The sequence below is a fragment of the Rhinatrema bivittatum genome, chromosome 4 (assembly GCF_901001135.1).
Source record: "Rhinatrema bivittatum chromosome 4, aRhiBiv1.1, whole genome shotgun sequence".
NCBI lineage: Eukaryota > Metazoa > Chordata > Amphibia > Gymnophiona > Rhinatrematidae > Rhinatrema > Rhinatrema bivittatum.
Window position 1 is genome coordinate 50,195,330 of NC_042618.1, and position 144,179 is coordinate 50,339,508.

The 144,179-nt window shown below is 43.4% G+C and overlaps 1 long non-coding RNA gene across 1 annotated transcript; it reads left to right on the forward strand.

Moving 5' to 3' along the window:
* The first annotated feature begins 42,020 nt into the window (after positions 1 to 42,020).
* Positions 42,021 to 94,641, forward strand: LOC115089305. Its single transcript, XR_003856058.1, has 3 exons — positions 42,021 to 42,238; positions 92,377 to 92,471; positions 94,203 to 94,641. It is a non-coding gene; the product is annotated as an uncharacterized LOC115089305 (long non-coding RNA).
* Positions 94,642 to 144,179: the final 49,538 nt, after the last annotated feature.

Sequence of the window (144,179 nt, forward strand, 5' to 3'; positions counted from 1 at the left end):
TCCATTAAATTTGAGTGCACTTGTGGGTGGACTTTTATGATTTTCAGTTTGAGTTGTTGCTAAGTGGTCTCCTGTGTATCCTGCTCTTAAGGTACCAACCGTGCAGTACTGTATTAATGAAACTTTGTGATTTGGTTTCTATTCATTTGTGTACTATGACTGACTAGGAAGAAGATGACATAACATTTCCTTAGCCAAACACCTAATCTCTATCAGAAACATGCTGAACCAACTAAAGTTTTGCCTCAACATGAATAAAACTGAATGCATCCTCATAGGAAGAAACAACTCAGAACAAACAACCCCAATACACTCCCTACAAATCGATAACATCAACATCCAACTTAAAAACTCAGCAAAGGACCTCGGCATCTAGATCGACAACGAACTCAACTTAAAAAAGAACATCGCAAATAAAACTAAAGAAGGCTTTCACAAACTTCACATCCTGAAACACCTAAAACCGCTTCTTCACCAACATGAATTCCGAACAGTGCTACAATCTCTCATTTTCAACAGCCTTGATTACTGCAACTCACTCCTGATTGGCCTACCTAAATCTAGATTGAAACCACTGCAACTGTTATAAAACGCCGCAGCCAGAATCTTAACCGGCAAGAGGAAATCAGAATACATCACCCCTGTTCTGAGAAATCTCCACTGGCTTCCAATCGAATTCAAAACTCTAACTACACCTAGAAACTACACCTAGAAATACCCTCTCTTCCTTTAGTGAAACTTACTAACACTAGGAACAGAGCTTTCTCCATAGCAGGACCAAACTTATGGAACTCCTTACCACAATACCTAAGCTCAATTAGCGACATCAAATCCTTCAAAAATGAACTCAAAACATGGATATTCAGCCAAACGTTCAGAGATGGCGTTGGCTAAGCGGCATACAAATACCATGACCCATCACCCATTTTTGGTTCCACACACTAGGCTTGTCGATCGTTCTCCTCTCTCCTCTCTCCCCCTCTCCCCTCTCACCTATCCACATCTCTCTACCTCCCACGATCTCCTTCTAACGTACCCCTTTTTTAGTTAATTATAGATCTGGTCCTCACCGCCAACCGAATTTCGGACTCTTATATCAGCCCCAACATACCGTTCAATCAGCTCGTTGTTAGAATTTATTCTGTTAAAATGTTATAGTTGGTCAATTAAGAAGTCTCTTGTTAAAGTGTAAAATTTACTGTAATATACTGTTCCAATGTTAACTCGATGTAATAAGTTGTTTTTCATGTAAACCGGAGTGAAGGCAGATTGCTATATGTCGGTATATAAAAGATTTGAAATAAATAAATAAATAAACAAACAAATTAATAAATATTTGCTATTACTCAAAATATGGAGATAATCTAAAATTTGAGGCAACCACATTGATGTAGTAATACATTTGAAGCAACCATTAGATAAAGCATGTGCTTACATGAGCAAGGATTTCATTACCTGTACATTAGCTGTAATGTAGTCACTTAAGAAGAGATGGAGTTCCTTTTAAGCAAACATAATGAGCAATATATTACTTGGTTCTCAAAATCTGACCTAACAAGCAGGTTCCTTGTGACCTTGCAAGTCACTTCACTCTCCATTGCCTCAGGCTTAGGCCTAGAGTCATCAAATTTGATGTGTCTTCACAATAGGCATCCCACTATCATGGATGGGAGGTTATAGCTGTGATAGTGGGGCCCCTTTCCTGAAAATACATCATGGCTCCATGGTGCATTCTTTTGTGTTGTGGCCAAACACCGCAACACAAAAGAATGTGGCAAGTGGCCCTTTAGCATGATGCTGGCCCCAATCTCATGGGACTGCAATCATCTTAAAGGGCCACTGGCCACCAAAAAAATGACCCATGCCCAAATGGGGAGGTTGAGTGGGAGCCATTGTTGACCCTTGTTTCAACCCAGGGCCACTGGTCAAAATGGCCTCAACTCTTCAACAGCCCTCCCCCGGGCACCCCTGAAAAATGAAGGCTTCTCTCCCCTTCCCCCAGCTCCTGATAGATGAAGGCCCCCTCCCCCTGCCCCCCCCCCAATAGAGCAAGGCAGCTCCCCCAGCTCCGGCACCCCAAAAGATGAAGACTCCCCTCCAACCCCCAGATAGATGAAGGCCCCCTACCCCCACCTCCCCAATGCAGCAAGGCCCCTCTCATCTCCTCCCACCTCCTGGCCCTCCGCCAGAGACCCCCTTACCTTGACTAGGGGGCACTCAATGAAGTTAACAAGTAGCACATTTAAAACTAATTGGAGAAAATTCTTTTTCACTCAATGCACAATTAAGCTCTGGAAATTGTTGCCAGAGGATATGGTTAGTGCAGTTAGTTTAGTTGGGTTTAAAAAAGGTTTGGATAAGTTCTTGGAGGAGAAGTCCATTAAATGCTATTAATCAAGTTATCTTAGAGAATAGCCACTGTTATTACTGGCATCAGTAGCATGGTATCTACTTAGTGTTTTGGTACTTGCCAGGTACTTGTAGCCTGGATTGGCCACTGTTGGAAACAGGATGCTGGACTTATTGGCCCTTGGTCTGACCCAGTATGGCAATTTCTTATGTTGGGGATGGGTGCGGCCTTGCACATGTCCCGATCTGAGCCATTTTCCAAAATGGCACCGACCTCACTTTGCCCCAGCCATGTCATATCATATCATATCATATCATGGAGATTCAGGATATGCAAGTTTATCTCATGCATATTCATTGTGGATATCCTGAAAAACAAACTGGCTGTGGGGTCCCCAGGACAGGCTAGGGATGCCCTGTTCTATGTGTACTGCATTAGGACTCATAGGAAACTGTTTTCCAGTCCCAGAGACACTATGTTCTGTAGTGCAATGCTGTAAAGAACAGAGAAAAAATTGTGTGAAAAAGAATTATTAGCAAACTAACGTTCTGTTTACTTGTTACTTCTTTTGATGCAGATTTCCTTTTACTTTTGTACTCTGGGTTGCTATGGTGTAGAATATTTTCTTTTCCTTAATAAACCAGTGCCGTTGCTGTGTAATCTAAGTTGATGATACACAGAACTAAAAGTCAACAAGCATGTTCCAGGTGCAACCTTTTTATTGGACTAATTAAAATCATTTGTGACCGGTTTCCAAGAATTAAACGTCCATCGTCAGGTCAGATTAACCAGATGAAGGAAGATAAACTTTGTGAAAGTTAAATCGTAAATCCAGGGGCAGATCAAGGCCATCTGCTGCCTGAGGCGAGCAAAGAGGTAGCGCCTGCCCGCCCAGTTCAAATCAGCGAGAAAAAAAGAGGGGGTCCCCCTTGGAATCTAATCCTTTTAGCTATTTGAAATGCTAGGGAAGGGGGAATGTGGGGTCAGGAGTGGCAGACAGAGTGCTAATGATTATTTCTAGGAGGCTGGCAGGAACCCTTCCACCTGCCTCCCAACATTCCTTGGCATTTGCCCCCTGGGAGGGTTGGAGATGGGTGAATGGTGCGGCTCTGTGTGTGATTCTCACGGCCAGTGCAAGGGTATCAGCCCCTGTCCCTCCTCCCAACCTTCACCATGCTCAATTAAAAATTGTAAGGTGAATTTTAAAAGCCCAGCGTGCGCTGAAACTGGAAGACACTTGCATAAGATGGGCCAGTGCACGCTGAGCGGATTTTAAAAGCCGTTCGAGTGCGCGCGTACTTGCACTACGTGCACCAATGAAAAGTTCCAAAAAAAGGGGTAGGGGGTGGGCGAGTTCTGGGCAGGGCATGGGCGTTCCTAGATGTCACATTGAAATCTGCTCGTAAATACCCACGTGCACAGGCGTGTGCCAGGGTTCCCTGCCACGTAACTTTACTTCTGCTATGGATGACATGCAAGTTATAAAATAAAGACAAATAGACAGATCGGCGGGGATTTAAGGGTCAGGGTCAACAGGGGAGAAGGGGAGCTATTAGACTAGAGAGTTTGAAAGTCCTATTCTTTACCTGGCGAATTGGGAATGAACTGGTAGAACTGCTAATGGCGTCGGTGTGTGTGTCTTTTAAAATCCCCCACTTATGCGGTAGAAGCGGGATTTGCGCGCATAGGCACATGTCCACTTAAAAGTGCATGCACATATGTACACAGTCAGACTATTTAATTACATGCACACATATATGCACATATATTATAAAATGGCCATGTCCCTGGGCACAGGCCAACAAATGCACACATATGCGCCCACATGCACTGGCTCAGTTGCTCTGTCTTACACTCACACACAGGCCCACAGGCTTGAATAGTCCTCTTGCTCATACATATGCTCATTGGCTCAATCATTCTCTCTCGCTTATACATATGCTCACTTGCTCTTGCTCATACACATGATATGGAAACCAGAACAAGCCCAACTGTATTATGCAGTAGAACAATGAAAAAAAATAGAATCATCAACATTCCTTACAAAATATCAAGAATTAAAATCAAGAGACATAAAATATCATTCATAATATTAAAACCAACAAACAGCCAACAAACATCCAATAATTTACAAAGTCATGTAAATTTATTCTAATATTTTCCAAACACCAATAAAATATTTCAAAAGAGCAGACACAGGAAATAACACCCCAAAATGTAAAATAATAGGATTTAAAAATATCAAACTCTTTATACCATAAAATAAATAAATAAATAACTGGCTCTTTTGATTACCAGTCACCCAGAGATTGTTGTAGATTTGGAGGAAGGGGGCCGCACAATCTTTTTCCTTTCTCTCTCTCCCCTTCACACACATAGGTTCTCTCTCTCTCATACATAGGCAAGCTCTCTCGCTCTCTCATTCACATGCAGGCTTTCTCACCCACACAGGCAGGCGCTCTCTCTAATACACAGGCTTTCAGACATACACACAGGCTCTCTCTCTTGCTCATACCATGTAGGCTTTCTTGCTCTCTTATACACACATGCAGGCTCTCTCTCTGATTTACACACACTGATGTTCACTCTCATAGACATGCTGGCTCTCAAATGCACATGCGGGCTCTCTCATACACAAGCAGGGTCTCTTGTTCTCTCATACACATGCAAGTGCTTGCTCGCTCTATCTCTCTCTCACTCATATACATGCAAGCGCTCTCTCATATAAACATGCTGGCAGTTGGCACTCTCTTTCTCTCATTCACATGCAGGCTCTCATACTCACAAGAAGATGTTCTCTCATGCACATGCAGGCACTCTCTCTCATGTGCACCTCTCACAAATACATATGTAAGCTGTCTCTCTTACACACATGTTCTCCCCCTTTTCTTCTGGGCCTTGTCTTCCCAACTCACTTGCTGGAGGGAAGGTGTGAGGAGCTTCTAACACAGCTGCCCTCACTGTAGAAGATTCCTTCTTCGAACTCCCCATTCTTGTTGTGAAGGGTAGGCTCTTCACGGTCCTGCAGGCCTTTTCTCAGGCCATTGTGGGTTAAGCTCCATCATGGCCTCCCTGAGCCCTTTCTTGAACCCCTGTTAATTACTTTTGCCACAAGTGGGGAGCTGAGCATGAGCTGATAGGAAACCATGTGGCCAATGCAACTGGTCCACCAGGGGATACTTGATCCCCTGATAGGCCGTTCACTTCTTCCTGCCCGCTGGGGGTGGGAACCCCTTTGGGCAAGCACCAAAATTTTCTGCCACCTTTTTTTCCTCTTTCCTGCGGGGGATGGGAATCCTGTGGGAAAGCCATAAAGACTGCTGCTGCATTTTTCTTCTTTTGCCCATGAGGGGTGGGAACCCCAAGGGCACGTCACTAAAACTGTGCTGCCGTGTTCTTTATTTCCTGCCTGCGGGGTTCCCATCCTTTGCAGGATGTCATACGAAGACTGCCTAACTATTATTTGTTGAATGTGACAGTAATAAAAGAGTGTTATACCAAAAAAACAACCTGAAACAGGCGCTGTTCTTGTCTTTGGAGGCAGGGTGAGGCGGCTGCATCAGGGGTGTTTTGGTGGGCACTTTTTGTCACTCCAAAATTGAGCCACCTGAGGCTGCCGCCTCATCCTGCCTCATGAAAGAACCACCCCTGCAAAATTCTATGACATGAGTCCAATTAAAAGACATCACCTACAACTTGTATGTTGATCTGTACGTCTACATATCCTTTTGTTAAAGAGCCTTTAATCACAACAATTTATTCTAAGTACTTGTCCTGTGACAGCATCTTGATTCTTGTATTTCTCTTAAAGATACGTTTGGTTAGCAAATACTTATTTCACACACTTTTACTTCTGACTACCCTTTAATATAGCTGGTTCACAATGAGGGAAATGTACAAAAGGAGTTATGCACTTAAAACTGGGTTTTATGAGCGGAAATGAGCTTTTGAAAATTGCTATAATATATGCTATTGAATTGTCAATAGGTTTTTTGCGCGCAAGTGCACTTTAAGCACATAAATGGGTTTTGAAATTGCTTTGACATACACTTCCTTTACACACATAAATCCTTCTGAAAATTACCCCATTTGTATAATTTATTTAGTTTAATCACACAAAATCAATACAGATTCACATGTGAAAGCATGACAGTGATAGTTGAAATTCCATCCAAATTTCACATTTTTATAAATAATTAGGATGCATGCTGTGCCTACTGGAAATCCTTTAATCAATAGCAAAACAGATTTATAATGGTAGTTCCATTTATCTACAAGCTCCATATATTTGGCTTTTCTTTTACTCTAATGTAGAAAGTTTGTCATAGGAATTAAATACTACAATCTCCCACCTCCCACACCCAGTGAGTAATTTATTTATGGGAAAAGCAGCACTTTATTTAAAAAAATATTAAAGCTATGGTGAAAGGAGACAGCTGTCTTGGAAAGTGGATGATGGCACTTCTGTCTATACCAGTGGGATCTACAGATCTTCGTCACAGGCAGAAGAGCTGGATAGAGATCTAGACAGAAGAATGCATACGACGGAAATGGTGAGGGAGATGTTACTGTTGGGAAATTTTAATCTGCTGGATGTTGTTTAGACCATCACATCTGCAGAATCAGTGAGATCTTGTATTCCTTTCAATGAACTTTCCTCAGGCACATAGAAAAAGAACCCAAGAGGGAGGGGGCAATATTGGACCTGGTATTTGCAAACAGAGAAAGTGTTTCTAGTGTCCAAGTAGACGGTCATCTGAACTCCAGTGATCTTAATATAAAAGCCACCAACAGCAGCAAGAAGGTAGGAGAATCTCATCCATGCTTCTCGGGAGGGAGGGGGGGGCCTCCTTATCACCCCTCCTCACCTCCCATAGTCAGCAGTTAAAACCTCAGGGCCTCAAGGCTTGTCTTAAGCCATTGGGAGGGGAATGGGACTCTTGGAGTTCCACCCTGCCTCCGCAACTATGTAATTGATGTTGATGGTGCCAGCTCCATAAAGGGTTAAGAGGATCCGTACTGCCCAGAGCCACCACCAGCAGCAGTAGGGGCTTCTCCTCCTCCTTTGCTCCCTGCTGCATCCAATAGCTAAAACCTTGGGCCTCCAAACCCTGAATGAGGCTCCTCTCAGGTCATCCAAGTGGAGTGAAGTTCTCTGTGTCCCATTCTCCCCACCCGCCTTGACAGTGTCATCAATGGCTACAATGACAGCCCCATAAGGGGTACGCTGAAGAGCTGTGCTAAATGGCATGCCTCTTTGGGAGCCCTATGATCAGAGTCAGTGCAAGGTTGTTAGACACCCTAGATGAACCATACAGCATGGTGACACCCCTCCCCCCCAGGACTGGGTGAATTCCACTCCCCCCCCCTCATTGATCACACCCAACACACGTATTGAAACCCATATGGCAACAAGCATGTTGGATGTGAAACCCATATGGCAACAAGCATGCGTTGGATGTGGGCTTGGCCCTCAGAAAGCCAAGAGTAAATGGAATAACAATTTCTTATGGTTATGAGGTGTTGGCGTGGATTCTTGGGTACTGCGGCGATGGCCACTCCCACAGGGAATAGCCCCATGAGGAACTGCAGTACTAGGCTAGACTCTATACACGCAGACACAGAGAAGTTGTATTTATTGTACAGCTCGATGTAATGCCCGAGGAGCGGGCCGCAGTGAAGGCAACCCAGTGAAGTAGTCCAGGGGTCCTCAGCAGAGAAGACCAGTCTCACACTCGAGTAGGTGATAGGCAGCGCAGCGTAGCAGGGCCAGGTCCCAGATATTATCACGGAGCGCTGAAGCTGGAGATGAGACAGACTGAAAGGGTTAGTACTCACTGGAGCAGAAAGCTGTATTGTAGAAGGTCCCGACAGGCAGAAGTTTGTTCAGTAGCAGACACCAGATTATGGAAAGCAGGCCCTCGAGGAGCGAGTACCCGGTATCCCAAGATAGGTACCTGAAATAGAGCAGAAGGGCCCCCGAGGAGCGGGTACCCAGGTTAGTGAAGAGTTACCCCGAAGGGCAGAGAGAGCTTCCAGCGACAGCTGGGAAGCAGCAGAGCAGCTTAGACCGGAGGCAGTCTAATCCTTGCTAACTCAGTTTGTTAGCAAATGAAGGGCAGGCTAAATACCAGGATGTAAGGACGTCACTCGGAGGGGATGCCCCCGAGGTTCCCATCATGACGTGGATATAGACGTGGGTGGCGTGAGCGCCCACCCTCGGAGGCGCGCAGGAAAATCATGGCGTACACCGTCGCCGTTGCCGATCTGGGGACACCGGAGAGAGAGCGGCATGAAGACGCGGCAGCAGCCATCTTCCCAAGGCTTGAGGAGAGAGAAGGAAGAAAGGTGAGGCACAGAGGTCGAAGCCGTCTGAGACCGACGGACGCAACACAATTACAATGTAGTAAATCTTCCCATAACAAAACAGCACTAAATGCCTGCACTCAAACAGTAACAATCCTACCTATGAAAACACAGCCTTGCAAATATTACAACAGTCCTTAAAACTCTAATACACCTGCTATTAGGAAAACAGAACAAGCCAAGCTGTTATAACCCTACACAGAAACAACACGCTAGCAGAATGCCTCAGCTTGGTCACATATGCAGAACTCAAACCAGACCCTCACCAAATACAGAATAAAGAGACCATAAAATATAAATAGAAATGCGTAGCAAAAAAGCAAACTGGAAACCTCAAGAAGTCAGAATATGCAACAATGGAAAAACAGAAACATCACCATTTCTCATAAAACATCAAACAATAAAATCAAGAAATAAAAATCCTTAATTATAATAGTAAAATCATTCTAATAAAAAGAATAGATTGTTACAATCCTGTCTGCGGACCCCATCCTGTGATCAGGCTCTCACCTTTTCTCCCTTTCCGGCCCGACGCTGCTGCCTTTTCCTCGCGGCCTAGGCTGCCACCAAGCCGCACCTCCCTCTGTCTTCACGGCCTTGTCACTGCTGCTGCCGCTCTCTCCCTTCGCGGCAGTGAGCTGTGCCGCTGACGCCATTCTTGGCGGGCGGGGAGGTCCCCGCTGGGTTCCCCGCCTGCGGCATAGAGCCGCTGCCGTTCTCCTCTTCATCAGGGCTGGACTTCGCCCCCAGCGTGGCTCCTTCTCGTGGCAGGAAGCCGCCGCCAGCCTGCTTTCCCTCTTCCTCCTTGCGGCAGGACACCGCCACAGGCCTCAGCTCCACTCTCCAGCCTCTGGGGTTCCTCTAGGCATGGGCGCATGCCTCTTCATCTTATTTAAAGGGCCAGAGGCAGGAAGTACTGCTCGGCCCCACCAAATGATGTTTTCAGGGCTCTTCCTGGTCCTGCCCTATATAAAGGCCCTGCTTCAGTTCCTCAGGGCCTTCGAATAGAGTTACAACTCCTTCCTAGGAATTATAATATCTTCCTTGGAGTTCCATCTACTGCTCTGTCCAGATAACTTCATGTTCTTCATGTTCCGATGTCTCCGTCCGATGTTCTGGGTCTCGTCCCTCATTGGATCTTCTTTGTGGTATGTTCCAGTCCTCAGCTTCCCTTCCTGAAGCCCTGGAGTTCCTCGTCTGTATCCAGTTGTCCAGACGTCTCCTCGTCCAGATGTCCAGATGTCCTCTCGTCTAGATGTCTGCTTGTCCACCTGTTCAGATATCCGGATGTCCACTCGTCCTGATGTCATCTCGTCCAGATGTCCAGATGTCCTCTCGTTCAGATGTCCAAATGACCAGATGCCCTTGTCTTCAGAGGTACCATTCTCTTGTGTACCGATCTCTTTCGTTCCTCATCTCGATCCTGAAGAATCCACTAGCAGCCTTGCCATTCACCGGACTTCGTCTCTAGCCATCCTTCGTGAGAATAAATCCATCTCATTCGGTGTCCGTCTTCAGTGACTAGAGTCCCCTTCTGGCTGGACCTCTCTCAAGCACTGTCCGGATCCTTCTCTCTGTCCTGTGCTTGTTCCGCTCTCCGTGTGGCCCGCGACCAACCTCTCAGGTTATGTAGGGCTCGCAGCGGGACAGGGTGGTCCATAACCAGTCCACATTGGACTGTGTAGGGCACCCTGAGGGACAGTGCCTTCCCAGTTCCAAAGAGTCTCATCTCTTCCAAGTTCCAAGAATCTCATCTCTTCCAAGTTCCAAGAGTCCTGTCTCTTCCATCTTCCAAGAGTCTCGTCTCTTCCATGTTCCAAGAGGCGATTTCAGAGCGGCCTTGGAGGGAACGGGGAAAGCCATTAGGGTTCCCCTTGGGCTCGGCGCATGCAAGGTGCACAAGTGTGCACCCCCTTGTGTGCGCCGACCCTGGATTTTATAACATGCGCGCAGCAGCTCGTGCATGTTATAAAATCGGGTGTACATTTGTGCGCGCCGGGTAGCACACACAAATGTACCCTGCGCGTGTAGGATTTAAAATCGGCCCCTTAGTGAAAAGAGGTGAAACATTTTCTTTCACTTATTTTTCTCCAGTTTTTGTTCACTATAATAAACACTGATAAATTCCTGGAAAAATAAAATAAAAAACTGAAAATGAAGGTCCTTAACTATAATGAACTATAGTAACAGGATCATGTTAATAAAGTAAATAAAAGTAAGAAGAAAAAGAATACACTATGGTTTTCAAAAGAAGTGGCTTAAAAAATAAGCACATTCAAAAGGTATAAGAGCTCTCAAAAAAGGATGGTCAAGGAAGATTGGATCCTCTGGAAAATCTGAGAGAAACAGGGAAAGTCAGCAGGATGGCAAAAGCAAAAGTGGAGGAAAGAATTGCTAATATTGGTTAAGCAGGATTGTGATTTTTTTGCAGGTATGTGAGTGAAAGGAGGAAATGCAGAGGTGGAATTGTAAGAAAGAGAGGAGAGAAGGTAGAATGTATGGAGGGTGACAAGAAAAATGCGGAGTCATTGAAATAGTACTTTTCTTTGGTGTTTACTAAAGAAGGAAAAGATCACTGATTGTTGGTAGGAGCGGTGGGGTAGACATCACGCCACTTAAAGAAGAGAGGTTTTGCATGGAAAACTGAGGGTGGACAAGGAGAAGGGAACTTGGAGGTTCTGTTGGCTTCTCTGATGGTTCTGTTCAATCAATCTGTGAAGACAGCAGTGGTTCTGAAGGACTGGAGAGTTCATAAAAGTGGGAATTTATTTTTATTTATTTATTTAAATTTTTTTCTATACCGTCATTAAGTTAGCTCACCTCACAACGGTTTACAAAAAGGCACCAAAATGAAATAAAAGTTAATTGATATAGATAACAAATTATACATGTGCCATCATTGAACGGTAACATATTTTCGATAAGAGAACTATGTGTTAATTAAATCTTATCTGTTGGTTGGAAAAACTGCTATACAGTTCAAATCTAACGTTAGTACTTTATTATTCATTTGGAGATAGTAAAGAAAATACTGATTACTTGGTGCTTACTTAGCTTTCATTTGCTTTCCTCCTTCTCTTTATAAAAAGCCTGTTTAAAAAGCCAGGTTTTTAGACTTGCTTTAAATGGTTTCAGATTTCTCTGGAGTCTTATTTCAAGTGGCATGGAGTTCCACAGTATGGGTCCAGCCAGCAACAGGGATCTCTCCCTTACTTGAGTGAGGCATGCTGATTTAACAGATGAAACAGTCAGTAGTGCCTTATTAGCTGATCTTAGATTTCTGTGTGGTACATGTATGTGGAGTGCTGTGTTAAGCCAGTCCGCCTTTTCATCATGGATTAATTTATGAATTATACACAGTGCTTTGTATTATATTCTTTGCTCAATAGGTAACCAGTGTAGTTCAGCAAGTGTTTCTGTAATGTGGTCTCTTTTTTTTTTACTGTCAATATTCTAGCAGCGGAAGTTTGCAGTATTTGGAGAGGTCTAATGTTAACTTGAGGTAATCCAAGTAGCAGGGAGTTACAATAGTCTGTGCTTGCGAATATCATTGCTTGTAATATGGTGCGGAAATTAGCTAGGGTTAGTAGGGGTCAGTTTCCTGAGGACCATTAATTTGGCATGACCTTCCTTTAATTTCTGTGAAATGTGTTGTTTCATGTTTAGTTCTAGGTCAATTATTACCCCTAAATTCCGGACTTTTATTGCTAAATCCACTGTTTGGTTTTTATTGATTGCTATTGTAGATTGGATGGGGTATATATTTTTTCATTCCAGGTGTAAGAATTCTGTTTTATCAATGTTTATCACTAGTTCCATCTGGTTTAATAGCTGTTTGATTATTTCAAGATACATATTGGCCAGTTTCATTGTTTCTTCAATTGAGTTTACGATGGGTAACAGTAGTTGTATGTCGTCTGCGTATATGTAGTATATGATTCTGAGTCCTGCGAGCAGGTGGCATACTGGGAGGAGGTAAATGTTAAAGAGTGTTGCAGACAGGGCTGATCTTTGTGGAACTCCTGTTTGTAGCTTAACTTTTTCTGATATGGAGTTTTTGATTTGTACTTGGAAAAATCTATTACTTAAGTATGATTCAAATCAGGTTATTGTTTTGTTATTTAGTCCTATTTCTTTTAGTCTATTGATTAGTATTTCATGGTTCACGGTGTCAAATGCTGCTGAGAGATCTAATAGAACCAGAATGTAGTGTGTTCCTGTGACAAAGCCTCTTAAGATATTGTCTGACAGTGCTAGTAGTAGTGTTTTTGTACTGTAATGTTTGCGGAAACCATGTTGTGCAGGATATAGTATGTTGTTACTTTCCAGGTGATCTCTTAGTTGTTTTTGAACTGTTTTTTCTATTAGTTTGGCTATTAGAGGTAAGTTTGAAACAGGTCTATAGTTGCTTAGGTTTAGAGGGTCGAGGTTCTTTTTCTTAATGATTGGTTTGATAATGGCCCCTTTCAGTATATCGGGCATTGATCCTTCTTTTAGGGAAAGGTTAATGATTTTAGTTAGTGTTGGAGCTACTGTATTGGCTACGTTTTTTTAATTCTATTATGGGTATGGTGTGAATTGAGTGAGGAACAGGGTTCAGCTTCTTTATCATGTTCTCTACTTCATTATTTGAAATCTCCTCGAACTCTGACCATATGTTAACGTCCCTTGTGAGCATCTTAATCTCTTGTTTGGTTTTATTTGGGATTTTTGTTCTTAAGTTTTCAATTTTATCGAACTGTGCTACTTCGTTACATTGATTCTCCTGTAAGGTCTGATGGTTTTTTGTAGAGAGAAGGTTGGTAACTACAGACTATTAGCCTGACCTTAGCAGTGAATAAATTAATGGAAGCTTCGGTAGAAGCCCAGGCTGCAAGTTTTGTTAGAAGCTTCATTCGAAGTCTTAGCTAAAGGTTTTGGGCAAAAAGTTGCTAAAGTCTAAGTTGGAAGCTGCCATAATTTATTATTCAGATACCTTTAAGGCTTCTTCTTCTGCCACTTGTCAGGACTTCATGCACATACATAGGATCCAAATGTTAATACTGTGATTGGATATCACCATAATCCACTGGCACAGGATTGGTAGGTTTCCAATACTGCTTTTTCCTAGCTGGTATGTGCACGCAGACTTCTTTATTTATGTATTTACAAGCCGTTAAGCCCGTTAAAACGGGCTACATCCCTCTGTCTCTCACCTCCCCCTCATTCTCTCTCCCCTACCTCCCTCATTCTCTCTCCCCTACCTCCCTCCCACCCACTCACCCACTCCTCCCCAGGCTCCCTCTCCTCTCACTCAGTCCCTCCCTCCCACTCAGTCTCACTCACTCCCTCCCCCTCTCTCCCTCTCACTCACACTCAGTCCCACTCACTCTCCCTCAGTCCCACTCACTCCCTCCCTCTCCCTCAGTCCCCCTCACTCAGTCCCTCCCCCTCACTCAGTCCCTCCCCCTCACTCAATCCCTCCCTCTCACTCAGTCACTCCCTCCCACTCTCTCTCTTCGTCCCTCCCACTTAGTCCGTCCCTCCCTCCCTCTCTCTCTCTCCTCCCTCCCTCGCTACTGGCCGCTGCCGCTGCCCGCTGCCGCTACCGCCGCCGCCGCCCGCTACCGCCGCCCGCCGCTACCGCCTCCGCTGCCGCCCGCTACCGCCGCCGCCGCCCGCTACCGCTACCGCCCACTACCGCTACCGCCACCGCCCACCACCGCTGCCGCTACCGCCGCCGCCGCTGCCGCCCGCTACCGCCGCCGCTACCGCTGCCGCCCGCTGCCGCTGCTACCACCGCTGCCGCCATGTTTTTTGGTTTTTTTTGACGCTGCCTAAGACTGACGTGCTCGCCCGCACATGCGCAGTAGAGCTGCTCTCTACTGCGCATTTGCGGGCACGTCGGTCAAGCTTCATTTATCTAGTTAGATTGCAATATTTATATTCCACCTATAATGTTACAGTACATGCTAAGAGGAGCACAATCAGATGCCCCCCTCAGGCAGGCTCTATTGGTTCTTGGATACTTGGCACCTGATACCTCCACTTGGGGGAAAAGATGTTATGCATGGGATTTACTTCCCTTTTCCCCAGAAAAAATCTGTCTGACTAGCAGTATTTACAAGTCATATTAAAATTACATAACTACGAGTTCCCATAAGACATCAAACAGCACATCTACAAATTGTGATATTACTCCCGACAAGGCATCACCATTGAAAGAAAGGGCCTCTTAAATTCCTTTTATTCCACTATAACTAACATCTCCAGTTTTCTTCCCCACTGTACTTCCCAAAGTCTCACCCATGTGTAGAAATGCAACTGAACCAGTGGGTCCTGCAAATCATGTATGTGCACTGGGGGGAGGGGGGGAGGAGTTGTGCTTCTCCTGTTAGGTCCAGACTCTTCCTTAACTGCTGGTCATCTCTTCTGCCCTCTTGGGTTGCTGGGTCAAATGCCCCACCTGGGAAAACCAAAGTTCTACTGCCACTCTGCTGCTGGGTCCTGACCCCTCCTCAGGGGATCAGAGCTCCACCACCATTCTGCTGCTGCTGTGTACACTGATTCTAGAGGGGACCATATCTCCTCCTAGGCCTTACAGCCGGGCATCTGGTCCTCCTTGGCTATGAGAAGTTCCTTTGCCCAGTGATTATAGCTCGATTATGCTCATACCCTGCCTTTTAGTCTTCCTTTGTTGGGAGGGGTTCTTTTGTTCATTGATCATTGCTAGATCCATGATTCAGATTCAGATAATTTGGCATGACAGTTTTTACATGTGTTGCCAGACCTCCTATTTAGTCCTCCCTGGTTGGAAGGATGTTCTTTGCTCTGTGATTGAATCTCAGCTAGGGTCCAAGGCTTACCATTCTGTCCTCCCTGGCTGGAAGGGAGTTCTTCTATGTAACATCTCTCCCCACATGGCAGGCTGTATAAGCAAGGTGGTAAAAAGGGGAACATGCCCTTTAGGTTCCAGAAAGAATGCAGCAAGTTTGGAATTTCAGACAGAGAGAATTGGCATGAGTCCAAGCTGTGGCTATCTTTTATCTTAACCAAAAGGCCAAGAATTAATCAGGATAGTATAGAAAGAGAGAAAGCAAGGTTTTAAAATTTAACATTCTCTGCATTCTGTTCCTCCAGCCAGACAGTTTCAAATTACACTGCAGGAGCGCTCCTTCCTACCTTGATATATTACAGTTCATTCTATTAGCAGTATATTCAATTTCCCTTCGCCATGAAGCCCAGGGTCGGGGGGAGAAGGAGTAGAGAATTTCACTTTCTTCTGCTTAGATTTCTTGCTGTCTTCAACAAGGCAATACTCTTGTGTCCTCCTCTGACTAATATTTGAAGGTGTCCCTTCATCCCTTTGGTGTGATAGGTGATCACCTGCTCCTGTGCTACCATCAGAGGGACTCCTATGGGGGTTTTCAGGGCTACCATAAGGTGGGTTTCATGGTCCTGCATGTCTTTCTGGGCTCTCAGGGTAGTAGTGGAGCCTACTTCCCCCAACCTCTGTAGCTCCTGATTCTCTCTAGGGTTAGAATTCAGCAAGATAATCTTTTCATGTGTCCTCAGACCGACATTTCAAGCTCCATGCTTTTTAGGTAATACATTTTTATTATCATAAAAGAGAAATGTTGTGGTTAGAGAGACTTATGAAAGTGCCATCTTGTTGAACAATATATTTTTGATGCACATGGATTTTGACTTAGCTTACTTTGAAGAAGATGACCCTGCTCCTACTGGGAATATTTTTTACATGCTAGCATTGACAGGCAACTGGGGGCTTTGTGACACCACTAACTGATTTGCAACTTCTAACACAAGAAATATGCTCAGCAGCAATGGAGTCAATAAGTATATCATGAAACACTAACCAATTGCACAATATTTTCATAGAGCTTGACAGCATCGCCATGTGCTATTGCCTTGCTAAAATTTAAATGAAGATAGTGAAACCTAAAGTTATGAAATAAAATTACAGTCTTTCATCTTTAATTTTAAAATCAGAATTGCAAGGTTCTTTTTGTGGTCTAAGTACATGAGAAGGGTAATTTTGAAAGCCAATTTCTGAGGGCAAAATGCTATTTTTACCCAGATATATGAGTTTTTTGAAAATTTTCCAACCGCATTGCCAAGAGGCATTCCTGAGGGCTTGTTTGAATCAGGGAAAGTTAATAGTGCATATATCTCGGATTTTCCAAAACCACACATTATCCGAAAGAGTAAATAACTGATTAATATTTACCCGTTCTAGACCCTCATGATTTTAAACACCTCTATCATATCCCCCCTCAGTCGTCTTCTCCAAGCTGAACAGCCCTAACCTCTTCAGCCTTTCCTCATAGGGGAGCTGTTCCATCTCCCTTATCATTTTGGTCACCCTTTGCTGTGCCTTCTCCATTGCAACTATATCTTTTTTGAGATGTGGCAACCAGAATTGTACACAGTACTCAAGGTGTGGAATCACCATGGAGCGAAACAGAGGCATTATGACATTTTCCGTTTTATTCACCATTCCCTTTCTAATAATTCCTAACATTCTGTTTGCTTTTTTGACTGCTGCAGCACACTAAGCCGACGATTTTAAAGTATTATCCATTATGATGCCTAGATCTTTTTCCTGGGTGGTAGTTCCTAAAATGGAACCTAACATCGTGTAACTACAGCAAGGGTTATTTTTCCCTATATGCAACACCTTGCACTTGTCCACATTAAATTTCATCTGTCATTTGGATGCCCAGTCTTGCAAGGTCCTTCTGCAATTTATTACAATCTGCTTGTGATTTAACTACGCTGAATAATTTTCTATCATCTGCAAATTTGATTACCTCACTCGTCCTATTCCTTTCTAGATCATTTATAAATATATTGAAAAGCACTGGTCCAAGTACAGATCCCTGAGGTACTCCAGTGTTTATCCTTTTCCACTGAGAACATTGACCATTTAATCCTACTTTCTGTTTCCTGTCTTGTAACCAGTTTGTAATCCATGAAAGAACATCGCTTACTATCTCATGACTTTTTAGTTTTCTTAGAAGCCTCTCATGAGGGACTTTGTCAAACGCTTTCTGAAAATCCAAATACACTACATCTACCGGTTCACCTTTATCCACAAGTTTATTAATACCTTCAAAATATGAGTCAGAACGTCCCTTGGGTAAATCCATGCTGACTCTGTTCCATTAAACCAAGTCTTTCTATGTGCTCTGTGATTTTGATGTTTAGAATAGTTTCCACTATTTTCCCAGCACTGAAGCCAGGCTCACTGGTCTATAGTTTCCTGGATCGCTCCTGGAGCCCTTTTTAAGTATTGGAGTTACATTGGTCACCCTCCAGTCTTCAGGTACAATGGAGGATTTTAATGATAGGTTACAAATTTTAACTAATAGATCTAAAATTTCATTTTTTAGTTCCTTCAGAACCCTGGCATGCATAACATATGGTCCAGGTGATTTGCTGCTCTTTAGTTTGTCAATCTAGCCTACTACATCTTTCAGGTTAACAATGATTTGGTTCAGTTTATCTGATCATCACCCTTGTAAACCATCTCTGGAACCGGTATCTCCCCAATATCCTCATAAGGAAACATAGAAGCAAAGAATTAATTTAGTCTTTCTGTAATGGCCTTATCTTCCCTAATAGCCCCTTTAACTGCTCGGTCCAACAGACACCCTCACAGGTTTATGTCTTCGGATATATTTTTAAAAGTTTTTATTATGAGCTTTTGCCCCTATGTCCAACTTCATTTCAAATTTTCTCTTAACCTGCCTTAATCAATGTTTTACACTTAACTTGATAATGCTTATGCTTTTCCTGTTTTCTTCAGATGGATCCTTCTTCAAATTTTTGAAGGATTTTTTTTTGACTAAAATAGCTTCTTTCACCTCACCTTTTAACCATGCCGGTAATCGTTTTGCCTTCCTTCCACCTTTCTTAATGTGTGGAATACATCTGTACTGTGATTATAGGATTGTATTTTTAAACAATGCTCATGCCTATTGTACACTTTTAACCTTTACAGCTACACCTTTTGGTTTTTTCTAACTATTTTCTTCATTTTATCAAAGTTTCCCTTTTGAAAATTTAGGGGTAGATTTTATAAACTCTGTGGGCCGGATTTTAAAAGGGTTACGCGCATAAGGTACATGCGTAACCCTTTTAAACCCCCCCTGCGCGCGTCGAGCCTATATTGCATAGGCTTCCGGCGCGCGCAAAGCCCCGGGATGTGCGTAAGTCCCGAAGCTTTCTCGGGGTATGCGTGTCGGGAGGCGTGACGCGGACGGCGCGTCATCGGGGGGCGTGTCGGGGGGCGTGACGCAGTTGGCGCGTCATCCGGGGGCGGTGCCGCAGGCGTGGTTTCAGCCCAAAGGTGTTCCGGGGGCATGGCCACGGCCTCCGGACCAGCCCCCGGACTGGAACATGGCGCGCGGCAGCCGGCCCAGCGCACGCAAAGTTACGCCTGCTTCGAGCAGGCGTAACTTCTGCGACAGAGGTGGGGGGGTTTAGATAGGGCCGGGGGGGTAGGTTAGGTAGGGGAAAGGAGGGGAAGGGAGGGGAAGGTGGGGGGAGGCGGAAGGGAGGCCTCGGAGGGAAGGGGCAGTGCGCGTAGGGCTCGGCACGCGCAAGTTGCACAAATGTGCACCCCCTTGCAAGCGCCGTGCATATCTTATAAAATCCGGCATACTTTTGTTCGTGCCTGGTGCGCGAACAAAAGTACGCACACACGTAGAATTATAAAATCTACCCCTGTGTGCGCATCCATGTGCGCCGATTTTATAGCATGCGCTCGCCAACGAAGGATGTTATAAAATACATAGGCCATGCACACCAGATTTTATAATCCGCATGCCTATGTGCAGGTGGTGCATGCAAGGGGGTGGGACTTTAGCTATTTCATAGTCCCTCCCTCTTCCCTTTTCCTCCCCACCCCTAAACCCTACCGTTTTTTGGTAATTTTTTTTTGTTTCTTTCTTTCCCGAGCTGAAGAAAGTTGCGCATGCTGGCTGGCTGCTGGCGCACAAGTCTTCGGGACAGCAAACAATGGTGCTGTCCCGGCCCGCCACCAGCACCGCCACCAGCCCCGCCACTCTCCACCCAGAACATGCCCCGGCCCATCCCTTCAAAGAAGCCTGGCACTTGTGTGCGTATGTGCGTACCGGGCTTTACACGTGTGGCCGGGCTCCTTTGAAAATTGGCTCAGCGCATGCAAGGCCCGGCCACACGCGTAAAGCCCGGATTTTACACCAGCAGGACGTTTAAAATCCGGAGTTTAGTGTTAGAGCTGTAGATTTACATATTGTCCCCCTTCCAGTCATTAATTCAAATTTGATCATGTTATGATTACTATTGCCAAGTGGCCCCCACCACCGATACCTCTCTCGCCAAATCCTGCGTTCCACTAAGAATGAAATCTAAAATAGCTCCCTCTCTCGTTGATTCCTGAACCAATTGCTCCATGAAACAATCATTTATTCCATCCAGGAACTTTATGTCTCTAGCATGTCCTGATGTTACATTTACCCAGTCAATATTGTGGTAATTGAAATCTCCCATTATTACTGCACTGCCAAATTGGTTAGCTTCCCTGATTTCTCTTAGCATTTCATCATCTGTCTGACCATTTTGGCCAGGTAGAGGTAGTATACTCCTATCACTATACTCTTACCCAAAACACATGAAATTTCTACCCATATAGATTCTATTGAGCATTTAGTCTCTTGTATGATCTTTAGCCTGTTGGACTCTATACCCTCCCGGATATAAAGTGCCACACCCCCACCAAGTTGATCTTCCCTATCATTGCGATATAATTTGTACCCTGGTATAGTACTGTCCCATTGGTTATCCTCTTTCCACCAGGTCTTTTGGTCTTTTTCAGTCATCATTTACTATGTTATTATGTCATTCACATTTACATCATGACAAAGCAAAGTAGTTGGCAATAAAACATGACAAAAGATATACTCCAAAAATAACATGCCATTCAGCAATAGTTCACCCTTCTTTGAAATAACACTGGACAAAAATGTGACATGGACAGTCATTTACTCAGAGAATGTACTACAGTCAAGTTCAATGTCGCAGGTTCTGCTAGAGAGCACCATTTCTTTTTATTTATGGGACTTGCAAGAAATACCTGTTCTTAATATATACAAGTTCCATGTACTCAGAGCATGTACTCTAGGACGCATTCAGTTTTGTTCAAAATTCTTCTCACCTTAAACACATAGATGTTCTCATACAATAAGAAATCCCTCATAAAAACTTATTATCTATTTGCCTTCCTGCAAGGTGCAAGGGCATTTGCTCTTCTTAATAGCTTATAATAGAGCCAAAAAGTGGAATATAAAAATCAGATAAATAAATAAATAAATAAATAAAAATAATTTGTTTGGAAAATCCTGTAATTCTCTTCAGTAGCTGCTTTTCAGTATATTCTGATTTACCAATAAGTTTCAAGGTGGCTAATTGTTGGGGAATTCTCCTTGTTCATATGATTCTGATTTGATTGTTCATGACATTGGTCAAAGAAATAATTTTCCAAATTTGAAAGCATTAAGCAACATTATTTTAAGTGCCTTATTGTTAACCATTGTGACGGCTTCTAGCTTAACAACAGTATAGAAAAGAGTTTAAATACATAAATAAAGAAGAGAGGCACTCCTCAGATGTTGTTCCAAATGACTTTGTACTGATGAAATTATTGACTGCCAATGATGAGACTCTGCTCTTGGCAGGCAACCAGCGTAGCTGACATCCTATGGCTTTTCTGGAATATGACTCTTGTTAAACCCTGCAATTTTCAGTAACCTCACAGTTACTAGCCCTGATCTTGGAAAGAGGACAGAAGAAAGTGCAAAAATAAAATAAAGATAACCTTATTTTTTCTGGCCTCTAGAATAAGTGGGGAAAAATAAATTGAAACAGCTATTCATGACTTGAAATCCTCAGTAGATGTTCCAAGACGATCATACATTTTAATTTTGGTAAACAGATCATTTTCACGCCTGATTGGCTTTAAGAAAAACTAAGGAACATATTTATCCAAACTTACAATATCTATTTATTGTATGAGTATTTGTCTTGGTTCATTTAGCCTTCCAATGTAAGCAGGCTTGGTGCTTACCAGTGTACTAGGTTTTTGGTTCTAGTTGGAAACAATATGCCAGGGGTAGCCAACTCCAGTCCTTGAGAGCCACAAACAGGCCAGGGTTTCAGGATGTCCATAACGAATATGCACGAGTTATGCAAATCTATCTCATGCATATTCATTATGGATAACCTGAGACCCTGGCCTGTTTGTGGCTCTTAAAGACTGGAGTTGGCCACCCCTGCAGTATGCTATCTTTTCCTCCCTTGGTTTCTTCAGTCTTGCGAGATCATAATGTGCGCCCTATATGGTCTTTTCAGCCTTTAGGTAGGCATTAGGCAACACATTTTCTGCTTATTTTCTGTGTGCCAATACTTTACTTTATTGGATTTGTTAAATGTCAGTCTTTGTTGCCATATGTGCAGCAGAAAATGGATGCAGTAAAGCCCAAGCTTTACTTTTTTTTCTTACAAGCTCCCTAATCTTCCTAGATGCATGTCAGTCTTTTCTATTATTTTTTAAGATCTTTGTGGAGATTGTGTTTCCAGGGACTGTGATCTTGCATTTTAATATCAGGGCCAAGCTCTTTAAGATCTTTGTTTCAGATACCTTTGTACTGCGGGCATGGAAGACTAATTGGCCTTTTGCTGGCTGCTAAGTAACGCTATAGGATGCCATGGGCTATTGTGCCATTGTCTGAGCACTGGAGGCTTCTCTGTTTGAGAAGGGTGAAAATAGTGGGAAACTGAGTCTACTCCAGGACTTTGGAGTACGAGCTTTTATGCTTCCAGATCTTAAAAATGCAGTGGAAACTGTTCAGCAACTCCTTTTGATGAGTGCAGTGTTCATGTCTCCCTGTCCTAGAGGAGAGGACTTGTGGATGCTAATTTTGGTGTGTCCTGGAAGTCTATTTTTCTTCCAGGCTCGTTTGGTAAGCCTAGATAAAGAGCTGACAACTTTTCCAATGTGCAGATTTAACTTTGCATCACATGAATTTATTGATGACCTCTAGTTCATAGTTTTTGATACCAATAGAGGGGAGCTTGCCAATATCTTGTCCTATCACGTTTGTCTTCTTTAGATTACTGGTGAGCCCGACATCCTGGCATGCTTGGGAGAAGTGGACCTTGAGGCACTGGAGATGTTCCTCAGTGTGAGCTGTCATTAGCAGGTCTCATGTGCTAAATGTCTTTTTGTAAAAATGACCTTCCAAATGACTGTGTGATTTTCTTATAGATCCCAATTCATATCTTCTCAGTAAACTGGTTAAATTCACTCGTCTTCATGTATAGTAATTAGACAATGAATATGGAATACTCCAAATGTACTCTTTATGACACTATTGGTCAACTGACCTAATTAGATGTCTGTTCTATTGTGAGAAGCCAACCGATCCAGAAAAAATGCATCAGAACCAAGCAATCCACTTTCTTGGTGCAGTAACTGTGATTTTAATGAATAAACTAAGTATATATGAGCTGGAAGTCACAAAGCAACCACATACAACAAACTAGAAGGATTCAGTTTTAAAGAATGATTTTCTTTTTTTATCACCAGAAGCAGCGTAAATGTGCTGATTTACCTCTGTTAGATGGTGTTTGCATTTGTGGCTGTGGGCTGTTTTCCTTAAAATACTGTGATTGCCAAAATACTTCTCCCCAAACTCTGCAAACCCCCAGGGGCTATGCACAATCACAGAAGTTTCCTGAGAAGCTCAGAAAGGGGCAAGTGGGAAATCAGGTATGTGGCATCCAAAGAAATCCACAAAACTTCAGAGAACCTTTTTCATTTTAATATGATATTATGTATAGAACCATTTCCCCCTACCTGTCTTTTAAATTGATTAGGCTGAAGTGCTCCCTTATATACTCTGCAAAGCTTTTTAATTTCAAGCCAGAGTCTAATCTTTTTCTTTTTTCAATACTGCAGTCCAATTCCCCCAACCACAGCTATTTTACCGCAACTGATAATTCTTCCCCCAAAAGTGATAGAGTAGGTGGCCTTGGTATCAAATTGGTAGCAAATGGCAAAATGCTGAACAAGTAACAACCGTTTTGGGTTTTTTTTTTACTTGTAAATCTTTACATGGTCAAAAAGAATGCAAGCCTTGTGAAGCAATCCATGTGCGTGTTTGTGTTAACAGCTATGAAACCAGAAGAACTCAACTGTATTGGCCTCAGGCCAAACGAATAAAGCAACGCACATTATGAATGCCGTGTAGGACCATATTTGTAAAAAGCCTGGACTAATTCCAAGCCTTGATCTTCTTTCAATAAAAATCTTCATAAATGAGTAATTACTGTTCTGCTTTAATAAACCAACTTATAAACCAAAGAGAAGGCATAAGATGATGATAATCTTGCCAGCACTGTTACTAACCGGACTGGAGTTAGATATTTTCTCAGTATGGTCATGAACGGAGAAAGAATTTTATTTCCAATAACTACCGCCCATTGAACACAAAGCAGAAAACTTTGTTGCCTTTGGGTCCAGATGAGCCCCCCCAAGGATCGGATAAATGGGGGACCGGAAGTAACTCGGAAAAGAGACATTTAAAAAAAAATAAAAAAAAACAATCTCTAAAATACTGTTAATGTTTTTATGTCAGCTGGACCAGTTAAGAAGACTACGGGGAAATCATCCCAGAATGATGACCAAGAGGCCAATTCTGGTCATCATGTTCTTCTCTTGCTGGTGGGACGTGAAAAGACAGCTGGTTCCCACTCCTGCCAGCTCTGGAATATTAAAAAATAATTTTGCAACGTTGTGCCACTATGGGCTTTCCCTGGGCCTTAACAGATTTCAGAGAAATGTTTAGTTTTAATGGAGCCATGGTAATATATAATAGCCCTTGCAGGCGGCTATTCATTATGATTACCGCAAGGCAACTGAAGTAGCCAATACCCCTAGCGACCATCAGCCTTTATTACCAAAATGGTTGATTACATTTTGTTTTGCAGATCTGCATACAAGCATATAAATATATGTCAGGTGGTCATGATTAACTTAGATAAGTCTGATAGGGAAGCTCATCTCCAGCTAAATCGATGGAAACTGGCACTAAATGTTTTTTTTTTTTTGCCCATACTTATGAGAACCATAAAATGTCCATGGAGTTTTGCAGAAATTAACTCCTGCATCCTTCACTTCAGGTGAAGGCTGGATAAAGTAAGATCTCATGCCTTCTCCTAGATGGCATATTATATTGAAGCAGTCTCATGCACTGGCATATTTCAGAGCAATGTTTGTGCTAGGACTGTGAAATGTACTGAAGTAGAAATGGCTGGAAAAGCCATAAAATGCATTTTGAAAGCATGCAAAAAGGGGTTGCACGCAGAAGGTACACCATTTTTAAAAAAAAAAAAAAAGTAATTTATCATTTCATTCAAAATTAAAATAAGGCATCTGCCTTACTTAAAGGCTGTGATATGAGATTTGCCACCGAATGTTATTTTTCAAGTCATTGCTGTAAAGTCTGCAGCCACTTTCACTTGTGGCCCTTGCATCAGATAACAAATGGAAAAGTGTGCGGGTACATTCCCCCTTGAAACCTGAAATAAGTACTTTCTTATACACCTGCTTTTTGTGCAGGTGATTTTTTTTACATGTAAAATAATGTGCAGAGGTTTGAAAATATTAGTTTCCAGCCTCGCTCAAAAGACATGCCTGGGGAAAAAACATCTCACTTCAAATGAGGATAAAAGTAGGCTCGTTGTGGAACGTTGAGCATAGTTTTAGGTGGATTGGGGCAGGAAGTTTTCAGACAATCTACAAATAGTTGAAAAATGGCCCTCTTACAGCAGCATTTCACAAATCGAGAGCTATGTTGAAAAGTACGGCTGGAAGTGTGCACGCATCGTTGACATGCTGACCATGCGCATCATTTACTTTTTTACTGACGTTTGCCACATAAAATCAGAACATGTTCCTGAAGTGCCTCATAGAACGCTGTTTGTCATGCAACCAAATTTAGGTGCACCTCCACACAGATGGCTGAAAAGTCCCTGAAGTGCATGTGGCAACCATTGTGCACAATTCCTCAGTGTTTGCACATGAGTCCCAAGAAAGCTTTTCCACATGTGCTGCATGGTGTACCCAGCTGCATCCAGTCCTAATCCCAGGCCCAGGAGACTGACTAGTGATACCGTTTTTTAAAATTGTATTCTCTAGTGTATTTTTTTGGGGGGGGGGGGGGAGCAGCAGACAACAGACTGTTACAGCAGGTCAGTGACTTAGTGCACCATCACTGGCCCAGAGTAGAATACACAGTGCACTATATCCATCACCGCATACACACCGTACCAGTCAGGAGAAGAGAAGGGTGTCTAGAAGTGGAATGGGAGCTCTAGTTTTCCAGTGCTACATAACTTTTGATTGAATGGTAGTGTTATACGAAAAGATCAAACAGGACACAAAAGAATGCACATGCTTGGATTTAAAGTTGCATGCATGCAGCAACAACCACCCCAGGAGCTATACCTCTCATAGTAATAGCAAAAGACAATGCATTCTCCTTATGGTGCTATTGATACTAATTGTGCTGTTCATGGTAATGCTTATTCTCCTCCAATCCATCTAGTATTGCTTTCACTTCTTTGGATTTTTCTGTTGAAAATCATCCAGGTTTGTTATAAACAGAAGAATGCTGCAGGGAAGGATTCTGTAGCGGCCATCAGAAACCTAGAACCTAATTACCCATAAAGGCAATGCCAGCAGTGTGCCCACAGAGAGTGTCTCATTTTCAGAGACCAGTAGTGATATTTTATTTAGCTTGTATCTCAATGGAATAATGCTGCCATGTGCAACTGCGAGGTAAGATGACAGATAGAATAATCTGTATCATATACTAGTTGGCAAGAAGTGCCAGAAGTGAGCCCATGGGCAAAGTATGGCAGTCTCAAGGATTAGCAGTAATCTTTTTTTTTTTCAGCACAGTAAAATGATGGCGCTTTATGCCACGCCAAGTATGGAAGAGACTTACAGCTGCCTTGTGTTTCAGCACAAATGAATATCACAATTCTTCACCCATCACTAATAATTTGTCTTACTGTCTTAAACAGGGGTGATCCCAGATCAGGGCAACTGCAAAGGAGTAGCTCGAAGACTTTAATAAACAATAACCTAGTGGTAGCTTGTTTAATTGATAAATGGTTTTACTGCTTGCTGTGTGTGCTTTTGAAATGTTCCACAGCAGAAAGAAAATTCACTTTTCTTTTAAATATCTGAAATTTGTACACCAAACCTTGAGATGGAGAAGCCACCTCATGTAACCCATGATCAGTGCCCAGAGAGGGATTTGCGAGGTGCTGCGCCATCAAATAAAGCCAACAGAAAGGTCGTACTGAGCACAGGACTCTGAGAATCTTTGCTCACAGTCTCCGTGTCAGCTCCTCCCACTTGTTACTTTAATAGTGGGGCTGCCGGGAGGGCTGTGAGCATGTACAGCTCACAGTCTCATGCTCAGTCTTCCTGCTGGATCTATTCTGTGGAGCAGCACCTTATACACCTCTGCCAGTTAAGTGGAGGTGGGCAGACAACCATTAGTCATGACTACAGTTCAGAAATATTACTCATAATTTCTAGCCTTCAGAATGGTATTGTCTGCCCACTGGTCCCCTGCAGCACATAGACAGGATTCAGGTTGCAAAGGGATTTATTAAAGATGCTAACTCAAAAGGTACCTGACTTACAGCCCTGCAGGTAACATAAGAGGTTTTCATTATGGAAGGGCTAGGCTTGTATCTACTCCAGTGAGACAGTCCAAGTCTTTTCACAGTTGCTTCTTTTCAAACATATAGAACGCATACACAGACTATACTTAGCAGTAGACAAAGAAAAAGGCCTTAACAATATAGCTGAACACCAGTACGTTCTTAATAGAACCCATGGGTCTCCTGCAGGATCCCAGACTGTTCTTTCTTGGCCATTGTGCTCTCTAAATGTTTGGAAACACCTGTGAGGTATCCCAGCACTCCTTTTAAGGTCCCCGAGGGCCAATCTGGATCCTCAGGGCAGGGCCATATAAGAGGCTATCTTTATAGTGGAATTGGCTTTGAGCCATTCTGTGGCTCAGTGAGCAAAACCCTTGTCCTAAACCAGGCAGACCCTAGCCCTAAACCAGAAATGACACCTTTTCCCCTGACAGGTATGCTTGAAGGATGTTACCCATATTTATACACAGATATTGCATAACTTAAATTTGTAAAAACTATTGGTGTTTTCACTTTTCTTAATTTATATTCCTCAGATAAAACAACCTCAGATGTTTCAGAGGGAGGAATTTTATCAGTAGGCATGTGTCTCATTCTCCAGGAACTTGATCTTTAAGCCATTCATTCCATATTATCAGTCTTTTGAAATCTGCTAATATCAAATTGTATTCTTCAAGGGAGCTGACAGGTAACCTAGTTAATTAGATCTTTGCATGCTGTTATTAGGTCTTTCATTCCTTTAACCACACTCCTGTACTGCAGGATTTGAAATACATTTAACTCCTGAACAGCAACTGGTTCTGGAATAGAGCTAATTTCTGTAATAGAATTATGCACAGATCTCAGCTCAGACTGAACAGTGAAACCAGGCACATGTATCATCTACTAGGTATAAGGGGCTCTGGGTCTCATTATGAAAAACAGGCTTTGAGTGAGAAATGCATGACAGTGGTCATTTTATAGTGCTGTAAATCTACCGGCTCAGAGACGATAAACCACGCAATATTTTTAGAAATTATTTTTGTTTTATTTATATAGCAGGATGTCACCCACTCACTTGAAGTTGCAGGCTGTATTATGTTAGAAACAGGAAACACCAAGCACTGCAGATGCAAATGGATGTATGTGGCATGAATACTGCTAAGATGTAGTGACAGGAACAGCAATCGTAAGACTGCACCAACATTCGACAATAGATACTGGATGACCCTGAATAAATGAGAAATGAACACTCCTACCAGATTTTAATAATCATATGTAGTTCAGCTGGAAGATGTGCATTATTCATGGTGATTTTATAGTCTATGGGGTAATTGGCTGATTGGGGATAGATAGGATAAATGTTAGTAGGGAGTAGCTGATGGAAAGGGAATGGGAGGAACAGAAATGAGAGGGAGGAGGTTTGAGATTGGAAAACACTCAGGGCTGTAGAGGAGAAACTAAAATTGAAGGGAAGGAGTAGGACAGCAAATGGAGGGGAAAAGAAGGTAGGAGAGCTGGTATGGGGGAGAAAAGCTGAGGGAGGCAGGCAGCTGTTGCCAACGTCCCTGGGTTGCTGCAAATAGCCTGTAGAGAGATTGGAAAATTCAGAGCACCTTTATAGCAATTCTGTAGCACATTTGGACAACAGTACATCTGGCTGTACATTACTTAAGGCATACCAAAAGTCAATTTTATTGGAAATCCTAGCTTATTTTCTTTTTTTTTTTATAAACATTTTCTAAATTTCATGCATGAGCCAGAGTAACTCTTTTTTCTTTCTCCATTTCAGTTTTATAATTGACTTCCAATTCCTATACTTCCTTTCTCCTCTCTTCTTACCCTGCTCTCCCTCCCAGTCTGCTTCATTCATTTTATTCCATCTACCTAAGGCCTTATTCTGGCACCGAGGCCCAGCCCCTTGCTGTCCGCTCTGGAGGGGGGCACCATAATGACATCACTCCATTGCCATCATCCAGATGGATGACATCATTTTTCAAGCACCAGGACACAAATAATACCTTTGTAGGCCCAGGCCTAGGCATTGGACCTAGACCTTGATCCTGGAATCAGGCCTTAAAGTCAAGCCTCAGTGCTGGGACTAGGCCTCGACTCTGGGACCAGGCCTCAGAGTTGGGCCCTGATGCTGGGCTTAGGTCTGGGCCCTGGTGCTGGGCTGGACTCATTGATGGGCCATACTTCAGGGCTGGGCCCCAGTACCAGTCATAGGTCTTGGCACTGGACCAGGCCTCAGAGCAGGGCCCTGGTGCCAAGATTAGCGGGCAGACCAGAAGCAGGCCTAGGCCTCAGCACAAGGACCATGCCTTGAGTCAGGACTGGGTGGCAAAACAAGGCCTTGGGACCAGGATCAAACCTTACATTGGGCCCAACACTGAGACCTGCTCCCACTGAAGGCCCATTTTTTAAATGCAACAAATACGAAAATACTCTAAAATGTTTTAGTATTTTTGTAGAAGGCTATTTTTAGTTCATTCCATTTGGAACAAATAAAAAATGGACTCATTTATTGCAATTTGTGCATTTGTTAAAAAACAAATGCACAAACCCTACTACACATTTTAAAGACCAATGTTGTGTTTAATTAGCAAAAAGGTTAAAAGTCTCACCACAAACTGCTGTGTACAATCGTGCTGCTACCAAACCAGCCCTCACCAATAATCTAAAGGGTAACTTTTAAAAGCCGTGCACAAACATTTGCGTGTGCACGGTTCCCGGCACGTGCACGTGGACGCGCGTGGGTGCCGACTTGGGTGCGCAAGGGGGGGGGGAATTTTTAAGAAACGAGCACCAGTGCGACAGGGCATTTCCCCAGTTCCCTCCCAGTCCATTCCTTTGAACTTCCTAACCCCCTAGCTAACCTGCCTGCCTTTTCCCCTCTCCTTCCCGACCCCTAAAACCCCCCCCAACTACCCTTTTTTTCAACTTACCGTACTTGTCCCTCCATAAGACGCACTTTTTTCCCCCCAAAAGTGGGGGGAAAATGTCTGTGCGTCTTATGGAGCGAATAAAAAAATAATAATAATTAACTACAACCCCCACCCTACTGACACCCCCCCCTCCCCCCCCCAAGACTTGCCAAAAGTCCCTGGTGGTCCCGAAGGGGTCCCGGGAGCGATCTCCTGCTCTTGGGCCGTCGGCTGCCAGTAATCAAAATGGCACCGGTGGCCCTTTGCCCTTACTATGTGACAGGGGCTACCGGTGCCATTGATCGGCCCCTGTCACATGGTTGCTCCCGGGACCACCCACTGGCCCACCAGGGAATTTTGGGGTTGTTGTTAATTAAATATGAAGGGTTGGGGTGGGGTTTTGTTTTTTATTTTTTTTTTCCACAAAAAAGAACGATAAAAGTTTTCTGATCTGGGGAGTGGAGCAAAATGGCCCTCCCCAGACCCGAAAACGAAACAGGGACAAAAAAAATTGTATGCACACCCCTAATTTGCTCCATAAGATGCACAGATGCCTGGGAACAGAGCCGGTTTAGCACACCTTTTTTTTTTTTTAATTTTCCCCCTCTGAATCCTAGGTGCATCTTAAGTTCAGATGCGTCTTATGGAGCGAAAAATATGGTACCTGCTCTCTCAAGCAGTAGTAAGTTGCGCTGGCCGGCCGGCTGCCGGCGCGCGCTTCAGTGGGACAGCACCTAATGGCACAGTCCTGGCCCGCCCATGCGCCACCCAGACCCCACCCCTGGCCCTCTCTGGCCCACCCCTTTTTTGTTTGCCAGCTCTTCCCCGAATACCGCATATCTCACGGTATTGGCACGTGCCAGGGTTTGAAACTTTTCTTGTGAGAGGGCAATATTTAATGCCAATGTACTTTCTACAATACGTATCATTTTATCTGCATTGTTTGGGGGCTTTCTGCAGGCGTGTTTAGGTTGGGTGAGGCAGCAAAGAGCATAATTTTGGATTTCCAAAGCTACACATGTTGTTTTGGCTAGAAAAAAAAGCACCTGCAAAAAGTAAAGCAAACACAAATCTCTGTGGGTACTTTTTCCAGAGGCAATAATCAAAACGAAACTGCCCATGTCGTTTTCTTTTAATTAATGATGTAAACCCCACAAGTTAAAAGTACCCACGTAGTTTGCACCAGTTCCCGCTGCTTGATTATTGCCCCCTAACATTTGTAGATCTTGTTTGTTTTTTTGGTTACCACTAGAACGAGTTGTTTCTAAAAAGTGTGAGGGAAGTTTTAAGAACTATCTATCTGGCTAGCTCAAGGGCTGGTAAAAATTGCTCCCTGAAGAGCTGTTAAATAATAATACATAGTTTCACCCAGTTTCACTACATGCTTATTTTGAAGTGCAGGCTTGGTTTGGAGCTATAAACTGCGTTGCCCTGTATCTATGCTCTTGACTTTGCTATATCTTTCATTCCTGCCCCATTTTTTCTGTTATTTTTGCTCATGTGGAGGGGGTGGGAAGAGGGGGAAATGGGGAGGGGAGGAAACAGAACTCAGATTGTCAGCTGGCTTGTATATGTTGAGTATTCCTTTTGTTGCTGTTGTAATGACTGATTATCTTAATGAAGTTTAAAAATAAACAAACTACTTCTGTACCATGTGTTGAAGTTTCAAATGTACCCGTGTAATTTTTCTCACATTACCCTACTCACAGGATACCAGGGGAAAGTCACGCTGGGTAGTTTCCCTTTAAAAATGTCATTACAATTTATGTGGGCACATCTTGCCTCCTGCCTGCTTAATGAAAACTGCCTTCTGTATCCTTTTTTCTTAATTAAATAGGTGCCTTTGGATTTGCATAACCACTTAAGAGCTAAGGTGCTAAAACTTAGCTTACATGCTAAGACCATTTAACATACACACTCAACCGATCCCTGATGATATTAACTTGTATGTAGTAAAATAATCATGTATACACAAAAATTCATCTTATTTTATTATTTATATTTTCCTCTGCAACTGGACTACAATATCTAAGTTCAAAAATTCAAAAACTCATTTTATCTTATTTACATCTGGCATGGTTAATATGTCACTATATCCAAGTTAAATAGTTAAATTATACAGATTATATTACACAATTTTATTAATTACAATGTTAATCTATAATATTTATTATCATTATGTTTTATTGTCATCCAGTTATATTGTTACATATGTGCCACTGTTCTATGTAAAGCCCCTTATCTTGTTGGGCAGTTTATTGTTATATGTAAACCGGAGTGATTTGTAGTCTCTATAAGAACCTCGGTATATAAAAAAATTAAAAATAAATAAATAAATAAATAAGTTAGGATTTATTACATGCAAGTTAAATTGCATGTATGCTCTCCTTCACATACTATTTAGCAAAAGTCCACTAAGGCCTAAAATTTAACACCTGCTTCAAAACAGGTGTTAACTTTTTATTGCCCATGGTATTGTAATGACTCTGCTACCGGTACCAGCAAGCATTGGGGCCTACATATGAAGCAAATATACAAGAGATGATACTATAAAGGTTTTACCCATTGACCCTTAAGCTATAACTCATCTTCCCACATTTCTCTTTGGAAAAGAAATAAATACCAATGCACATTTTAGACCTTCCTGATCAAATCCACATTCATTGAAACCATGAAATTGTCTTTTCCAATAAAACAAAACGTTAACTCAAGACAACTGGTGTTTAAACTTTGTTGTATACTCCTCACAGTATAATGCACAAGGGTTTTCTGTCTCTAATTAAAGACTATCCCACTACTAGTTTCTTTAGAACTGCATGTTGTGATGATCATTGCTGCCATGAATATGATTTGTTAGTCCAAAAACCATTGCAGATGTTCGGAGACTTGAACTAGAAGAGTAGTCTGTTGAGACTCTTTGGAATGGTGTCCTTTCTGCTGCTGCAGTCTCAGATAGGATTACAACGAGGGCTGGATTTTGGCATAGGTAACGGAAGCAAGTGCCTATGCTTTCAAATTCTGTAGGTGCCATGCTGCCATCTGGGCCTGCCACCAGCATAGAACCAAAACAAAATACAGTCAGGCGTGCGTATGTGTACTCTGGAAAGTAGGCTCCATTAGTTCTGTGAGGAACTTAAGGATTAATTTTCAAGCCCGCACACGAATGTCCATGTGCGTGCGGTTCCAGGTGCACACACATGAATGCACCAATTTCATAACATGCGCACGTCACCGCACGCATGTTATAAAATCCGCTACCATGCGTACATGCCCTTTATGAACAACCCGGCACTTCTGCGCAGCGCATGCTCAGCCCAGTCACGCGTGTAACTCCCAGTTTTTGCACACGCCAGCTTTAAAAATCTACCTTTTTGTGTTTATCTTCATGGATCCACATGATTATTCAACCCTCGTAATGTTTTCATTAATTTCCGTGGTCTTGTCCTACTGCAGTCAGTCCATGAACAAGTTCACCATGGCCTATAATTGTAGCAAGGGATAATATCCTCACCTGTATGTTCTGCACTGTCACTACCATTAGCATCAGCCCTATTGTTAAGGCTAAGGCCCCTCCAACATCCCCCATTCCCCAAGAAAAGCCACCATGGTTCAGACCCTCAATGGGAAATTACAAAGTCATGGGATAAGAGGCAGTGTTCTGTTGTGGATTGGTAACTGGTTAAAAAGCCAGAAACAAAGGAGAAAAGTCATTCGTGGAGTACCAAAGGGATCAGTATTGGTACCTGTGCTGCTTAACATATTCATAAATGACCTGGAAAAGGGAACGACGAGTGAAGTGATCAAATTTGCCGATGACACAAAATTATTCAAAGTGGTTAAAAAAGCAGTGGATTGCGAGGAACTGCAGAAGGAATTTGTGAGATTAGAAGACTGGGCAACTGAATAGCAGGTGAAATTTAATGTGGAAAAGTGCAAAGTGATGCACATAGGGAAAAATAATCCCAACTACATGATGCTGGGTTCTGTTACGGGAGTCACTACCCAGGAAAAGGACCTTGGAATACTTGTGGATAATATGTTGAAATCATCTGCTCAGTGTGTGGTGGCGGACAAAAAAGCAAATAGAATGTTTGGAATGATCTGAAAAGGAATGGAGACTAAAATAGAACGTATCATATTGCCTCTGTATTGATCCATAGTGCAACTGCACCCACACTGAAAAAAAATGGGAGGCATTTGAATCAGCTACTGTTTTTGAAATCACTTATATTATCTCTGGTATGAACAGTTCCACCTGCCCACTGAATATTTGTAAGGTGTATATGAGTAGTTAAATCTGGCTGACTCAAAATAAATTTGCTCTTAACTTAGCAAAAATTGAGGTAATGATTATTCAACATGAACCTATTCAAATGCCTACTGGCCTGGTTATTGACAATCAGGATATAAAGATAATCGGCAAAGCAAAGAGTTTGGGATTCATTATTGATTCAAGATATTATTATTGATTCAAGATATTATTTACATCACAAGTGAGATCTGTTGTGAGAGAGAGAGTCTACAAACTGCACTTGTTACGTCCCCTTGCTCATTTACTACATGTGGATAGGTGGAATATAAATTGCTTAAATAAATATCTGCTCGTCCAGGACTCTTTTCCATGGATTAATGCCTTATTGAGGTCTTGTAATCTATTAAGATCTGTAAACCTGTCACAGAAGGCCTCATTAGAGGTACCCTCTGTGCGTCAAGTGTGCTTATTTGAAATTCTTTAGCAATTGTTCTCAGTGGCGGCTCCTGATTTTTGGAACATCTTGCCTTTTGATATGAGAGTTGCATCATGTACAAAAACTTTTAAGAAACAGACATTCCTTTATATTGATGCTTATGTATAGGATATTGCATACTGTTTGATCTGTCTTAAAATTACTTTTAATTGATCTGCTGATAGATTATTCTGTATCTGTCGTTTTACAAGAATTTTAATGGTTTTATGTCTTACAGTTTTATCATGCTTGTCATTGTATTTATTGTATTTATTGTTTTAGTAATTATTAGTATGTTATTCTGTAAGCTGCCTAGGGCAATTGCATAGTGGCATATAAATAAAATAACCCTATAACCTATGGTGTGCAGTTCTGGTCATCTGTCTCAAGAAAGACATAGCAGAACTAGAAAAGATGTAGAGGAGAGCAACAAAAATGATAATGGGGATGGAACATCTCTCCTGTGATTAGAGGCTACACAGATTAGAGATAACTAACTTGGAAAAGAGACAGCTAAGAGGAGACAGGATATTTATTTATTTATTTATTTATTTATTTTATTTTATTTCTTTTACTATACCGATGCTCAAGACTAGGTCTTATCGTACCGGTTTACAATGTAACTGAGGGGAAACCAATTAACATCAAGGTAGAAAGTAAAGTTACATTAAACAGGGAGCGTAAAACCTGGGCAATGGAAGACAGTACAGAATTTAAACTAAGAAACAATTAGAGAGAGATAAATATATAATCAACAAAAACTATGAGTTTATAAAATCATGAGTTTATAAAATCATGAGTGAGGTGGAACAGGTAAATCAAGGATGGTTATTTACTCTTTCAAATATTAAAACAAGGGGACACTCCATGAAACTAACAACCAACAGATTCAAAGCAGATTGTAGCAAGTACCTTTTCACTCAGTGCACCATCAAGCTATGGAATCTGATGCCAGAGGAGGTGATCAAGGTGATTAGCATAGCAGAGTTTAAAAGAGGCCTGGACAAGTTCCTGGAGAAAAAGTCCATAATGCATTATTAGCCAGGTAGACTAAAGAAAACTATTGCTATCCCTAGAATTAGATCTACTTTATGAGATACTTTATAAATCCCCTTTGGGCTGGCTCCTATTGGAGGGCGGGCGGGGCTTCCGATCGCGGTGTTCTCGGCGCTTTTTTTGAATTTGGGCAGCTGTTTAGAAATCTGCCTTGCTGTTAAAGAAGCCGTGCTGTCGGCGCAGGGACTGCCTGGTGGGGAGTGTGTTTAATTTCTTACCTTCCCCCGGCGGGGCTCGGCGCCGAACGCGCAGGCTTTCCCCGATGGCAGCAGCAGCGTGAAAAGGAAATGGCGCCTGGCTGAAGACTTTTTAAATCCCCTTTGGGCTGGCTCCTATTGGAGGGCGGGCGGGGCTTCCGATCGCGGCGTTCTCGGCGCTTTTTTTGAATTTGGGCAGCTGTTTAGAAATCTGCCTTGCTGTTAAAGAAGCCGTGCTGTCGGCGCAGGGACTGCCTGGTGGGGAGTGTGTTTAATTTCTTACCTTCCCCCGGCGGGGCTCGGCGCCGAACGCGCAGGCTTTCCCCGATGGCAGCAGCAGCGTGAAAAGCTTACCTTACCTCCCTTAGTCACCTTGGTTTCTCACAAATAATCAGCGGGCCCACACACAAAGCAGGTCATACATTAGACCTCATATTTATCAACGATAGCTTTTCCATCCATACCAATCCCACCTGCACACCAGTCCCCTGGTCAGATCACCAGATCATAGATACAACCCTCAAAATGAAAAACTCAACTCCTCCAAACATCTCCAAAACCACCATTCATTTCAGGAAACCATGCCCTCTGGACATACTCAATGAACAATGCTCCAAAGATCTCAAACAACTAGACCTCTCAGACGCCAACACAGCCACCACCTCATGGATCAAACTCACAAACAAAATAGCAGATCAACTCTGCCCAACCTCCTCAAAAGTAATCCAACCAGCAAGAGACAACAGAAAACCGTGGTTCACCCCAGATCTCAAAGCCCTAAAACAAAAACTACGTAACAAAGAACAAAGCTGGAGAAACAATCCCTCACCTACCTCTAGACTGGACTACAAAGCTACACTTAACACCTACAGAAAACGCCATTCACAAAACAAAAAGGACTTCTACGCAAAAAGAATTCATAATTTCATCTTTGACTCCAAAGCTTTATTCTCTTATGTCGCATCCCTCACCAAACCAACACCCCCATCCATTCCAGACCAACAAGCACTCAGCAAGGCCAACGAATTAGCCACCTACTTTAAGACAAAAATCTCCAACCTTACTCGCCCTCTTACAACCCATCACACTCTACCAACACCTCCAAGCACATATCAACTCACCCAGAATGCTAGACTAGAGTCATTCGAGCCCACATCCGACATGGAGATCGAAAACTTACTTAAAAAAATTAAACCATCTGCACATCCCTCAGACCCACTTCCTACTAATTTGCTCACTGCCATCCGAAGCACAGTTGCAAAACCCATTGCGGATATCATTAATACCTCCTTAGCCCTAGGCACAGTTCCTAACCAGCTAAAACTAGCAATCCTCAAACCACTACTGAAAAAACCAACTGCTTCACCCACGGACCCATCTAACTTCAGACCCATTGCAAACCTGCCACTGATCTCCAAATTGATGGAAAAAGCTGTAAATAAACAACTTTCCGATTATCTCGAAGATCACAACATTCTTTCCCCTGCACAATACGGTTTTCGTAAATCACTAAGCACAGAGTCCCTCTTACTTTCTCTCACGGACACAATACTTTTGAACCTTGAGAAAAAACAGTCATTCTTACTGGTTCTGTTAGATTTATCCTCAGCATTCGACACGGTAAATCACTCACAACTCCTAGACCAACTATCAAACATAGGAATAAAGGCACAGCCCTAAGTTGGTTCAAGTCATTCCTATCAAACAGGTTTTACAAGGTCAGAATTAACAACAAGGAATCTGACCCCATTCTATCAGACCAAGGCGTCCCACAAGGTTCATCCCTCTCTCCCACCCTCTTCAACATTTACCTCCTCCCCCTCTGCCATCTGCTTTCACAACTAAAGCTTACTCATTACCTCTATGCAGATGACATCCAGATCCTCATCCCCATCACAGAATCAATCCAAAAAACCTTCACCTTCTGGGAGAACTATCTTCAACCAATTAAACAACTACTTTCCAACCTGAACCTGATTCTAAACTCCAGCAAAACAGAGATGCTTCTTATTTCACATAACCCAAACACCCTCACTACTAGCATGGCACAATCTACACCTAGCCTTTCACAATCCACATCTTCAAACAAGAATCTCTCTGCAGACGTCAGGAATCTAGGAGCATGGTTTGACAACCAACTTAACCTAAAAAAATTCATAAACACAACCACCAAGGACTGCTTCTTTAAACTTCAAGTCCTAAAAAAGCTAAAACCACTCCTTCACTTCAATGACTTTCGCCTCGTCCTACAATCCATTATTTTTTCTAAACTCGATTACTGCAACTCAATCCTACTTGGCCTCCCCTCCAACAGCATCAGACCCCTACAGATGGTACAAAATGCCGCTGCCAGAATCCTAACTAACACGAATAGAAGAGACCATATCACCCCCATCTTGAGCAGTCTCCACTGGCTTCCCATCAAACAGAGAATCCTATACAAAACCTTAACCATTATTCATAAAGCAATCCATGATGTCGCACCTATATCACTACTAACTCCTCTTCGTCCACATTTATCCTCCAGACCCATCAGAAATGCCTACAAAGGCACCTTAGTCGCAGCCCCAGTTAAATCAACACTAAGAAAAAGAGCACTCTCATCTGCGGGACCACATCAATGGAATGCTCTCCCACCAGACCTACGCCTCGAACCCAGTCTACCAGAGTTCAAAAAAAGATTAAAAACCTGGCTCTTCAGTCAGGCTTTCCAATCACCAGAGTGTAACTAAGCACTTCCTCCTGACTTTCAGATCCTTTCATTACAGCGTATCACTAACATCACAGACTCTTAATTTTACACCTTCTTAATCGCAATTTGATCTTAACATAGACAAATCATATAATATATAATTGTATTCTTGTATAATGTTTGGTAGCCCGGTTGTCGCTACTATAGTTCTTTGTAAAAAAAAAAAGTTGAACACACGTTCTGTTTAATGTTAAATGTTAATTTATTATGGTCACTTCTCAATGTTCCTTGTAATAAGCCCAGGCTGGACTGTCCCAACCAGGGCAACTTATTGTTTAATGTAAACCGGATTGATTTGTATTGTATACAGGAATTCCGGTATATAAAAATTAAAAATAAATAAATAAATAAATGAGATCTGCCAGATACTTATGACCTGAATTGGCCACTGTCGGGGACAGGATGCTGGGCTTGAAGGACCTTAGTCTGACCCAGCATGGCAATTCATATGTTCTTCTGTTCATATGTTCTTCTGATCCTCACTCTCAAAAAAGTTTCCAGGCCCAAAGACCAGGACCACCCTGGCCCCCACTTGTCCTTTCCGTGGGGGCCCTGGTATGTGAAAAAGGTAGGAGGAATTCCCACCACCTCCTGCCCCTCCAGCATCCCCTTTGAAAATGATGCCAGCCAGCCCTGAGACCAGCGCCATAGTGACATCACAATGGTGTTGATATCAGGACCAGGAGGTGCCATTTTCAAGTGACATCAGAGGGGTCGCTGACTGTGTTCATGTTTGGTCCTGGGGCTGAAAAGAGTCAATCAGCCATCATGGTTATGTGTTACATTGTTCTTAATATAACATGATTTGAACATAAAGAAATAAACCCCAAAATAAAAAGTTAACTGAAAGGGGGCCTCTCTGGACCCTTTCAACTCTGCTTTTACTCCCTCTAAAAAGGTTGCTAGGGTCAGGGACCGCCCTAGCCTCCACTTATCCCTTCTGTGGGGTCCTGGATACTGAAAGGGAGAAAAAGTAGAGTTGGAAGGGCCCAAAAATGAAGAAAGAAAAAAAAAACTAAACAAAATTCTGGGGTCTGCACACCCCTACCACTCGCATGCCGAACGAGTGCTTTACCATTTCAGCCTTTTCCCTGTATGCAGCCACGAGTCTGCATAAATTCCTTCCACTCACCCCAGTTCTTTTATTTTGAAATAATCCCATGTAATCAAGATACCCACACTAACAAATAGACAGTGTTAATCCTGCAGAAAAGGATACAAAGAGCCTATTTTTAAATGCACTATGTATGTATAAATCTCTCTCTGTCTCTCCAGATTTATATAGATATAAATAAATATAGATACAGTATATATATATATATATATATATATATGTAGATAGATATGTAACTGAGTCATAGAAGAAGGAAAATGTTTAACAAAAGGAGAAAGAATTGGGAAGGCTAAAAATTATTTTGTAGACTGTAAGGGCTTCCTTAGGAAGAATCCAAATGGCAAATATTGCAATAATAAGAAGTAAGAAAAGAACTGCAGAGCAATACATATGAGGACTTTTATTTTTCTAAAACCAAGTTTGAGCTAGATTCAAAAGCTTATTGGGGGAAAGTATTTGGTTTATGGGAAGACATTATTTTGGTTTCTAGCTTTAGATTGAATGGTTTGGGAGATAATGTGGACACAGGCAGATAGACAAAACAAACATACAAATGATCTTTTTTTTTTTTTTTAGGGAAAAAGTGCTAAAATGATGACTGAGTGCATACATCTTCTCAGAGGTAGGAACTGGAAGTGAAATGCGGACTTACATTAAAGAGGTTATAAGGAAAATGCAGGCACTTTAAATGCAGTAGGGAAGAATTCCAAAGATCGGCTGCAAGGACTTGATATCAACTGGACGGGTGCAGAGATGAGGGGAGGTGGAAGGATCCTTCACGAAGATCTGGTTGACAGGAAAATGAGATTGACTGGTCATCTAATCAGAATTTCTGATGGCAAAATTGGTTCATTTAGTACTGGGGAAGGGGCATGATAGAGGGGCAAAAGAGGGAGAAAAAAAGCAGAGAGCAGTGTAGGGCAAAGACATTAAAAAAAAAATGAGCAAGATCTGAAAACATGGGCAAGGTAAAGGGGAAAGCCAGGTACAGAGAGAACTGGAGCACGTGCCATCGTCGTCAAAACTTCATATCAAAGACGGCACTTGATTCTTCCTTTTTTATATTTATTAAATTTTTCATTACATGTTCCAAGACATAATCTTGAAGGAAATAACAGCATTAGAACTTAAGATATCCAGCAAAAGAAAAGAAAAAGAAAAAAAAAAAACATGTATTCTTTCTCTGCCTTACAAAGCCACTGCACAATGGGGAAATCACATACAGAAATAAGAAAAAGGGAAAGTAAGGAAGATTACTAATATGAAAAATCTCCATAAGACTGCTGGCAGATTGCAAAAGAAGGAAACATATAATAAACATCAATATGATTAAATATTTGGCAAGGAAGAAATTCAGATGTGCTCATTAATTATCCTCCCACGTTATGCTTAGATTTATATTTTCCAAGAAAGCCAAACATTGAGTAGGGTTGAAGATCAGTATCTAATATCCCTTTGCTTCACCATGATTTTGAAAGGGTATTTCAAAATAAATCCCATGTCCTTCCTAATCATAGAAAGCAATAAACTTTTTTTTTTTCGTCACAGCAGTTTCCTTCCTGCTGCTTTGGGTCTCTGACTCTGTCCGAAGCAAGGTTGAGACCTTGTACCATGAGCCTTCTTTTGCAACAACTGTGACAGAATGGATATATTGTCTTTGCAAGGCTGAGCAAAGATAATACGAGCTCTGCAGGGAAAAAAAAACAGTGTAACTTTAAATAGGGGGCCTTTTGGGTAATGTAGTCTCCAAATGAATGTAGTGACACACTGCACTTATTTCAGAGTCAGCAGGAGCAGCTCCAGAAGAAGGAAAAAATATCCAAAGTGAACACAAAAGTAGTATAGCCTTGCAGACAGGACTTTGTGGGTAATGTAGTCTTGCGAGCCACCACGCTAAGAGCCAGGTGAAAGCTATGAGAGTGTGGCAAGAAAAAAAAAAGCCAAAAACCAACTACAGAGATGGAACAGGAAGAGCAGCAATCTTCAGGTGAATATAAGCTCTATAAAGCCTGGGAAACCTGCAGCTCAGGGAAGGGCACCATACAGCTCTAAAGGGAATTTAAGGTGTTTGCTTAATAGTTTGTGCATGCCTGAGTATAACAACTGCTGTATGGATATAAGAACCATGTTATAAAGAAGGAACTGTATTGTATTGTGGCCAGTGTCAGCCTGAGCAAAGGAAATAAAAGATGTGGTATATATATGCAAGATTGCCTGGATGATCGGCATTTGTGGTGTTTTCTGACAAAACAGTCTAGGGCAGGATATGGGCAGCAGCCTGTCACACTACCCAGGCTTTTCCTCGCATTTTATAACACCACCCCTCAGCATAACTAGTCTGCAGGATGTTTTGTTTTTTTTAAAATAGACTGCCCACCTTCCCATGGAATGGATGAGCTGTTTCAGGCCCTCTTTATATCTCCTATAATATGCCTCTGTAAAAAGAGAGCAGAAAAAGAATCTTGAGGATGATGTATCAAGCTGCGAATATCCTTTGCGAAAATGAGCCAACACCTTGGGAAGATTTTCTCTTGGTGCCGGCTCATTTGAATAAAATGTAACACACAAGCATGCAGACATTTTTGCAAAATAACTTAACTACTCCTCCCTAAGGCGTAGTTAATTTTTGCACAGAATTCCCTCTTTGTGAAATTTTTCATGGAAATTTTACACCTGAAGAATTGCTAATGAACTCATTTTCATGATTCTGAGTCCATTAAGAGATTTTACATAAAGTTTGTGAATGGCTTAATAAACCCCAAAATTTCACAAGATAAAATTGCAAATAGCATGCATAAGATTTATGACTGTAACACCGCTCTAACCATTAGACCCACCCTCCACTCACATGGGGTTCAAATCCTTCTGCCAGTCCTTGTGACCTTGGACAAGTCACTTGCCCTCCATTGCCTTGGCTACAAACCCAATAGGTGGATTTACTAAGCTGTATTAAGGCAATATCATGAGTTAAACAGCATATAAGGTGCATTAAATGCTATTTATCACATGATATTGCCATATTGTGGGCATTACCATGATGTGGAGATATAACCTAGTGGTTAGTGGCAACAGGCTATGCATCAGTAAAGACCAGAGTTCAAATTCCACTGCTGCTCCTTGTGACATTGGGTAAGTTTCAAACATAGGCCTAGAATCATCAAAATGCTATAAATAAAGCAGAAATATGGCATATGCTTTGAAAAATTAAAGATTTACCACATCATGTAGCAAAGTTGTGCAACTCCCGGTACATTATCACAATGCTGTAGAGCGTCGCACATCATGCATTCATTTTTTTGTTTATATATACAAGCTTCCTGCAGCTGCCTCTTTGAGGGTGTGTCAGACATTGGATAGAGGAGAGGAGGTGAGGAGAGTTAGTGGTTGGAGGTGATAGGAGACTTTTAGCGAGTACTGAGTGCTGTGTCTTATGTTTAGTATTTCTCATCTGTTTCTCTGCACCTTTGGCTTTTGTGTTCTTTGTTGGAGGGAAAGTTTTTGTTAGTTTGTCTTGTTTGTCTGTCTGTTGTTTTATCAGGAGGAGGAAGAGGAGTGGTGAAGCAGATGAGGAGTGGTGAGGCGTGGTGGTGTTGAGGAGTGAGGAGTGGAGAGGGCGGAGCTCGAGAGATATGGGGAGAGAGAGGAAATGACAGTTGTGAGGGGAGGAGGGTGGAGAGGATGAGGGCAGAAGTGCTAGGAGTAGGAATAGGGACAGGGACAGAGATAGGCAGGAGGGAAGGGATTGGAGGAGGCAGGAGGGGGAAGAGGATAGGCAGGTGAGTACGGAGGGAGGAGTACAGCAGGCTAGGGATAGACACAGAGAGGGAAGAGGGGAGGGCAGTTGGTAGGGCAGGTGCAGGAGGAGTGGGAGAGGAACAGAGGGGAGACACCTCGTCCAACAGCTGGGACCAGATATCTTTGAGGGCATGCATGAATGGCAGGGCACTAAGCAAGCTGGAGCAGGTAAGTTCACCTCACCTGCTATAGTTGTCCACATAATTTGAGCATCCGTTTTCCAACCCCCGGGCCATGGGCAGATTTTTCTTTTTGGGGGGCCTCTGACTTAATATCGCTATGATATTAAGTCGGAGGATGTACAGAAAAGCAGTTTTTTCTGCTTTTCTGTGCACTTTTCCGGTGCCAGCCGAAATGAACTCCTGCCTTTGGCAGGAGTTCATTTCTGAGAGTAAAATGTGCGACTTGGCTGCACATTTTACTTTCTGTATCGAGTGGGACTAACTAATAGGCTCATCAACATGCATTTGCATGTTGAGCGCGCTATTAGTTTCGGGGGGGATGTACGTTTTCCACGCGCTATTACTACTCCTTACTGTATAAGGGGTAATAATAGCGCGTCAAAAATGCACATCCAAACGGGGGCTAAAGGTGCGTTCGGTCTGAGCGCACCTTCTGAATCGGCCTGTAACATGGCACACCTGATCTGGGAGTCCCTCTGTGTGGACACTAAATGGTTGTGATTAACAAGTGAGATTTAAACTGCTCCAAATGGAAGAATTAGGAAAGCCAAATGTTTAAAGTGAACCCATAAAAAGTGTGTGTAGTAGGGAAATGCTACTTGAATGTAATGTGGCAACTGCATTGTTGGACATGCATCATTAGCAGAGAAAGTTGGGTTCTGGCACGCCTGCTTGTAGACCTAACTGTGCAAACCACCCGATGCAGTCACATCCCCCCCATGTCCATGCAGTTGGCTGGAAGACAGAGCCAGAGATGGAACAGAGAAAAAAACATGTTTTACCTACGAGCCAACCGTCACCATAGAGGCTGTCCTCAAAATTTTCAAACAAGGCTGATTGCCTAAGTATAAAGGAATCGTGCGCAGCTCCTGGGTACCTGGCCACCATGTCAGGGATTCACAGGTGAGTGTCACAGACCAATTGCATGTTGATGGCCTGGAAGAGCTTTCTATTGCAGTACGTCTCCCCCTGCAATGGGGAAGGAGTGATGGCTACGTGGGTACGGTCGATAGCTCCCAGAACATTCGGAAAGTTGGCAATAGCTTAAAAGCCTCTCTTCAATTCCATCAAGTCCTGCCTGTCATGAGGGAATGCTATGTAGCAATTAATGCGCTTACATACAGCTGTTATGACCTGGCCCAAACAGTGGGAAAAAGAGGTTTGGGATATTCCCCCAATGACCCCTATTGCCATTTGGAAGGAGCCAGATACATGAAATGCAGGGTAGACAATAGTTTGGTGATAAGAACATAAGAAATTGCCATGCTGGGTCAGACCAAGGGTCCATCAAGCCCAGCATCCTGTTTCCAATAGTGGCCAAACCAGGCCACAAGAACCTGGCAATTATCCAACACTAAGAAGATCCCATGCTACTGATGCAATTAATAGCAGTGGCTATTCCCTAAGTATAATTGATTAATAGCCATTAATGGACTTCTCCTCCAAGAACTTATCCAAACCTTTTTTGAACCCAGCTACACTAACTGCACTAACCACATCCTCTGGCAACAAATTCCAGAGCTTTATTGTGCATTGAGTGAAAAAGAATTTTCTCTGATTAGTCTTAAATGTGCTACTTGCTAACTTCATGGAATGCCCCCTAGTCCTTCTATTATTCGAAAGTGTAAACAACCGATTCACATCTACTCGTTCAAGACCTCTCATGATCTTAAAGACCTCTATCATATCCCCCCTCAGCCGTCTCTTCTCCAAGCTGATAAGAACATAAGAAGTTGCCAGGTGAGGCCTGGTATATCGTGGAACCTTTCCATGACTGGATCCAGATCCCCTCTGATTTCTTCATATAATCCCAGGATCGCCTGAGAGTTGAGGTGATACCTGCTAACCACATTTTGTTCTGGCATGCCCAGCAATCTGGTTCTGGGATGAAAGATGTGCTCCCTGTATTTGCACCATGCCCAACTGTGTGGCAAGTGCTGTCTTGGGCCCCAACACTCTCCCTGAGGGGCCAGTGGCTGTGTTTCCAGTGCAGGGACTTACCAAGGAGGGGTTGGAACCTCCCTTGCCTGTTGTTGTGGTGGTTGTTGTTCTTGTTCTCTGTACCGAGCATCCAGAAGCAGCCAGTATCCCACATAAGAACATAAGAAATTGCCAAGCTGGGTCAGACCAGGGGTCCATCAAGCCCAGCAACCTGTTTCCAACAGAGGCCATGGCAAGTACCCAAACACTAAGAAGATCCCATGCTACTGCTGCCAGTAATAGCAGAGGCCATTCCCTAAGTCAACTTGATTAATAGCCGTTAATGGACTTCTCCTCCAAGAACATATCCAAACCTTTTTTAAACTGAGCTACACTAACTGAACTAACCACATCCTCTGGCAACAAATTCCAGAGCTTAATTGTGCGTTGAGTGAAAAAGAATTTTCTCTGATTAGTCTTAAATGTGCTACTTGCTAACTTCATGGAATGCCCCCTAATCCTTCTATTATCTGAAAGTGTGAATAACCAAGTCACATCTACTCGTTCAAGACCTCTCATGATCTTAAAGACCTCTATCATATCCCCCCTCAGCCGTCTCTTCTCCAAGCTGAACAGCCCTAACCTCTTTATCCTTTCCTCATAGCGGAGATGTTCCATCCCCTTTATCATTTTGGTTGCCCTTCTCTAAACCTTCTCCAGTACAACTATATCTTTTTTGAGATGCAGTGACCAGAACTGTACACAGTACTCAAAGTGTGGTCTCACCATGGAGCAATACAGAGACATTATGACATTTTTTGTTTTATTAACCATTCCCTTCCTAATAATTCCTAACATTCTGTTTGCTTTTTTGACTCCTACAGCACACTGAGCCGACGATTTCAATGTATTATCCATTATAATGCCTAGATTTTTTTCCTGGGTGGTAAATCCTAATATGGAACCTAACATCGTGTAACTACTGCATGGGTTATTTTTCCCTATTTGCAACACCTTGCACTTGTCCACATTAAATTTCATCTGCTCTTTGGATGCCCAATCCTGCAGACTTGCAAGGTCCTCCTGCAATATATCACAATCCGCTTGTGATTTAACTACTCTGAATAATTTTGTATCATCTGCAAATTTGATAACCTCACTCGTCATATTCCTTTCCAGATCATTTATAAATATATTGAAAAGCACTGGTCCAAAACAGATCCCTGAGGCACGCCACTGTTTACCCTTTTCCACTGAGAAAATTGACCATTTAATACTACTCTCTGTTTCCTGTCTTTTAACCAATTTGAATCCACGAAAGGACATCACCTCCTATTCCATGACTTTTTAGTTTTTTTAGAAGCCTCTCATGAGGGACTTTGTCAAACGCCTACTGAAAATCCAAATAAAGTTGCCCCAAACATAGTAGCTTTAGGAAGACAGGCCAAGTAACAAAAGGTGTTTTTATTGGCCCAGGATGGATTGGGTGTGTCTGATATAAGGCCTTATTTTATTGCGTGCGATAATAGATACGATATCGGCTGCTGCTGCATGATAAAAACGTTTTTCACCTCTACCGCAAAAAAAAAAAAAAAAAGCGTTATTTCTGACATTAAATCCTGCAATTTTGTGCATTAAATCGCCGCACATTGCGCTATGAGACCCTATTTTGCATTAACTCCTCCCATCTACATACTTGATTTAAAATGTGCATGCTATCTTACATTGCAACATTTATTGCGCATTTAACGTGCATTAGGCCCTGAATGCAATTTGATAAAGGACCCTGTCAGATTGTGAGCCCTCTGGTATAGGGAAATACCTACAGTACTTAAATGTAATCCCTTTTGAAATGTTGAAAAGCAGAATATAAACAAATCTAAATAAATAAATTAAATAAATATCATGCAATATAACAAAAGATTTCCTCCCTTATGGAAATAAGCTGCTTTGCATGCATAAAAGTTCCTAATGTATGCAAAGCAGCTTATGCATAGTTAATCCAATGCTAATAAAAAACACCGCTGATTTTTTTTTTAAGTCATTCTCGTTATTTTATCCTTTCTGAAGGAGGTGTAGTTATTTTCCTGAGGATGCATCAGGCCGCTAATGTCGGTCCCTGATATTCCCATCAGAAAATTCCTTACAAAGAAAAATAAAATCACTCCGGGGGTCAATGGCAAACCCTGCCCACTGCATACTGAGGCAGCACTTACTCCTCCGAAATGAAAAAAACTTCTTGTGCCACACATGTGGTGAAGGGCCTTTCCCTTTTTCCCCTCTCCTTCCCTTCAAGGCCAAAAAGCTCCAATGACGCAAGACAGACCCCCCTATCCCCAAACCATTACTCCACCCTTCCAAACATTATAAAATCCCTGGTGTCTAGTGTCCCCCACCACCTCACCACTCCCAAACCCCTATGCCAACCCCAAAAAATAACACCCTCATGGTCCAAGTGGACCCCCAACCCTACCCACTAACCCCCAGTACAATATGTGTCTTTGATAGCCAGCTGGAGGCTTGGGGTGCCCCTTAATCCCAGGCCTGGTCAGGGCCATTTTTCAAAATGGCACTGACATGACCATGTCCCTCTCATGTGACAGGGGCAAGGTCTGGGGATCCAACCAATACTGGAGATTAGGAGGTAGGATTGGGGATCCACTTGACCCCCCCCTGGGGACTATTTTTTGGGGGTAGGGGGGGACACTAGACACCAGGGATTTTATAACATTTGGAAGGTGGGATAGGGATGGACCAGGGGAGGCTGTCCTGTGTCAATGGGTCTTTTTAGCCTTGAAGGGAATGGAGAGAAGGGAAAGGGTATTCGCCATGCATGTTCCATAAGGTTGTTTGGTTTTTTTTCATTTCAAGGGGGCTAGTGCTGCCTTGGTAGGTGGCCATGGGGGTGGGCGCAGATTGCTATTGACCCCCATGGTGATTTTTTTTTTTTTTTTTTTAAAGAGAGGGCTATTTTTTGGGCCATTGGCCCTTTAAGCAATGGTGGCCCAGGTTGAGGTGAGCTGCCATCGCACAGAAAGGGACAGTACGATGGCGTGATTTTTTTGTTGTGCATTTTTGCCACGATAAAAGATTATGCTGTGGTACAGCCATGATACTTTGTCAGGGAATGGCCAAATATCTTGGGGGATACCTTCTTGAAATAAACTCTTCCCCCCTACATTGTAAGCCCTCTAGGAATAGGGAAAGACCTACTGTACCTGATTGTAGTCCACTTTGAAGTGCCTGAATGGTGGACGGAATAAATAAATCACATTTGGCAAGCCTTTTTGCAGCTTCATATATCAGCCTCCTTGAGAGCAAAATAACTACAAATGAATCAACTCGCTCTTTCCGCATACAGAGAGGTTAATAGATGCTGAACGCTATGAAGAAGGAAGATCTCAGAATAAAAAATGACATTATAACACAAAACAAATTATCACACAGCTCTGCTAGTTTGTGAAATTATGAGCATGGAAAGGTGGATCACTATGCAAATTTTCCCTGATGTGCTTCCAAATTAAAAGAAGCACCTGCAGGAAAGATTTCTTTTTCAGTTCAAATTTTATTTTTACTTGTGCATGTTACCATTTTTTAGATCCTTTGCCCAGCATTGTGTATATATATATATATATATACACACAATGCCAATCGATATACTATTCTTAACTAGTTTAACACGTTAGGACATCATGCTTTAAAAGTGAATGTCTTATTCTTGTGGAGAGAGCAGCATGCAGAGTCCTATGGAGATCTTCTGTTTTCACAGCTTTATGAAGTGTTAACTTTTAATTGAACAGCAGGAGCTCCAGGTTTTAGAAGTCTGGATAGCAGTGTGATTTTCTGTCTTGCAATTAGGGGATGCTGCCCTTAAGTGTTCAATGCCTTCTTGCTTTTCATGTGTCGTGTTTTTAGAGGGCACCAGGGATACTGTGCAGGGAGCTTGCACTTTGTACCCATGGCCCTCAAGCACATTTTCAAAGGGAAACTCCCTGTGGAGTTTTCCTTTGAAAACGAGGGTCTGGGTGGGGTACTTTGCACCTGCCTTGAATTAGAGAGAAAGTACACATCAGAAAGCAGGCATGGTGATTTCAAAATGTAATCACCATGTGCACGTTCCCTCTCCTGACTTAACCCTGTCCACTCACCCCACCCCACCCCCACACACACACACACAGGTAAATGTATGCATCCTGTAAAACAGCATATGTACTTTTACCTTCAGTAAAGGAGGGGCATAAAACCAACTATATATTTATGCAGGTAAACATGCATTCACCCAAGTAAAAGCTTTTTATTATTGCCCCCTTAGAAGATAATTTTCAAAAACATTTCCAGGGGTAAAGCAGGGGGTTTACCCACAGAACTGGGCTTTTTTTTTTTTAAACTACCCACCTGAGCATGCAGGTAAGCTTTACGCATGTATGTTCTGTTTGCATGTAAATTTACCTGGACTGAGCAAAAGGAAGCAATGCTGGGGGTGGAGCTGGGGACCGGGATGCACATACATTTGCATATTCAAATATGTGCATGCAAATTTTCTCAACACATTTACATGCATTGAATAGCAGCCTGTCCATTGTCTCTGCCATGTGACTGGAGCTGCCCAATGGCACTGGTAGCCTCATCACAAGTTAAAGGCAAAGGGCAGCCGCCGGCTTTGGAGCAGGAGGTTGATCCAGGGCCCCCTGCTAGACCACTGGTTGTTTGTGGTGAGTCCTGGGAAGGGGTCGGGAGAGTGGTCAGGGAGTCCACTGGTTGGGGGCTCTGTTTTTGAATAAATGTTGTTTTGTTTTGTTTTAATGAAACGGCGCAATGAGTTTTAAAAAAACATTTCAAGGGTGTACCCAAAATGGCCCACCCCCAGAATGAAAATGCAAACATTTTTGCAAGGCTCTCACTCCTATATAATATAAGGCCCTAAGTACATGTGTGCTCCCAATTTTTGCATTTATATGAACATCTGCTAATTGCATATTTTCCTTAGGAATTGTTGGCTTTTACACTTACATGTGAGATAATTTTATAACATGCACGCATGAAGGAAAAGTCCAGTTTTACCAGCCTGACCACCAGTTTGCCCAGTTTACCTTTACATCATCAAAACCCCTTTGGTTATTCAACCTGCACTCTCCCCAGTTTATCCAGACCCTTCACCCAGTCAATAATTGGCTATAAAGAGACTTACACCTGAAAAAAAAGCAGAAGTAAATGTGTACAGGTAACAGCTGGACATGCACTGCTTGTGCTGGTTAAAAAACAGCAATTTATGTGCGTGTTGGCCCCGCCCCAGAATGTCTAGGCCCCACCCCTATCCCGCCTCTTTTTTTAAGCACTCCAATTTATTCGTGCATGGGTATTTGTGCATATACGTGCAAGGTTTATAAAATAGTTGGGCTACGCGCATGCATGCACATCTGTTAATTTTAGCATACCCGGGTTTTTTAAAATTCACCCTTCTACATACCATACTCCACTACATTTTCTAAGTTTAGTAACACCAGTTCACAGTGTTGGAGAGGCTGTGGGCAGGTTGGTGATTATATACATATGTGGTAGCAATAAAGAGTCATACAAGACTTCTGGTGTTTGGTAACATAAATTACCTCTGAAATATGTAAAGTTCCTTTTGTTCCATACAAGGTTGTGTGTTTACTTGGTTTTTGGAGGGAGGGTTTTCTGCCTTTAAGTCATCATAGGCTGACAAAAACAAAGATCTTTACACATCTCGTCTGACAATTGCACAGTTCAGGAAGACTTCACCACAAATCGATGTTTGGAGGAGCAAATTGGTTGAAATTGCTGCAATGGAGCAGCTGACTTTTGCACTTAAAGAACAATCTGACACCTATGCTCTCACTTGAGCTCTGTATTGGGACTGATGAAAGTTCGAGATTTGATGGGGCAAGTTAATGCAGACGTACTTTTGCTAGTTCTTTGATTCAATTATATTTCTATGACATGTTTTGGACAGAGAATGATTGCTGTGTTAGTCCACTTGAATGTGCAGAAATAAAGATTATCACACAAAGGGGGTAACAGTCAGCCACTGAATATTTAAATTAACTGGATAACTTATCTAGCTAACTTAACGCTATCTCAGAATGCCCCGGAATGCTTTTATGTAATCCTGCTACATTTTAGCTGGATAATGAGTGAAATATTCATAAGATGGCATTTAGTTGAACAATTCACAAGATATCAGTCTAAATCTAATCTTAAATTCTGCAAAAACTGAACTCATCATAATTTCCCCCGAAAACAGTTATCTCACCGCAAATCCTCCATCCGGCTTTCTAACATCACACGTAAGAGACCTAGGAGCCATCATTGATAATCGGCTAAATCTTAAATCTTTCATTAATCAAACCACTAAAGACTGCTTTCATAAACTGCACGTCTTAAAAAGAATTAAACCACTTTTCCATTTCCACAACTACAGAACAGTTCTGCAATCAATAATCTTCTCTAAGTTAGATTATTGTAATTCCATTCTTTTAGGTCTCCCATCTTCTCATACTAAACCTCTCCAGATGGTTCAGAACACGGCGGCCAGAATTTTGACAAACACAAGAAGAAGAGAACACATATCTCCGATTCTCAAAGACCTACATTGGCTGCCAGTGCACTATAGAATCTTATACAAGTCCATCACCATCATCTACAAAGCATTCCATCAACTCTCTCCGCTTAACCTCCAAATACCATTTAAAAAACATACCTCTACCAGACCTATCAGAGAGTCATACAGAGATTCACTACAGGTTCCACCTGCCAAAACCTTTCACCATACAACGCTCAGAGACAGGGCTTTCTCTGCAGCAGGACCTACCTTGTGGAACTCCATCCCACCAGAACTGAGACAGGAACCCTGCCTTCCTACATTCAGAAAAAGACTCAAAACCTGGTTATTTATGAAAGCCTTTCCAGACACAAATTGAACTTTATCTCAACCAAATCAACTAAGACCTCCCCTCAGGGTAAACATAAACTCTAACAATTCCATAATGTTATTTCTCATTAAATGAGCAGGTTTTTTATGTTGCTTTTATTATATACGGTATATTATATACGGTATATTATATATACGGTATGTTATATATTATATATTATATTTTATTATATTATATAAATTTATTATATACGGTATATTACCTTGTTACTCTTTTTTATCACATTGTTAATTTTCTATCGCTTTCCTTACTTCCCAAGTTACTTTATGTCCCTGTTTTATTGTAACTGCTATTTCTTCTTATATCACATGTTAATGTTCTAAGTTTTTCTCCTCTTGTCACACCCTGTTAATTGTAAACCGACATGATGCGACTCCCATCGCGAATGCCGGTATATAAAAAATTAAAATAAATAAAATAAATAAATCTGGCTAAATGCCACTGAATATGGACTTTATTTTATTTATTTGTTTTTATACACCGATATTCACCCTAGGGTATCACATCGGTTTACATGATTTTTTTTTAATTATTTCTTTATTGAATTTTCATTTAAAAATTTTTAAACAAAATTTCAAATAAGTAATACAGAAAACAATATTTAACATTCATATAATTGTATAATCAAAAGCATATTTCTCTCTATTACATTACCTATAAAATGGGGGAGAATAACATAACATTACTCAAACAATATTTGTCAACCATTGAGAGAGAGAGACGAAAAAAGAAATTCAACTTTGACCTTCTAAACCACTTCCTCCATTCCTATCTTTATCTGACATAAAGGTCTCCAGATGTAATGGGTCTATGAAACTGTATTTCTTTTCTTTGAAAGTAATAGTACAAATTGCTGGATATTTCAAGAAAAAAGTTGCTCCAAGGGTTATTACTTTACTCTTTAAAGAAAGAAAATGTTTCCATTTAGCCTGGGTGGCTCGGGACACATCTGGAACCATTAGAATCTTTTGTCCACAAAAACACATATCTCTATGTTTAAGAAAGTCCCTAAAGACTCTATCTTTATCAGATTCTAATAACATTGAAACAAATAAAGTAGCCCTCTTTTGTATAACGTCAATTGACTCCTCTAAAAAAGTAGAGACTCCAATCGACGATATCTCCAAATTTTCCTCCTCCAGCCTACCAACTTTCCTAGAAAAGTAGAAGGCCTTAGAGAATACAGGTAAATCTATCTCCACATAATGAAGGATTTCTCTAAAATATTTCTTTAACATTTCAGCTGGAGATAGGAGTCTGGTTTGAGGAAAATTAACTATTCGCAAGTTTTTATATCTGACCAAATTCTCGATATTCTCCAACTCTCTACGAGTGGATAAACTATCTTTGATTTGGGCAATCCCAGTGTTTTCTAATAGTTTAATTTTAGATGTTACCTTACTCATATTATCCTTCAAACTGACTACTTCTTTTCTTTGCTCTTCTATCTGCTGTTTATTCACATTTACAGTTCCTAACACAAACTCATTCATTTTTGAGACATTATTATTAACAGTAGCCATCAATTTCCATATATTGGTTAGGGACAGATTGTCAGGAGGATCCAAAGGCCATATCTCAAGCCTTATTGAATCCCCCGACCCTGTCCCCACTAAAATAATAGAACCACTTAACTGATTCTCTGAAGGAGTTGAACAGTCTCTTCCTCCAGGTGGACTGCTCGCTTCTAACTGCAGAAAATCATCTGGAATTGATGCTTTCGGTTGTGGTGGAAGTGAAGGTCCTTCACCAGGACTAAGAGAACCAGAAAACTGGTCCCCTATATTGTCCTCACATGGTGACTCAGTCACTCTCACGACATGACTATCCATGGGGCCCTTAGTTGTTATTGGCGAAACTGGGAAAGATTTTAATTTCCTTTTCCTCCCCATTAAATCCTGCGGGGTACTCGGGACAGTACCTCCAGTCGCTTCGGCCAAACAAACAGAGAAAAGCCTTCTCCCGCCTTCTCCGGACTGAGCCGGACAGAGCTGCGCGCCCCTTTGGTGGCGCGCGGCTTAGGTGGCGCGCCATTGACGGCGGGGCGCCGTCTGCTGTTTGAATTTATACAGCAGACGCCGACTGCTGACGTCACTGGTGCATCTCCGCCGGGTCTCTCCAATCACGTGGTGTTCTCTCCGGTTTCGCTGTTCACTCCGGGTCAGTGTGGTAGCAGTTTCTCCGGATTCAGAGCGCCAGAGGTCAGTACCAGATGGTCTCTCTCTGTCGGGGGCGTCTCTCTCTCTGCTCCTACGCTCCCCGACTACCTCGGGTCTGCTGCTTGAATTTATACAGCAGACGCCAACTGCTGACGTCACTGGTGCGTCTCCGCCGGGTCTCTCCAATCACGTGGTGTTCTCTCCGGTTTCGCTGTTCACTCCGGGTCAGTGTGGTAGCAGTTTCTCCGGATTCAGAGTGCCAGAGGTCAGTACCAGATGGTTTACATGATTTTTAATGAGATAGTGTGATTACAGGTCACTTTATCTTTACATTGAGGCAATATAAAGCTGAAGCAAAGTATACAGCAAGGTATATTTATGAGAATGTTTCCCCTCTCCCCCCCACCCCTCAAAAAAAAAAATAAGATAAGGTGATACTTTTTTATTGAACTACATAAATACATTTCTTCACTAGCTTTTAGGCACTGACAATCCCTCAGGTCCCCAATAATGAGTAAAAGGTGACATTCTGCTTGGGACCTGAGGAAGGGAGTGTCAGCTGCCAAAAGCTAATCAAGAAATGTATTTAGTCCAATAAAAAGGTATCACAAGTTTTTTTGTTTGTTTCCATATGATGTGTTTTCAAATTCAGTACTGGGGTTTTGTACTATGGTATGTCTTCTTAAATAAAAACTTAAAATAAAACAGTTTGAGGAGTAGGAAGGGGATGTTGGACAGATAGCTAAATCTGTAACCTTCTCAGAAGTGCTACCTGCCTACAACAGAGAAGCAAGGAAAGAGATCTAGGCATCATAGTGGATAATACATTGAAATCATTGGCCCAATGTGCTGTGGTAATCAAAAAAGCAAACAAACTGTTAAGAATTATTAGGAAGGGAATGGAAAATAAAACGAAGGATGTTATAATGCCTCTGTATCGCTCCATGGTGAGACCGCACTTTGAATACTGTGTGCATTTCTGGTTACCGCATCTCAAAAAAGGATATAGCTGCACTGGAGAACGTGCAGAGAAGGACGATCAAAATGATATGGGGTATGGAACGGCTGCCCTATGAAGAAAGGCTAAAGAAGTTAGGGCTTTTCAGTTTGGAGAAGAGACAACTGATAGAAGTCTACAAAATCATGAAAGGACTTGAACAGGTTAATGTAAATCAGTTAATTACTCTCTCAGATAATAGAAGGACCAGGGGGAACTCAAAGTTAGCAAGTAGCTCATTTAAAACAATTTGAATAAAATTTTCACTCAGCGCATAGTAAGCTCTGGAATTCATTGCCAGAGAATGTGATTACAGTAGTTAGTGTAACTGGGTTTGGAAAAGGTTTGGATAAGTTCCTAGAGGATAAATCCATAAACTGCTATTACGATAATTAATAAGCAATAGTAGCTGTGATCTATCTAATGTTTGGGTACTTGCCAGGTACTTGTGACTTGGATTGGCCACTGTTGGAAACAGGATGCTGGGCTTGATGGACTCTTGGTCTGACTCAGTATCTTATGTCTTCACAAAGAACTTTAAATCCTAATGGAAAGATTGATGAAGAGAAGGTTTTGGGTTCATCGGTGACTGGGGATACACCTGTGAGGATAGAATCTTTACAAATGGGACCATTTAATTAGCAGGAAATGTTGGGTTCGTGGACCCTTGGGCCGGTCCGGACCGGAAGATGGAGTACTGCGAGGTAGTAGCAGTAGCCCCGACCGGGAGGCGGCAAGGACGGAGAAGTGGCTGGCCCGAGGAAGGCCCTGGAAAGCCCTTTGCGACCAAGGGCTAGGCAAGGGAGAGGAAGACGGATGGAGCTGACACAGTGGTGAGGAAGTCTTCGCCCTGGAAGCCGAGCCTCCCCCGAGAGGAGCTCGTAGGAGTTCAGCCGCTGGGATTTAGGAGATTCACCCTGGAAGCCGGAGTCCCCCCAGGAGGAGCCCGTAGGAACCCGGCCGCTGGGACTTAGGAGAGCCCGCGGGGGCAGAGTCAGACGGGATCCGCGGTCGAGTGCTGGGGGGTCATTGCTCACCAGTCCAGAGTCAAGTGCCAGAGAGTCACCGCTTGCCAGTCCAGAGTCGAGAGCCAGGGAATCGTCGTAAGCCAGATCAGAATCAGAAGCCAGAGGGTCGTCGTAAGCCAGATCAGGATCAGGAGCCAGAGGGTCGTCGTAAGCCAGTCCGGGATCAGGAATCAGGAAACCAAGGAAGCACAGGACGCAGCAACTAAAGACAGGAAACCTGGAACCTCGTTGCAAGGCAAGGAAGGCCTCACGTGCAGGGTTTAAATACCCTGAGCGTCTGATGTCATCCGGGAGGCAGTGCCGTAGTTTCCCGCGCTGGCCCCTTTAAAACCTGGGGCCTGCCGCGCACGCGCGGCTAGGGGGCGGGGCCTAGCCGCGGAGAACGCCGGCAGCCAGCGCGGCGTGGGAGCGCCGCTCTTGGGGCCTGCACAGCCCGAAAACGCGGCGGAACCGGAGGGGCACCGTGACAGGGTGAGTGGCGGTCCCGGGGACGGCCCGGGATCGCAACAGGAAAAAGGAGTAATATTGCCTCTGTATAGGTTACTTGTAAGACCCTATCTTTTTTTTTAATTTAATTTAATTTAATTTAATTTAATTTAATTTAATGTTTATTGACTGGATAAGCAAAATATAAACACTCATCTGTATGTTACAAGGTTACAAAGCCAAACAACTCAGACACCCCACAACGTGAACACATCAAAGAGATCATGTCACAATTACAACAGCAATCACTAAACCAAATAGCATAATTATTATCCACTTTTTCCTTTTTCTTTTCCCCCGACTAATCCCCTTCTCCTTTCCCTCCACTTGGTACTGCCCAGTATCAAAACCATAGCTTAACCCCACATTTGTAAGACCCTTGTTTTGAGTATGGTATTCAGTTCTGAAGGCTGCACCTTCATCAGGACATTAAGAGGATGGAAGTGGTTTGGAGAAAGGCGAGAAACTGGCTTAAGGTCTGCAACCTCAAATTTTACCAAAAGAGACATAAAGCACTCATTGAAGGAAAGAAGAACGTGATAGAAACGTTCAAATACTTGACAAGCTTCAATAAAGTATGCAGGTGACAATTTCCATGGAAAAGGACCTTCAAGGGTTATGATCTGATGTTGCAGGGAGAAATAATGTCTTTACTGAGAAGCTGATAGATGCCTGGAATTGCTCTAATGGCAGAGGTAGTGGCGACCAAAATTGGGACAGATATAGAGGACACTGGTAGAAATAAGTTTAGGAGGTGGCAGTTATCAACTTGACCTTCATTCCCTGAAAAGCAGATGCAAGAGGAAATGTGATTGGGAGAAAACAAGGTGTGGATACAGGAAATATGAATGAATGGCACTGCAGATAGTAGGCGTAGTCGGTGAGAGACAGCAGGCTTTCACTCCCCAGAAATCAACCAGGTCAAAGCCGGGCAAGTTGATGGTGGCTGAGCGAAATCTGGCAAGACCTCAGAGACATAATCATCAGGGCAAAGCCTTGCTAGTTTTGGTGGCTGTTCAGATTACTAGAGAGCCTGGTGATAAGATATAATGAGGATGAGAGAGCCAGCATATTGGATTAAGCATGGGAACTTGTACATTTATCTACTCAAGATGGCAGAAACCCAAAGTAAAAGATGATAAAAACAGAATTAGATAAGGTATGATATCCCTCCAGCCCAAGCTTCTATGGCTGGTAGCTTGTTTGTTTATATCCTTAGCAAAGTAGACCAGAAAAAAAACCGGGCAGACTAGATGAGCCAATTGGTCTGTATTTGCTGTCATCAGTTAGGTTAATATCTAAAAAATACAGGTTTCCTGTTAGATACTCCAGCACCTCATTTCTAAACAAAACCACAGGATCATTCGTTTGCAACCTGTGGGAAGCTGGCTCCTCGGTTTTTCCAAAACTTAGTTATTCTTGATTTTTCCAAGAGATATGTAACTCAGTAGGCCGGCTATCTCTTCAAACACTGCAACAGAAAAGCAGGCCCACATTGCATGGGAAGAAGACAAAGGCAGCATGCAATGGCAAAGACAGGAAACGAAAAAGGAAAATCAAACAGGGAATGTTTATAGTGACAGTACAAACAACTGAAACTGATATTTTGTAAGACACTGCCAACAGCAACATTAACATTTCAGTCCGTGTTTTCTGATCTCTAGCATTTACTTTTGTCAGTAGGCTCACGTTTTCCTCACTGTGAAAAAGGTCGTCTCTGTGGACTCAATTTACTCTCATCACTTTTGGCCTCTGAAGGACAAGCAGAGCTAAGACTCTGAATAGCAACTGCTGTAAAAGTAGACATTTGGGAGATATTTAGCAAAACAGAAAATGTCCACCACAAAAGATGTTCAAAGTACATAGGAGGGAAGAGTCACCATAAATGCCATTTGCACCCTCCACTCTACCTCCACTGATCCACTCAAATATACATGGACCTTTTATTTGCTTTTTGAAGCTCTCAAACCTGAATATATTTACTCCAGCTTTGATTGTGGCTCACACATTAAAGCTGAAGGCTTTTACATTCTGAGGCCCCTGGGACCAGGGAACAAAAGGGTTTAGCTGCCGCTAAAACTGCCATACAGCCTGGGTCTTTATGTCACGTTCCTCTCTTGGGGGGGGGGGGGGGGGGGGGGAGCTAGCTTTTTAAAGGAAAAGATAAAAATGCACTTAAAGCTCAGCGGGCTGCAACTTGAATAGAAAGAATACTATTTCTTGTCAGGTCCCAAACCACAGTTCAGCATCTCTTAAGCATATGCCACCGGATCCGGAGAAGCTATAAGCAGACCCCAAAGGGCACAGTTAGTATTCCTATCTTCAGATTGCTGCTGTCGCCTTCCTCACAAATAGAAAAGGAGAAGAGAATTCTTCCAGATGTTATAAACCCAGCAGCAGCCTAGTATTAATCATCTTATTAAGTACAACCATTGCACATAGGCTGTCTCTTGTAAGAAATCTGGCTTGTGTGGCAGACCTTCCATCTCAGTAAAGAAGACGCTACAGAAAGTGAATTTTTATACCAAGGGAAATAAAATGAGACAAAACTTTTGAGTAGTGCCCTGAGATTATGTTGCCAGAACACCAAAACAAATACTGTGATTGTATTCTCCAGTCTGGAAGGAGTGTACATCCCGAGCTGACATAGCACGCAGAGACTGCTCAGGGCTTCCATGATTTAGAAATCTGTAGGCCTCCGACAAAGTCCATTTGGTTATTGTGCAGAGGGATGTGCTAGGGAGAGGCTCCCAGAGAGTATCCAAGGAGCCCCCTGTTAAATCGTTTTATGCAAACAAGGAATGTGGCGCCAAGTGAAGCAGAGATGGCAAGAGCCCCTTGATAGGAAATTGGCAGCACATCACTGATCATGCAGGAAAATAAGCGCTGGGGCTTTAGTGCCATTCAAGCTGCAAGCATGCAGCTGCTTGTTCTTACCTGTTGGAATAAGTGAATCTAAGTTTTTCTGAGGCAGAACATTTGTGTGTACATCTGCTTTTCTGCATAGGATGAAAATGATCCCCTAAGGAATTATTTGATGCCGCTTCCAGGAATAGGCTGTAAACATGCAGAGTACAATTCATTAATTAGAACTATTTGTATCTAAGAAATATATGATCAAAAATGCTGTTAAAGACGGTTAAGCATGTCGGTGGATGATAAATGTAAGGGCTAATTCAAGCCTTTTGTGCTCTGGGAATTTTTTTTATGACATCCTCTGTTTTATTTTCCATTCCCTTCCAAATAATTCCTAACATTCTGTTTGCTTTTTTGATCATCACAGCACACTGGGCCGACGACGCCTAGATCTCTTTCTTGGGTGGTAACTCCTAAGATACATCCTAACACTATGTAACTACAGCAAGAGTTATTTTTCCCTATATCCATCACTTTACACTTGTCCAAGTTAAACTTCATCTGCCATTTGGAAGCCCAATCTTCCAGTCTCACAAGGTCCTCCTGCAATTCATCACCATCCACTTGAGATTTAACTACTCTGCATAATTTTGTGTCATCCGCAAATTTGATCACCTCACTTGTCGTACCCCTTTCCAGATCATTTATAAATATATTAAAAAGCACTGGTCCAAGTACAGATCCCTGAGGCACTCCACTGTTTACCTTTTTCCACTGTAAAAACTGACCATTTAGTCCTACTCTCTGTTTCCTGTCTTTTAACCAACTTGGAATCCACAAAAGGACATCGCCTCCTATCCCATTACTTTTTAGTTTTCTTAGAAGCCTCTCATGAGGGACTTTTTCAAACGCCTTCTGGAAATCCAAATATACCACATCTACCAGTTCACCTTTGTCCACATGTTTATTCACCCCTTCAAAAAATTGTAGGAGATTTGTGAGGCAAGACTTCCCTTGGGTAAATCCATGCTGACTGTGTCCCAACAGACCATGTCTATCTAAATGTTTTGTGATTTTATTCTTTATAACAGTTTCCATGATTTTTCCCGGCACTAAAGTCAGGCTCACCAGTCTATAGTTTCCTGGATCACCACTGGATCCCTTTTTAAATATTGGGGTTACATTGGCCATCTTCTAATCTTCAGGTCCATCGGATGATTAATGATTTTTACTAATAGGTCTGAAATATCATTTTTTTAGTTCTTTCAGAACCCTGCCATGCTAATACGTGTGACATTGAGTGGCCTTTGGTGATGATGTCAGGCTGTGGGAGGTAGTTCAGAGTGTGGCAGGCCAGAGCAGGAGCAGAGGTTTCCTTTATCGATAACTGGTACTAGCAGTCAGGAATGGCTCATGGCAATCTGCTGCCTGAGGCGAAGGATGGGATAGGATGAAGTGCCCACACTTCCGACACTCCTGCTAAGATACCCAAAAGGGATACACTCTCCCAAGAGACAGGCCCATACCAACTCACCATATAAAAAAACAAACATTCAAATTCTAGTTGCACCTCAGTAACAGCCACTCAACACCTTTCACTGCCAGAAACTTTCTGAAGTAACACAAAACCCTTCAGATAAAGACACGCAGAACCTACAGTTGATAGAAAACCTGCCAAACCATAACAAACTCCCAGGACACAAACAGCAGCAACTGTACCTGAGAAGAGGCAGCCCTGTAAATATTACTTATAGGCCCTAGAACTCCAATACACCTTCTTCTGCAAAAACAGAAAAGCCAGGCATTACACACCAGCAGAATCCTCATATCAATCACACACACACACACACACACACACACACAACACAAACCGACCCTTACTAATACAAAATAAGGGACCACAAATTAAGAAGAGAAAAATGCAAATAAAAAACTGAAATGGAAACCCCAAGAAGCCCAACTCTGCATGCAATGCAACACCAGAGAACAAGAAACAGAAATGTATTTCCTCCTGAACTGAGCAAAATGACAAGGTATAAGAAACTGAAAACAACATATTTTCAGCCTTTGTTGTCTGGACATTTTATTTTTGTGATTGAGTTGGGCCTGCTCTCTCTCTTCTTTTCCATTCCACTTTCCATTTCTTCTCTTTTCTTGTCTTCTTCCCTTCCTTCTCTACATCTATCTCAGACATCGATCCTTTCCTTTCATCTTTTTCTCCATTTCTCTCTCCTTTGCCTTCCTATCCATTCATAATTAAATTTCACCCCTCTTTAACCCTCCAGTTCTCAGTCCCCCTCTTTTCACCTCCCACCTATCTACCAGTTTGCATCTCCTTCCTCAAGCCCTTCTAGCCCTCCCATTCCCTCACTTACTCCTTACTAGCGTCCTATCCCCCTTTGATTTCAACCAATCCCTAGCCATCCATTTCCACCACCCTTTGTACTCACCCTACCCTTATTTATCTTCCTGTGCTCTCATATCTCACCAGCCCCTGCTCCTTCTGTCCTCCAGCCCATTCTTCTGTCTCTTACCCCCTACCAGCTTCCTATTAGCCCTCTTTCACCACCTCCCTAGCCCTATTCTCACCCTCTATCATCCCCTTCATAGACCCATCCCTTTCCTCACACCCCTCCACAGCCCCCCAATCCTTTTCTACTGCCTTTTACCCTTCCTCCAGGCCATTCACACCACCTCTCAATCCTTCCCCCCTTCAGCCCCTTTCTCTTACCCTCATCTTACAGCCTCACTCATACTCCCTCCCAGCTAATCGTAATCACCCAATTGCCAAGACCGCTCTACCTCCCCAGTCCCTGCTCTCCCCATCCAATTCTGTTAGAGTTCCAGCTCTTAACCCTGCCCCCAATACATATGTCCTTGCTTTCCACCCAGTTCCTGCTCTCCCTGAGTCCTCAAATCCCATTCTTCCCATGAGCTCCCACTCAGTCCCTGTCTCTTATTTTCCCCCTGCACTAACCCCAGTCCCTGATTCCCATTCTCCTTCTGTTGTCCTCCCCCACACCAGTCCCTGCTTCCCATTTTCCCCTGCTATATCCCCTCAATCCCATTCTTCCCCTGCACTGTCTCTTCTCTCTCACTGTCTCTCTCTCTCTCTGTCCCCAACTAGCAGCTCTAAACTGCTCAACTGCAGTTAAATATGGGTGCCTCCTCATTCCTGCATCCCCACAGTGAAACATTCCCTGTTTCAACTGCAGGGCTCTCTATCTAGGGAGCCCCACATGGTTCAAACATCTGCTTTTAGAAATGCACAGGGCCACACAGTTCTAACAGCAGAAGTTTGAGCTATGTGGGCCTCCATAGGTACAGAGCCTCGCAGTTCAAACGGGATTTTTCACTGCAGGGTTGCAGGAGGGAGGAGGAGCCCATATATGAGGTGCCAGTCGTGGTAAAAGAAGAATGGGAGGAGCACAGAGGAAACCAGGAGGCAGGGATTTGGAAGGAGGGGGCCAGCATCTAAAGTTGATGGTACAAGGAGGGCTTCTCCCTTTTTAACGATGCCTGTGTACCACAGTGCAATATGGATGCTATGCCCCTGTATGTGTTTTTTAAGGTCGGGGGAGGAAAATAACTTGTGCACATTTGATTTTCAAATGTTCACAGGCAATGTGGCCCCCCTCTCTCTCACCACCCCTCACCTCGGTCCACACAAATAGCAGATGCAAGGTAGCTGAAAGCATTCTGTGCATTCATTTTGCACTTCTGCAACACTGGTCACTTCTCTTTGAAAATCTGTGGCAGGTGCCCATGGTAAAACCACCCGTATAGGTTGCAATGGCATATGCTGTTTTAAAATTGCCCCCTGTAGAGGCAAATTATATTGGCCAAAGGGTGAATAAACCGTACACATGTAATTACCTAGTGGCCATCTATAAGGATTGTACTGAATCGTAAGCACATTATTCCATGCAAATTTCTAATGATGCCTCAGATCAGCCCAGATAAACTCTGTTGAGTATAAAATTCATATTTTCAGGATCACAAATATGCAAAAAAAGAACAGTAAGTACACTAAAGGAGAGTACATTGGCACAGTAAACACACGGGGATGTGGACAGATCCTGCTTAGAAAGCTAAGAAGAGAATTAATGCTGCATAAAACAGCAGGTCATAAGAAACTGGTGCATATGACTGAGAATTAAATTACTGTGCAATGTGTTTAGCAAAGAAAGCTAATTGCTCTCTTGTGGAATTGTGTTTTTTTATTGGTCACTAATATGTTTATCAGTGTTTAATATATTTTAGTTAGAGCAGAAGATGATAAAATTTGACCTACAGTTGCGGTCACCGGAGAAGTCAGTCCCATTCTTTCAGTAATAGAGCAGGCAATATTGATATAATCCCTGCGAGGGCTGAACCCAGATAACAGTTCCATATCCCAACTTTCTGTTTTATGTGGACACTGTTACTCTGGATATCTTGAACAAGGGGAAAATTTCCTTTCAAGGCCCTCACATTGCTCTTAATGTTTTCCACTTTTTAAGTCTTTTTTGCACACAGCACAGATAATCACAACATAGAGAATAATGAACTTAACTACTCAGTGAATCACAAGGAGAGTTGTTTGCTGATAAGGTAGATGGACTTCATTTTTAAATTGTTACAAGTTCTTTTAGTAAGTTTGTGACTTCTTACAGTCTCTTGTAAGTTCATATATTACTCCAATTGATGTAACTCTTTTAGTTATTTGCTCTCTTCCCTCCCATACGTTTCTGGGCAAAGCTTTTGTACCCCTCCCCCCCCCCCCTCCCCCCATGGTAGCCTGAAGTATCAAAGACGTACTTTAAAGTGTTTACTCTTTTATCTTCTACCTTCTTTTGTAGTATAACAGATAATCATTTTCTCGCCTCATCTCCCAATCTTCAGCAGACATTCATGGGCCATTGAAGTGGTTCATCTCCTCTCCGTCTCTCCCCTTTCTTCTTCCTCTCACAGGATGGTTGAAAGTCATCCTCTCCTTGGATCTTGGTAATATAAGATTCCTCCTGCTGGAAGGGAACCCCTTCCATTGGATTTGAACAGCAAACTTAAATAAGCTTCACTGAGTCCAAAAGGATTTGGCAACTCCAAACTCAAATACTTAATCAAAGATTAAAGAGTAGAATGAGAGGGTGGAAAGAAACTTTCATTCAAAACAAAGAACTCCATGGAGGTTTAAGTCAGAGCTCAGCACAAGACCTGCTGCCTCCTTAAAAGCAAAAGAGATCCACAAGGATAAAATGGTGATCTATCTGTATAAACCAACAGGACAGTTCCATTGCTAGCTTCCACATGGGGGAGCTGCAAACGTACTATGGGGCGAATTTTAAAAGCATTGCTCGTGCTAATAGGCCCACATACCCAAGAATGTGGGCCGTGCATGAGTGATCTGGATTTTAAAAGCTGCAAATTATGTGTGCATATGCACAGAAAAAAGGCAGGGCATGGACAAGGTATGAGCATTCTGAGGCAGGGCCAGTACTTGCATACATAAATCCATATTTAAAACTGGAGGCCGCAGTGTACAAGGGCTTGTTAGCCGCATATATTTACTGCTGCTCCAGATGAGGTGTAAGGCCTTACACGACAGAGTGAAGGGTCTCGATCGACTGGGAGAAATGTATGCTGAAGAACCGGAGGGATCTAGATGACCTCAAATTAGACTGGACAAACTGGTGGAATACTTGGTAAAACTGAGAACATCCTTCACACAAAGTACATTTGCTCAAGCAACAGCTTAAAATTAGGAACACACATACATGCAGTAGACATATGTTAAATCATAAGACGTGCAACTGCACGCATGATTTTAAAATCCAATGTATGTCTGTTTGCATGCCCATATGCGCATTTATGTGTGCCCACACGCTTGTTTTAAAGTTACAGTCTATGGCCTGGATTTATCAAAATTCGGTAAATATAGCATGCGATGGGAAAAGGGGCGTGTTTATGGTAATAGGGAGTTTATAGCACTTTGCACTAATATTTAGGCAAAGAGCTAAGTTACCACACATTGCGATAACTTTTTCACACTTTGAGATAAGTGCCAGAATGTGGTATTTCCTACATACTACCGGGCGGGGGAGAAAGAGAGAGAGAGAGAGAGAGAGAGCCTGAGCCTAGCCGTAATGCCATCACCCTAGATATGTATTTATATCTCTGTGGGAGGCCCACCTAGTAACTCAAGATGAGGTTTAGATATGAGTGTAGGGGGTTAGGGGCCACTTTGACATTCAATGTGAGACGTACGAACAGAACAGTGCTCTCTTGTGAACATTTGATGACCCTCGGAGTGAGGAAACTCACCCAAAGATGAGATTTGTGCAATGTTCTCTCAACCTAGCTTGATGGACTCTCTATGTGGATCAGCTGCCACAGTGTCCAAGGGTCCACCCAAACCCTACAAAACATAACACCTTGCAAGTCCCCACCATTGGCTGGTGGAGCTGGCTGTGGCAGATTCCCAGCTGCAGCTTCACCTATACCAAGTCTTGTTCCCCTTACGTTGAGCCCTCGGGTGCCGGGGCAGCAGGACTTAGGTGTGGGCCTCTGCATTAGAGGTGAAGATCCGTCAAAGTCGTAAGGTTGCAGGCCAGGGTCCAGGGCAGGCTAAAACAGCGGATTAGTCTGGGCGGGCGGCCTTCAATCAGAGATGAGGTCCAGACAGTGGCCAGTGGCAGGCAGAGTTCAGTCAGAGTCAAAGTTCCAAGCTGAAGTCAAACCAAAGATCCATCTGAGGGAGACAAGGGTCGGAGAACAGGCAGGGGGGCAAGGAAGACTGAAGATGAGGAGCTGAAGCCTGATCATGGAGAAGACAAAGACAAATAACTCAGGAACACAGACCAACAACAGGAACCACAGAGATGTAAACAGGACATTAGGAACTTGGGAATGAAGGTCAGGAGCTCAAAAACAACAATCAGGAACACGCAGAGGCAAAGAACTTCCACCGGAGTAGTTGACTTATTGCTAAGGCAAGAAGCTACTGCAGCGTGGCCTTTTATGGTCCCCAGGCAATGATGCAATAACCATCGGGTGCCACTGGTCTATTCCCACCACGGGCAGCCTAAGAAGGGCAAAGCTGGGCATGCGCACCTAGGAGGGGCCCGGGACAGCTACGGCATCAGAGGCAGGCTGAGCCCAGTGTCCTGCTGCGCAAGGAGGGACCAGTGGCAGAGATCATGGGAGTGGCAGAGGCAGGTGGAAGACGTCTGTCCACTGCATCTCTCTTTGGGGGCCTTCCCCGGTATCTGGCAGCATCACAACTGGGCCAGAGGTAAGAGCAGCAGTCCGTGGATCTGCCCCAGGGACTGCCGAATGCAACTTTTACATCACTGCAGCCATTAAAGGTGACCTCTGACAAAGATGGGGGGGGGGGAGGGTCACTAACTTTCAGAGTTAGGCTCTTAAATTGATCTTTTTGAAAATTTACTAGGGTTGAGTACCTAAATTTAGGTCCCCAGTTTCATTAGAAATTTAAATTTAGGATCCCAAGAGGTGGATGGCCACTGGGATGGAGTTAGGGTAGGGAAATAAAGTTAGAAGCTTAGCTCTAATTTACAATACTAGGCACCTAACTTAGAGGAGTTTAAATCTAAGAAAATGAATAGCAGGCTTAAATTTAGGATCCTATGTATTAGGAGTCCTAATTTTGTGAATTTTTAGCTGAAAAATATAGGCAGCTAACTTAGGGGCCTAAATTTAGCTCAATTTTTTATGAATATTGGCTTCAGAGCATATGGCCATTTTTAGATAGGAAGCTATTTAATTTCAAGACAGTGGTTTATGCTTCTTGGATTAATTGTTTAATTGTAATGGTAAATTTTCTTTAACTTTTCTTATGTATTTCCTGGCTCCTGCTCATTCTCATTATGGATCTTCCTTACATGGGAACTGCATAGGGACTGTGCAAATGTTGTATTTTATTTCTTCTGTTAGTTATTAATACCTTTTCCTTTTGACTGCCATTTTCTACGCTCCATTTACTTGTCAAATTGTGCTTGTTGTTTAATTTTGGAATTTCAAATTTTAGAAAAGAAAAAAAGAAAATCCTTCCCTTTATCAAAATGGAGCAGAAGAACTGTATATTATTCTGTCGCATAGATTTATTTACTACTTCCCTCTAAGTGAAAGAAATCATCTTTGGTAACAACAGTGGAGATTATCTCTCCTCACCCCCATTGCCAAGAACCCCTGTGCCCATGTTATCTTAAAGAAGCACCCAGGCTACATATATATGTTTTAATTGGTATATTGCACAGTCTTCTTACACTGTGGAAGGGCCAGGCCTGGATTTTCCAATAGGCAAACTAGTTCTGTTCCTAGGGCAACAAAAATCTGAAGCAAGCATGAAAAAAAACCTGCTCTGCTCCCTCATCCAACCAGTCCCCTCCCGTCCTGTTACTGCCATTGCTCTCCTCCTGCTGGCCAGAATCAGCTGCAGAGAGACTGGGGATGAGAATGGGATCTTGAAAGTGGGGGTGGAAGGGATGGAGAAGAAGCAATGAGAAGGGATTAGTGTGGTAGGGGCAGAGGAGGGCCTGAGAGAGGATGTGAGCAGGATCAGCTGAAGGGTAAGGAAAGGCTGACAGAACAAAGGGGGATTATTTTAGTGGAGGTTAGGAGGGACTGAGAGAAGATTATTAGGGGTTGAGAGGATTGGATGGAGTCATCCATTTTTTCAAAACCGGCTCATGGGGTATCTGATTCCCTCGTGCACTTTCTCTGCAGCACGTGTGTCAACAGCTCCCTAAAGCACGCCAAGTCAACTCTGGAACCTGGCAGAATTAAACCTAAATATCTCCAAAATAAACTTCCCCTTTTTTCCTAAATAGCTAAGAAATAGAGCATACTCTAGACCAGCAGTGAGTAAACAAAGCTGTACATCCCGTTCCATCCATTCGGTTAACATACACACATGGATATCCTGGTCTGGCCAACCAAGCAGCTCTTGAACTAGTGAAAGTAATGAGACAACTACACTGCCAGCCAGTGTCAGAGCTCAGTCACACAAACAGATTTATAGATTGCAGAGACTTTATATACACTGACACATATACTCTTTCTCAGACACTTTCTCACAGACACACAGATAAACCCACACACTGAGAGTGAGTGAGTGTGTGTGTGTGTGTGAGAGAGAGAAGAGAGAGAGAGTCACCCACACACGCACTCTCCCTCTGACACAAAATATATGTATAGGTATGTGTTTCTCTCTGTGTGACACAGACACACATTCTCTCTAACACGCTACTGTTGTGCTGCTGCTTATGTGCTCACACAGGGGCAGATTTTTAAAAAGTACACCCGCGCGTACTTTTGTTCGCACGACCGGCACAAACAAAAGTACGCCGGATTTTAATAGATACGCGTGTCGGCACGTGCAAGGCTGCGCAAAATCGTCAGCCTGCGCGCACCGAGCCGCACAACCTGCCTCCGTTCCCTCTGGGGCCGCTCCGAAATCATTGTATCCATCTGTGCTTCATTTTACCCAACTGTAGTAGAGTAATAATAGGAATAGTACTGCTAATGAACGTAGATATTCCCAGAGATTTCCATTTTTAAAGTTGCACATCTCAAAAGAAAAAAAACCAAATCTGATGACAGCTAAAAGTTTGGTGCATGCTTAGTCATTCTGAACCTCACCTTCTAATCCCTCTCTCCCAGAAAGCAGCTGAATGTCTGACAAACTTAAATCTACCAGGATTAGAAATGCAACCCTGAGTTGCCAGTCTTTAAACAAAAAATAAATGTTCTCTGTCTTTTGTAAAACGGTTTTAAAGGGTAAAATGCATGATCTTATAAAGCTGTGACCTTTCGTTGGATCTATACTGCAAAGTGTTCCTCTGAATAGAATTTTTTTAAAAAGTATCAAATTTCAAAAAGCTGGAACATAGAGAACGCAAGGGTGGCACCAAAAGTACCTTTTTTTTATTCAGTTTGCCTGCACGCAAAGGAGTGGTTAAAGGAAAGTTCTCTTGCCCTTCCAAAAGCAACCTTAGCATGTAGACAGCTGAGAGGGCCTGCCCAGTTAGAAACGTTTGCTAAAGAAAGCAAGAGTTAAAGTCAATTGGCTTTGCTGCTGCACAGCTTTCAGCTTCAGACTTCTGGGCAGTGTGCAGTAGGAGCAGATAGCGGTGTCCACTCATTTTACACCGATCGACTTCTTCTCGATTGGGGATCAAGAGGAAAGTTTTTAAAAATTTTTATCCAGATTGAGATATATATATATATATATTGGGGGTGGGAATCACATCAGGAAAATAATAAACATTAGCAGGACATTTTTCCGTGCTTACCATAGACTTTGCTATAATATTTTTAGACAATGTTTTTGCCTTCCACTACATTGCCACGAGAGAGATAAGCAGAAGATTTGCAATCAAACTCAAAATACCGCTCTGACCAGTTCAAGTACGACAGAAATTTCAGATTTAACCCAGATGGGTTGGGGGAAAAACTCTAAAATGACTATCCCTGGTGGATCTGGGTGAAAATCAAAGGGGATAACTTTCAAACAACTCCGCACAGCCCCATATACATGTGTACATTGCCATGCGGAGAGCTAGGACAGTATTTTATAACCTGCGCTTATCAGGTATGTGCAGCTTCTAAAATATGCATATGTCTACCCTCAATATAGATACATTATGTTTGGTTACGCGCGAATACTTGCAATGCATTGAAAGTGCACATAAAGGCGGATTTTAAAAGCCCTATGTGAGCCAAATCTGGTAGGTACGTGAGTATCTCGGGCCGGCGCGCACCACACGGATTTTAAGAGGCACCTTAGTACACGCGTTTCTCCGGTACGTGCACAAACTGGGACATCAAAAAAGGAGTGGGGCATGGACAGAATCTGGGCATGGGCGGGAAATGAGCGTTCCAGGTCTGTAACCTGAAGTATGTGCGTACGTATTTATGCACATAAGTGCGCGCCGCGGGACCCCTATCTTGTAACTTCTGCGATGATGGCATCTAAATTTTAAAATAAAAAAATCAGCGCTAGTTAGTAAGGTTTGGAGGGTTGGGGCTAATAGGGTAAAAGGGAGACTATCTAGCTAGGGAGGTTAGGGAGCAAACTGGGAACGAAGTGGGGAAACAGGTATTTGCGTCAGCATGCTGCCTAGCAAAATCCTCCACTTACTTGGTAGAGGAGGCATTTGCATGCACATGAGTGCGTCCATTTAAAATTGCATGCACGTACGTGCATACAGCTGATTTTATAACATGCGCTCATATTCGTGCCTATGTTATAAAATGGTGCGTCCATTTGCACAAGCCAACATATGAGCGTCCATGTACGCTCTCGTGGCTATGGAGACAGTGCAAGCAAATTTATCTCATGCATATTCATTGTGGATATCTTGAAAATCTGACTGGCTGAGGGTCCTCCAGGACAAATTTGGGAACCACTGCGCTAGATAATTAGCACGTGTAATATTGTGTGAATAAGTTTCCTAATGTTTTCACATAAATGTCTTTTAAATAGCAACTTTTGCGCGTTCTTCTTGGCTCCACCCTGGAACACCCTTTTTTGCACACAAAACAAAAAAATACACACATAGTCACCACTGAGAAATTATTAGGACTAAACCCCTTCCCACCATGACCCCTCACTCCAGTGCTGTGAATGCTGCTTTAGCTTCCTCCCCAGGCAGCCCATGGATCTTCAAGATGGTAGTGCACAGCACAGCACTGCCGCTCAGCCACTAGGATGGCCCCACCTTTGGATTTCCATTATTCTGAAGAAAATTTTTAGATCCACTTTGGATATTTTGAATTTTCTTCAAATGAACAATTCGATGAACCTATTTTTAAGAAGTTTGCATATCTCTAGTACCACATAAAGGGACCTAGGTGCTAAGCTTAACCCATCATTTGCGAGCCTTTAACACACATTTAAGGCAAGTGCTGCTTAACTTCCCCTATATTAACATGTATGCACATCAAAAAAAGTGGTTCTATATCGCACACACATCCAAGTGTGCACTAAGATTTCACATGCCTCCTTATGCTAATATACAAATTTACATGCAAATGAGGTTTAAGGCAAGAGGGAAACTTAACTTCCCATGTATTACATTGTTAAAACAGGCACTATTTAGTACATGATTTTAATGTCAAAAATGTAATTTCACCTCTAGAGGTGAAGTTAAACTGTCAGCACAATAACACTGTGCCAGCCTGTGTTGGAAGGCTGATCCAGCCGGGTCAGCTATAGTTCATAATTGACAGTATGATTGCTGGCCTTACAAAAGGAATCCTTTCATAGTCAGCTTTTTGTGGGCAAGATGGTGTACAGGAAGGTGTTTGTATAAATGTTTGAATACTTAAGGTGTGTGCAGGCTGAGGAGAGAGAGAGAGGAAGTGTGGAAGGTGAAGGTGGAAAGGATGATGATGGGCTGGAAAAAGGAAAGATGGGGGAGAGGAATGGCTACTAGGAAGTACATTAATTTGAAACAATAGTGTAAAATGGGACAAATTAACCCATTATTGTTTTGTTTCAAATAAACTAAAAAAAAAAACAACAACAACATAAACAAAAATTACTTAAACAAATTAAAATCACAAAAATGAAAAGCAAACAAAAAGTCTCCAGAAAACAAATTAATGAAATAAGAAATGAATGGGCATATCACTATTAGTTAGCCTCGAGCTCCCAGGAGACCACATAGTATGTGATGTGCAGTTGCACACATGCACATTCTGAATGTGATGACATCTTTATCCTGTCACACTCAACCCTCACATGTAATTTTGAACTTAATAAATACAAGGATTGATGACTGCTGGGTGATTACTGCCCTTGCTATTTAAAGTTAAACCATATTTCATCTGAACTATACTTATCCTCTACATGCACACAATGACCATAATTAAAAAAACAAAAACATCAGCATTTTGTTGGATGTGTAGATTATTACGAAACTTGGCGATGAGACATGGAAGGGAGGTCAGGTGCTGAATTAAAGTATTGGCCTTGTATGAGTAAAACAGGAAGATGTCAAGGCCTGAAATAGCCTGCTAGCAGAGATGGAGGATGCCAGTACTGTAACAAAATTTGGACATACTTGGGATAGATAATGGAAGACAGTGGTACAAACAGGGTTAAGAGGTCAGGCAAAAGGCACAGGGGGGGTTGTGTTCAGGAGAGCATGCTTATCCATCCAAGCTTGTAGAGATCCAGAGAGAAAAATCTCAACAGAGCAGGCTGGATGGGCCAAGTGGCCTGTTGTCATTTTACTGTGTTACTGTGAGTTATTTTGTGGGGCAGAAATATACCCCTTTTGTATAATTGGTCTTCTTTTACCTTACACAAAAAAAGACCAAGTAGAGTAATTTCCAATGCTGTGCAGACCACAGTTAAATCAAAACATTTTTTATAGTTTTAAATAGAACCGCATCAGCAAGCCAGACGGCGGCAGTGACAATACACTTGCCGCCCGGACTACTCGTAACTTGCGGTTTAGATGTTACAAAGAGTATGTTCAAAAAAATGTGATTCTAAGCAATCTTGAAAAATCAGCTGGTCCCAGAAAGTGAACTTCAGAAGTTAAGTCCCCGACAGCGGCCGGTGTTTCGCGATGCAGAGATCGCTTCCTCAGGAGAACTTTATAAACTGTTGGTAAGGGTGCTTCTATGCGGACGTAACGTCTCAAACATCAATGCAAACAAAACGGGTTCACTTTCTGGGACCAGCTGATTTTTCAAGATTGCTTTGAATCACATTTTTTTGAACATACTCTTTGTAACATCTAAACCGCAAGTGACGAGTAGTCCGGGCGGCAAGTGTATTGTCACTGCCGCCATCTGGCTTGCTGATGCGGTTCTATTTAAAACTATAAAAAATTCTATTTAAAACTATAAAACATTTTTTTGATTTAACTGTGGTCTGCACAGCATTGGAAATTACTCTACTTGGTCTTTTTTTGTGTTGGGCTTTTGATTAATAAGACGAGTGCCGAAGTTCTTTGTTGCATTGTTTTGTTACTTCTTTTACCTTAACCATAAAAGTCAAACACAGCTTTCCTGAAAAATGGAGTTACTCACAGGACAGTTCTTTTCTAAGACTCAGAATGGGGAAAAAAATATTAGTAGATTAGGCTCTGTATTTGCCACCAAGCAGCAGTTATGTGTCTCTGGGGAAAATGGGTCGTACATCTGGTCTTTGATTTCAGTTTACATCAAGAAATTTTTATACTGTTTACAGATTCTGCCATCTGATAACAGCCCACTACTACTGTATTTAGTGTCTGGAACCATTTGAGCAGTAGTCCACATGGTAGAGAGTTCAATCAGCAGCAAATTATCTGCTGCTTCTGTTAGGTATTGTGAGCCAAAGGCAAAGGCATGTAAAGAAATCAAAGGCAAATATTCTGGGATGAGAACCTTCTATCAAGAGTATTATACCTTTTGGAAAATGAAATAATAAAAATTCTAAAACATAGCTTTTAATCATTTTTTTAAATGTTTCTTCTAGTGGCCACACCACCTTCAAAGTTCCAATTGACCTCTGCAACCAGCAAGTACTGTCAGCAGACTGAATGACAGGAACATGGTGTTTTCTGGTTATTTCTATTTATCTGTTCTCAGTTATTCCAAAATGGAATGTTCACAAATCTCAATCCACGGTTGAATTCTACGAATGTGCATGGAAAAAAGTTTCATTTTGGTTTTTCCTTCCCTTTCATTTTTCATAAGTGTTTTGTTTTGTTTTATTTTTATTTTGTTTTGATTTGTTTTGTTTTATTAAAAACAAAATAAAAACCATAAGGAAAAGAAGAAAAAAAAAGGAAGGAAGGAAGGACCCTCCACCCATCGAAAATATTCCAGCGCCAACATTTACATCTTTTTTAAAACTTGAGCCTTCCCCCTTCTCCCTACCCCTTCCCAGACTTACCCCATTCATGGGGTATAGTTCCTACTTACCCCACCCATGGCAGGAGCAATCTCCCATCTCTCATGACCATCTGGGTCCATTTTTCAAATGGTGCCAGCCATTTTGTTGTATGGCATCAGGGCTGGAGTCATTTTGAAAATGGGCCCAGCAGGGCAGGAGCGACTAAGGATTGCTCCTGTCCCATTTCAACTACTACAACCCTATGCAGGGATGGATTTAAGATTTTGCCACCCCTATGTACTTTTGGTGCTTTCATCCCCCCTGTAAGGGTCTATAACAGGGTAGCAGAGGGCTGGTCTCTGTTGAATGAGATTCAGCAGAGCTGAAAGGCAGCAAATCTTAGCCTGTCTGCCTGCTGCCCCTAAATGTTGGCTGACCTAGGCACAGGCATAATGGATGTCTACTGACAAATCCAGGGCTGAACCCATGGATGGAGTAAATGGCATCCAGAGGAGGTGGGGGCCATAGGAAAGGCCTGGGTTTCATTTTCTTATGAAACAAACATTTTTCACTGCATGTTTCATTTCGTTGGAAAACAAATGCACACGCCTATTGAATTCCAATAGACTCACCCTGACGGGAGTAGCTTGTCAGAACTTTACAGGTCAAGTAGCAGCTGAAAGATTTCAAAAACATGTGAAGTAGTAATAGTAACTTTAGTCACTCGCAGTTATCCAACCATCGGATCATAATTTAAATAAGACATTTCTTGAGTTGTGCATGCACAACAGAATGTCGTATTTTTAATATATTCAAATAGTTTTGCTATCCTGGTATATTTATTATAATGTTGATAACATATTATATTTTGGTTGCTATACATAAGTGCACATGCTTTTCTTAAAAACAACAGATTCATACCCAGGCTGACAACTTAATAACAGAAGCATACTGCATCATTTTTCTAACCTCTGGGGCATGAAATTTCACCATATGAAAAAATAGATTGGCTGAAGGGTTTCCATTTATCTTTTATACTTCCCCCCTTCTTTCTGGTTGGTTTGCTTTCACATGGCATAGAACTGTTCTATTTCCTGGTTACATTGTGATATAAAAAAGGGACAGCTCATCAAGCAGAAAAGCACTCCAAAGAGTCCCAGCGGAGACAGTGGGAGTCAGGGTTCACAGGGACTGTGGGTTCTCAAAAGAGCGATTAATGGTGGGCTGTCAAAAAAAAAAATAGATTTGACAACCAGTAAAAAAATATTTTTGTTTTAGTTTCTGCTTGGCATTTTCACTGTCTAAAAGCCGAATGCCGTGCGAAGAGTTAAGAGTCAAAGGTATTTTGATGCAAGTGGTAACTTACTTTATGCTGATCTTGGTATCATGTAATGTCTGTCTGTCTGTACGCTTCTATAAATGATTAAGATACCATGTCAGTCACTGTGACATCACTTTATGCTTCTGCTATATGTAAGTCAGAATTATATTTATTTATTTCCTGGGTTTTCTAGACCGATGATGGTATAAACCTTCACACCGGTTTACAATGTTTCTATACAATAAATATCCCACTGAACATACTTGCCCAAAGAATTATGCTACATGTAGCTGGATAACCTACAAACCTAACCAGCTAGGTTTGAATATAACCAGTGTGATCTTTAAGTTATCCAGCCTTGTGTGGCTGGATAACTTGAAACTTAATCATATATCTTCAAAAGATATCGGGGGTAAGTGGCACTGTAGAGGAGCAAACAATATTAAAGGGGCTTGTGGCCCGACTCCTTCCCTCTTCCCCTCCAAATGTAATATAGTGCCTGCTGGATTATGTACCTTTTATCCACAGGTCAGGCCTCCCCGCCCCTCCCCCAATTCTTTTTAAATGTAAAAATTGGGCTGCCGTCCCAAACATTTCCATCCACTCACAGTCTCAATTCCTGCATGCCCCCCCCCCCCCCAATACTTAAAATCTCCTGCCAGGAGTGAAGTAAGCACTTACCTGCTTCTGGCTCTTCCAGCACTGCTGTGTCTGGCAGAGCATGGGGAATATCACCATTGCCACCGCTTTTCACTTCCAGAGCCAGATAAACTCCGTAGGCCCTGCTGCTTCTACACTGGTGTGTGTAATTTCACCTTAGCGCAGTCACCATGACAACCAGGAGGTGTCATCATAAGCCGTTTGGTTTTTTCGCCCTGCCTGCAAGTCCCCACATAAGATGCCAGTGCCACAAAGTTACCAAACTGCCATTTCATCTTCTAAACCTATTCAAAATTTATTCATTTTCCCTGTCTTCAACTTCTTACTGGAACTAGATATTTACTGTCCCACTCACTTCTATATTTACTCTTTTCAAGGCTTTCCAAACTGCCCTGGAGTCCTCACAGTTTTCAGAAAATTCACAATAAATATGCATGAAATAAATTTTCATGCACTAGAGATCCAGTGATTGTAAATTGATCTCATGCATATTAATTTGATATCCTGAAACCACAACTGGCTGTGGGGTCTCCAGTACAGGTTTTGGAAGCCCTTAGCTAAGTCTCACTTGTGTTGCCTGCTTTTCAACTACTGTGTCCACGTTGCTCACTACTCCAGGGCCAGTGCAAGGGTATTAGGCACCCTTGGTGGATCTTACAGCTTTGTGCCTCCCTACCCCATCCTTCTCCAGGCCTCAAAATTAATCATACTAATAAAAATAATATACATTTAAAAACAGCTGATGAATAGAATGATATCTAACAACTAAAACTTTATATAAATTGTTTTAAAATTTCCCAAACACCAATAAAATATTTAATCTAATAAGGATAAAAATATCTCCCACTCTCCATAACTGGGAACTTTTGATTTCCGGTCACCCTGAGATTGTAATGGGTTAGTGATGATAGGGAAGGGGAAGAGTTTGAGGATGTGCACAGATTTTCTTCTCTCTGTTTCATATGCACACACACACACACACACACACACACACACACACTCACACTCTCTCGCTCTAACACTTTCTCACATGCTTACTCACATACTCTCTCACTCTCACACACATGCTCACTCACACACTCTCACACACTTGCTCATGCACTCAATCATTTCCCCCTGCAGAATGCACAAGTAGCAGCAGCCTTCTCCCTTAGCTCGCATAGCCCACAGGAATCCTCTTCTTTCTGCAGTGCAGGCTGACTCTGCTCCTGCTCCTTTTTTTCTGGCTGTGTGGGCTGATGATGATCTTGCTTATTTCTTTGGCCTGATGCTGCTCTACCTCCTGCTTTTTTTTTCTGGCTGCGCAGAGCCAATGCTAGTTCCACTCATTCCAGCTATAGTGACTATGCCTCCTTCCCTCCCACATGGGCCCATGTGACACTCCTTTCTCTGGGCCCTCAGGGGCAGGAAGAACAAGAAGGACCAATTGCTGTGGTCTTACTACTGCTGTGCTGCCCTCAATACTGTGGTGTCTAGGTGGCTATCTGGTCTGTCTAGTGCTTCCACTGGCCCTCCTATGCTACCTTCAATGACTCCTGGTGAATCTAAAAGCACCTTCTTCCTTCCTTCTGATTCTGCACCTTCTTTCATGGAAACCCTGATTCATCCATACACTGTAGCATTTTTCCTCTGTTCAACCTCTCAAAAGCTTTCTTCTGTACCTCCAGTGAGCTATGGTAAGGTCCAGACTTTTTAATTTCTTGTTCTTTTCCACTGGAACAAGTTTCCTATTTCTCAACCACTTGATCTCAAGTCCCACTTTCCCTGTTCTAGTTGTCCCAGTGACTCCACGCTTGTATCTTTTGGAATTCCTGAGGTTCACTTGGCGTGCCTTTCACTTTAGATCTGCCTTGTGATTATTGTTTGTAAATGTATATTGTTTTAAAGACTATCCAAATCTATATATAAATAAAGTAAACTATTATAATACCATTTTCATTTATCTTTCCCAGAAAGCAATTTACAATGCATCCCACTTTGAGTTAATTTATTTGAACAAGGAGTCTTCTGTAGTATCTGAATACACATATTTCTTGTGCTGTCTTTCCTGCCCATCTCTTGTGTGCATTTGATCCTTTGTATTTATATAGTTAATTTTCTATAGTTCTGACATATAAAACCAGCAAGAAGTCTGTTTTCTAACAGCCTGATATTGGTTTATGTTCAGTCTGTATTTCTTATCATTTTAACAGCGTTTTTTATTTCCTACTGGGAGCATCTTAATCAGTCCTTTCTTCAAACTTCTATTGCAATCAAACTATCTTTACGATGAAATGCAATTCTATTTGTTTAATAAAATTCACAGGTGAAAATTTCATTTAGGGATGATGAAACAGATATTAACTTAGAATTGTACAATGCAGTTTACCATATCAAACAATATATACTAAAAAATTCTTACAGTATGTACATATACACAAACATTTTGTATTTTCAATACACAAATGTATGCATCTATGTGTTATAACATTTAAAATACAATTTATATACAGTATCATTCTAAAGATCTCAGAGCACATAGTGGACTTACATAACTTGTGGTATGCCTGGCTGAAGAATCTCGAAAGCTGTTTCTAGAGAAAAATATTTAAATTGATTCTTCACAGTCCAATAAAAAGGTATCACCTTAGATTTTTTTGTTTCTGTGTTAATTAACCTTTATTTCTGTGCATTCAAGTGAACTAACTTGGCAACCACACAATGCGGTAGAAAGAGAATTCATCTGAAAAAATATGTACCTACAATAGAAAAGCAAAAGATGGCAATTTTTATTTTTTTTTTAATCAAACTGTGTTACTAGAGATATCAAAAGAATGCCACACCCAAAGTGAAAAGAGCAAAAATTGGTGGTGTGTCCCTTGTAAAATATATGTGAAAAATACTGTTAATTTTGCTTTTTGCACCTCAGGCTCATCAAAACATATTATGGATGACTCTTACTCTGTATTTTGTGAAAGTCTATCAGAAACTTGTCATTAAGAACATAAACATAAGAACATAAGATATGCTACACTGGGTCAGACCAAGGGTCCATCAAGCCCAGTATCTTATCTCCAATAGTGGCCAATCAAAGTTACAAGTACCTGGCAAGTACCCAAACATTTAATAAATCCCATGCTACTAATGCCAGCAATAAGCAGTAGCTATCCCTATTCATTAAAAGAAATTTATGAACTTCTCCACCAGGAACATATCCAAACCTTCTTTTAAAGCCAGCTACATTACATATCCTCTTACAATGAATTCCAGAGCTTAATTGTGCATTAAGTGAAAAAGAATTTTCTCCGATTCATTTTAAATGTGGTCCTTGCTAACTCCATGAAATGCCCCCCTAATCCTTGTATTATCCGAAAAAGGAGATAACTGTTTTACATTTACAGTTCAACTCCTTTCATAATTTTGTAGACCTCTATCATATACCCTTCAGCTGTTTCTGTTACGGCTGTGGCTGCTGTGCAACCGCCTCACCACCAGGGGCCCCTCTAGAGCTGGCTTTCCTGACAGGCCCAGTCCATCTCCTCTGTCCACTCTATGCTCTGGGTGTGCCCTTATAACCCTGCCTGACAGTTGCCTCGGTGCTTCGGCATCGAGCTCACCTGGGCTCCCTGCTCTAGCCTGCCTTGCGTGGCCTTCGGGCCTTCTACCTTGTCTTGCCCTGCCTTCGGGCCTTCTGTCTTGCGCGGCCTTTGGGCCTTCTGTCTTGCCTTGCGTGGCCTTCGGGCCTTCTACCTTGTCTTGCCTTGCCCTGCCTTCGGGCCTTCTGTCTTGCCTTGCCTTGCCTTGCGTGGCCTTCGGGCCTTCTGTCTTGCCTTGCGCGGCCTTCGGGCCTTCTGTCTTGCCTTGCCTTGCGCGGCCTTCGGGCCTTCTGTCTTGCCTTGCCTTGCGCGGCCTTCGGGCCTTCTGTCTTGCCTTGCCTTGCGTGGCCTTCGGGCCTTCTGTCTTGCCTTGCCTTGCGCGGCCTCCGGGCCTTCTACCTTGCCTTGCCTTGCCTTGCGCGGCCTCCGGGCCTTCTACCTTGCCTTGCCTTGCGCGGCCTTCGGGCCTTCTACCTTGTCTTGCCTTGCCCTGCGCGGCCTTCGGGCCTTCTACCTTGTGCTGTGTATGGTCTTCGGACCTTCTGCCCTGCCCTGCCTTGCTTACTGTGCATGCGGTCCTACGGGCCCTCTGCTCTATTGTCTGTGTGTGTTTGGCCTACGGGCTCTCTGCCCTGCTTACTGTGTGTGGCCTACGGGCCTTCTGTGTGTGTGTGTGGCCTACGGGCCTACTGACCTGCCTTGCCCCGCTTACGGTGTGTGGCCTACGGGCCTTCTGTGTGTGTGTGTGGCCTACGGGCCTTCTGACCTGCCTTGCCCCGCTTACAGGTGTGTGGCCTACGGGCCTTCTGTGTGGGTGTGGCCTACGGGCCTTCTGACCTGCCTTGCTCCGCTTATGGTGTGTGGCCTACGGGCCTTCTGTGTGTGTGTGGCCTACGGGCCTTCTGACCTGCCTTGCCCCGCTATTGGTGTGTGGCCTACGGGCCTTCTGTCTGTGTGTGTGTGTGGCCTACGGGCCTTCTGACCTGCCTTGCCCCGCTATTGGTGTGTGGCCTACGGGCCTTCTGTCTGTGTGTGTGTGGCCTACGGGCCTTCTGACCTGCCTTGCCCTGCTTACTGTGCCCTGACCCAGCCTGGACCCAGACACTGCTGACTGCCGCCTGCCCTGACCCAGCCTGTACTTAGACACTGCTACTTGCCGCCTGGCCTGACCCAGCCTGTACTTAGACACTGCTACATGCCGCCTGCCCTGACCCAGCCTAGACCCAGACACTGCTTCTTGCTGTCTGCCCTGACCCAGCCACGGTTTCCAGCCATCCCTGTCTCTTTCCACCTGGAGCCACCCCTTTGGGTGGTGTTCACTACCCCTGAACTCAGCCCAAGCATAACAGTTTCTTCTCCAAGATGAGCACCCCCAACCTCTTCAGCCTGTCCTCACAGGGGAGTCGTTTCATGCCCTTTACCTTTTAGGTTGCCCTTCTCTGTACTTTATCTAGTGCAACTATATATTTTTGAGATGCGGTGACCAGAATTGCACTCAGAATTCAAGGTGCGATCTAACCATTGAGTGATAAAGAGGCATTATGACATCATAAGAACATAAGAAAATGCCATACTGGGTCAGACCAAGGGTCCATCAAGCCCAGCATCCTGTTTCCAACAGTGGCCAATCCAGGCCATAAGAAACTGACAAGTACCCAAAAACTAAGTCTATTCCATGTAACCATTGCTAATGGCAGTGGCTATTCTCTAAGTGAACTTAATAGCAGGTAATGGACTTCTCCTCCAAGAACTTATCCAATCCTTTTTTAAACACAGCTATACTAACTGCACTAACCACATTCTCTGGCAACAAATTCCAGAGTTTAATTGTGCGTTGAGTAAAAAAGAACTTTCTCCGATTAGTTTTAAATGTGCCCCATGCTAACTTCATGGAGTGCCCCCTAGTCTTTCTACTATCCGAAAGAGTAAATAACCGATTCACATCTACCCGTTCTAGACCTCTCATGATTTTAAACACCTCTATCATATCCCCCCTCAGTTGTCTCTTCTCCAAGCTGAAAAGTCCTAACCTCTTTAGTCTTTCCTCATAGGGGAGCTGTTCCATCCCCTTTATCATTTTGGTTGCCCTTCTCTGTACCTTCTCCATCGCAATTATATCTTTTTTGAGATGCGGCGACCAGAATTGTACACAGTATTCAAGGTGTGGTCTCACCATGGAGTGATACAGAGGCATTATGACATTTTCCGTTTTATTCACCATTCCTTTTCTAATAATTCCCAACATTCTGTTTGCTTTTTTGACTGCCGCAGCACACTGCACCGATGATTTCAATGTGTTATCCACTATGACACCTAGATCTCTTTCTTGGGTTGTAGCACCTAATATGGAACCCAACATTGTGTTGGGTTATTTTTCCCTATATGCATGGGTTATTTTTCCCTATATGCATCACCTTGCACTTATCCACATTAAATTTCATCTGCCATTTGGATGCCCAATTTTCCAGTCTCACAAGGTCTTCCTGCAATTTATCACAATCTGCTTGTGATTTAACTACTCTGAACAATTTTGTGTCATCTGCAAATTTGATTATCTCACTCGTCGTATTTCTTTCCAGATCATTTATAAATATATTGAACAGTAAGGGTCCCAATACAGATCCCTGAGGCACTCCACTGTCCACTCCCTTCCACTGAGAAAATTGCCCATTTAATCCTACTCTCTGTTTCCTGTCTTTTAGCCAGTTTGCAATCCATGAAAGGACATCGCCACCTATCCCATGACTTTTTACTTTTCCTAGAAGCCTCTCATGAGGAACTTTGTCAAACGCCTTCTGAAAATCCAAGTATACTATATCTACCGGTTCACCTTTATCCACATGTTTATTAACTCCTTCAAAAAAGTGTAGCAGATTTGTGAGGCAAGACTTGCCCTGGGTAAAGCCATGCTGACTTTGTTCCATTAAACCATGTCTTTCTATATGTTCTGTGATTTTGATGTTTAGAACACTTTCCACTATTTTTCTGGCACTGAAGTCAGGCTAACCGATCTGTAGTTTCCCGGATCGCCCCTGGAGCCCTTTTTAAATATTGGGGTTACATTTGCTATCCTCCAGTCTTCAGGTACAATGGATGATTTTAATGATAAGTTACAAATTTTTACTAATACTAATACTAATTTTTACTCATTTTTTAGTTCCTTCAGAACTCTGGGGTGTATACCATCCGGTCCAGGTGATTTACTACTCTTCAGTTTGTCAATCAGCCCTACCACATCTTCTAGATTCACCGTGATTTGATTCAGTCCATCTGAATCATTACCCATGAAAACCTTCTCCATTACGGGTACCTCCCCAACATCCTCTTCAGTAAACACCAAAGCAAAGAAATCATTTAATCTTTCCGCGATGGCCTTATCTTCTCTAAGTGCCCCTTTAACCCCTCGATCATCTAATGGTCCAACTGGCTCCCTCACAACCTCCATTTTATTTATCATTCCCTTCCTAATAATTCCTAACATTCTGTTTGCTTTTTGACTGCCACAGCACACTGAGCCGATGATTTCAGTGTAATATCAACTATGATGCCCAGATCTTTTTCCTGAGTGGTAATGCCTAAAATGGTACCTAACATTGTGTAACTACAGCATGGGTTATTTTTCTCTATATGCACTTGCCCATATTATATTTTATCTGCCATATGAATGCCCAGTCTTCCAGTCTCACAAAGTCTTCCTGCAATTTATCACAATTCACTTGTGATTTAACTACTCTGAATAATTTTGTGTTATCTGCAAAATTGATCACTCCACTCATTGTGCTCTTTCCAGATCATTTATAAATATATTAAAAAGTACCGTTCCAACTACCAGTCCCTGAGGCACTCTACCTTTTTCCACTGTAAAAAAAAGATTATTTAATCCTATTCTGTTTCCTGTCTTTTAACCAGCTTGTAATCCACAAAAGGACATCTCCTCCTATCTCATGACATTTTAGTTTTCTTAGAAGTCTCTCATAAGGGACTTTGTCGAACGCCTTCTGAAAATCCATGTACATCACATCTACTGGTTCACCTTTATCCACCTGCTTATTCACCCCGTCAATAAAATGTAGCAGATTTGTGAGGAAAGACTTCCTTTGGATAAATCCATGCTGGCTGTGTCTCATTAAATCTTTATAATAGTTTCCATGAATTTTCTGAGCACTGAAGTCAGGCTCACCGGTCTATAGTTTCCTGGATCAACTCTGAAGCCCTTTTTATATATTGGGGTTACATTGGCCACCTCCCAGTCTTCAGGTACAACAGATGATTTTATTGATAAGTTACAAATTATTGTAATAGGTCCGAAATTTCATTTTTGAGCTTTTTCAGAACCCTGGGATATATACCATCTGGTCCAGGTGATTTGCTACTCTTCAGTTTGTCACTCTGCGTACTACTACTTCTAGGTTCTCCGTAATTTAGATCAGTTCATCTGAATTGTCACCCTTGAAAACCATGTCTGGAATGGGTATCTCCTCTACATTCTCCTCAGTAAACACCAAAGCAAAGAATTTATGTAAGGGCAAATTTTTAAAGAGTCACGTGTGTAAAAATTGGGATTTATGCATATGGCCAGGTCCTGCGCATTTTCAAAAGGACCCGTCCACAAGTGTAAGTCCTAAAACGCGCACAAGTGCCTAGCCCTGAAGAAGGGGTGGGCCGGGGGGGGCATGGTCTGAGTGGGGAGGGGCAAGGTGGGACATAGGCCAGCCGGGACAATAAATTTCGAGCCTTCCCAAGTTCCTTCCCAGTCTGCTCCCATTAACCCTACTCTTCCTACCTCTTCCTACCTCTTCCTACCTCTTCCCCATCTACCCTGACTCCTAACCTAACCCTAACTATCCCCATTTTTGTTTGTATTTTTACCTACTGCTCTGTTGGAGCAGAAGCAACTTCCATGTGCCAGCTGGCTGCTGGTGCGCGCTTCCCCAGAACAGCGGCTAATGGCCACTGTACTGGCTGGTCTCCGTCCCGCCCTGCTAGATCATGCCCCGCCCCGCCCCCCCGCTCGCCCTTTTTTCGGGGCCTGGCACTTGTGCACGTATTGGAACTTACGTGCATTGCCGGGCCCTTTTGAAAATGCGTGCCGTGGCCACACGCATAAGCGTGTGGCCCTTTAAAAATTCACCCTTTAGTCTCTTGCAGGATCCTTATCCTATTGGACTCTATGCCATCTCAGACATACAGTACCCCACACACACACACACACACACACACCAAAATGGCTCCTCCCTATCATTGCTATATAATTTGTATCTGGTATGGCACTATCCCATTGGTTATCCTCCTTCCACCATGTCTCTGACATGCCAATAAAGTCTATATCATCATTCACTGCTATTTACTCTAACTCTCTTGTCTTACTTCTTAGACTTCTGGTATTGGCATACAGACATTTCAAAGTGTGTTTTTGTTTATATTAACAACCTGCTTTTCAGTTGATAGGGATTATTTAGAATCTTTTAGCTCAGGTGATTCTTTATTAATAGGCACATGGACTACTTTTGCTTTTATTGGAACCTCTCTGTGGGATGGCCTAACTCTCCTGCTTCATTAGGAAAATACCTCCCTCTGAACCATGCACTGCCTAGCGACTGTCAGCTTTCCTGTTTGTTCTAATTTAAAAGCTGTTCTATCTACTTTTTAAAGGTTAGCGCCAGCAACCTGGTTCTACCCGGGTTAAGTTGAAACCTATCCCTTCGGAAAAGCATTCCAGAGAATATTACCCTGAAAGTTCTGATTTTCAACTTTTTACCTAAGAGCCTAAATTTGGATTCCAGAACCTCCCTCCCACATTTTCCTATGTCGTTGGTGCCCACATGTACCACAACAGCCTGCTCCTCCCAAGCACTATCTAAAATCTTATCTAGGTGATACATGAGGTCCACCATCTTCGCACCAGGTAGGCATGTTACCAGGTAATCCTTGTGCCCGCCAGCCACCCAGCTATCTACATTCCTAATAATCAAATCATCAACTATGACAGTTGACCTAACCCTTCCTTCCTGGGCAATAGCCCTGGAAGACACATCCTTGGTGCAAAAGGACACTACATCACCTGGAGAGCAGGTCATTGCTGCAGAATTACTTACTGCTGCACCAGGTTGATGGTCACTGATCAGGAGACCTTCCTCCTGCAAGGCAGTATTAGGGATGCCAGACTGGTGTTGGGACTTGGCTACTATGTCCCTGAAGGACGCATCTATAAACCTCTCTGTCTGCCTCATCTCATCCAGGTTTGCCACTCTAGCCTCCAGAGATTGGACTTGTTCTCTGAGAACCAGAAGCTCTTTGCACTGGGTGCACACATACAACCTCTCAGCAGTGGATAAAAAATCATACAAATGATATTTGATGCAGAAGATTGGAAGGTCACCCTCTTGCTGCTGGATTGTGGCCTTGTGGCGCGTAACTCCTGAAACAAAGGTGGGGGGGGGGGGATTTAGGTAGGGCTGGGGGGTGGGTTAGATAGGGGAAGGGAGGGGAGCGGAAGGAAAGTTCCCTCTGAGGCCGCTCTGATTTCAGAGTGGCCTCGAAGGGAACAGGGAAAGCCATCGGGGCTCCCCTAGGGCTTGGCACGCACAAAGTGCACAAGTGTGCACCCCCTTGCATGTGCCAACCTCAGAATTTATAACCTGCGCGCGGTAGCGCACACACGTTATAAAATCGGGTGTACATTTGTGCGCGCCAGGTAGCGCGCACAAATGTACCCTGAGCGGCTTCTCTTAAAATCTACCCCTGTGTGTCTGAGAATTGGGAAGATGTACTGTATTTAAGAAGAAAACTTTTTTTTAAAACTGTGGTGGGAATGTACAGGACCAGCAGACAAACTGTGCCTATCTGGGCCTTGCCATAGGGCCTGGAGGATTTCATTATGGGTGAATCTTCTTTGAGCTGATTGGGATATTTATGAATACCAAAATAGAGTGTTTAGAGACTGAATGGGTTTAGGTAGGCCAAAGAGTGGATTTATTAAGAGAACTGTGAGTTTCTTTGGTTTTATGTGAGCAGTGTATGAGTCTTTTTGTTTTTTTCTGCTTCTGCCTTGTTTAATTTGGGACTACTGAAAAACTTTTACAATAAATCTGTCTTTTGTTTAGAGCACACGTTTGGAGTGGACATTTGAATTTTTGATTGATAGTGAGAGTATGTCCGGCCCAGTTTGGTCCTGCAGGGTATCCTGCCCCCAGCACACGGCCCAGGAGGTAGTAGGTACTGTTCCTCACTTTGAAGGAGTTAGCTCTAAGGCTCCCCAAGGTAGAGAAGGTGACCCATTGGAAAAAGGGTTACACAATGTTATTCTATAGGTATCTAATTTTACACAAGTACTAAAGTATAATAGAACGGGACAGTGTCATATTTCTACTGAGTGCCAGAAAGGATAGACAAAAGACCAGTCTTATATAACGGTGCTTTATTCTTTTCTTCCAAACAGTTAATTTTGTTTCAATGTACATCTTATTAAAGGACACACTATTTGGCATTTTCTTTTAAATGTGTAATGGCTTATCCGCTTCCTGTAATTGCTAGTTTATATATCTAAACTTCGATTGAGCTGGCATTCAAGATAATATTAATTTTAAACTAGGAATTCTCATTGCATCACTTAGTAAAAAGGGGATGTTTTTATTTATATGTTCCTGGTGAATGAAACAATATTTAAATGAGCATTTCAACAATCTTCTCCCAAACATGTAGCTTGTGTAAGAAACCCTTTAATTAGGTGCAATTTACTTTTTACTCAATCTTAATTGCTGAGTCATTTCAGGGTCAGGTATATGTCAGGAACTCAATTCTTTCCTCATAGTTCTCAACTCTACTGCTGAAATTATTAAGGCATAGACATGGGTCAGCTAAAGACCCACAAAAATCACTTTGCAAACACCTGGATTTTTATGTTATTTGCCACTTTGAGGATTATACTCAGATCTCCCAGTTTCCTGAGGCAGACTAGAGGTTTCTTATGATTCTGTGTCAAGGTTAGCAAATTCTTTGGCAGATTTTTTAAACTTTTGTGGCAATAATATAGCAAATTTGCACAATTTTGCATATATATATGCAATTTAAATAATATATTATTTTAACTTTATAAAAATTAGGAGTAAACAGGCTAGTGTTTACTTAACCAACTAACTTTAACTGGATAAAAAGAGCTAGAATTTTCAAATATAAAAAATATCCAGATAAATTTAAATATCTGGCTATAGCCAGATTTATATAAGGCTAACTTTCTATCAGAATATTGCCACTTAGCTGAATAATTCAGGTATCACCATTTAGCCAGACAACTCAGGTATCCGTCTATATACCAAATATCATCACATAGAAACATGACAGAAAAGGACTATATGGTCCATCTAATCTACCCATCCGTTCAATTAATTTAGCTTTATAATTCCCATCACTTTCTTAGAGATCCCTGGTATTTTTCCCATGTTTCTTGAATTCAGATACTGTTTTTGTTTTTATCACCTCTACTGGGAGGCCGTTCCGTGCATCCACCACTCTAAGATTTTTCCTTCCCCCTTTCACCCTCATCTCATGACCCCCTCATTTTAGAGCCTCCTTTCTGTTGGTAGAGGCTCCCTCCTGTATATGGAAACCTTTGAGATATTGAAATGTCTCTATCACATCTCTTCTAGCTCACCTTTCCTCTAGGGTGTACATGTTTAGACCCTTACATCTATCCCCTTATGCTTCAGAACTAAAACCACTGATCATTTTATAGCACCTTCTGGGCCAACTCCATCCTTTTAAAGGTGCGGTCTCCAGAATTGTCACAGTATTACAAATGAGGTCTCACCAGGGACCTATACAGGGGCAATATCACTTCCATTTTTCTGCTGACTATTCCTCTCCCTATGCAGCCAAGCTTCTTTCTGACTTTTGCTGTAGCTTTATCCACCTGTTTGGGCACCTTAAGATCATCAGATACAATCACCTCCAGATCACATTTTTCCTTTGTGCTTGGACTTTCACCTCCAATACTGTACCCTTGGGTTTTTACATCCTAAATATATTACTCTGCATTTTTTAGCATTAAGTCTTACCTGCCAGATCGTAGACCATTCCTTGAGCATTTCTAGATCCCTCCTCATGTTTTCCACAACTTCCTGGCTGTCCACCCTGTTACAAATTTTGGTATCATCAGCAAAAAGACAAACCTTTCCTGACAATGCTTCTGCTATGACACTCACGAAAATGTTGTAAAGAACCAGTCCAAGGACCGATCCCTGAGGCACACTGCTAGTAACACCCCCCTCCTCAGAGAAAACTCCATTTACCACTACCCTTTATCACCTCCCACTCAGTCAGTTTCTAACCCAGTCAGTCACTCTGGGACCCATACCAAGGGTATTCAATTTTAGAGATGTGCATTGTTTATTTTAATCATTTTGGGCTTCATTTCAAAGCCCCCTCTGGGAAATTTTGTTTTTCCTGCGGTTCAGGGTTTTTTTGGGGGTGGCCCCAATTTTCGGGTTAGTGCATGCTAACTCCCGATAGTGCATACTAACGGGTCACAGTTAGCGTGCACTAACAGGAGTTAGCATGCACTAATGGGAGTTAGCGCGCACTAACCCGGAAAAATAATTTTTCTGAAATTTTGGGAAAATTCCATTCCTTTTTCGGTTCCCCCAAACCATTGAAATTGCCTAATTCAGGAAAAACGAATGCACATCTCTATTCAGTTTATTTAATAGTCTCTTATGCAGATTTTACTGAAATCCAAAATATGCTACATCTAGTACTCTCCCTTGATCCAACTCTCTGGGTGAACTCTCTGGTTACCCGATCAAAGAAATTGATCAGATTCATCTAACAAGATTTACTTCTGGTAAAACCATACTGCCTCAGATCTTACAATCCATTGGATTCCAAAAACTGCACTTTCCTCTGTTTTAGCAGTAATTCCATTAATTCACTCACCACAGAGGTCAACTTAACTGGTCTGTAGTTCCTAGCCTTCTCCTTAATTCCACTTTTATGAACAGGAACGACATCCACACATCTCCAATCCACCAGAACTTCTCCTGAATCTAAAGCATTGAAAAGATCAGCCATCAACACTGCCAGAACATCTCTAAGTTCCCTTAGTATCCTCAGGTGTATTCCATCCAGCCCCATCACCTTATCTCCTTTAGTTAGCTCATGAAAACACTGTTCCAAGAATCGATTGATCTTTACTTTACTTCCAGCCTTATTTGTGTTTGTTCTATGTGGTCCTGCTCAGGCCCTTCCACAGTGAACACCAAACAGAAATATTTGTAAAGCAATTTTGCTTGTTCCTCATCAGTCTCTACATATTCCTCCTCTTTACCTTTTGAGACTCACCTAACTCAGAGATCCTTCTAAGTACTGAATATCACCACATAGCCAGATAAATGTGGTATCAGGAGTACAAGCCTGGTCGGAAAGCATGTAGTCTACTGGATTTGTCTTCATATTCCAAAATGGCTGCCTGCAGTTGCAAACTACATTTTCAGCAGGAGGAAAATGAGCTCTTATTGAAGCTGATGCTTCCTCTGGAAGAAACACTATATCCTCCAGGTCCAGCAGAGGGAGCATGATGTCAAGGACAGATGCTTGGTGATAAATAACAAGGGCCTTCAATAGATAAGGATCAAATGCATCCAAGGGTACTTGTATTAAACTGTGTGGAAAGACAAAATATTAGTTATAAGGAAACTGTACCACAGGGCTTACAACCAGTTAGTCTGCACCCCAATGGGTTTGCCAATTGGAAATGTGGTTGAGAATGGCTCTCATGTTATCAGTTGTGGCATCAACATAAGGTACAAATGTTCTGATGGGGCTAGGAGTAATAATCACAGTGCTGTTATGGCCTGGCCTGCTGTGTGTATCTGTGATCATAAGTGTATCCTGTGGTACATGGATACTGAGGTGCACTTTTGACATTCACATGACACAGCTCCGACTTGCAGATGAGCATAAGCCTCTGGAGTGTGCTAGAGCTGAAGCTTGACCTGAAGATCAGAGGTAGTGGTAGATGAGGGTAGAAAATATGATTTTATGTGCATGTAGAAATACAAAGCCTTCCTGCCTTCTGAGGTAGTAACAGTCCAGGAGACCGTACAACTTGATAATGTTCATCTTGACCAAAGTTAATGTAAAGGGGGGAAGATTCATCAGCTGTATGGAGGAGGAGAACAACGTGGAAGTTCATTGTACATGTAAACAGCATTGATCTGTTAATAGAATAACGGAATATCCAGCCTAACATTTAACTTAACTAAACAAAGTTTCTGTAGGTAGGTATTTGGGAATAGTTTTCAGTGTCTAATGTTGATGGCCTATTTGAAAATGTTTCTATACCATTCTGTTTTTTCCAGGCAAGACTCTTACCTCAGGGACTTTGAAGAGCTAAAGACCAAATTTCAGCAGATACAGAGGAGGGAACTAAGTGTTCACATGTTTCAGTTGGCCTGTGAGTATGTACCTGTAGCCAGGTCTTGCCTACCACTAATATATTTGCCCTGTTTCAGCATCTAAAGATTTATGTATCTTTGGGGTCCTCCCCCGTTATGTTCCCACCTTTTTGTTGGCAATGGCTCAGAGGTATAAATTGCTTCTTGAGCATGCTCAGGAGGAGAAGGGTGAGGAGCTTGCAGTGTTGTTGGTCATTGCCTCTCTCTCCAAGAGGATTGATCCAGAGGGGTCTGTCTGCTTCCCTGGTAGATGGTGCTTACGGAGAGTGGAAACTTTTCAGAGTAGAGTGTTGGAAGATTGAACAGTTTTCGAAGTTTTGGATTTTGAACCAGTTTTCTGAGAGAAAGGCAAACCCCTGGTATATTGAAGGGCTGGGTTCTGGATCTTTTACCTTTGTGAGGTTGGAGACTGTGGAGCTTTTGAGACTTTGAGATTTTTGCAGAGACTTTTGGAGTTGGCTGTGGTTGGAAGAACTCTTTTTTGAACAAGCAGATTGTCAATTTTTCAGCCCTTGTTTCATGCTGGAACATAAGAGAGGTTATCCTATCCTCCAAGGGGCAGGAATTCTAGAGTTGAATACTGATTCAGTTGGGAGAAGAACTAGGGGATTTACCATGGGCAAAGACACTATTGCTTTTTTGATTATGATTTTTCTGATGCTGTTCCTATTTTTTTCCATGCTGGCCCGGATTATTTTCAAAGTAAATTTTCTTTGAACACCATTCTTGGACTTCAGGGTTATTTGCTACCTGAATCCCCAGTGGACACACTTCCCACCAGAGAGTACCACTGACCAGCAATCTGGAAGAGCGGGGTGACTGTGATTTGGATGACTGTATCCATGGCTGCACCAGGAGCCCAGGAAGTTAATCTTTCCCCCTCCCCACCACCAGATGAACCCAGGGGGCCTCCAGGGACTCTTGTGAAACATGTGGGAGAAAAGGAGAGGATGAGAATGCTAGTTTGCTGGAAAAGTATATCAGTCATTCTCCTTTACTAAACTTTGAGACACACACACACACATATATCTTGAAACTGTCTTAATTACTTAGGAAAGAAAATACTTGTGAATCTGAACATCTACGATCACATGAGAATGTATACGTGTAATCTAACAGGGCAACAAAGTTCTAACTGGTTACAACCATATAAAGCCTTTGGTTTTTACCACAGATTTGTAGAGAACCTTAAGTACCATCTTTATCACAGTCTGTGGTCATCCAGCATCTTCCCCCGCATATTAGCAAGCCAAGCTCCATAGCTTCCTTCTGCTTTCACAGAATTAGCCCTCTCAGTCTTCCCCTCTCTGTGTCACTAGCTTTGATAAGAAAAGTAGCAGCTGCATTAAAACATCCACCTAACATTTTAAAACTTTTACATAATGCATCACATATGTGTTAGTTCATATAACTATAGGGGTCAGGGATAATATCTGATTTTGCTGTAATCTGACCAACTAATGCTCACAATGTTAGCCTTGCCTGTGAAAGAAACATTGTGTACTACAGCCTCAAGAACTTTCTTGTATGTGCGCACACACAGTTTAATCAAGCACGTACTGATAAACAGTGACTTGACATCCCAGACTAGCCTTAGACTAGGCACACATGGAGGGATCTGATTACTTTAGCTAATCAATCTAGTATGGGCAGATTAAAAGATCTGAGCCTAAATGGTGTTTAATGTTCAAGATTTACTTTGTCAATTATAATTTTGCTCCCTCTTTCAGAAAGTACTGTCTCTGAGGCTGCTGCTCTGGCCACATTACCAGAGGAAGGCCAAGAGGAGAGACTTCAGGAAAACATGGAAAGTGGCAATGGGGAACTACAACAGGAGGAGGACCGTCCCCACTCTGGTGAATTGCGGCCTCCAGCCCCAGACCAGCAAACCCAGAGACCACAGTAGTGAAGCCTAAAGGAAATGGTGTAGATGGCCCTGAGGGACTTGCAGCATGTGTGCCAGATGCAAATAAGGCTGGTGCAGGCTGGAGGGCTAGAGATAGAGACTTGACCCATGAGATACAGGCAATGAGGGCAGAGTTACGGACCATAACTCAGCCATGATATAATGTAGGCCTTCGTAAGGCCTTGTTTAGAAAAGCTCTTTTGTTATATACGTGTTAAAATGTAATATTATTATAGTTAAATAAAAATGTTTATCCTACTTAACTGTATATCTTGTCTTGAGTCTTTATTTACCTGTTCCATTACATCATATAGAAATACAGCAACGCTTTTTCACACATACATTAAGCACCGATGCAGTTGTCCATCGGTCATCAGTTATTTCACTACTCTGGAAATTTTGGGCAAGACTTAAGAAGTAATAGACGATCATCATGAGAGAGCTGTAGAGTCCACAAGCAGATGAGCTGAACAGCATATCTAGAAATGGGGAGAACAAAGCATCAGGACCTTATTTAAAAAGTACACCACTTAACAGGTCAGGTTTATACCACATCTGTACTTCTCTGGTACATACTTTACTCGCAGTAGTGTCCTGTAGTCTCCTGGCACTGGAAAAGCCTATTGAAGGGGTGAGACTTCTAAAGAAATAATGGGCAAGGTCTACCTACCAGATATCAAGAACTACTACAAACCTAAATCAATCAGAAAATTGAGGGTGGCAACAGCACAGAGAATATAAAGATCTGGTTGGGATAGGTCCAAAGTCTGGATGGTTAAAAAATACCTGGAATTGTTGAACATAACTAAACTACATCCAAACCATTATCTCTCTTGGCAAGTGCATGATCGTGCAATGCAAACGTTCTTGCCATGGTCATCCAAATAGGCTTCTCAGTGCATCTTAGGATTTTGATTATCATCAATGCAGTAGTATATCAAGATTAATGTACACTAATGCAATAGTGCTATTTCACATGCCAAGTATAGCACATAAGGCAAAGCTACATTCTCACAGGTATATTAAGGTTGGTGCCTACCCTATCACAGAAACTTCAGGAAGGAGCTTATGGTCCTTTTGGTCTTAACCAACTGACCAGCTATAAAAAATTCTAAATATATCCATTCTATATACTCATCTGGATAAGATATAAAAATAGCCAGCTAATTGGCTTAATTGGCTAAAAGTTCTGTAACAGTATAAACTGGAATAGCAATTTCAGTTTCTAAAAAGATAAAACTTATCTGGCTATGATGCAAATTTATCTGGCCATCATCTCATTAAAAAAGAGATAGCTGCCCATTTTCAGTAATTAGTCGGTTAAATTCCTACCTGCTTCCAGAGACTGGCAGCAAGGGCAAGAAATCAGCCTAGGATAATTTTTTCTAAACTTAACAGCCTGCTGGTGATTAAAATAAGTAGCTTTAACACACTAAGACCCATATGTGGAATAGCAGGAGGGAATCATTTACATTCAGAGCACCGTTCCTGTCTGTGTACCTTTACACTGTGAATATTGAGTAAATATTTACCTAGAAATGTTCCTCAATCAAAATTTATCTTAGATAATGGCCAGCAGCAGGTGCCTAATTTTGTATGTCTGGTATTCAGGCTCTGAGTCAGCATCAGATTCAGCATGATCTCCATTCTCCTGGTGCTCGTTATATAGCTTTATTATGGAGAATACAGCAGGCCACAAAAATGTGTCAGACCTTGTCTGGGATATATAGTAAAACTCCTGCCGTCTTTTATTTAGAATAATTTATTAAATTGCTTTCCTGATCAAATCTTCCAAAGTGATTTACAACAAAATCATAAACTATAACAATCATCATAAACTATAACAATCATAAAATAGTAAAACAAATACAAATAAGTTTAAATCACAACATCTGGTTGATATAAGCCAATGTTAGAAGCCAGGTTTTTAGTTCTTACAACTGCTATATATCAGTGTATCACAATCTTCGTACATCACAATGTTTATTTCTTATAAACCACTGTCATAAGCCAGGTTTTTAGTTTCTTGCGAAACCTCAATAATTCCTTTTCCTCTTTCAGATCTAGAGGGAGTTTATTCCACATATTGGGAACACTTACTGAGAAGGACCTGTTTGATAGGCACTGTTTGTTGGGCTTGGAGGTGGACCCTTGTTCTGGAGCAGTGTAGGGTGGCTCCCTGGTTGGACCCAGGAAGCACCTGCCACCAGGAGGCGGAGCACAGGAGGAGACAGAGGCTAGCTGGAGCTTCACCACTGGAAGCCCGCAGTCCCCCCCGGGTGGAGCCCTTGAGGATCTGGGCCACTTGGACTTAGGAGGGCCTCGCAGGGTCTCCCAGATAGGAAGTATGGAGGTGTGCCTACCAGGATCAAGGGTGCGCAGTCGATGTCTAGACTGGAGACCTGAGGGATCAAGGAAGGCCAGTACAGTGTCTGCGATGACAAGGCTAGGAGCAGGGCCAGAATCAAAGAGTTGTGGTCAGTAATAGCAGAGGTCAAGTTCCAAGGATCAGTCCGAGAGTAGTCAGTCAAAGCAGGGGTCAGGTTCCAGAGATCAGACAAGGGCAAGGAGGCAGGCAGAGGTCAGTATCTGGGCAGCGATCAACGTGGCCAAGAACAGGCAGAGGTCAGTACCAGAGAGTCAGTCCAAGAGGTACTACCTGGGGGAACGCAGGAACAGACAGATGCTGGAAGAGGAGGACGCTGAAACAGGACGGGAACAGGTGATGAGACACGGAGGCAAACTAGTACACACACGGTGTCGACCTGATTGCCAAGGCAAGGAAGTGCAGGCAGGCACTTCCTCTTGTACTGCGTTCAGTCAGGGCACGCCACGGAGCTTGGACCCGCCCCTGGCCCTATAAGGGAACGGGCAGTCCACGCACGCGTGCGCCTAAGGGCGGGGCCGATGCCATGGAGGACGCCGAGCCCCGCCGTGAGGCCTGGTGCACTGAGGAAGGCCCGGCAACCGCCGCCGCGGGACGCCGAGGCCTGGAGGAGCTTGCGGCTGCTGCTGGATAGGCCGACCCGGGACCTGCAGAGGAGTTGGAGAGGTGAGCAGGCCCATGCGTGGGCTGAGCGCGGACAGGGCGCACAACCCTGTTGCTGAAATGCTTTAATACCGGGGAGCTCAAGAAGATATTTCTTCGAGAGCGTAAATCTCTATTTGCTTCATGCCATTTCACTTTTCCCTGCAATGTCTTAAAAGCAAGCAGCAAAATTTTAAATTTGCAATGCATATTCATTGGGAGCCAGTGCAAATCCAACAACAAGGGCTTGGCTGGAAATCTTCTAGAAGTCCTGGTAACTATGCATGCAGTAGTATTTTGAAATACTTGCAGCTTACACAGACATCAGATGTATGTTTTCAAAATACCAAAAGTTTGCTCTATGACAGATCTGGTGCATTTGTGAGACCTATTGTACCTTTCTTCTGGAATCTGTGGATTTCTCAGGGGGGTGAACAGCCAGGTTTTTTGTGGGTAGCCCCTGTCACCTGTGCAGTGGAGATAAAGAGAGGTAAAATATAGCTGCTAATCTTTATGGAGACAAGAATGATGTAAAGTAAATTGGCTGAAAGCAGGGTCCCCTGTATAATGCAAGTCTGTTGGTATTATGGGGTATTCTATATACAGCAGGAAGCTCCTGCATAGGTGAGAGGAGATTAGGTGCCTGACCCAAGTACTGCACAAGGGAAAAGAAGTTCTTGGAGCTAAGTGCCAAGGAGAAAGATGAATGTCCAGGATCTTCTGCATTATTCCCAGGGTCACAACTCAGACAATGCAAAGCCAAGTCATACATTAACCTTGCAAGAAAGTAATTTAGGGAGCTGTGACTTACCTAGGAGCCAGGCCATCTGCCAGTCCAGACTGTGCAAGAATAAATACATCCTGACAGACAGGATCCGGGATACTTGGCTAGGATGCCTGTGACTGATTATGCCCCTGGCATTACAAACTATCTGCATATTCACTGAGTGGAAACCTTTTCTGTTTCTATATGCTCTTTCATGCTTTGTTGGAGACCTTAAATCCACGTGTCAATCTATAGCACCAATCACTGGCAGAAGCCCCGCATAGTTTCCTCTCCCTGCTGTCTTGTAAGAGGAAGTGGATATACAGTCATTCATTCTTCAGCAATGAGAAGTGACTGAGTTATGCCGGTAGTGTCTCCTTCAGTGGTCTGGATACTGCCAGTGGCTAAAAAGGCCAAGGTAGTTGTAGCTTTTTTTATGGTAACTATTTCTTTATTGAGCATTTATAAACACAAAGCACAGAAACAATACTTTGTAACACAATCCTACATCAAGAAAACTATATCAAAGGGAAAAAAGAATAACTAATAACAAATAACAGACACAAAACCATTCTAACAAAGGAAAACTAAGTGACAGGGGAAACAAAGAAAGAAAGAAAGAAAAAAAATAAAAGGAACATATATGAGAAGAAAAGAACCATAATGTGATTTAACTCCCAAAAAATAAAGTATCAAGTCTGTTTGTCTACATGGGAAACTGGAGAAGATGTTAACATCTTCCTAGCATCAATAAACAATCTGAGCTGCTCAGGGAAGAAAAAAGATATTAAGTATTGGAATGATATTTAATATGGCATTTACAAGGGTAGCGCAACATAAAGGAAGCACCCAGTGATAACACTTCTTGTCTAAGAGCAGGAAACCTTCTTCTATGCTCCTGAGTGATTTGAGACAAATCAGGAAAAATGCAAACTTTCTGGCCATGAAATTCAGAATTAAGATTACGAAAATAAAGAGTCACAATCTTACTTAAATCAGCATCTAATACAAAAGAAGCAAGTAAAGTTGCAAACTCCATTATTGCAAGGAACTGAGACACATTAAAGGAAGACTGATCAGAACGTGGGGACAGAGGTAGAAAAGTTGCCTTATTTATAGATGGTAGCGCTTCAGTAGGTACTTTTAATATGTCCACAAAGAATCTCTTTAAAGTCATAATCGGAAGCTCACCCATGATTTTAGGAAAGTTAAGAAAAGGTAAATTCATGCGACTAGATGAGTTTTCAAGAAATTCCAACCTTCAAGAAAATGCTCCACGTTCCTGAATCAAATTAGTCAGGATAGAGACCATGTTATCTAAATTCTGTTGTTATAAAGAAGCAATTTTAGAATCATGCTGACAAATTTTTAAATCATGTAAAGAGACCAGAGGATCCAATTTGGCAGTAAAAGAATCCGGCTTTCGAGAAACGGCGGTCATATCTTGACCAAAGCGAGAAATTAAGTGCCGTATAGAGTCCAGCGTTGCCTCAGCCAGTTTGACGGGGAGTTTAAAGAGTTCACCCAATGCCACAAAAGCAGAGGAACTTAAAGCGGACGTCGAAGAAACCACTTCCGCTCTCAAGTCCTGGGCAGAAACATCCGAAGAAAACTGCAGACATCGGGGCTGCCACTGCCAGTCCCTCCCATGATGGAATCACAGATGCTGACTGCTCGACGACCCCCTCTCACGCGGCAAGCTGGTCATCTCTCCGCACCACTACGATGAACGAGGTAAAGTCACGTCTGAGCGACGGCAAGGGATCTTGATCACGGTGGGGGGGGGGGTGAGAAACCTCTCCCCCGGAGAGGCCGGAGCTCCTCCACCGGATCTCTCAATGGGGACCGAGCCACCTGTAATACTGGGAGAAGGAGAAGCGAAAGATGTTATCAGCTGTGGTGCTCAAGGTACAAGGGTTCGGGGGTGGGGGAGGAACCCTGATTTTGCCTTTCCTTTTAGATGCCATTGAATGAAGAAATCAGTAAAGGAAAAAGAAAGTTTGGAGAGCAGCTTCCAGCATCTCCTGTTACGCTGGTAGTTGTTAGGGATGTGCAGAGGGGCGCCATACGTTGTATTCGGGATTCGTATTCGTCGGGGGGGGGCAGATACGTTGCATTCGGCAAGGGGGGCCCCCGATGCGTACATGCGTTAATTCTTATTCGTTTCCCGGCTAAAATTGAATTAAGTACAATCCCCCATCCTCCTGTCCCCCCCCCCCCAAGACTTACCAAAACTCCCTGGTGGTCCAGCGGGGGGTCCAGGAGCCATCTCCTGCACTCACACCCTCGGCTGCCGGTATTCGAAATGGCGCTGATAGCCTTTGACCTATGTCACAGGGGCTACCGGTGCCATTGGTCAGCCCCTATCACATGGTAGGAGCACAAGATGGCGCCGGCCATCCATTGCTCCTACCATGTGACAGGGGCTGACCAATGACACCAGTAGTCCCTGTGACATAGAAGATCAAAGGCTATCAGCTCCATTTCAAATACCGGCAGCCAAGGGTGTGAGTGCAGGAGATGGCTCCTGGACCCCCCGCTGGACCACCAGGGAGTTTTGGTAAGTCTTGGGGGGAGTCAGGAGGGTGAGGGGTTTGTTTAAATTGGCTCCTTTAGACGGCCGAATAATTTGGCGAAGATTCGTTGTATTCGTGGGGAATCGCGCTACGTTTTGCTTCCCCACGAATACAACGAATATGGCCCTATACGTTGTGGATTACAAATACATAGGAAACGAATGCACACCCCTAGTAATTGTGACTTTTATGTGTGCTGGCAAAGCATGGCTTCTCTGCATAGCGTTCTCTAGATCCCTTTTGACCAAGCTACAAATATCCAAAATAGTTTACTTGTTAAAATGATACTTCGTGAACACTTGCTCTTCTGAGAAGTCAAATCTGGACCTGTACACCTTTCTTGTCTGCTGCTGAGCCTGTCTCCTTTGCTGCCACTGGTGCCACCACCACCACAAGATGGGAAGCAGGTCAAAGCCTACAACCAGAAGTTATGAATGCTATCCAGATACATTTATTTATGTATTTTGCTGCAGCAAATGCCTAAATAGCTGTCCTAAGTGTAGCCAGATACATGTCAGGGTTAGGGTTCATGTCTGAGACCGGAACATTTTATTTTTCTGGCTATGTTTTGCCCACATCCCTGACATGTCCCGAAACACCTTAATTTTTTCTAATCCGGCTAAATGGCACCATTCATCTACAATATTCGGATAAGCTGCTGCTGCTGCAAATATGCTGTAGCCAGATAAGTACTATTTATCCGGCTAAGTTCCTCCTTTTATCCAGATAAGTGGATCCTAAGTTTTTGAATATCAACCTTAAAGTAATTTTCATTTATTTCTTTTATTTTTTATTTATTTATAACAGAATTTACAACATTCAACAGGAAATCCCAGACAAGAAAGTAATCCTCCGGCTACACAAAATAATCAAAGGAAATAACACCAAAAAAAAAAGAAAATGTGCAAACTCCATTTGCATAATCAAGCCCACTATTTCTGAAGGGGAAGGATGAAAAATAAAGCAAAAGGAAAACTATATACATTAATCACAGCTGCACAGGAAGGAAAAAAACATTAATACCAACCCTCACCTGGTGTCAGAGATACATTAAACCCACTGTGATGATCAGGGAGAGGATAGACAGGAGGTATCCACTCAGGAGACAGCTGACCCCCACAGTAAACATCAGGAGCGTATAGGCAGGGTACAAAACAAGAGTCCCGGGAATCCCCTTAAAATTCTGAGGACTACATTTCCCAGGGGGGCCTAGCTCCACCAAGGAGATCTGTGAGCCTAAGCAGGAAGTAGCTAGGCAGGAGGAGGCAGGGCCTGGGCTTTTGGGCAGTAGCCTGGGCAACATTGATTGAGGTGTAACTGAGGCACAGGTAAGCCGAGGAACAAGGAGGCTGGGAACAACCAGAGCCGATGGAGGTGGAGCTGCCTACAGAAACAGAGGAAGAAGCAGAACTCATGGATACCTCATTGAACCAGAAAGCAGGTGAAACCTCAGGCCTAAGTTCAGGAAGCCAAAGCCTGGAGGATGGGAAAACAAATGAATTTTTTTTTTTAATTTGAATTGTAGCTGGGTTCTGCGAGAGGTGTGGGAAGGTTGAACCCAGCAGGGCCTCTCGGCTTCACCCTGTGAAAGAAAAGACTGTGTTGTAGCTAGTTTGGTTACTTCAAATGTGACTAGGGTTGCCAACTGCCCAGTTTTGGACCAGACAGCCAGGTTTTCAGTTGTGCTGTACAGTGTTTGGTCAGAAGTACTGATTGGGCACTGAAAATACGTTTTTAGCAAGAGGCTCCTTCTCTTTCACATAGCTTCTTGGTTATAGGGAAAGACAGAGCCGAGAACTGAGCTGTGTCCCTGCCTTCTTGCCACCTTTCCAGTGTTGTGATTGGACTGATTGGGGAGAGGAGGTGGGGCACAGCATAGCCCTCAGTTCCCACTAATTTTATTGGTAAATGCCAGGGCAGGACGCCAAAATGGCACCCTGCTCTATCAGAAAAAGAATCCTAGCAACATAGGTTCCACATCCCGTGGACTTTACACGAGAAAACACATGTTCAGTTTAACAACAAAATAAAGTACCTTGCTATATTATTAGGCAATCAATTCATAATGCTGCCTGGGTTTCTTCAGGGGGTGATGCCACCTCCACGGCCAGATATCCAAAGTCGGTAGGTGGGGGGGGGGGGTCTGTGGGGTTAACTAACCCAGGCGAGTTCTGTATGGTAGGCTCACTGTTGTTGTCAAGGGGAGGGAAATCCCCTAACTCGGCCTGTACAGTTATCTTAGGCGGTATTGTTGAAGAGGCTTTAGTAGGTTTGTTCCTGGCAGTCTTCCCTCCCTTAGATGTTATACCACCCAAGTCTTAGATGTCAGAGCTCTTGGCCTGGGATAAGAACATAAGAACATGCCATACTGGGTCAGACCAAGGGTCCATCAAGCCCAGCATCCTGTCTCCAACAGTGGCCAATCCAGGCCATAAGAACCTGGCAAGTACCCAAAAACTAAGTCTATCCCATGTTACCGTTGCTAGTAATAGCAGTGGCTATTTTCTAAGTCAACTTAATTAATAGCAGGTAATGGACTTCTCCTCCAAGAACTTATCCAATCCTTTTTTAAGCACAGCTACAATAACTGCACTAACGACATCCTCTGGCAACAAATTCCAGAGTTTAATTGTGCGTTGAGTGAAAAAGAACTTTCTCCGATTAGTTTTAAATGTGCCACATGCTAACTTCATGGAGTGCCCCCTAGTTTTTCTATTATCTGAAAGAGTAAATGCCCAATTCACATCTACCTGTTCAGACCTCTCATTATTTTAAACACCTCTATCACATCCCCCTCAGCAGTCTCTTCTCCAAGCTGAAAAGTCCTAACTTCTTTAGTCTTTCCTCACAGGGGAGCTGTTCCATTCCCCTTATCATTTTGGTCGCCCTTCTCTGTACCTTCTCCATCGCAATTATATCTTTTTTGAGATGCGGCGACCAGAATTGTACACAGTATTCAAGGTGCGGTCTCACCATGGAGCGATACAGAGACATTATGACATTTTCCGTTTTATTCACCATTCCCTTTCTAATAATTCCCAACATTCTGTTTGCTTTTTTGACTGCCGCAGCACATTGAACTGACGATTTCAATGTGTTATCCACTAGGGGTGTGCATTCGGATTGACCGCATTAGTGAAACGCAACTCATTTTTTTTTTTTACTTAAAAAATTGATTCGACATAAACGATCGGATTTCCCACATATCGAACATAGATATGTTCGATATGTGGGAAATCGCGATTGTTGAGCCAAAATAAAAATATAACCCCCCTCCCCCTCCTTAATCCCCCCCCCCCCCCGACTTACCACAACTCCCTGGTGATGGAGCGGAGTGAGGACGCCATTTCTGCAATCCTTGGCGAGAAGCATGTGATGTCGGCGGCACGTCGAGTGACGCCGGCGTCACGTGATTCCCGGCGAGTTCGCGCCGGACGGCTCGTTCGGCCCAAAAAGAACTTTTGGCCAGCTTGGGGGGGCCTCCCCAAGCTGGCCAAAAGTTCTTTTTGGGCCGAACGAGCCGTCCGGCGCGAACTCGCCGGGAATCACGTGACGCCGCGTCACTCGACGTGCCACCGACGTCACATGCTTCTCGCCAAGGATTGCAGAAATGACGTCCTCACTCCTCGCTCGCTCACCAGGGAGTTGTGGTAAGTCTGGGGGGGGGATTAAGGAGGGTGAGGGGGTTTACATTTTTTTTTTGCACATATGTACATATACACAACTCATTGGATTTTTTTTATGTCCATATTGGCCGCAAGTGGGACCCCCTTTCGGACATAAAAAATATGAACATAAAATTTTGCTCTGCACATCCCTATTATCCACTATAACGCCTAGATCTCTTTCTTGGGTGGTAGCACCTAATATGGAACCTAAAATTGTATAACTATAGCATGGGTTATTTTTCCCTATATGCATCACCTTGCACTTGTCCACATTAAATTTCATCTGCCATTTTGATGCCCAATTTTCCAGTCTTACAAGGTCTTCCTGCAATTTATCACAATCTGCTTGTGATTTAATTACTCTGAACAACTTTGTATCATCTGGAAATTTGATTACCTCACTCATATTTCTTTCCAGATCATTTATAAATATATTGAAAAGTAAGGGTCCCAATACAGATCCCTGAGGCACTCCACTGCCCACTCCCTTCCACTGAGAAAATTGTCCATTTAATCATACTCTCTGTTTCCTGTCTTTTAGCCAGTTTGTAATCCACGAAAGGACATCGCCACCTATCCCATGACTTTTTACTTTTCCTAGAAGCCTCTCATGAGGAACTTTGTCAAACTCCTTCTGAAAATCCAAGTACACTACATCTACCGGTTTACCTTTATCCACATGTTTATTAACTCCTTCAAAAAAGTGAAGCAGATTTGTGAGGCAAGACTTGCCTTGGGTAAAGCCATGCTGACTTTATTCCATTAAACCATGTCTTTCTATATGTTCTGTGATTTTGATGTTTAGAACACTTTCCACTATTTTTCCTGGCACTGAAGTCAGGCTAACCGGTCTGTAGTTTCCTGGATCGCCCCTGGAGCCCTTTTAAAATATTGGGGTTATATTAGCTATCCTCCAGTCTTCGGGTACAATGGATGATTTTAATGATAGATTACAAATTTTTACTAATAGGTCTGAAATTTCATTTACGAGTTCCTTCAGAACTCTGGGATGTATACCATCTGGTCCAGGTGATTTACTACTCTTCAATTTGTCAATCAGGCTTACCACATCTTCTAGGTTCACCGTGATTTGGTTCAGTCCATCTGAATCATTACCCATGAAAACCTTCTCTAATACGGGTACCTCCCCAACATCCTCTTCAGTAAACACCGAAGCAAAGAAATCTTTCCGCGATGGCCTTATCTTCTCTAAGTGCCCCTTTAACCCTTCGATCATCTAACGGTCCAACTGACTCCCTCACAGGCTTTCTGCTTCGGATATATTTTTTAAAGTTTTTACTGTGAGTTTTTGCCTTTACGGCCAACTTCTTTTCAAATTCTCTCTTAGCCTGACTTATCAGTGTCTTACATTTAACTTGCCAACGTTTATGCATTATCCTATTTTCTTCTGTTGGATCCTTCTTCCAATTTTTGAATGAAGATCTTTTGACTAAAATAGCTACTTTCACCTCCCCTTTTAACCATGCTGGTAATCATTTTGCCTTCTTTCCACCTTTTTTAATGTGTGGAATACATCTGGACTGTGCTTCTAGGATGGTATTTTTTAACAATGACCACGCCTCTTGCACACTTTTTACCTTTGTAGCTGCTCCTTTTAGTTTTTTTCTAACAATTTTTCTCATTTTATCAAAGTTTCCCTTTTGAAAGTTTAGCACGAGAGCCATGGATTTGCTTACTGTCCCCCTTCCAGTCATTAATTCAGATTTGATCATATTATGATCACTATTGCCAAGCGGCCCCACCACCGTTACCTCTCTCACCAAATCCTGTGCTCCACTGAGAATTAGATCTAAAATTGCTCCCTCTCTTGTCAGTTCCTGAGCCAATTGCTCCATAAAACTGTAATTTTTTCCATCCAGGAACTTTATCTCTCTAGCGTGTCCCGATGATACATTTGCCCAGTCAATATTGGGGTAATTGAAGTCTCCCATTATTACTGCACTATCAATTTGGTTAGCTTCCCTAATTTCTCTTAGCATTTCACTGTCAGTCTCACCATCTTGACCAGGTGGATGGTAGTATACTCCTATCACTATAGTCTTCCCCGACACACAAGGGATTTCTACCCATAAAGATTCAATTGTGCATTTAGTCTCATGCAGGATGTTTATCCTGTTGGACTCTATGCCATCCCGGACATAAAGCGCCACACCGCCTCTTGGGTGCTCCTCTCTGTCATTACAATATAATTTGTACCCCGGTATAGCACTATCCCATTGGTTGTCCTCCTTCCACCATGTCTCTGAGATGCCAATTAAGTCTATGTCATCAAGGATTCTGCCCGGGCAGGGGGAGAGGGTCCTCCTGAAACTTGGCATCAGTGCTTGAGGAGTGGGTAGGCCCTGAACTCCTTTTGTGCTGTTGGGCGTTTTCCAATGTCAAAGCTGGGGCTGGTATCATGCAGGTGGTGGACAGGTCGGGATCATTCCTTCCCAGTGAGACACTGGTCTCCTGACCATGGCCGGAGGGATCCGGGGCCTTCTGCTGAGGGGCTGAGCAGGCCATCATGGCTGAGGTGCGTAACACTGCGGCCACAGAGGGAGTAGCCTTGATGGTAGTTTTGGCCAAGGGGCACACCTTGTGGGTGTGTCCTGCTCCTTTATACGAATAGCACCTCGCCTCCCCTGCCACACAGTACATGCGGTATGCAAATCCGTTATAAGGGATGATGAAAAACCCTTCAGCCTCCTCTTCCCCTTTTTTAAGCTTCACAACAGCTTCCCTCCTATATGATTCGATGTGCTTCAGGGCACATGGTTCATGTGTTCCATCGAGATTGTCGAGACTTGAGATCTCAACTACCCGAGGGAGTTGAGGTGTGATGAAAGCATCTCATCCGGCAGAAAAAGAGGGACATTAGATAGAATAACTTTGGTCCCGACTCCGTCCAAGGGCTCCAACGGGTGGAAAACCACTTTTACCACCAGCCCCTCCACAAACGCCTTTTGAGTAGCGGTAAGGTTTGCCAAAAAAATGATGGCCTTGCTGTATATTTTTCCACAGGAGATAATGTTTCTAGGACCTACCAACTCCGCCATCATGGACACATAGTCCTGGGGTTCTTCTCCTATGAGCATTGGGCACTTGTCCCCATGATTACGGCCCATGCTGGCCCTAAGCTGTGTGACACTCCTCGCCCAGGGGAGAGGTAGCGGTGAAGTTAGACTTGCCTTCTGCCACTATTGCTGTGTAAGACAGCTTAGCAGGCGGGGCATGGTTTTTCACTGGGGTTTCAGCCTCACAACTGTCACTGGCATATACTGTATTTTTCGCTCCATAAGACACACTTTTTTTCCCCAAAAGTGGGGGGAAATGTCTGTGGGTCTTATGGAGCGAATATTAAAAACAAAAATAATAAACTACAACCCCCACCCTCCTGACCCCCCCCCCCAAGACTCGCCAAAAGTCCCTGGTGGTCCAGCGGGGGTCTCGGGAGCAATCTCCTGCTCTTGGGCCGTCGGCTGCCAGTAATCAAAATGGCGCCAATGGCCCTTTGCCCTTACTATGTGACAGGGGCTACCGGTGCCATTGGTCGGCCCCTGTCACATGGTAAGAGCAACTCATGCTCCTACCATGTGACAGGGGCCGACCAATGGCACCGGTAGCCCCTGTCACATAGTAAGGGCAAAGGGCCACCGGCGCACAGATGCCCAGGAACAGAGTCCGGGAACAGATGCCCGGGAACAGAGCCAGTTTAGCACACCATTTTTAAAAAATTTTCCCCCTCTGAATCCTAGGAGCATCTTATGGTCAGGTGCGTCTTATGAAGCGAAAAATACGGTACTTTTCTTTTTGGTGTTTTACTTCTCCCCGATTTTTGGGGCTCCTCCCTCGATGGAGGGGACTCCAGCTGCTTTGGCAGCTTCACCTCCCGGTGTAATGAGTGGGGTAGTGGCAGCAGGGGTAGAAGGGTCCGAGGGTCACATTGATTCTTCGGGGGTTGGGATAGCCTGTGCTGTTAGGGGAGGGTTCCCTCCCTGGTCAAGCTGGATGGGTAGATTCCCCTACTGATGGTATCCAACTGAAATATTATTGTAATCCCTGAATTTATCCCTTCATGGGTGGTAGTCGCTGATAAGGGAGCGCTGGTCCCTCCCACAGTGGTCTCTCCCTGTGCTGTGCTCAAAAGTGGTATAAAATAGCACCTTGGAATGATGGTGCTGCTGTCTTTAGTAGGCACTAGGTTAAGTGCTGGCAGGCCCTTTGGTCACCGGGTCTGCTATTGTGGTGGTAGGAGATGAAAAAGGCCCAGATGTTTGAGGGGCTGTGGGTTGTACCGAGACCATGGCTATTGTAGAGGCAGGGGTGGTCGTCATGTCTCCTATTCCCTGCAGTGGAATTCTCGGGAGTAGAGGGACGTATGTGGGATTAGGGGTCCCTGCCATTGCTGGGTTGGTATTGGGCAAGGCTGGTGATATGTGTCCTGTGGCCCTTAGGATATCTACTACTGGGGAGAAGATGGTAGGGTCTTTTCTCCCCATTTTGCTCTTGGGAGCACTCCTTGGCATGTCTGCAAGTGGTTTAAGAAAACAAAGAAATTAGGGGTCCAAAAACAATGAGGGAATGAAAGAGTGGGGGAGGTGTGCGAGAAGGGCAAAGGGAGAAAAAAAACCCTGAAATATGGCTTTTAAAACCAGCCAAGGGAGGGAGGGGTGGGAGAGAGGAGGACCTTTTGGTCTGGAGAAAACTTGCTTTGCTTTTGCAAGGTTTAGTTGGGGTAATCAAGGGGGAAAAAGGTTCCTAACAAAATCAGAAAACAGCTTGGTGTGGGGGAGGGCAAATCACACAGGCTCAGGGAAAGGCCAGCTGCTCTGCCAGGCAACGGAGTCCAGCAAACTTCCTCTCGCAATTCCTGGAGAGCAGCACAGCCCTCAGCTCCCCGTGACTCTGCAGCTCTCTGCAGCAATGTCCTCTGGGTCCTCCCCCTCCTCTCTGAGTGTTAGGCCAAGACCAGCGAGAAGGGACTGCAGTGAGCCAGCCCAGGGATACAGGAAGAGAGGAGGGGAAGAGACAGACCGAGTCACAGGGGGAGGAAAGAGACACAGAGTGGGTATGGAAGGAAGGAAGATCACAGGGCAGGGGGGAGACTGAGGGAAGGTAGGAGACACAGATAAGGGAAGGAAGAGATAGAAGAGGCACAAAGAAGACAGGGGGTCACAGGAGGAAAGGAGACAGAGGAAGACACTGGGGAGGAAAGAGGGGAAGGAGGGAGAGAAAGACAGGAGGGCAGCACAAGCGAGGAGGGGGAGAGCAGATTGAGAGACAGGTGGCACAAGGGAAACATGAAAGGGAGAGCGAACCACCTGTGACTGAGAAAGGAGGCTGTGTGTTTGGGAGTGTGTATATTTATGAGAAGAGGCTGTGTTTTTGGGAGTGTGTATTTGTGTATACGAGAGGAGGCTGTGTGTATGCGAGAGGAAATGGTGCGTTTGGGAGTGTGTATGTGTATGAGAAGAGGCTGTGTTTTTGGGAGTGTGTATGTATAAGAGACGAGGTTGTGTGTATGCGAGAGGAAGTGGTGCATTTGGGAGTGTGTATGTCTATGAGAAAAGGCTGTGTTTTTGGGAGTGTGTGTGTGTGTATGTATAAGAGAGGAGGCTTTGTGTATGCAAGAGGAAGTGGTGCATTTAGGAGTGTGTATGTGTATGAGAAGAGACTGCATTTCTGGGAGTGTGTGTGTGTATAAGAGAGAAGGCTGTGTGTATGCGAAAGGAAGTGGTGCGTTTAGGAGTGTGTATGTGTATAAGAAGAGGCTGTGTTTTTGGGAGTGTGTGTTTGTGTGTGTGTGTGTGTATAAGAGAGGAGGCTGTGTGTATGCGAGAGGAAGTGATACATTTGGGAGTGTGTATGTGTATAAGAAGAGGCTGCATTTTTGCGAGTGTGTTTGTGTGTATAAGAGAGGAGGCTGTGTGTTTATGGGGAAGTATGAAGGTGGGTGTGTATTAGAAAGGCTTTAGTTGTGATAGAGAGCAAAACTGCATGAGAGAGGCTGATGTGTTTATGAGGATATTTGAAATAACATTTTATAAAACAAAGTTTATTGAGGGGGGTACTTGAAAGCCAAGTCATGAGTGGATCGACAACTGATAGTAGTCTGTAACTTCCCCGCCTCCCCAAAGCATAAAGTTTAGTTGGGTATCCATGGACCATGGAAAATTTGGCCACCCTAAATGTGACTATAGAAGCAGCAATTCTCCAGCAGTGCTCTGAACACTTGCAGGCACTGCAATTAGAAAAGAAGACTTCATTTTGTTTTTCTTTCTCTGTGGGACTCGAGAAGGAGTAGCACAACAGCAGTGGTCTGAACACTTGCAGATGTTCCAGTTAAAAGAAAAAGGTAAAAAAAAAAAAAAAAAAAGCCCTGTGCTTTGTGTTTGTTTTACTTTGATTGTGGCTGCCCAAAGGAGTGGCTCTATAGGAGTGCTCTAGGCATTCGTGGGCACGGCAATTACACTAAGCCTGGCCCAGTGGTGGGAAAAACTAGGTTTGGGTTTTTGCACTCTTAAGCCAAGTAAGGCAGGAAAGACTGTGTTTTAATGTTTTTTTTCTTCTGAATCCTGTTGGAAAGGGGGCTGGTTCACAATGTTTTTCTAAGTCTGGGAGGACCTCGACAGTCCCCATTAGGGGATCCGGGCCTGGAGAGAAACAGTGTCAGACGGGTATCCCCAGGGAAATGTTTGAACTCTTGCTGCTTCTCACTCTCGCTTTCCCTGGGAAACCTGCCTCCAGAGTTTCTGTGTTTCTTTTGGTAGATACTTAACTGATCTTGTTCTTACAAATACTTATGAGCCTGGAAGAGGGATAGCTAACCCCGCAACCCTGAAGCAACGGTGTCCTTTCCACCCTTCTCCATAAGGAGGCAATATCACCAGTCTGGACTAGCTACCTGGCTCTGAGGTAAGCATGAGGCTATGTTCAAGGGCGTGGAAGTAAGATTTCACTCATTACCCCTTGCTGTCTCCTGTATACAGAAGAGTACAGAGATCCGTCTCAGTGACCACAAGGAGACACTACCCTGTGTTGCACATCCCATCTGCGTTGGTGCCGCGACTGGGCCTGCTCACCTCGCGCTTCCGTCCAACAGCTCCGGCTCCCCCTCTCTAGCTGCCGCAGCCAGCTCCCATCGGCTGCGGCGCTCCCAGGCGTCCCCAGGCCCGTCGGGGCCTTCCGGCTCTCAGTGCTCCTCACGCTGGGGCTCGGCGTCCTCCATGGCATCGGCCCCACCCCTAGGCATGAGCGTGGTCCGCGGTTCCCTTTAAAGGGCCCAACGCGGGAACTCGGCCCACGGTGCCAGGAGATGACGTCACATAGAAGCCCTATTTAAAGCGAGGCCCTGTCCCCAGGACCTTGCCTTCGCAATTGGGTCGACACCTCGGTGTACTAGTTTGCCTGTTCCTCGTTCCTGTGCTTGATCCTGCTTGTTCCAGCGTCTCCATGGTCCTCCAGCATCTGTCTTGTTCCTGCTCCTCGTTCCCTGGTAGTACACTTCGGACTGATTCTCGGTACTGACCTCTGCTTGCCTGACCACGTTGACTGCTGCCTGGAACCAACCTCTGCCTGCCTGACCACATTGACCGCCACCTGGAACTGACCCTCACTTGCCTGACTACACTCGGACTGACCTTGGAACTGACCCTTGCTTTGACTGACCACTTCTGGACGGATACCCTGGCTTTGACCCTTGCACTTCACTCGGACACTCTCTTCTCGTCTTCCATGACCACCAGACCAACCTGCTTGGACTCTGCTTGTGGCCTTCATCCAACCAGACCCACAGGCACTGCCTATTCTGCTCAGAGAACCTTTTTGAACTGCTACCTCCCTGAGGTCTCGGGAGTCTCCAATTCATGTCTGGTCCATCCTCTCTGCATCAGCCACGCACCCTTACTCGTGGTGGGCACACCTCTCCGCTACCTCTCTGGGAGACCCTCTGAGGCCCACCTAAGTCCAGGAGGTCCGAGTACCCAAGGGCTCAACCTGCGGAAACCCTGGACTGTTATTGGTGAAGCTCCAGCAAGCTTCTGTCTCCTTGTGTGCTCCGCCTCCTGGTGGCAGGCACTCTCTGGGTCCGACCAGAGGGCCATACCAATCCTGCACCAGGCCAAGGGTCCACCTCCAGTGCAACACCCTGTGATCATCACACCCACCATCAGATCTATTCTCTTTAAATCTCTGAAGCTATAAAAGATTTAAAAAAAAACAAAATGTTCATTCATAATTAATTAAACATTTTTCTGGAAATTTTAAAAAGAAACTAGCACCCATCTCAATCAAAAATTGCCTAAAGCGGGATTATGTAATGTGCCGATAACAGACGGACAAACTTCTGGTCTGCTCCCACTCCCCTCAAAACTATGGAATTTGCTATCCCCTACCCACCAATTGCTGGCCAGGATATGGCAGATAAGGGGGTAAAGAAGTCCATCCTGATGATATGGGGTGAGCAATCACTCCAACTAAAGAGAACTTGCAGAAAACCAACAAAAAAGAAGGCTGTGGCCATGGAAGATATGGCATCCAAGGATGAGGCCCTCGCTGATACTACATTACCCAATGATATGGTGGAAACAGTGAAAATAGTCATGCAACAGATTGTCAAAAGAATTCACATGAGTCTGGACACTAAGCTGAAGTCGATGGTGGACCGAGGGGCTCAACTTGTCCTCACTATGGGTGAAGAAAATGCAAGGTTAGACAACATTATGGAGCAAATGGAAGCGCTCAATATGTTACTGACTGCCATGCGGCAAAAGCTGGAGGTGCTGGAATGGGCCCAGAAATGGGCTGTGGATAAGCAGGATGATCTCAAAAACAAGAGTCAACAGAGCAATCTTAGAATAGATGGTCTTCTGGAACAGGTCAAGGGGAAGGACCCTGTGGGGTTCCTGGCTAACTGGATCTCAGAAATGTTGCAGATGGGCAATTGCCTACTGTAGATAGATCGGGCGCACTGCACTTTAGTTCTGGCCCCGGCAGAAAATGGCCACCCACATGCTCTGATCCTCAAGCTGCATTACCAAGAAAAAAAGTTAAAATATTGGAGGCCAGCAGGAGACTCAAAACAAATCTTCTATCAAGGGAAGAGAATCTTCTTTTCTCAAACTTTTCCATCAAGTTGTAATGAAAATGCCAAGGTTTTTTCAACGTTAAAAAGGAGCAGCAGCAGAAGGGAATCACATATGCGATGCTATACCAGGCTCAGTTAAGAATTCAAAATGAAGGCAAGGCCTCCATTTTTGACAATGTCCAGGCAGCTGAGGAGTTCGTACAGAAGTTAAGTTGTGGGCAACTGGAGACCTTGCTACTAACTCTTGATGCCCGTATCCTTTGATTATTGGTCTTTTAGCAAGGTGGGATGTGTTGTTTGGGTGGGGGTACTCTTGTTTGATAGAAGGTGTGCTTGGAGGGGAGTGGAAGGGATAAGGGGTTGAAGTTGAGTTTTTTCTTTTTTCTTTCTTCTTAAAATGTAGTGGGTTTAGTCTGGGAGAGATTTGGGGAGGTTTTTTATATTTTGGATTTCCTTGTCTATGCTCTTTGAAGAGGAGGCTATGGTTGCTCTGCTGAGTATTTGGAGGATGGCGCCATGCTTGTGGAAGAAAAGATGAAGAGTGACGCTGAGCTGTTGTCTTACATGTACTGTGCAATGTACACCTCAAGCCTATCCCAGGTGGTAGCAGACTGATATTCTTAGTGGTTCTGTACCTTAGTCTGCGGAGACGATGGCGACAGTCTCCGTTATGGACTATAATATGATGGTTTAGGGTTTGCTGTTCGGCATGCACTTTAGATAGAGGTATAGGAGTTTTAGGGTGGTTGGATGGGTTTGGTTTGGGGCGGAGGTGGGGGGAGTGTGGTCTGGGGTTTGAGTTGATGGTTTGTGTGCAATTATGGGCCCTGGGATTTCTTCCACTCAGTTGTGCTGTGTTACAGGTTCAGACTGGGCATGCTCGTATCCTTCCCAGGGGCTCTGACCTGGGGGGAGGAGGCTAATCTCACTGAGATTTACACTGAGGCTTCTGAAGAGCTTATCCCATATAAACCCCCACAATTACTGGGATTATATCTGAGGGCTTGAACCCACGAGCTTATCCCCTACACAAATAGTCACACGCAAGTACTGGGATTATACATGGGGGCTTGAACCCAGGAGCTAATTCCCAACACAAAGAGCCACACACACACTTTGATTCAGTACATCATGGTTCCAGATAAGAAAGTAAGTTTATTTGAGCAAAAGGAGTATAGAACAAATAAAAAGAAGTAATGGTAGATAATGACAATTGCTACATATAGAAAGCGTACATGTTTTCAAAGGATCAGCCTGTGTTCTCAAGTCCTGCGCTCTCTCTCCCCCCTCTGTCTCTCTCTCGCTGTCTCTCCTTATACACCAGAAATGCTTGTGGAAAAAGCGATGTTCCCTCCCTCTGAGTTCTTATCAAATTTCAGGCACAGCTGTGTGGCCTTCACTTTCTCTCTCAGGCTTTAGTATAAGTTAATTGCTAGCTTTCTCATCATAGATTTAGTGGAACAACTAAATAAACAGACTCTTGCCTGTTTGTAAACACTTCACAGTTCAAGATAGTAACCAGGAGTTCACTCATAGGTTGACCTGTGGCCTTCAAACTAGTTTGTGTCTGGATGAAAACTCTGAATCCATACAGCCTATCCTCTATATACATCCTCAGCAAAAGTAACAAAAGATGACTCCAACATGCTGCCTATAAGGGGAGGGGGTGCTGTCCTGTTAACTTTCAGCTTTGATGGTGGAGGGTGGATTAGGAGGGGAGGTATGGCCTTCCACTTTCTTTTGGCTTCAGTTATTTAGGGAATTAATTTTGTTGTTCAGGGATGGGCGGGGGTGAATCTGTTTTGGGTGAGTTGTATACCTTAAAAGTAAGGCAGTACAGCAAGATGTAGCAAGGCTTCACAGGGTCTTTACTTGTGATTATGGCTAGTCCATAGCTAATTTTGTCTCTCTCAACGTGCATGGTATAGGGACACCTGTAAATTAGAAGAGGATCTTGAATTTTCTAAATTCCCATGAGACTGTGGTGACACTTTTACAGGAGACACATCTGTCAGATGCAGAACATAAAAAGCTGCAACGAGATTGGATTGGGCAAGTCTTTTTCTCATGTTATAATACCAAAAGCATTACCAAAAGGGGGTTGAGTATTAATACACAAGGCTTTTCCAATGTCTCTGTGCAGATATATTGCCTTGAGTGTGCCTTCTATGGAAAGGAGTTTGTGCTTGCCAAAATCTATGGACCTAATGAGGATCAGAAGGCTTAATTCAGACAGCTTACGGGTGTACTGGAAGGTTTTTCTTCCCTTCCCTATATTATGGTTGGTGACTGGAAACATGTTTGGACCTGGAAAGGGACAGATCACCCCAGGTCAAGCAGAACAGGGGTCCTATGGAGGGTCTGTGGTTCTTGATAACTCGCTTAGGTATGATTGATATCTGGAGAACCCAATATCCCACAGTTAGAAATTTTACTTTTTTTTCACAATGACATATGCTCTGTTGGACTTGCTAATTTGGCTGGCTTGTCTGACATCCTTACTTGCCAACTCTCATCACCTAGTCCTTTTGCCATTGGTATTATCTATATCTAGTGGCGCTTGGCAGGGTTGCCTGCTCTATCCCCTTTTGTTTGATTTAGTGATTGAAATATTGACCCAGAAGATCTGCACCTGCCCAGTTGTAACTTAATTCATGGTTGAAAGGTCAGAGCATGAAATTTTGCTATATGCAAATGACATTCTGCTATTTCTGTTCAACCCCAAAGATTCAGGGCTTAGACTGTTACAAATTTTAACAGATTATTCCTGAGTGTCAAGGTACGAAGTTAATTCCCCTTTGCATGTCCCATTTCAAGAATGCTAGGGATTGTATATAATATCTAGATATTCATATTCCTAGATATCTTACTAATAGTTCTATATATACAGTTAATTTTGCTCTGGTAGTTGGGAAGTTACATCATGATCTTCAAGGTTGGGACAATTTCTTTATTTACTGGGCAGGCAGGAAAGCTATAGTGAAAATGAATGTGTTACCAGGCTTATGTATTTATTCCTGCATGTTCCCTGCTATTTGCCGGCTAGAGTCTTTGTTAATATCAATGAGTGTATCTCTAAATTTATTTGGCCCGGTAGGCCTCCACACTATGAAGGCCGAAAGAAGCAGGGGGACTAACTCTTCCTAATTTACAGGTATATTACTGGCAGCTCGACTTCAGGGAGCCATGGTGTGGTTGCATGAAAACTGTGCAATGCCCTGGTACTCAATGGAGGTCCAGTTTGCGGGAAGGATAGATCTTTCCTCCATGTTGTTGTGCACAGGGGCTGCATCTCAGGACAGGAGGGCTTGCTGCACCAACACTCTCATCTCTCAATCGATGAAAGTTTGGAGGGCTGTGGTCAAGAGTTTGAAATTGCCAAAGGATACTGTGTCTGTTCTTTCCCCTTTGCGAAACAATCCCTGTACACACTTTTTGTAAGGATGCTGCAGACTGGTGGAACCTGGGTCTGAAGTTTGTGGGCCAGTTGTGGGAGGAAGGCACTATCCTGTATAAATCTTTTCAGACTCTCCAGTCTGACTATGGGGCGTGAGAGGAATCTGCCCCTCACTATTTGAGACTGTGGGAGGCATTCAAGAGGCATGTGGTGGGTGACTGGGAGCCTAAGGTTCCTACAATGTTTTTATTTAACTCTTTATTTATAACTTTTCAAAACAATACAGTACAAGTAAACAGAAATATAGGTGACACAACAGAGATTGCAACTATATATATCCAGAAACGCAGAGCATGTCATCAATCTATCTGCTCTCCTGCCACAACCAATACGGTCCCCAGATATCTCTATACTGTTCTGATTGACCTTTCAAAGAAAATGTAAGTTTTTCCATTAGAGCAATATCCAAGATCTTAGATTCCCAACAGAGAATAGAAGGGGAACTCTTCCATTGATGTGCCACAGTCAAACGCGCTGCATGCAATAATTTCCTGTAACCTCTCATCTCCCAGCGATTAGGCCACCTCCCCATCAGAAAGAGAGTAGGGTCTGCCCTCAACCCTGGACCACAGATATTATGAACTGAATTGGCCACTCCGACTCCAGAACTCTGAAACCTTCGGGCACTCCCACCACATATGATAAAATGTACCAGGGAGCCCACACTCACTCCAGTAGGCTGAGTTAGCGTTATTGAATTTAGCATAGAAAATCAGAATACGAGATAGCCTGTTCAACAATTTATATTGCAGTTCCTGCCCTTTACAACATATAGTAATTTGCCAGGACCGTTTCCAGTTGGCTTTCCAATCCACAACATCCAAAGTAGTACCCATATCCTGATTCCACAACTGGATTATCCTAGGCAAGGTGGCTTTTTCACACAAGACAGCCCATATGGACTTATATAAAACTGCAATCAAATAGGCCAAGCTCTGTTTACAACTGAGGGGACCTTCTATCCCATTACTCTTCTCCACATCATGGTGTTCCTTAATTATATTTGTCACATCCTTACATATAGAAAAGAATAGGCACTGAGCTGTGGGCGGCACACATGGAACTCCTCTACCAGGTCCATGAATGATTTAACATGGCCATCATCAGCCAACTGACCCAGGAACTGCAAACCCCCAGCCTCCCACACTAACACATCAGGAGAGAATGTATGCACTGATAAATGTGGATTACATATCAGGAACGTCATATAGGACCAGGTGGTTTTCGGTGAGTTGAGCGTCCAAGACACAGCCCTTGATATTTTAAGAGTATGGGCAAGCACAGGAATACTCCTCATTGCCCAATATGAGAGCGAGGTAGGCGGCATATGTAACAAGGATATCAAGCTGCCCCCTCGCAATACTTCCTTTTCAAGCGAAAACCAAGCCAGTGGAGCATCTGTCCCCAGCCATACCCGCAGGCAGGACAGCCTAGAAGCCGAATAATATTACTGACTGGAAGGCCTAACCCTCCAGACTCAAGAGGCTTGACTAGGATATCATATTTCAGTCTGGGCAGCTCAGATGAAACTAGAAATCGCCCCCCTGTAAAACCTGACATGTCCGTATTGGCACGTCACATGACAGGTGCATGAAAGAATAAAGTAGCCTGGGTAAAAGAGCCATCTTGACCAAACTGACCCTCCCCAAAAGAGAAAGAGGCAAAGAAGACCACCTTCTCAAATTCCCCTCAATAGATTTAAGAATCGGGACATATTCTTAAATAAGCTAGAGTAATCCCTTGAAACCTAAATACCCAGATACTTAAATTCTGTCTCTGCTTTCTCAAAAATGTTCCCCACTGGAGTCACTCATCTGGTGGGTCCCAAGCACATCAACTCTGATTTAGTAAAATTAATAACATATACTGAAAGAGCTCTTAATTTGTCAATAAGGGTCATCAGAGCGAAAGTGAGCGAGACAGGTTGTCACATCAACCAAAATGACATCCGCATATAGAGAAATGTAATGAGATACCCCATGTCACTTTACTCCCCTCTATCTCTGGAGATTGCCTGATTGCCTGTGCAAGTGGCTCCCACTATTTAATCAAAGTGTAGTGGAGATAGGGGGCAGCCTTGCCGGGTTCCCCTAGTAATAGCAAAATAGGGAAATATAACCCCATTAGTCAGTACCCGCACCATAGGAGTGGTATATAAGGCACGGATCCAAGAAAGGAAATCCTGGGGAAACCCGAACTGGTCCAAAACTGTGAACATATTAGCCCATGAGACCCTATCGAATGCTTTATCCACATCCATAGAGATTACTGCTCCTGATACCTGCTTCTGTCTAGTCCAATGTAATGAATTAAATAGGCACCCTCGTATTGATTGTAGAAAGTCTCCCTTTAACAAACCCTGTCTAATCCTGATGTACCAGAACAGGCAATATCTCCTCTAGGCGCACTTGCAGAATCTTAGCCAAGAGCTTTATATCCAAATAAATAAGAGAGATTGGACGATAGGAGGAACAGTCCAGGGGATCTCTGTTTGCCTTATATATCAGCACTAAGAGCGCTTCAGTAAGGGAGACCATCCGGGCGCCAGGAGAGCAAAGGTAGTAAAAAGCTCACCCAACCGAGGAACTAGTTCTTCTGCAGAAGCCTTGTAAAATTCCAGGTGAAATCCATCTGGTCCCGGGCTCTCCCCCCCCCCCCCCCCCCCCCCATCCATTAATGCCTTCAGAGCCCTAGTCACCTCCAGGGTAGAAATATCTGTAGGCAACCAGGTTGCATCCTCCCCAGACACCTTATGTAAATCCAAGGGAGCCAGGAAGTCCAGAATATTCTGCCTGACTGACAGATTGGGCTCTGTAAAAATCTCAAAATTAGAGGAAAAGAGTGCATTAACATCTTTCGGGAGTCGTTTAATATTTCCCTGGCTATCCTGGATCCCATAGATTAAACATTTCTTTTTACTTGACTGGATAGCCTTAGCTAGCAAAAAGCCAGCTTTATTGCCATGCTCATAATACTATTGTTTCAGAAGCTTCATAGGCTTTTCAATAACATCTACTTGTAACTCTCTAAGGCGGTCTTGGAGCAAACATAGTTTCCTATAGGTTGCCGGAGAGCAGTCTAATTTATGCTGAGTTTCCAGCAGCCTAATCTGGCCCTCCAAGGCAACTTGCTCCGCCTTTCTCTGTTTTTTATGGTGACTAGCAAAAGATATAATATACCCACGTATCACCGCTTTCAGGGACTCCCATCTAAGAGTAGAGTTAAAAGTGGTTGGAGGATTATGCATCTCAAAATCGGCTATAATCGCCCGCACTTCCTCCGAAAATCAGCCCTCCCTAACAGGGACATGTTAAGTCTCCAGCGTTTATAGCTCCCATCTTCACATACTGAAAACACTAGATAAATAGCATGATGATCAGAGATAGTACATCCCAAAATATCAGCATTAAAATCTGAGCAAATCAACCCCCTACTACACAGAAAGAAATTGAGGTGACTATAAATATGATAGCGTGGAGAAAAATATGTATAATTCCTACTACTAGGATTTTGTAGCCTCCAGATGTCCACAAGATCAAAGGTCCTCAGTCCCCTTACCACTGTCATCTTGTACCTTCCGGGCTCCTGACCTATCAATAAGCAGACAGAGACACGCATTCCAGTTGCCCCCCATACAAACCCACGTCATATCTTAATTTGCCAAGGTCTTCTGCAGTTTACTGTAGAAAGCAGCCAGTCCCACATTGGGCCATAGGTATTAATTTAGGAAAGCAAACTCCCATACAGACTACATTCCAAAATTACATAACGGCCTTTTGGTTCACAATAGGAGCTGTGAACCTGCAAAAGGAGATTTTTATGAATTAACACACATACTCCCCTACATTTGGAGGAAAAAGAGGCTGCATAGACCTGTCCCACCCATGCTCACAGCAATTTTGCATGCTCACTGGCCACAAGGTGGGTCTCTTGTAAGAAAGCAATAGTCGCTGCCTTCTGTCTCAGAAACTGCAGAATCCTAGTGTGTTTCACAGGGGACGAAATTCCCCTGAAATTCAGAGATATAATTTTGACTTCAGCCATGATCAAGAATATAAAGAATATCTCTACCAGAAATCTCCCATGAAGAGAATCCTTTCTGGAGGGCAACCAGAATTTCCCTCCAATACACTGCCATAGATACCAGAGTGTCACCTATAGGAAATTGAAAACCCCAATGCAGAAAATCCCAAACACACAGCAGTCTGAAAAATATACAGTTTTCCACCCAGACCCAACCCCCCTCCCAAAACAAATAGCTCACACTACTTGGAAGAGCCCCAGCCTGAACCCCACCACCTCCCGTACCCAGTCCATACCAACAACCCCCACCTCCCTTCCCCCCCCCCCCCCCCAACAACAGTCAAAACAAGTCCAAATAATGAAAAGTTCTTGGTGCCAATGTCCCTGTTCTGCAGCAAAAAAATTTCCAGGAACATGTCTTCCATAACCATATAATGCGGGACTCATCGAAAAATTGAAATAACTGCCAGGCCAGGACCATAATAAATCAAAAAAGTCGTAGGCACGAAGAGTGTAGGCCTCCAGGCCCGGTGAGTCTAGAAATGCAGCTGACAAAAACCCCCCACTAGTCTGCTGAGTACAGAAAGTGTGAGAAAAAAAAAGGAGACAAATAAACCACCAATAAACCACAAATAAACCACCACAAACAAACAAATTGCATTTGTTTTTTCCCATGTTGCCTTATGTGCCCGTTTTTTGCTCCTTCCATACTTTCTATGGTTCTATGTACCCCCTTCCCTGTTCAATGTATTTTCCATTCTTTTGTTCCACTGTAAACCGATATGATGTTTCGACTAATATCGGTATAAAAAAATTTCTTAAATAAATTCTTAAATAAATAAATAGGCAGAAAAAAAGGATAAGTCCATCAAAAAAGAGGTCCACTGTGCTCCTTAGTATAGTGCCATCGCACTCCTTCAGCTCTTCTCCCCCAGCAAATAAGAAAGAGAAAAAAGCCCTCTCTCGCTCATGAAGGTCTCAACAATCTTGAATGCTACCATTTGACCCATTAGGATCAGTATTCACAGCTGAGAGAAAGTTCTTTGCAGCCTCGATTGTATCAAAAAAGATGGGAGACCGGCCTGCTGGCATGACCTTGAGTCAGGCAGGATATAATAGGGCATAGGAATACCCCTTGGACCATAATCCCTGCTTTGCCTCATGAAAGCCTGCCTTTGCACAAGCAAAGTCCTGGAAAAACATGATTTTATAAGAGTCATAATAGATAGCTGGCTGCAATTGAGCCTTTGCCATAATTGTAGCTTTATCGGCATAGCTGTGCAGTTGAATAATCACAGCCCGCGGCTTGCCCACAGGTGGTGGCCGGGCCAACAGCGCCTGGTGAGCTCGCTTGATCTTCATAGGGCCCTTTCAGGTCTTGATCCCAAGTACCTCCGGCAGCCATTTTGAAAAAAAAGCCACTGGGAGTTTCCCCTCTACTTGTTCAGGCAAGCCCAGCACTCTGATATTTTTCTGTCTTCCCCTTTTCTCTATATCATCAGTCTTTTCCAACAGTGTTTCATATTTTCGCTCCAGCATGTCTACCTTTGAGCAGGCCTGCGTCAGGGACATTTCTAACTCCTCAACCCTAGTTATCGTCTCGTCAATCTGCATCGAATTATCTGGAAATGAGAAACAAGATTCACTACTTTTTCTATGACCACCAACATCTTCGAATCGATATTATTTGTTAGCTGTTTGGAAAACTTATCAAACATTATCTGTGGCATCAGTCTGATCTGCCATTGTGGGAAGGGCTGGCCAGTCCTCCTCCGAGCCTGAGGCCTCCGATTCGCATCCAGAATCGGCAGTCATTTTTTTCAGAGGCTGTTATGTTTTAGAGGTTTTTTCCACCCACATCGCAGGGATAGATTTCTTAGACATCGTGATGAGTAGGCTGAGAGCAGAAATGTGCAAGACAGAAGTCTTTAATTTCATAAAATGAAACACGAGCTGGGGGAGCTAGTTCAGCACTCATCCACCATTCAGCAGAGCATCACGTAAACTCCCATTCCTACAATGTTTGAGAAAGTATTAATGTAGGATGACATTCCCAGAAAAGCATCTCATTATTGTATATCGCAATCTTGAGGCAATTTCAAGAGAGAGGTATGACTATCTTGTGTTCCAAATGGAATGTAGATTTACACTTGAACCTCAAGTGTATATAAACATGCAGAACCAATCCAAAGCACGTAATTTAACCTGTACAATTTAACAACCAAACTATGATGATAACGAATAAGATAAATATATTAACAAGCATATGAATTTTTGAACACTGTTAAACATCGAAACTTTGTAAACTGTTGTGATGGCAAAACCGAACGACGGTATATAAAACTCGATAAATAAATAATAAATAAATAAATAAAATAAGGCACTGGAGTGGAGGAAAATCTAGAGAGACGCTCATAGAATATCTATTTTTAGCTGGAGAGTTGAGCTCATGGTCCGGCTTTAACATTGTTTGTATAAATACCCACTCTTCTATGTTTGGTTCTCCCCTGGGGCCTCCAGATTGTGTTGGAGTAGATGTGGGTTGGAAGGCTCATATCTTCACATGTGGTGGTCCTGTCCATTGGTAGTTGCCTTTGGAGAAACGTTAAGCGGGAAATGGCTTCAGTCTCAGGGGTGGCCCTTGCTCTCACTCCAGAGCTATGAATCTTGGGGAGATGAGGAAATCATAGCTTGGGCACTTCTAAGAAAACTCTGTTAAACCACATGCTGCATGCAGACTGTTTAATAAAAGCTTCTCAATGGAAATCTGCACCTACAATGCCTCACTGGTAGCTAACGTTTATGCTCACGTACAACATGACTCTGTATGATAAGATTTGAAGCAGCTTTTTAGCCTATTGGGACAGAATGGATGGGAGTTAAGTTTGGGGGCCAGCTCATGAGTCACCATTATGTTTTGTGTCTTCTACAAGACATATAGTATGTCTGGGGTGTTCTCTATCATGCGCCGTATGACTGAAAGAGACTGTACTATTTTGGAGGGAGTAGATGCCATGTACAATGTATACGCCTTGCTTGCATTTCACTGTTGGACTGCCTTTGGTTTCTAAAATAAAGTTAAAAAAATCATTGCCAAAGGTCATTTTCTGACATTTCTGTGTTCACTTACTGTAAATGGCTCTTTATTAAAGGGAAATGGATTTTAGTGATTGGTGCTGGAAGGAAAGAGGAAGGGACTTGGAGATGGAATGTCAGAAAAGAGAAATGGAGCAGGGATCTCAGGCAGGAGAGTTAGAGAGATAAGGGATGGAGAATAGAGACACAGTGGGAGGAGAGAATGAGTCAATCATGGAGGAGAGGGAAAGCAAATGAGAGACGGGGAGGAAAGAGGGCTAAGGAAGGGGAAGGAGAAAGAGGGTCTAGGGTCAGGAGAGGAAGGAATGTTCCATCTTCAATACTCCCCCAAACATTGATCCTCTGTCTCACTCATACTCCCTTCTGTCCCCTCATTCACACCCAACACCCTCTCCAGTCCTCTTACTCAGTAGCTCTCCAAATACAACCCCTTTAATCCCCTTATTCACACAGCATAGACTTCTGATTTCTTCACATGCACTCCAATCCCTTCACTCACTAACCCACACTGCATCCCTTCTGATCCTCTCTCTCAATCCCTCTCCTGCTTCTTTTCCAATTCCCTCATTCACTTCCTTCCCTCCTGCATTCTTTACTGGGGCTCCCTCTCCCCACAAACCCTCATATCTCACTTACTCTGATTCCACTGACACCCCTCACTTATTCTTGTCCCCTGCACCTCTCACTCACTCTCGATCTCCTTGCAGTCCCTCAGATCCCCTAACTCACTGATTGCATTCCAATCCCACCATCACGCCTCACTCACTCTCCCTTTCCCTACAGCCCCTCAGATCCCATCACTCACTCTTCCTCTACCCCCACCTGCACCCCTCGCTCTTGCCCATCCCCTCTCCCCTAGTCTTTTCTCTCCCTTCATCTCCCCATCCCATATGGCATCTGTGATCCCCCCCCCCCCACACACACACACACACACACACATTCCAAGGGCAAATTTAAAAGGTACTCTTCCTCATACATATGCACACACACACACAAACCATTATCCTTCAGCTTCTCTTTTAGAACTCCCCTCCCCCCCCCCCCCCCCAAAAAAAAACAAACAATCATCCTCCAGCCCACTTTCCACCAGGATTTCTGCAGTTTGTTTAACTCTCTTTCCCTCTGCCATCCAATTTCTCTATGCCCTCCCCCCCCCCCCCCCCTCACCTAGCACAGACACACACACACAGAATGAGCAGCAGGAGGCAGAAACCAGTAGCAACACGATGAACTACATCTTCCTCTGTTGCCTGGGCCCGACTGCTGCTCTGAACCATGGGAAAACATTGCCGCGTGGTTCAAAGCAGCCCTAGGTGGCAAAAGAAGAAGATATGGCCCAACATGCTGCCACTGCTATTCGCCTCCTGCTGCCTGGTCTACAGAGGGGGAGAAAAATTGGATGGAGGCGGGATTTTAACATGTCACTCCTTTGTGTCTCCATTTCAGCCTGGCCCCTGGTCTTCTGCAGGAAACCGCCAATTCCGTGGGAAAGGCTAGATTTTATGGCCCTTCCCATGGAGACTGGGGGCCCTAGTTATACTACAACACTCCACTGGGTGGTAACCGACAAAGGCAACTTTGGAGTTAGCTGGGTTGAAATCATGCTTCAAACACCAAATAAGTTCAAAAAGATTATTTTAATACATATGTATTATTGTGACAAAAGACATAAAGGTGATGAAAGAGTAAAAGTGAGCAAGCAAAATTCACCGAAAAAGAAATGTCATTGATTTCATTCTTGGAACCTGGAGGGTTTGAGCTTCCAACAACAACAATAATTCTTTTTGTTAGATGAGAAAACCTGATCCTGAGTTCATAAGAAATGGAGCTGGTCCAGAAGCATTTTATTTTTACCTTCTGTGTAAAATATCTTCTTTGATGGTTGTATCACAGCGTCGATGAAAAAAATCATTTGAACCAGAGCCAAACTGATTCCCAAATACTTTCACCATGTGCCGCAGATACAGCCTGTCTAAGCTGCCCTTGCAGAGAAGGGGAAAGTCAAAACCACGACATCGGTGTCCATAGAAACATGTATGCTTCACATGAGATTGCTAAAGGGAAAAACATGTCAGCAGTTTCTTGCTGTAGCTGTTTCTAACCTGCTGAAGTGTTAGGCACCACATGGGCACTGGCTGCTCATCACACCTAATTGGAGAAAATTATTGCCTTCTTGCAGTTTGGCAGTTTACTGAGGTTCCTGCTTAGAGAAAGGGCCTTGGGAGCTGCATGACTCCAGCTGCCTTCCTGCTCGTGCCTTGCCTTCTCTGCACCATAGCTTGGCAGTAAATGTAAGCAGCAAGGAGGAGCTGCAAGCTACGCAGCCACTTCTGAGGGATTAAACTAAACATAACACAGTGTATCGCATTACTGCAAAACATTTTCAGTCCCCTTAACAATTAATAAGCACATTTATTTTAAAATGCTCCTTTTAAAGAGCACATGACCACTCTGTGTAGTGTGGCTGAATGTAAGCCCATGTTAGTGCATCACAACTACACAAGTCACATGTGCACGAAGGGATATGTTGCATAAGTTATACACTAAAAATAGACCCTGTTTTAACAATATTGGCCTTCTTGCTAGTTGTACATTGTAAAATAAAGTTGTTTTTTCTTTATGAAGTTGTTCATGTACACATTTTACTTCCAGTTTTAAAAGTAATATAGTAAGCTAATGTGTCAAGAATGAAGAATATTGCTTTGGGTAGTCTTGTATAAGGCCAGAAAGGTGGCTTATAAAAATCTTAAAATATTACCTCTAAATATTCACAAAACATAATTGTTTATTAGATTGCTGGTGATCCAGGGAAAGGTTATAAACTGCATGCAATAATATTTTAACATGTTTGTTTAATAGTTACAAATTCCTTCCATAGTCCCCATAACTTTACTCATGTTCATTCTTGTCCAGCTTAGTCTCACATTGGTTATACTGTCTGGTTGAGTCAATACCAGGAGTACCTTGCAGAAGCCTTGCACATTCTGAGATGTCTTGATTAAAGAGAAAGTGGATCATTACAGCGGTCAAACAATACAGTGTGTTTACTTCTCTGGGCAACCCGAAACATTATCATAGAGGAAATAATGATGCATAAAAGATTTCTCTAAGGCATCAATTTTTTATCACTGCAATCTTAAAAAGTTTATCAGAATAGGGCAAAAATGAATAATTTAATTGTCTGATTTAAAAAAAACAATTTCTGTATAGATTTATTAAGCAAGCAGCAAGTTGATGATTTATTAAAGATGATGCCGCCAACTGTGTATATTTATCAAATAGACTGCAATAACTTATAATATTGTAACCCCTGGGATGGTAAAACCCAGTTAGTGGCCAGAGGCCATATCTCAAATACGGTCACTGATGGTAAGCTTCCCTTGATATCTTAACACTTACATTGCCAGGATTCCCTGAGTGGGGAGAAAGATAACTTTCTAGGCTTTGTGCATTGCAAACCATTAAGTTCCCATTCAAAGTCTTGTATACAGCAGCGATGACAACAGCACTAATAAGGTTATCAGTTCCCAGACAGTAAGAAGCACACTGAAAGCTGACTTGACTTCCAAACATTACTTTTCCTGAGATTTTGTTAAATGATGACAATATTCTTTGCAGCTATTAGGTTCACTTTTCGATGTTACAAATATCTTTCGATACGTCTGTGATTTTTCAAAGTCTTATTTAAAGTTAAAGATGGGAAAGCCAATGAATTAAGCCTGTAATGTTTTCCCATCCCATTGACATAGCAAGTTTAGTGCTTCCCTCCCAATGTAGGTGAAATATTATATTCGAATACACAGTCATTTATCTCCTACCTTTCTATGTTTTCTTCTCATTCTTCTCCTTACAGTGCCTGAATGACACCAGTTATTCTCCTCTTCTCCTCTCCAGTAGCAAAACAATACTCCTGTTACTCCTCTTCTAGCAGCTATTCCGGGGCCCTGAAGAGGTTCCATCCCAATTCCTCTCTTCTCTTTCTCCTTTGGGTGGTTGTAAAGCTATCCCTCCTCCAGGTACAGATAATCCTCAGTGAAGCAACCTCTCCATTCGATGTTAGAACAGCAAAGAAAATAACTTAACGGAGTCCCTAGTTAACGGGGGGGGGGGGGTCAGAACTTAAATAAATCAACATAAAATATAAAAGGCTTAGGGAGGGTGGAAAGAAACTCCCATGTCCAAAAGAAGAGAATCCATGGAGGCTTTAAACAAACAGGTATAAAAATGAGGGGACAGCTTTGGTATGCTGCCCCTGGGAGGGGAAACAGAAAATCCACACCCTAAAATGGTGGTCAGAGCATTTATATCAGAGGAACGCACCACATACACGTTTCTACAGGGGAACTACTTTCTCACAGGTTTAATATGTTCTCTTCCTACGCAAGTGGAATATTCTGAATGGTTCTTGATAGGAATTCAACAGGAGCTCTACAATATGTACATGTTTATTTAAAACTCAAAAAATAAGAAGTATATTGATTAATACCTTGCACTTCATAGTATATGCCACTTATATAGCTTATCTAATCTAAAAAAGAATTGTTTAATATAAACAGCATATGTGACTTACAAGTTGCAAATGTACTTTACATTACCAGCAAACAGACGGCAAAATCCATAATTCAGAACACTTGTGGAACACTGGCACGCCTATCGATTCATGACATAAAAACATTAATGTAACTCCTAGGAGGTCCCTTATTTCAGCTATTTCCATCATAAATGTGAGCTCAGTAACCATCATATAAAAATATTTATAATTAACAGAGGTGGCAATAACATTTAGTTCTATTAGTAGCTGGTAGCATTGTATTTTCATATAGTTCTGACAGCACATGCAGTGCAATAAAAGGTAAATGTAGACACATCAGCCATGGATAACAATCAGGGCTTAAATTCAACTGGGGCTGTCCGGAACTCAGGTCTTATAAACATTTTTAAACAACGCCAGCACCATGAGCAAACATTTTCAAACTCTGGGTCCAGCTGTCATGATCTTGTGATGAATGAGATCAGCAGGGCCAATCTGTGATCTTTGAGCACGCTTGCTCGCATTGTGCAAGTGAGAGAAGCTGTGGTTGGCAGCTAGAGTTGCCAACTTTCAGCTGTCAAAATTCCAAACACTTGGGATGTGCAGAGTAAAATTTTCATCTATTGTAATGGAATAGTGGGGGAGAAGGAGGGTGCATAATTTATCCTCTCTCTCTCTCTCTTTCTCATATAGACACACTCCTTATCACATACATCGTCATATTCTCTCTCACACATGTTCAGTCTCATGCACATGCCTTCATGCTCACATAGGGGTAGATTTTAAAAGGTTTACGCGCTCGGCCGGGCCTTACACACGCCAGGCCAATTTTCAAAGGACCGGCCATGCGTGTAAACCCCTGGGATGCATGTAAAGGGCGGGGCAGGGCGGTCTGGGGATGAGGCGGGGCTAGAGGCGACCGGCACAGCAGCCATTTGCTGCTGCGCTGGAGGATCATGTGCCGGCAGGGTGCCGGCGCGCGCAACTTGCGCGCTGTTCGAAGCAGGCGTAAAAGGTAAGACAACACATTTGAGGGGGTTTGGGATAGGGGGAGGGCAGGATAGGGGGAGGGGAAGGGAGGTCAGACTAGGGGGTTGGGAAGTTCACTCCCAGTCCGCTCCTTAATTGGAGCGGACTGGGAGGGAACTGGGGAAGGCCCCGATGCGTCACCGCACATAACAGCGAAAATCCTCCCTCCCCTTGTGCGCGCCGAGCCGACATTTTATAACATGCGCATGTTATAAAATCGTGCGTCCATGTGTGCGTGCCAGGTAGCACGCGCACATGGAGACGCGTGCACAATCTTTTTAAATCTACCCCATAGGCCATCTCACACTTATTGGCTCTGTCACCCTCCCTCATACACTCACACAGGCTGTCATGCTCACTGTATCTGTTTCCGGACAATACTTTGAACTCCTTGGTTCAATGTGTGTCAGCTGTCAAAAAAGCAAACAGAATGTTAGGAATTATTAGGAATGGAACAGAGAATAAAACGGTGAATGTCATATTGCTCTCTATCGCTCCATTTGTGAGACTGCACCTGAAATACTAGGTGCAGTCCTGGTTACCAGTTCTTGAAAAAGATATAGTTGCACTTGAAAAGTTACAGAAAAGGTTGACCAAAATGATAAAGGGGATGAAATGGCTCCCCTATAATGAACGGCTAAAGAAGTTAGGGCTGTTCAGCCTGGAGAAGAGACGGCTGAGAGGGGATATGATAGAGGTCTGTAAAATCAGGAGTGGAACAGAATGGGCAATTGTAAATCAGATATTTACTCTTTCAAAAATTTAAACATCTAGGGAACACTCCATGAAGTTAATAAGTAGTTGTGAAGGCGTGGCCTTACAACCCCCTCCTTAACCTGTTCGGGTCCAGGCTAGATGCCTGTTCCAGCTTAAATTCCATAGAAGGAGATAGCTCTGTGGGCATGATCCTGCTGGGCAGGAAGAGTTTTGTGGGCGAGGCATAGTCCAGCTGGTATCAGGAGGCCCCCCCCAGAAATAGGATCTCCTGACCCTCTCTGAGAGGTTGTGTTGGAAATATACTGCAAAGGTAGGCAGTTACTGCTAGTATTATTTGCTGATTATGTTAATTAAAGTAGAAATTGCATAAGAAAAGGCTGAAGTCAGCATAGTTCCTACTCCATCCCACAAGATTTCGCTCAGTCATCCTCACATATGGTGTCAGATCAGGGAGTTTTCTACACTTGGCACAGGAAAAAAAAAAGTCTCCAAGGGAAGAACAGAAAAGAAAAAAGATTGGTGTAACCCTGCCTAAGGAAGAGGGATGGGACTGAAGAAAAGTGCTGCAGAGCACTGAAACTTTAGCTTGCTGGCTTAAAGAAAAGCACAAAAAAAGGGAGAACTGCCTTTAAAACAGAGAGTGGTCTGTGGAGCCTAGAGGGAAGGTGTTGATGCCATGCTCTGCTCTGTACTCTCTGTGGCTGATGCAATAAGACACACGTCGAAAAAGTATTGAGCAACCATTTTCCTAACACGCACGTATCCACATCCCCAGAGCGCCCGATGCAGTATTTAAATGAGGGGGCTGCATAAAAAAAGGATGCGCTATGGAAGAATTGTGCATCTCTAGTGCTCAAATGCATTGGATGCCCACAAATGCAATGAGAACTCAATACGAGCATCCATTTTTATCCCGCTTCTTCTGGCAGATTTTGCAGAGGTTGCTGAAGATGCCCATAGCTAAGCGCCTCTTGCTATGGGCGTCTAAATTGTGCATCCAGAAGAATTTTTTAAATCAAAATAATATACATTTATTATTCAACATCGCAAGTAGTAAATTTAAATATCACAACAATACTAAGTAGGAGGACCTGCAAAGGACTGTATTTTTTAATTTCTCATGAGCTCTTGACTCGCAGATTGACTTTACGCCATCTCCGGGGCTGGAGTTAAATTTGCCAAGTTAAACAGTGCGCATTGGGCACCCAGTGATTTTCTGCATCGGGGGTAATAGCTACATGGAATTTACATGTGATGGACGCTAATGGCTATGCATTTTTTTTGGGGGGGGCACATGTCTTGGACGCACTAATCTCCATATTGCATAGGGTGCTAGTCTAGCACGTCCAAAACACCTGTGGGCTATGCTGGGTGCACGTTATTGCATTAGCCCCTCTGTTTTGGGTTGCTGATGCCATTCTTCTCGCTGTCTTGCTCTGCACCGGTGGTTTGGGTTTTTAACACCAGTTCTTCTGCTGCTTTGTACCTCTCTTGCTGCCTTTGGGTGTTTTTGCCTCTGCTCCTGCTATCTCCAAAGTGTTTTTCAAATTCCCTTTTCATTCGTGTTTTTATATGACATGCATGTATTGAATTACTGTGTGTGTTCTATTCTGAGCCACTTAGGGCCTAGATGTAGGCTGCATGGAAATGCAAATAAACAAATACTTTCTGATTATTGGTCTTGCTATACCAATCTGCTACTTTAAGCACTTGCTGCACTTCTCACGGTGCCTTGGAATGTTTATGCTGTTGTTAGTACCACTTTGTCCCTCTTGTAGTGCCTTGGGTTTTTATGTCATTGTTGTTGGTGCCCTTTACTCCTCTTTTAGTGCCTTGGTTTGTTTATGTCATTGTTGTTGGTGCCCTTTACTCCTCTTTTAGTGCCTTGGTTTGTTTATGTCATTGTTGTTGGTGCCCTTTACTCTTCATTTAGTGCCTTGGGTTGTTTATGTCATTGTTGTTGTGTCCTTTACTCCTCTTTTAGTGCCTTGGGTTGTTTATGTCATTGTTGTTGGTGCCCTTTACTCCTCTTTTAGTGCCTTGGTTTGTTTATGTCATTGTTGTTGGTGCCCTTTACTCTTCATTTAGTGCCTTGGGTTGTTTATGTCATTGTTGTTGTGTCCTTTACTCCTCTTTTAGTGCCTTGGGTTGTTTATGTCATTGTTGTTGGTGCCCTTTACTCTTCATTTAGTGCCTTGGGTTGTTTATGTCATTGTTGTTGTGTCCTTTACTCCTCTTGTAGTGCCTTGGGGCTTTATTGTCACTACTGGTGCTCCTTTGATCCTCTTGTAGTGCTTTGATCTGTTCATGACACTGTTCATTTTGCTTTGCCTCTGTGACAGTGCCTTAGGGTATTGATGCAACTCTTTGTGCCACTTTGTCCCATTTTTGATGTCTTGAAGTGCTATTCCTCTGCTGTTGATGCCTACCTGCAAATTTCATTAAATAGAAAATATCAATGTTAGAGCCCAAAATAGGATGCATTATTCCCCCATTGGCTTTGATGGAAAATGAATGAACAAATGACATGAATAAATGATTTTGTTTAGTTTGAACTGAACATAATGCATCGTGAAGGCAAACAAACGGAAAAAATGAATCAAACCATAAAAAGTTTTTTACACACATACATGCCCCTTGGATTCAGTTATGAATCACTTTTTTTTTTAAGGCAAACCTGGAGATTCTGACCTCTTATCTGAGAATGAAACAGTCAACAGAGGAATGCCTGTGGGGAAAGTCGCCGTCTGTAAAAGGAAAGAGAGAAAGGAAAGTAAGGTTAACTAAGATGGAATAAGTAATTGAGTTAAACAATACTTTCTTTCCAGGAAATGTAATCTGCAATAATGCTTCTGCTCTGATTCCTCCACATAGTGTTATTCCAACGTCCGGCAAGGGAGCAGCAGGAGTCTGGCAAAAGGTGGGGGATTAGTGTCAGCTTCTAAGTAGTACCTTAAAGGTAAATTTTAAAACATGCGTGCAGGCGTCCATGTGCGTTCATCTCCTGGCGCGCGCACATAGACACGCCGATTTTATAATGCGCACGTGTGCCGGCACACACGTTATAAAATCTACCGCCCGCATGCACATGCGCGCTCGATTTAATATCAGCACGCGTACGTGCACACGGGTGCCTTCTTGCGCACGTAAGGGGAGGAGAACTTTATAAGAAGCGCACAGCGATGTCATAGGCTCTTTCCCCTGTTCCCTCCCAGTCCGCTCCAATACAGGTGTGGACTGGGAGGGAACTTCCTAAATCCCCTAGCTAACCTGCCACTAGGGATGTGAATCAGGCTTCGGACTATTGAAAATATCGTACAATATTTTCAAAATCGTCAGAAATCGGGGGCTTCCCCAAAACGATAGGAAAACCCCACAATATTTTTCATGGGGGTTCTCTTATCCTTTTGGGGGAGGGCGGGAAAAACGGCACACAAAAATAACCCCTAAACCCACCCCGACCCTTTAAAACTAATCCCTTAGCTTCCCCCACCCTCCTGACCCCCCCCAAAAATGTTTTACAGGTACCTGGTGGTCCAGTGGGGGTCCCGGGAGCGATCTCCCACTCCTGGGCCATCGGCTGCCACTAATCAAAATGCTGCTGATGGCACTTTGCCCTTACCATGTGACAGGGTATCCGTGCCATTGGCCGGCCCCTGTCACATGGAGGGTGCACTGGATGGCCGGCGCCATCTTTAAAAATGGCGCGGGCCATCCAGTGCTCCTACCATGTGACAGGGGCCGGCCAATGGCACGGACACCCTGTCACAAGGTAAGGGCAAAGGCCATCGGCGCCATTTTTATTAGTGGCAGCCGACAGCCCGAGAGAGGGAGATCGCTCCCGGGACCCCCACTGGACCACCAGGTACCTGTAAAAAGTTTTTGGAGGGGTCGGGAGGGTGGGGGAAGCTAAGGGATTAGTTTTAAAGGGTCGGGGTGGGTTTTTTGTTTATCGGCTCGGGTACAGCTGATAAACAAAATCGCGATCGGGTGGGACGAAAAAAAAAAACATGATGTGAATCGGAACCGGAATCAGAACCGATTCCAGTTCCGATTCACATCTCTACCTGCCTCCCTTTTCCCTTTGCACCCCAACCCCTAAAACCCCTCTATCTTTTTTTTTGTTTGTTTTAATACTTACCCGCTCTGCCATGCAGTAGCAGGTTACGCGTACTGATCTGATCCTGGCGTGTGCTGTTCCAGCCCACCCAGATCCCACCCCCGGTCCGCCCCCTTTTGCTCAAGCCATTCTTACGCACGTAGGCCTTTTAAAATCGGGCCATTAGCGCACTGTTGTGAGCACAATCATAGCCACTTTTTCGGGGAAGTATTCCGGAGCAATCCAAACACCTGAAATAACTTTTTAATACTCCAAATGTGCACTCTGTTACTGAGCAAGTAGACACATGATCATCATTATATCGCTTGTCTGCCGGAGTCAGGATAGTCACCACAATGAGAAGCTATTGCTGATACCCATATCCTGCTTTTCCTAGGAGGAGCCACAGAGAAAATGATTACATTGAGTTGAGGTTCCTACGTGTCATTTGAGTGATCCCCAAACATGCTGTGTTCTTTTGAGAGCATCTTTTCTACTAAAACTCCTGTTCCCCCCACACCTGTGATGGTGGCAGTAAGTGATGAGTGTGTGTTTGTCCTAGTTTGGTGTTTGGCATGAACATTGCCTCCTAGTAGCCCTGTTTGGTTTACATGGCTATACTAGATAAAGTGTATTGAGATGTGGGAGGAAGTGCAAAAGAAGTGGAATGTGTGGCTTAGAAATAGATAAGATAAAGGAGTAGTTACCTAACAGCTGCTCCCTGACCCAATGGCCCATCACAAATTGGTCAAAGAGGGTAGAAGGTCATAAGAGAGTCATAACAGCTAAAGAGCTTATAGGTCCACTTTTATGTTATTTTTAAAGATTTTTCTGTTTACAAATAAAATAATTCCATTTTGTCTTGAAACAATATAAGCTAGCCTGATCTTAGGCAAACACATGTGAGCGCTATGACCCGGCTGGATAAAAAAGCTATTCAAACAGGTCATAGTGCTCATGTGTTTGCCTAAGATCAGGCTAGCTTATATTGTTTCAAGACTAAATGGAATTATTTTATTTGTAAAAAAAAAAAAAAATCTTAAAAACTAACATAAAAGTGGATTTATAAGCTCTTTAGCTGTTATATGTGATAACAGCGGTTGCCGCATGAGTCCTACAAACATAACTACACAATTTTACTTTCTTGCTCATTACTCTTTTGAATTGGATGACCAGAATACCCATTGTTTTTCTAATGTTGTTATGTACGTTTTCTCCAGGAACTTGTTCAAATCCCTTTTAAATCCTGCTATGCTAGTCACCTTGACTACATCCTCTGGCAACAGATTCTACAGCTTGATTATAAGTTACATGAAAAGTACTCTCTACGATTTATTTTAAATCTGCTGGTTGTTAGTTGCATGGCTTGTCCTCTTGTTTTAGTATTATTTGAAAGGGTAAATAACCATCCTTTATTTTCCCCATTCTATCCCATGATTTTTTAAACCTTGATCATGTCCCTTCTCACTTCTCTCTTTTCCAAGCTGAAGAGCCCTAACCTGCAGAGCCTCTCATCATAGGGGAGCCATCCCATCCCTTTCATTCACATTTTTGCCCTTCTCTGCACCTTCTCTAGTTTCCGCTATGCCTTTTTTGAGATGGGGCAACAAGAATTGCACACAATGCTCAAGGTGAATCGATACAGAGGCAATATGAGATTCTTTTATTCTCCATTCCTTTTTGGATCATTCCTAACATTCCATTTGCTTCTTCTTTTTTTTTTTTGCAGAACTGAATGTGGCAGCTAGATATCCTTCAGCTTGTCATATGTGATAACAGTGGTTGCCGCGTTGATCCTACAAACATAACTACACAATGTTACTTTCTTGCTCATTACTTTTTTGAATTGGATGACCAGAACACCCATTGTTTTTCTAATGTTGTTGGTTAATGAGATGTTTCGGGATTAAGATTTTTGATAGGGCAGTATTTTTGTGAGTTGCAAAAAAGTACATACAGCATCATTAGCCAGATAGACTAGAGAAAGCAATTTTTATCTTTGTGAGTGAGTAACAAGAAATAAAATCTACTTTTTAGTACCTGCTGGGTACTTGTGATCTGGACTGGCCGCTGTCAGAGGCAGGATGTCGGTCTGACCTAGCATGACATATCTTATGTTCTAATGTCCTTAATAGGCTTCTTCCCTTTCTCAAAGCAGCATAAGTTCTACATGCGTGCAATCAATTGCAGCCATCACATTAGATACACAAGACAAGTTATACAAATCTCTTTGGAGATACTTTCATTGTTGCCTGCAATTGGAATATTGAATAAACAACCCAATCCATCTGTGCAGGGTGAGCAATAAATGGTGGAAATATCTGGAAAAAGTGCTTTGTTCCAGTCCATCAACTCCAGCCACTGAGGATTAAAACACCTAGATATGAAGTAATAGAATGAGCTCAACAATTTGACAAGCCCAGGTATGGCCATTTGAGGATCATTGTCAGATGCAATCTCCTCATATAAGACCCTAATTGTCAGTGAGCTCAAGCTGTACATGTGGATTACCACTTCTTTCAACAGACCCAGTAGAGTGGTCTTGGGCCTAAAGATGTATGACCACAGCTGCCTCCTTGTTCTTCTGTACTGAACCTGTCCTTCTTCTGGTCTGGAGCCTCTTTGGCCTCCTCCTCTTCCTCTTCTCTCTCTCTTCTTCTCCTCCAGCTCTCCCCTGTGCAGTTCTCCATTTCTACCACAGCTCCTGCATCTTGAAACCTACAATGTATGCTGGTAGGTGAGCCCTTTCAATAGCATGCAGGCTAAAAATTTAACAACTGGTCCGAACACACGCTAAATAGCATATGGAGGACAGCATAACATGCTATTTAGTGTGTGGTTACTAAAGTCTGATTTCATCTGTACACGCTAATGTCTTCTGGGAGACTTTTAGTAATGCATAACTATTCTAAGTGCACATTAAGGGCTAGATTAAAAAAAAAATACGCGAGCACATGGACGCACAATTTTATAACATGCAACCTGAAGTAACTTGTGCATGCTGGGAGCCGGCTGGCATGCGAAGCTCCGGGACAGCGGGGAATGGCGCTGTCCCGGACCGATTCCCCCGGCCCACCCCTCCACGCCCCCCGGGCCCGTCCCTTGCAGGAAAGCCGGCACCTATGTGCATACCGGCTTTTACGCACGTGGCCGGGCCTTCTTGAAAATAGGCTGGGTGCGCACAAGGCCCGGCCACGCACGTAAAGGCCGGATTTTACGCGTGGGAAATATTTAAAATCTGGCCTTAAGCTTTAGTGCATAGGCCTAATGTTATTAACCACTTTGAACACTTGGATCGGCCAGTAACTGTTACATCATTTCATTCCAATCTAGACATATGTGGAGGGAATAATACAACATGGTATACAGGGATAGTCCTGAAATATCTCAGCACTTATAAAGCAAATCTAATTGCCATTAACAGCCATCTTTAAGAAATTTTAAAAAAGAGTAAATCATTTTTACACAAATTGTGTACAAACAAAAACTCCCACAAGATCTGATTAAAGCCATTCACTTCAGAAAGCTGGTGTTACAGTACAGGAAAAGAATGCAAAATATCACTAGAAAAAGAGAAAGGGTCTTAGAAAACCCCAGTAAGTTCTGCAGCTGAAAATGTATGGCCAGGGTGGTGAAGACACTCAGGCTCCAGCTGATCATAACAAACTGCTGCTGAACAAGCCGTTCAGGAGGGGAGCTGGGGGAGTTCTGACAACTCAACAGTATGCTTAACTAATTGTTATGGCTATTAATAAATTAGAAATGAATTCATTCCTTATGTAGTAGATAAAATATATACCAACAGACTGCAAGAGACTAAGGCTAATAATAGCAATATTGGTCGTTTAAAGGAAGAGGTCTTTGAGATCTGGAAAGTCCGTGTAGGACAGCATCTTTTCCGCTGATCCTTTGAAAGGTATCACAACTTACTAAGAGTCGAGATACTGGAAGATAATGCCATCAGTGCCTTTAGGGTTTATGCCACAGTTCTTTTCTTGTGATTAAGTCTTGGTGGATGGATTGGCCAGAGCTGATCCTTTCGTTTTATAGATTAGAGAGATAAGCAATGGCACACCCTACTAGGTATCCAGTTATTAAGGGTGTGGGCAAAGTGAATTTCTTACTTTGCAGATTTTTCCAAGGGAAAAAATTGTTTTCTCTCACCACCTTTCACCATAGTTTTCAATTGTTCAAGCAAAGAGAATTCAAAGAGAAGTAGCTCTTCTCACCTCACTTTCATAGACTGGATTCTGTGGGTCTGATTTACTAAGTGTTTGGCCATAGATAGAATGAGTGAAAGGCCTTAATAAATCAAGTCTTTCATAGATTGTGGTTCTTTATATTGCACTAACATAAGTACTGCCCCAAGACAATGCTGCGCATCACCTTTCAAGACCACAGAGGTTTCTTCAGAAGAGATTGATAAAGAGAGAGAGACATTGACCGGAACAAAAACAAATGTATGCTACTCAGGGCTGGTACAAGGGTATTGGGCTCCCTAGGGCAGCCTTTTCCCTCCTTTCCCCAGAGACCATCACCCTTCCCAGAACAATCCTATATAAACACATAATTGGACATCATACTTTTAATTATTAAACTATGGTTCATATTACAACCATGTTTCAGAAATCATTTTATAGTGTCTGATGAATGTGTCATCTGCGATTTTTGGAGGTAGGCTTCAAAACAAAAATCAAGAAACACATAAAAGAAATCCATACTACATTGGCTGAAGGAAGTCCTTGAATTGATGAAGTTCTATAAGGGTCAAAGCTTGAGATACTGGGAAAATCCCTAGTTGGCGCTCAAAGGAGAAGTTGTGAGGTGTTATGTGGAATATACAGAGTTTCCAGTGGGATGAAGAGAGTTACTCTGTGTCTGAGTGAGTACCTATATGATGGAAGAAATGCTAATGTGGCCAGGACCAAGAGAGACACGGTGTTGCGTAGGAGGATCCTTGGGCTGAGGTGGGGTTGATGAAACCCATAGGTGAGGGCCTACGGGTCCCCACCATCAGCAGGCGGAGTGGGCTGAAGCTGGAGACCACTGGACCTTCACCTATACCAGCCCAAGTTCCCCTCGGGTTGAGTCTTTGAGTGTCGGGGCCAGCAGGACTTAGGCGGGCCTCAAGGTTAAGTACAGGTAGATTGTTCAGCCCAGAGACAGCAGCCAGCAGGTGGCGTGGTCCTATCCCGGATGGGATGTGGATCAGGAACTCAAGTACCAAGGGAAAAGAAGGAACTGAAGGTACCTGGGCAAAGGAAGACCGAAGCCTTAATTGTCCGTGTTCAGAGGGATAGGGACAGAGGCATCACTGTCAAGCTTGACTGGAAGCTGGCGGCACTTGGAAGGTGTAGCAAGCAACATGGAACTCTGGACTCTAGAAAGTCTGAGACGAAGTCATTCGTAGCAATGGTCAAGGCACGGAGAAGGCAGGCGTGGTCAGATGTAGCAATGGTCAAGGCATGGAGAATGCAGGTGTGGTCAGACGTAGCAATGGTCAAGGCATGGAGAAGGCAGGCATGGTCAGATGTAGTAATGGTCAAGGCACAGAGAAGGCAGGCATGGTCAGACGTAGCAATGATCAAGGCACGGAGAAGGCAGGCATGATCAGACATAGCATTGGTCAGGCTTGGAGAAGGCAGGCAAGGTCAGGCTTGGAGAAGGCAGGCAAGATCAGGCGTAGCAGAGGTCAGGCTTGGAGAAGGCAGGCAAGATCAGGCATAGCAGAGGTCAGGCTTGGAGAAGGCAGGCAAGGTCAGGCATAGCAGTGGTCAGACTTAGAGAAGGCAGACGAGGCCAGGCATGGCAGAGGTCAAGCTTGGAGAAGGCAGGCGAGATCAGGCGTGACAGAGGTCAGGCTTGGAGAAGGCAGGCGAGGTCAGGCTTGGAGAAGGCAGGAGAGGTCAGGTGTGGCAGAGTTCAGGCTTGGAAAAGGCAGGCGAGATCAGGCGTGACAGAGTTCAGGCTTGGAGAAGGCAGGCGAGATCAGGCATGGCAGAGGTCAGGCTTGGAGAAGGCAGGCAAGGTCAGGCTTAGCAGAGGTCAGGCTTGGAGAAGGCAACTAGAACTTGGAAACCGGAACAGGAGACCAAGGCGACCTCTTGCAAAGGCAACGCTGAGGAGTGCTGCCTGAGCTTTTATATGTTGAGGGAACTAACGTCAACATCCGGGTCTGCAGCCAGGTTCCCGCCACGGGCCCTTTAAAGGTGCGCGCGCATAGGGAGGGGTGCGGTGCTGCTGCCGGCATCTTTCCGCAAATCCCACGGAGAGGCCCGACAGATGGAGGCATCCTGGCTGGAGGTCCCGAGAAGTGGAGCAGGGCCGGAGGTGCTGGTGAAAGTCCAAGGTCGGGACTGGCAGCCCACCGCTGCCAGCGACAAGGAGCTGGAGCCTGAAGCTTGTGTAGATTGGTGAGAGGGCTGCCCCGCGGGGCTGCTGTGGGCGGCGAGTGTAGCACACGGTCTTTTGAAAGAAGAGAGAAAGTAGAAAGTAAAAGAAATAAAGTATATAGTGTGAGTACTGGGGGTAACCTGGGTTAATAAATGAAAAGACTTGGTTGTTCGAACTGGTTAATAAATGGTTATTAACCAGTTAAATGGTTAATTAACCAGTTAAATGGTTAATAATTGGTTGTTCGAACTGGGTTAATAAATGAAAAGACTTGGTTGTTCGAACAAGCTTTCCCATAGAACTAATGAGCAAGAAAAAAGGCATTTCATATCCTCCGTATCTTCCCCAGCTTATATTATATACCTTTTCTCAAATTAACTATTTTATGTTTATTTATTTATGTTTATTTATGTTTTCTCAAATTAACTATGTTCAATGTAAACCGCTAAATGTTCAATGTAAACCGCTAAATGAAGCGATAGTTACGGTTCCTTAGCGATAGTTTTGGTTCCTTGTAAACCGGGGTGATATGTATACTATACAGGAACCCCGGTATATAAATTCTTTAAATAAATAAATAAATAAATAAAAGAGTGAGAAGAAGTTTGTGATTCTCCTATCTTTAAGAAGTATATAGTTGATTGGGAAAACCTTTTTTTAATGTAGTACTGGTTAATACTAAATCTACAGCTTGGCTGGGAACACTTGTGAGCCCCGGAGTTCTCAGTGCTTTTCAATAGTATTAACTCTGACTGCTGGCTAACCCAGAAGTAAATGTTTGTTTAAATTTACCTTCTGGTGTGAGATCCTCTTCATTTCAAGGGGGAGTGGGATTTGGGTAGAAAGAACAGTATCAGTGGGAAGAGAGGGGAAGTAGTTAGTGAAGCGCCAAAGAGGAAAAATAGGTGTGGTGTGAAGGGTTCCCTCTCGCCTGCCTCTGGGTCTGGTCCGTTTGATAGTTTCAATCATTGTGAACCTGCACCAAGGGAATGGTGCTCAGTTCCTAAACCGGCACCAGATTCCTCTCACATTATGGGGTAGATTTTAATAGAAGCGCGCGGACGTACATGTGCACGCGCTACCCGGCGCGCACACATGTAGGCCCGATTTTATAACTTGTGTGCGCAAGTTATAAAATCGGGGGTCGGCGCGCACAAGGGGGTGCACAATTGTGCACCTTGCGCGCGCCGAGCCGCGCTGCCTTCCCCCGTTCCCTCCCAGGCCGCTCTGAAAAATTGGAGCGGCCTCGGAGGGAACTTCCCTACCCCCCCCCCACCCCACCTCACCTTCCCTCCCCCTACCTCCCCGCCCTTTCCCCCCTACCTTAGGGGCGGATTTTCAGAGCCCTGCTCGCGTAAATCCGCCCAAAACCGGGCGGATTTACGCGAGCAGGGCCCTGCGAGGCGGGAAGCCTATTTTACATAGGCCTCCCGGTGCGCGCAGAGCCCCGGGACTCGCGTAAGTCCCGGGGTTCTCGGAGGGGGGCGTGTCGGGGGGCGGGCCCCGGTCGTCGCGGCGTTTCGGGGGCGTGTCGGCAGCGTTTTGGGGGCGGATACGGGGGCGTGGCTACGGCCAGGGGGCGTGGCCGCGCCCTCCGTACCCGCCCCCAGGTCGCGGCCCGGCGCGCAGGAGGCCCGCTGGCACGCGGGGATTTACGCCTCCCTCCGGGAGGCGTAAATCCCCCGACAAAGGTAGGATGGGGGTTTAGACAGGGCCCGGCGGGTGGGTTAGGTAGGGGAAGGGAGGGGAAGGTGAGGGGAGGGCAAAGGAAAGTTCCCTTCTAGGCCGCTCCGATTTCGGAGCGGCCTAGGAGGGAACGGGGGTAGGCTGCGCGGCTCGGCGCGCGCAGGCTATACGAAATCGATAGCCTTGCGCGCGCCGATCCAGGATTTTAGCCGATACGCGCGACTACGCGCGTATCTACTAAAATCCAGCGTACTTTTGTTTGCGCCTGGAGCGCAAACAAAAGTAGGCTGTTCGCGCTCGTCTGAAAATCTACCCCTTATTCTGCTTTTTTCTTTTATTTCGAAACTTACTTCAGCCCTGGGGCTGAAGTAAGTTGCATGCGCCGGCCAACTGCCGGCGCGCGATCCCCAGCACAGCGGCAAATGGCCACTGTGCTGGAAGCCTCTGACCCCGACCCCGGACCGCCCCACCCCGCCTACACCCCGCCCCCGGACCGCCCCTTTAGTAAAGCCCCGGGACTTAGACGCGTCCCAGGGCTTTATAAAATAGGCCCGTGCTCGTAACCCCCCACGCGCGTAAGGCTTTTAAAATCAGCCCCTATATGTTTCTCATCTGTTGGTTACACCAACGTTTAAGAAAAGCATCTTTTTCCATGTGTGATCACAATGAACATTCAGTGCATGTAAGGAAAGTGGCGATCCAGGTGCTTTTTCATTTTGCATTCATTCTATCATGTACAGGCATCTCGGTATTTGTGAAAAGGTGAGTGATTTTAGAGAATTTGAGCAGACTGCGACAATAAAAAAATATTAGGTCTTCTCATGCTTACTTGGTTTAAAAAATCCTCTCTCTCTATTACATGTTTCTATGAAGGGTAAAAAGCATATTTCCTTTAAGTATTCACAAGCAGTGAATACTCAGTATCTCTTTTCACTTTCAAGGTGAAATTTTTCTCACATCTTTTCCAATCACATAATATATATTGACAAGTTGAAGTGTTGTGAGAAACCAGTCAAGACTGAGTGTTTTATTGTTCAGACATATTGAAGGATGCAATCTATGTAGCTGATGTTCAGTAGTTAACTTACACATGTGTTCTCTTTAATTAGGATAGGGAGATGTTGAATTGGACTTCTGGTGGGAAAAAAATACTTGACACCTTACCTTTAACACAAATGGATCTCCAAACTGAGTTTTATGTTCTTAATGGCTTGCTCTTTATTTTAAAAATTTGTACTTTATTTTAGAGGTAGCGATGGTGCATAGGTTTAAAGCTAAAGGCAGTCTATCCATATCCACAAATGACTGTTAGTGTTGAGCAGATGATATTATACCCTTCTTCTCCTATTCCTCTGTGCTATAGGTATAGATTTCAAGTTTGGGGCATCAGGACCCACAACACAGGGAATAGACTTTCACCTGCTGCAGATAAGGTCCCTTTGGTGTACAACCCTGGAGGTCAAATCCAGCAGTGTGTTTTTGTCTTGCCAAACTGCCAAGACCCTGGTTTTGTCACTCTCTTCCCATTGGAGCATGATTAACGTCTACTCATGGATGCTATTTCCTAGATGGGAAAGAGTGATCCCAGGTACTGCTAAGCTTGACCAACTAGAATGCAGGCAGCTTTTCCGGCTGCCAACCCTG